This window comes from Oryctolagus cuniculus, chromosome 10, assembly GCF_964237555.1.
Source record: "Oryctolagus cuniculus chromosome 10, mOryCun1.1, whole genome shotgun sequence".
Lineage (NCBI taxonomy): Eukaryota > Metazoa > Chordata > Mammalia > Lagomorpha > Leporidae > Oryctolagus > Oryctolagus cuniculus.
Genome location: NC_091441.1, coordinates 113,050,287 through 113,189,337, shown reverse-complemented (window position 1 = coordinate 113,189,337; position 139,051 = coordinate 113,050,287). Strand labels below are relative to the sequence as shown.

At 54.3% G+C, this 139,051-nt stretch overlaps 4 protein-coding genes and 1 long non-coding RNA gene across 6 annotated transcripts; 3 read left to right on the top strand and 2 right to left on the bottom strand.

Annotated features, from left to right (window-relative positions):
- Positions 1-69,358: 69,358 nt before the first annotated feature.
- LSM3 (LSM3 homolog, U6 small nuclear RNA and mRNA degradation associated) lies at positions 69,359-75,621 on the bottom strand. Its single transcript, XM_002713179.5, has 4 exons — positions 75,490-75,621; positions 73,520-73,630; positions 71,840-71,935; positions 69,359-69,784 (listed from the first exon to the last, which is right to left on the bottom strand). Exons 1-4 carry the CDS (start codon positions 75,508-75,510, stop codon positions 69,704-69,706), a joined length of 309 nt encoding a protein of 102 aa, XP_002713225.1. The 5' UTR covers positions 75,511-75,621; the 3' UTR covers positions 69,359-69,703.
- Positions 75,607-103,770, top strand: XPC (XPC complex subunit, DNA damage recognition and repair factor). 2 transcript variants are annotated; one of them, XM_008260364.4, is made up of 16 exons: positions 75,607-75,889; positions 79,753-79,951; positions 81,818-81,933; positions 83,704-83,827; positions 84,672-84,756; positions 86,439-86,596; positions 87,043-87,163; positions 89,673-89,762; positions 91,672-92,544; positions 93,896-94,056; positions 96,378-96,459; positions 100,138-100,272; positions 100,350-100,519; positions 101,288-101,381; positions 101,827-101,916; positions 102,859-103,770. In XM_008260364.4, exons 1-16 carry the CDS (start codon positions 75,772-75,774, stop codon positions 103,072-103,074), a joined length of 2,832 nt encoding a protein of 943 aa, XP_008258586.4. In that variant the 5' UTR covers positions 75,607-75,771; the 3' UTR covers positions 103,075-103,770. The 2 variants fall into 2 exon arrangements, with proteins under 2 accessions (XP_008258586.4, XP_051707728.2); XM_051851768.2 differs by lacking the exons at positions 75,607-75,889; positions 79,753-79,951; positions 81,818-81,933; positions 83,704-83,827 and adding an exon at positions 84,387-84,510.
- A 929-nt stretch (positions 103,771-104,699) lies between these two features.
- TMEM43 (transmembrane protein 43) lies at positions 104,700-121,486 on the bottom strand. Its single transcript, XM_002713176.5, has 12 exons — positions 121,226-121,486; positions 117,338-117,487; positions 116,466-116,600; positions 115,848-115,942; positions 114,716-114,765; positions 114,444-114,513; positions 113,694-113,764; positions 112,771-112,892; positions 112,433-112,507; positions 111,728-111,829; positions 108,129-108,246; positions 104,700-106,601 (listed from the first exon to the last, which is right to left on the bottom strand). Exons 1-12 carry the CDS (start codon positions 121,235-121,237, stop codon positions 106,399-106,401), a joined length of 1,203 nt encoding a protein of 400 aa, XP_002713222.3. The 5' UTR covers positions 121,238-121,486; the 3' UTR covers positions 104,700-106,398.
- On the top strand, positions 114,358-117,599 carry LOC138844137 (uncharacterized). Its single transcript, XR_011379645.1, has 2 exons — positions 114,358-114,552; positions 116,351-117,599. It is a non-coding gene; the product is annotated as an uncharacterized lncRNA (long non-coding RNA).
- A 70-nt stretch (positions 121,487-121,556) lies between the features above and the next one.
- On the top strand, positions 121,557-133,577 carry CHCHD4 (coiled-coil-helix-coiled-coil-helix domain containing 4). Its single transcript, XM_002713175.5, has 3 exons — positions 121,557-121,776; positions 128,978-129,076; positions 132,475-133,577. The coding sequence occupies exons 1-3, from the start codon at positions 121,755-121,757 to the stop codon at positions 132,771-132,773; spliced, it is 420 nt and encodes a 139-aa protein (XP_002713221.2). The 5' UTR covers positions 121,557-121,754; the 3' UTR covers positions 132,774-133,577.
- Positions 133,578-139,051: the final 5,474 nt, after the last annotated feature.

The window sequence follows — 139,051 nt, the reverse complement described above, 5'->3', positions numbered from 1 at the left end:
AGTCAGATCCGAAGCAGAGCTGAGACTCGAGCCAGGCGCTCCGACATGGGGTGCATGACCTCCCGAGCCGTGGCTGCACCACTGCACCTACCACACCTACCAGCAGGGGAGGGACTAGTGGATGCTGGGTGGGCAGCGGTCACGCACACAGCCCCAGCCAGGGGCCCGAGGTGGAAGCATGGTGGCTCCTGCACATGGGCCTCCTTCGGTCTGAGTGTGGCACCACGCTGAGTGACTGGGCTTCGTCTTCCTGTACCTGGGCCCGAGCGACCTCAGCGAGGTTGTTCCATCCCACAGGAGGCACGGGGCTGCCCGAGCTTTCCTTTCTCAGTCCCCACCTTTGAATTCCTCTTTGGAGCCCCCACACCAAGCACCTTCGGGGAGTGCGGGGGGCTCGTCTTTTTCTCCTCCATGCTCCAAAAACATAGAGAGGGAGAGAGAGACCCATTGCTGGTTCCACGCCTGCAACAGCAGACACTGGGCTGGGCTGGGCTGGGGCTAAAGCCAAGTGCCAGGATCTCCACCCAAGTCTCCCCGCCAGGGGCAGGGGCCCAGTCACGTGAGCTGTCACTGCTGCCTCCCAGGTCTAGGTCGGCAGGAAGCTGGAATGGAACCCTGTGCCCAGATGCGGGCCATGTTTGGTGCAACGCAGGGCATGGGTGTCTTCCTTTGCTCCCACACCTGTGAGGCCACCGCTGGGATGAAGAAAGGACCTTGGACCCCTCCCCTTGCCCACCCCGGCAACAGCTTCCATTCCACCCAGGTCTTCCACATGGGTGGCAGGGGCCCAAGCACTTGGGCCACCTGCTGCTGCTTTCTCAGGTGCATTAGCAAGGCACTGGATCTGAAGCAGAGCATCCAGGACTGGAACTCGTGCTCATATTGGATGCCCGCATCATAGGTAGTGGCTTAGCCCACTGCGCCCCAACACTGGCCCTGAACCCTGGGTGTAATCCCATCCAGGCTGCAACATGAAGCAAAAATAAGAAAAGCTCCCACGATTTAGAAGACTCAAACGATTTAATCTGCACAAAGCTGCAGGGCCTCCATTCAAGCTCAGGGCCCCTCACTGGAGACCTGTCCCTGTCCCTGCCCCCAGGAGGCGAGGCCGGTGAGCTCCCCGCCTCCTTCCTGTAGTCTCAGGGAGCAGGCAGGACCTGCAAGGTCACAGGGCAGCACCCCCAGCCAGCGTCTTGCCTGCTCCAAGCCTGGCACACAGCAGGTGCTGAATAAATGCTGTGGGAGCTGCAGGACTCCCCAACCCTGGGCCCACACCCACCTGTGTACATGTGTGGCAAGGGAGGGGGAATTTTCAGTACCCAGGGACACTCCCAGACTGCACACAGGATTCCGGCCTTGGATTGCAATGCCAGGGAGCCTCACTCCAAACCATGTCCCTGCCCTGCACCTCTACCCAGTCCCAAAGCCCAAGGACACCAGAAACAAAGGACAAGACGCCCAGGTGGTGGCTATGTTCTCCTCCTGGCACTCTGGCCACCTTCCCCGGTGGACAGCGGCCCGCCGTCAGCTGCCATGCTCCAGCTCTCTCAGCAATGCCTCCCTGTGGAGGCGCCCCAGGGCCTGGGGGTGCTGACCCAGTCCCGCTCCCACCTTTGGCTTGGTGCCTGGCATTTTTGCTGGGCACGCTGTGCCCTGCTCTTCCTGGCACTGCTGCCATCCAAACTCTGCATCCGGAGGCTTCCGAAGTAGGAAAAAGGCCAAAAGGAAGGAAGAGAGGGGAAAAAAACTCCTCCGCGCTCATTAGTGGTCAGCAAACACCAGCAGACCTGGCTGTGCCCAGGAGCAGATAACTCACAGAGAATGCGTCAGCATTGCTCATGGCGTCACCCTGGCACCCAGCATAGTACCAGGTATACAGTAGGCACTCAGTAAATGTGTGTCGAGTGAAGGAGTGACCGAGTGGAGCAGGCAGGAGGTGCAAAGTGGTGGTTGCTGGTGATACCTTGCTCCCAGGTCACATCTGCAAAGTCGCTGTCACAGCATGGAACTGTTTTTGCGTCTCTACAGAGCTCACCCGTCCCTGTGCTTGGCCCAGATCGGGCCGGGGAGGGACCCGGGGCTGTGGTTTTGCTAGAGACGGGCACTGCAGGGGCTGGAGTCGAGGCGCGCATGCCAGACGCCACAGTTCCCCGTGGCTTGGCTCCCACCAGCGTTCACAGCCTGGCCAGCTCCCAGGATTGCTGCTTCCAGCGAGCTGGCCCGGGGAAAGGCAGGTTAGACCCGCGGGCCACAAGGAGGAGGGGTCGGTGATGATAATGGGCCCTTCTCACAGAACAGGGGTGCACCCAGTACAGCAGCAGCTGCCTCCGGGCAGGGAGACCCGAGGCTGGGACTAGGGAAGGGAGGGGAGGGGCAGCGAGGCACTCATCATCCCGTGTTGGACTCTTCAGATTGCGTGTGGTGTGAACAGGGAACGTCTTCAAACCTGACTCCACAGTTAGAACTGCAGAAACGACTATTTCATAAAGCAAAGTCTGAGAGAGCTTTTCTTGAAAGGCATTGAGACAGGAGCTAAAAGGTGACAGATTTTTGTTGCCGTCATCGACATAGTCTAAGCCACCGCCGTCTGCAGGCATCTGTTTCCACGAAGTGATGGTTCCCCCTGTGCGGAGTGACACCACTCCAGGCGTGCCATTCATGCCACAGCCCCCAGGACAGATGCCCCTCGCCAACCGTGCAGTGCACGACTCAGGCAACTGGAGGAGGCAGCCCTGGGTTGAGGCTAAGGTGGGTTAACGGACAGGAGAAGACTCCGGCTGTCAGGAGGGCTGTGTGTGCAGGAGTGGGAGTGTGTAGAATGTGACAGGAAGCTCCTCCGAGTGGGTGGTGCTTCCTCTTAGATCCTGGGGACACCTCTCCTCCCCCTGACAGGCTAGGGCTCCCAGGTCTCCTAGAAGCGATGCCCGAGGCCTGGGTTTGAGTCTTGGCTCAGCCACTGGCCCTGTCGCCGGCCTCGGCGTCACCTAGGAAACGGAGACGCACCAGCACCACTTGGGGACGAGGTGCGGATGCAGGTGGAGCCCTCAAGGCCGCTGAGGCCACCAACAGTACCCGGGGCGGCCCTCCCGCCATCAGACGGAGCTAGGGGGCAGCTGGGAGGCGGACCCTCGCGCAGGGCTGGCCCCAGGTGTGGCGCCGCGCGGGCGTCGAGGGCTTCACCAGCAATCTGGTCGTGACTGTCGCCGTCTGCGCCGTCCTGGAGTAGCTCAAGCCGCCTGCCAAGCCCGCAGGCCGGCCACCACGCGCGGAGGCGGCCGCCGAGTCGCCGGCCCCTCGCCTTTCCCCCACCCCCTCCCCCAGCCGGCGCGGCGCACGCGGCGCCGCACGTGGGGCGCGGGGAGGGGCCGCACGTGTGCGCCCACGCGGGCCGCCTGCGCAGGGAGGGGCTGGCGCCGCACGAGGCTCGCTTTCCGCGCCTCCTACCGGCGCTGCGGGGGCGCGGACTCCCGGAGGGCAGAGGGTTTGGCGCCGGCGGTGGCGTTGAACGCGTCCTGGACGCGCTCCCCTGGCCCCAGTCGCCGGCAGGTCCAGCGTCCCTCCCCGTAGAGCCGCGTCCCCGGAGCCCCGTGCGCGCTTGTGTCGGCCTCGGGCGCTTACCACACTCCCCCGGGGATTCGCGGTGGCGTGTGTGGAGCCCTGAGCCTGGGCAGTTTGGGGCCTTTTAAGCAAAAGAATGAAAATTAAAAACAAGGAGGAAGTTGGGAGTAGGCAAAGGCGTCGTAGCGAGGAAGCCGACAAAGGCCACAGAATCCAGGCGGGTCGCCTGCGGCTGCTGCCTGGGGTCTGCCTGGCACGCTGCACCGCGGCCAACTCAGCACCACTTCTCTGCTTGCAGACTGTTTTTAGAAAAGTTTCTTTCCCTTTCGCAGCATGGAACCGTTTTGCGTAAACGCATTTCAGCGCTGTTGTCAAATTTGGGGCAACTTCCACTTTTTCCTTTCCTATCTGACCTGTTCTACAAGTAGGGACATCCTCACTTTTGGGTAGGGCGCGAAGTGTCTAAAACCAGAACACCTGGTTATATGCGAAGCTGGTGGTTGGAGGAATCTCTGCAGACCCGCGCTTCCTCCGCTTACACTGGGCTGTGCTGAGACGGGCTCTGGACCTGCGGCAGGGAGGGGATGTCGATGCGGGGTCGCGCCGAGCTGGGGGGCGGGGGGGCAGTTCATAAAAACCGTGTCCTGCGGGCGGGAAGGTGGGCGGCAGCTCCACGGTACCTAGGGTGACTTTGGCCCTGGGGATACATTTGTCTCAGGAACCCAAATGAAGTGGATTCCCTGAAGGGGAGCCCAGAGATGCTCGCAGCTGCTCCAACGCGCTCAGAATGAGAGGCAGCTGGGGAGGGGCAGAGCCACGGGGGCCGCGAGGGGCACAGGTGAAAGCTGTGACCTCCTGAGCACAGAGGGTGGGGAAGGAGCCCGGAAGCTTGAGTTTTGGGCTTTCTGGGAAATCCAGCTCCTGGCCACACAGTGCTCTCTCAAATGGGGGTACTGATGATAATAGGACTTGCCTTACAAATAAATTGTTCTATGCGGAGCACTTGGTGCCGCCTGCAAACACGCTGGCTGTTGGATGGCCAAAGGGAGAGCCTCGCTTAGCCGATATCTGACACAGGCCATACCAACCCCTTGGAGCTCCCACATAGCAGATGTTAAAAATCTGGCTTTAAGGGGAGACAGCAACGTGTCTGTGGCACAGCTGCTCTGCACTTGTCTCCAGAGAACACGGGGAGATGTTCCTCCCCCCCAGGCGAGAGGAAATGACCCACGCAGACATTAAGATGAGAAAGGTGGAAAGGCATGCTGACCTCGGAAATCGGAAGAACAAGATGCCTGGGGCCAGCGCTGTGGCTCGGTGGGTTTAACCACCATCTGCAGCACTAGCAACCCCAAGGGCGCCGGTTCCAGTCCTGGCTGCTCCACTTCTGATCCAGCTCCCTGCTAATGCGCCTGAGAAAGCAGCAGCAGATGGCCCAAGTGCTTGGGTCCCTGCAGCCACGTGGGAGTCCTGCTGGCTGCCAGCTTCAGCCCCTGGCCTGGCTTCAGGCTGCTGCAGACATTTAAGGAGTGATCTGAGGGATGTGGACGGTTTCTCCCTCTCCCCCGTCCTTGTTTATCTGTCCCAAGGAAGGGCGGGAGGGAAGAAGAACAGAACGGGGGAGTGGGGATGGATGGGGGCAGAAGGAAAGGGGGGAGGAGAGGAAGAATGGAAGGGGGGAGGAGAGGAAGAATGGAAGGGGGGAGGGAAGTGGGAGAGGGAGGGCAGGGGAAGGGTGTGCGGGGAGAAAGGGAGACAAAAGGGAAGGAGGGGGCAGCGGCAGGAAGGGCCCCCTTTGCCCCTGATGCCCGACTTGCAGTTTGCATGGAGGCATTGGCTGTGGCTGTGTTTGAGTTCCCCTGGCGGCCATCCGCGGACAAAGCTGCCTTCACACACAGGGGCGTCTCCACTCATTGTAATAGAAGAGGTGGCCACGTAGTGCCCTGTGCCGCGCACAACCTGCACAGCTCTCATGAGTTCCTGCGCAGAATGCTTCCAAGAGCAAAGTTACAAGAGCCCAGGAAGAAGGCGTCCCATTTGGAAATGGCCACGCTGGACACAGGCCATACCTCAGGGCAGCTTGGACTTCCCAGGCTTTCCTAGAGCTGCTTCCTGGCGCCACTGCTCTCACCTCCTTGCACTGGCACCTGCTCCAGGGTGAGGAAAGTTGTGTGGACAGCATAGGGTCCCCATCCAAGTTCTCCTGCACTGAGCGGGAGCCCCTGAACTGTTGTGCCCTGGAGAGGAACCCCCCCCCCGCCCCGGTGACCCTGGGGGCCAGAGACCTCCAGCACTTACTGGACTCCCCTCCCCTGTGAGGCCAGCACCACCTGCGGATGACGGGGCCCATCTTTGAACTCTTTGGCTACTAAATTTAGAAGCGTGGATTAAATCCAAATAAGCGGCTAGTTACATAACTTCACATTGCTCCTCACTGCCCCCTCCCTCGGAATAATCAGCCTTAATCAGCTAACGATGCCCTGAATGCAGCCTCAACCCCTGAGAGGCTATGAGGCTTACGTAAGGAGTGACGTTGGCCCTCAGCCAGCGCGCTGTCGCTGTCTCCTCTGTCCCTCCTCTGCTCCCCCATGTCCTAACACAGGCACACACGTGCACACACACACACTCCCGCAAGCGCGTCCATCAGTGGCTGCAGTGGCTCGGGCACTCTGGGACCAGGACATACAAGCTGAGTGAAGGGGCGCTCAGCAGGTGCTTCAAACTTAGTGCTTATAAAGAAATCACCTCAATCCACAACGACAGCTGATCCAGGAAGCCAGGGGCTCCTTGCCATGGAATTACAGACCCTTAAGGCAAGGAGGGAAATTCGAGAACTTGCTAATCATCAGCATGTCCGGCATGGCCTGCCTGAGCTCATAGTGTGCTCCGTGGTACTGAGAGTGAGTAAGCACAGGTGGAGTGAATGGGTGAGGATTCCCACCTGGAGCCTGAGTGGTAACCAGCGTTTACCAGGAATTGTGCTCTACGGGGAGATGGCTGGACTGACGCTGTGGCGTAGCAGGTAGAGCTTCCACCTGCCACACCACTGGCATCCCATAAGGGCGCAGGTCCAAGTCTCAGCCGCTCCACTTTCCAGTCCAGCTCCCTGCTAATTCTCCTGGGAAAGCAGTGGAAGGTGGCCCAAGTGCTTGGGGACCTTGCACCCACGTGGGAGACCAGAAGAAGCTCCTGGGTTTGGCCTGACTAAGCCCTGGCTTTTGGGGAGTGAACCAGTGTATAGAAGCTCCCTCTGTTTCTCTCTTCCTCTCTGTGTATCTCTGCCTTTCAGATAACATTTTTGAGAAAGTAATGGAGATGACAAAAAGGTTTCATTCCAGATACCAAATCCTACTTTTTGGAATTGGCTTCCTGGAGCTCTGGCTACACAGAAGGACTTGGGGGCTCAGTGAGAAAGAACACTTTGTTCGACTAGCGATGCCTGCCATGGATGCGGGAAAGAACAGGGTGTCCGCTGTTTGCCAGTGATGTGTCTGGTTGTTCATTAATCTCTCTCTAGACAAGATAACTGGGATGCAGAGGTCTCAAGCTGCCAAGTGACAGAACCAGAATCTGCGCCCAGGCAGGCTGGCTCCAGAGCCTACGTTCATGGCGCTCACTGTGCCATCCTGCCTCTCAGTCCTGGAGCTGAATGCACAGCCCCCATCCAGCAGGGTCCCTCATTCCCAGGAGCTGCCTCTGAACTGTGGGCTCCAGGAGGGCCTCTGCCGGGCCTGAGGCTGCCTCCAGGGGAGCCTCGTGGGCCACCCCCATCTGTGGGCAGACCCTCTGCGTCCATCACCCATCTCTGCTTTGCACTGGGAAGTGGGCTTCCGTGCCTGACCGTCCCATGGTGCAGAAGAGGAGACTGAGGCAACCAAGGGTAGGTCATCCCTCTCTGGCCAGAGAGCTCATTCCAGAGCACAGTCGTGCGGGGAGCCCGAGGGGGACAGAGGCCGTGGCACGGGGCTTGCAGCGCCCTGGCTTTGTCTGCTCGCTGTGGCCGTCAGCACTGTGCCAGAAGTCCTCTCCTGGGCTCTGGGCAGCCCCCCAGCTGCAGGCGGGGGACATCCTTGTGGCCCCCTGCAGCCAGATGCCCTTGGTACTTCAGCTCCCCTCCCTGTGGGCCCCTGTCCCGACTGCTTCTCACTCCCCTCTTGCCAGCCGTCCATCCTTCCTGTGCTGGGGGCCTCTCTGTCCAGCCCTATTGTTCAGCTTCAGTCCCCACCACTTCCTTGGGGGAGGAGGGAGATCTTTGACCCCAATCCTTGCTAAAAAACAAAGCAACCAGGAGAACAGAGACATTTCATATGGGCCCGTGCCAAGACCTTTTGTGTACAAAGTCCAGGAACAAGAGGGGAACATGGCCAGGGCTGGTCCCTGTCCCAGCACTCGCCTCTCTCCTTTTGTACAGATGGGGACACTGAGGTGACAGAGGCAGGACAGGGCGAGGCCACTCAGGACCTTGGCCAGGTCCTTTGAGCCGGCTCACCCACAGGGCTTGGCTGCGTTTGTCATCTATCGGATGGTGCCTGCATTGTGCAAGGCAGGGGCAGGGGCCGTGACCACAGAGGCCAGCCAGTGACTCCTCCCTGCTGAAACTGAGCCTTGGCCCCTTGTCCCAGCGGGCAGAGTTTTCCGACGCTACTGGAGCGCTCCACCTTGGAGATAAAGCCCAAGGCTCACCCTGCCAGGTGAGGCCAGGGGCCAAGTTTCTGCTTGCGGAAGGTGGACCCTGGACCGCTGCTTCCCAGTGGCCTTGAGGCTTTCTGCTCAGCTCATTAGCCTGGAGCTGCCCAAACACTTGCAGAGTCCCATCAGTTCCAGGTTCTTGGTATCAGATCACATGCTGCAGACAGAATCTCTCTGGGAACCCCAGCTGATCGAGACAGAAAAAACCCACAGACTGTCAAGGCAGGATGTGCCCAGAACCCCTCAAAGAGATGTGCAAAACTGCACAGGCGAGGTCCTGCCTGCACAGGGCCCCTGGCCACTGTGGTTCCCCAGAGCTGCCTGTGCTGGGAAGGGTTAAGGGGCTGGAAGCGCCTGCTGACAGTCTAGGATACTGTGATTGTCACGTCTATTTCTGTCACCTGTTTGCCTTTCTAAGCTCCGTGCTGCTGCAGCTGGCATTTCCATGAGTTTTACTGGCAGAGCCCACACCAACTGGCGTGGTGGGGGCAGCGGGGTGTGGGGGTGAGGGGGCACAAGTCCAGCAGATGGAAGGGGAGTGGCTGCCGGGGATTAAAACATGGTCCAGAGCCTCAGGAGTTGCCTGGGTGCTTCTGCAGTGCTTCCCAGGGACCAGGCCAGGTGCTGCTGAGAGCCGGGATGCGGTTCCAGGCTCTCCGCCCCTGACGTGCGCTGTGACCTTGGCTGAGGCTGGCTTTCCCTCTCTTCCCTCCCTGCTTCTTCCTCTATCTGAGAACCTGTGTTCTTCCCAAAAAAACAAAGTGCCTGCCCCGACTTTACGTGCGTGAGCTCACATAACGAGAAACTGATTGTCTTCTGCTCCACTCTGAGGTCTTGCTTCTGGTTACATACAGGGAGGAGCCTCGCTGTGGGGCTGGGGTCCCGGACTTCTGTTAACTGCCCTGGCAAAGAGCTGGCTTGCAGCAGGCCCTCTGTGTTCTGGGCATTGCCACTTTCTGTTTACGCACAGCGGTACCAGCGGTGACGCAAAGGCGTCTACTGTTTTAATGACTTGAAGTCAAGAGTATGTGTCTGTTTAACACGACGTGTGAAGGACAGACAGGAAGGACATGGACATGACAAGGACGTGGAGGTAGGGTGAGAATGGCCAAAGCTAGCGCTGACTTCGTTTGCTGATCCGGAAGTTTCAAAGAAGCAACGTCAGGCTGAACCTCTGTCCCCCCAGCCCCTGGGGAAGATCCCGTGGGCCAGGCCCTGCTCATGTTGCAGAGCAGTGGGGAGGGGCTCAGAGGGCAGGCCTGGTGGGCAGCAGAGTGAGCCTTGCAGGGGCACGTGGCCTCGCAGCATGCCAGGAACTTGCCAAGCCCGGGAGACTGAGGCCCATGCAAAGCCGTGTGGGCCCTTCATCTTCTATAATCGCCGTGGAGATGCGAATCCCACAGCCCCGTGGACAGGGTCCCTTTTTCTCCCGTGAGTTCCCACCCCCAGGGGCTACGACTCTGGACTCTGGCATCAGGGTTTCTGGGTCCCCCGAGTCACCAGGATGAGCTTGGGGAGTACCCCCCTGGAGCTGGGAGCTCAGCTTGTCTCAGCAGGGGCTGTGGCGGCCGCAGGTGTGCACAGGACACACGCCAGCACCACCTCGTCTGGGTCCAGTGCCTGCCCCTCCCAAGGTGGAGGGCAAGGGGCTTTGATTGACAGGCTTCATCCCACTGCCCAGAACAGGAGTGGGAAGATCTCCAAAGGGGTAGAGAACGCACAGCACGTTGCCGCCCCGTGCCTTGGTTTCCTCCTCTCTGACCGGGAATAGAGAGGCCCAAGCCCCAGTGGGGCGGAGAGCTGACATCACACGTCAGGGCGCCTGGTCTCAGTAGGTAGCACTCCATAAATGTCAGCGGCTTTTAAAATTGTTTTTCATTAAGGGCACAAAAACAAGCTGTGCCTAATGGGTGCCACATGCTCCGTGCAGTCACAGCCGCAGATTAGGCTGGCTCCGCTGTCAGGCGGCAGGACGGGGCCCTCAGCCTTCAGCCCCAGTGGCCGCATAGGCTGATGACTGTGCCTGGGCACGGAGGCCAGGGTCCAGACCCCAGATGTGGCAGAGCCCGGCCCAGGTGCCTTTCTGTAGAGGCTGAGCGTGCAGGGGCACCGGGCAGGGAGCAGCCCTCCGGGCTGGCTGGGGCCATGGACCCCCCAGCTCCCCAGATTCCTGAAGCCAATGATGACTCAGCCCAGGCTTCAGTGCTGCTGCTTCCAGAGGGCGGGCAGGTGGCCAGCGTGAGGGAGTGGGCAGCTGTGGGGCCTTAGGCAGGAGGAGCTGTGAGTGTGTGCCTCCTGTGTTCTCCACGGCTTTGTCCTGGCCTTGGGCACATCTCTTCATCTCTTTGCACTCGTGGTATGGATATGAGGACTGAATGAGATAAAATGCATACGGAGCTCAGCACAGGCAGTATAGCCAAGCACTGGCCATCTTCACCATCTCCATCATCAGTGTCCACCCTGGGGTTTCCAAGTGACTGCAGAAGACACCCAGACACAGTGGGCTTTGTTCTCCCCGTGTACTCTCTGGAAGCTCCAGTGTGTGTTATGCTGATAGGCAGCATTTATTGAGTGCTTGCTGTATGCCTGGCCCTGGGCTGAGCTTGCTGTGTGAATTGCCTCACTTCAGTCCTATTATCACTCCGAGGTTTCGTGCAGGGAAACTGAGGCATAGAGCGGGCAAGTCAGTTGCTTTCTGTGACATCAGCCAGGGGTCATGGCTGAGCCCCGCCAGTGTCACGTGGGGAGGAATTTGTTGGAAGAATGGCATGTGTGCCTCCACGCATGTTTACCAACAGCCGCTCAACAGCCCTATGAGTAGGTGTTGCCATTATGCCCAGGCCACGGTGGGGACACTGAGCGCACACAAGGGACGCGAGCAGGAGCAAGGGGGTGGGGCCTGGCCCAGGAGGGCATCCCAGTCTTCCCACGGTGCACCCCCTTTAGGAAGTGAAGCTGGGGCTCCCTCCAATGGGCAGGACAGCGATGCCGTAGGAAAATGTGCCCAGCACAGCACCGGAGCAGCCACAGGAAGACGATACCCGAAGCTCTGTTTTCTCTGCAAACGCTCAGTGAAGAGCGTGAAAAGCCAGGCAGGAGGGAGGGGCTGTGTTTGCAGCTCCTTATCCAAGGAAGGTCTCGCTTCTAGAATCACAGCAATGCTCTCAGCGTGAAGGGCACCAGTCCAGTTCAAGTGGGCAAGAGGCTCGAACAGACTCTTCCCTAGCAGGGGGGTGTGTGGCTGCCACAGAAGCACCAGGAGGCGGCTGGCATCGTTAGCCTGGCGGGAAAAGCGGATTAAGGCTCTGATGAGACATCACTGTGAACCTAGTAAAGTGGCTAAAATCAAACACGTAGGCAACACCAGGTGCTGACAAGACCTCATCCCTGCAATGAGCCAGGCAATGGTTTGGCCCATTCTCTATCTCTTTCTCTCTTCTGAGATTTATTTATTTATTTGAAAGATAGAGAGATGGGGCAGCAGGGGGGCAGAAGAAGGAGAGGGAGAGAGAGAGAGAATATCCTCCATCTGCTGGTCCACCCCCCAAGTGCCCGCAATATTGGACTGCGCCAGGCTGAAGCCAGGAGCCAGGAACTCCATCAGGGTCTTCCAGGTGGGTAACAAGGACCCAAGTATTTGGACCTGCTGTCTCCAGGCGCATCAGCAGGAAGCTGGGTTGCAAGCAGAGGAACTGGGTCTCTAAGTGGCACTGCATGTGGGGTGCAGGCATCCCACGCGAAGCTTAGCTTCTGTTCTACCACGCCCACCCTGGGGCAGCTGCTTCCCAAGCTGGACACTGCTGGCCATGCAGCTTGCTGACTGTGCTTCTGGGTGCTTATCCCTGAAATATGAAGACAGGTTCATGTGAAAACCTGTCCACGAACAGATGTGGGAGCTTGATTTGTCCTGGCTCCAAACCAAAACAAGCCACACATCCTTCAGCAAGAACCTGTACCCACTGTGGGTGTTCACATGACAGTCATGCAGTGGCAAAAGGGAACAGAGTATTGATAAACCAAGGTCCCTGCTGGAGACTTCGCTGACAGACGCTGTCCCAGAGACCTCCGTCGCTACAGGGCTGCAGAGCAGGCTCCACGGGAGGGGGCCAGGGGGAGGGCGTGAGGACGGAGGGCCGACTCTGGCTGTTTCCTTGTGGTGCCTGGACCGGTTCTGTATCCCAGAGGTTACCAAACCCATCGGTGTGAGAACGTTTCACAGAACTATGCACCAGAAAACAAAACCAAGCAAAACAGCAGTTGCGTGTAAAAGTGGGCAGACTCCAAATGAGGCTTGGCTTTGAGCGGCTCATGTTGCATTCATGTCAGCTCCCTGGTTTTGACAACGTACCGGGATTATGTAAGATGTCATCACGCGGGGAGCCGGGAGAGGCTGGGGGAGAGGTACATGGGAACTCTCTGTACTACTTTTGCAACTTCTTGTGAGTCTTAAACTATTTTGAAATAATTTTTTTAAAAGTGGTAAGGGTGTGGGACTGCTTTGCTCAATTCTTTTTCTTTACATGTTTGTTTATTGCTGTAAAAGAAAAGTAGCAAGAAGAATGTGTGTAGACCGAGGACCATTCGTCTAGAAGAGAAGTGCAGAAGTGACCTGTCGGTGGCTGGTTATTTCCGGATAGATTCAGAAGCTTCTGGAAACATGGGAGTCACATGAGCTGAGGGCACGGGGGCATCTTTCAGTTTTCCTCTTGAGACTTGACCTTCATGCCACGGGCGTCCACCACTGCCGGAGTCCCTCCTTGCTACTGCTGGCTGAGAAACACAGAAGTGTGACGCTCACAGTTCCTGGCCCAGTGATGCTGAGAGGTCCGTTCAACTTCACCCAGGGGGAAACGGGAGATCAGGGAAGCAAAGCAACTTTCCCAAGGCCACACAGCCAGGGCGTGGTGGGGTCAGAACCTGAGTCCTTTCTCCTCTGGGCCCTTCCTGCCCCTCGAGGCAGCTGACACGGGGCGGCGGGGGGGGGGGGGGGCAGTACTCTCACAAAGTGGATTTCTCTGCCGAGTCCCAGCTTCACTTCTGACTCCAGTCTCCGTCCCCTCTTGCCATTTGGGGGTGGCAGGTATTGGGGCAAAGTCTCCTGGGGGACAGCCGGGCTCCTCCCCACAGAAGCAGACTGCTTTCCTGGGTTCTCTGCCTCTCACAGCCTGGCCTCAGGCCCCGCCCCCCTGAGCAGTGCAGAGCACTGGAAAGGGCCCTGCAGCCTCAGCACTGCGGCGAGTCCAGCTCAGGGACCCCCGCGAAGCCAGCGCTTCAGCCTGGCCTGGCCAAGCCTGCCTGCGTGGCCGGGGGACGTCTCAGCTCGCTCGTCTGTCTAGTGGGAGTGCCAACGGTGGGAATGGACCAGCGGGGTTGTTGTGAGGGTGCCGTTGGTTCAGGGCTGCGCTCGGCACTCAGGGGCCATGAGCTGCCATCGTGACAGTGTTTCAGGAGAGGACACAGGGGCCCAGCTGAGGTGCCGGGCTTGCGCTCAGAGCTTGTCAGATGCCATGCGTCCCCTTCTGTCCCCTCCCTTGCCTCCTGGGCAGGCCCAGTGCTGGGACCTGGCATGTGAGGGACCTCAGGCAGCCCAGGTCCGGCAGCCTGAGCCAGTCAAGGGTTGGTGGGGACCCCGAGTGGGGGGTACAGGGGGATCACAGTCAGGGGTGTCCGGAAGATGGGGGTGGGCAGCAGCCATGCAAAGGCAGCTCTGTTCCCTCTGCGCCCCTCCTGGGGCCTCCCTGAGTCTTCCTCCGTCAGAGGCCTGGAGGAGGTAAAGCACCTGACAGGTGCTGGGGAAATGTGGCTGCCGTTGTTACTGTTACCATGATCTCATCAGTGTGGTGGGCGTGTCCAGAGAAAGAATGGTGACAGCCCCGAGAGAGCTGGAGGGGGCCCCACACAGGAGGGGACCTCCCCGAGGAAGGGAGCCGTGGTGGGAATGAGAGGCGGGAGAACAAGACTGTGCACATGATCTCGCATACACGTGAGGGACACTGCACACGCAGGTACACGTCTACACACCGCACACACAGTAGCCGCTGTGGGAATCCCTGTTCATCATTCAGTTGTGGCCGTGGCGGGGCGCCGTCCGGAGCCAGTCTGTGCTGGACCGTCCGTGGCTGCCAGGGGCTCTGGTGACTCAGAGCACTGGAAGAGGCTCCTGTCATCACGCACTTCCAGCTGCCCGCTGCAAGTCTGCTCTTCTTAATGCAAACTAGAGAAAGGTGCAGAAACCAGCACAGCATGTACCCATGAGTCCCCGCTCAGCTCTCAGACCAGAACCAGCCGGGCCTCTCCTCCCTCCTCCTGCCAGGATCCCCAGGCACCGTCCCTGGCCGCCCCGCTGGCCCTCTCAGGGGAAGCAGCCCCTGAACCTGAAGCTCCCCACCCACCCCGGCCGTGTTTGCTCTCACACATCAGCCGGGACCACAGCCGTGCCAGACTGTTTGCATCCAGACTTTGCACTGGGAGCCCATGCTGCTGCCAGTGAGTCGCTCCACCATGTGGTGTCCGGCCTGGCCTCGCCTCGGTGGGGGTGTGACAAGTGGCTATATGGAGCTCGGACCCCTTCCCTGGCAGGCCACAAATAAGCCACGGATCGTGCTCACAGGTTAGCTGCCCTCTCGTCTTTGACCTTGTCACCCCCAGTGGATGCGCAGGTGGAGTGTGTGTGCAGGTGCCTGGAGCGCCACGGCTGGCTCACGTGGTCTGAGCACGGCGACCCCGCCCCCCAAGGCAGTGCTGTCACTTCTCACCCCCACAGCCACTGAGCAGGCACAGCAATGCCCCTCATTCACTCCTCTCTTAGGGCGCAGAGTAAACCCTCACTTCTTCAATAAAGACACCGTGGTCCAGGGAGTTAAAAGGACCTGAGATCCCACAGTCAGTTAGAGAGGGAGGCAGAACTTGAACTCAGGTCCTGCAATGTTCCAGTTATGTGCGGCAACGTAACAAAGAACCTGACACAGAGAACCTTTAAAAAAAAAAGTCACTTACTTAACTCAGGAGTTTCAGATTGAGGCGGGGCCGGAAGGGAAGGTTTATCTGTTATCAGCTGGGGCCAGGGCAGGGTCCCACGTCCAAGAGGGCACCCACACGGTGCCAGGTTGAGCTCAGCAGAGGATGGGAGGCAGGCCCGGCCCCTCCTCATGGCCTGCTTGGACTCTCTGGGCTCCAAGGGCCAGTATCCCTGCACGGCATGGAGGCCGTTTGCTGGGAGCAGAGTCCAGGGTAACAGCAGCAGCGGTCACCTGAGCCCCAGACTTGCTGGCAGGAAGTCGCAGCCCCCCCCCTCCCGCGGCAGGACCCCGACAATGCAGGGCCGAGGCGCTGGGTGTGGTGGAGAGGCCTTCACCTCACTGCCATGACTGCAGGTGTCCAGATGCACCCAGCCAGGCAGCCTGAAGTAGAAGCCCCCAGGCATCGGCTAGGGGCCCACCTGTCCATGTGCCTATCTGGCCCAAAAGGAGAGCTTTTTAGGTGCAAATAATTAAGAACCTAAGAATGGCTGATTGTCATTTAAAAATCCAGATTTCTGGGAAAAATCCAAGACGTGACAACATTGGACCCTCATTCCCAGGTGGCCTCCCTGACTGGGGTGAGGAGTGGCTCCTCAAGTTCACTGCGGCCCCCAGCATCTCAAGCTGGCCGCTGGGGGCCCCTGAGCGGGCAAGCCCCAGGTCACTAATTCTAAGGCCTCAGAATAATGCCCGGGGCGGGGGGTGATCATCCCACAGTGGTTATGTGTTTTTGTGGAGCAGAAGACAAGTGAAGGTACTGATATGAAGCCCCTGGAAGATGTTCAGCTCTGTGGGAGGAGTCACCCAGAAGGCTTCCCGGAGGAGGTGACATCTCTGCTGGGTCCGGGAAGACTGGCAGGGTTTGTCTATGTCCAGGTCTCCAGAAGCCGGGGGCTTGTTTTCCGACAGGACGTCTGAACACTGGTATTAGGAAAGCAGGAAACACGGGGAGTTTCCCCACACGTCCACTCACTGCAGCCCCAGTCACAATCTCCACATTTCCAAGCAGGTGACGGCTTGAAAACCCCTCTCGACACCGTCCTCAGGTGCACACTAGCCGCCGGTCCCACCCAGCTGACCGCGGCCCTTTAAGAGGCACGCGCTGGCCGAGAGGGAAGACCTGTGGTCACGTAAGTCGCTCCTCTGCCCAGGAGCGCGAGGCGTGTGGATTAATGAGCCCATCAGAGGGTCTGGAGTGGACTGGGAGCTCCTGGGAAGCTCCGTGCTGGGGTCACAGCAGTGGGAGCGGCAGGAAGATGGTGAGACCCTCGAGGACACAGCTCCGTCCCCGAATCTCTCCCTGTGGACTGTGGCATCCCCTTCTGCCCACTCAGGGACGTGGGGTAGACCTGCAGACACGAGGGCTGGAGCCTCCCACAGACACCTCCACCCCACGCTCCCGCGGCTTCTCAGAGACTTCAGAGTATTCTGTTGGACCCCGGGTCTGTCTTTGAAAATGCAAGGGCGGGGTTCCGAGACTCCGCTTCTGTCCGGGGCGCGCTCCTGGACCTGAGGTTCACTCTAGGAACTCATCTCAGTGTCACCGTGACCCAGTGCTGGAAGCCAGCCGGCTGTCTGTGTGCAGCCCGTCCTGCTGTTTCTCCTTACACTCAAAAGTTAGTTGGAATTTGAACCATCTTCCCTTCCAATGCTCCTTTCTAAACAATAGCGGTGGCCCCGGCACCTCTCGTGCACTCCCAGCAGTTTGGAGTCCACTTTTCAGAATCCACTGCCTGCAGTGCCGCCAGCCTGCCCACGCCATCCAACATCGGCGTGGCAGAGCATCACCCACGTGCTGGTGGGCTGCAGGTTGAGCCCGTGTGGGCTGGGGGTCAGAGCCGGCAGGCGGGCACCCCACTCCCTACCACCCCGGGTGGCGCCCCCAGGGGCTGCTGTGTAACACTGCCATCTGGTGGCCGCGGCACGAAGCGCCGAGGGACTGGGCCCGCAGATGACAGAGGGACAGGTGTTGAGGACAAACCCAAAACAACAGCCAACCAGTCCAGCCCTGGGTGGGGGTTGTGGGGAAGCGGGTTTAAAAGTCACGGGACGGTGCACGTTGTTGATGGGGAAGGCACAGCTCCAGTCAAAGGTGAGCAAGATCGGTGTCTGGACCCCAACCACACAGCTGCACGAGCTGGAACATGGAACTCGCCCAACCCCAGTGGCCCCCACCCGGACTCTCTGCCCAGTCCATCACTAAGTCCTCAACTGTGTCTCCACAGCCCGCTGCTTCTGTCCTCTCCCTGGCCACCACCCTGGACTGAGCCAGCACTGCTGTAGCCTGGGGGCCCTCCGTGCTCTGTTCCTCAACACCCCCCCCCCAACCAGGGCTGAGAAAGTTCCAGTGGCTGCCTGTCCCGCAGGAGTGCAAGACCCCCCGGGCTCAGGCATCTCTCCCTGAGTCCCCGGCTGTCCCTCATGCCTGCCAAGCTCCTTTCCATTGCACACACTGGTTCCCACTTGGAACCCCCCCACCCCGCACCTGCTCCTATGGAGCTAGGCCAATCTGAAGCCAGAAGCCAGAAGCCAGGAGCTTCCTCGGGGTCTCCCACAGGGGTGCAGGGGCAGAAGGACTTGGGCCATCTTCCACTATTTTCCCAGCCCATTGCAGAGAACTGGGTCAAAAGTGGAGCAGCCAGGTCTCGAACCGGTGCTCTCATGGGATGCAGGCACCATAGGTGGTGGCCTTTATCCACTATGCCACAGCACCGCCCCTTAGTTTTCTTTTTAAAAGATTTTATTATTTATTTATTTAAAAGGCAGAGTGACTCAGAGAGAGGGAAAGATAGAAAGAGATCTTCCTCCTACGTATTCGTTCCCCACATGCCTGCAACAGTTGGGGCTGGGCAAGACTGAAACCAGCAGTCCCCAGCTCCATCCCATGAGGATGGGAAATTTGGGCCATGTCTGCTGCCTCCCAGGCTCTTTGGCAGGAAGCTGGATCGGAAGTGTGGAGTTTCTGGGACTCAAGCCAGGCACTGCAATATGGGATGCAGTGCCTGGGTTAACACATTGCGGTGCTGGGTTAATGGGCTGCACCGTAACAGCTGCCCCACAGTATTATTTTGATGTGATCAAGATAATGAAATGATTTTCATTTGAAAATAATGCTGAATGTGTAGACCATTGTCACACAATGAGTTCTAAGGAGAGGGCTGGTCTGTGGGAGCTGGAAGCCCAGGAAAGGTTTCTAGGGGAGCTGGGGCGTGGAGGAAGGAAAGCATTAATCCTGGGAAAGAGAACATTCCAGAAAGGGAAGCAGGTCACTAAAGGTATGCAAGGGGCTGCAAGTGGCTGCAGGAAGTGGCACCGGGTGATTTTGCCTGTCTGATGCTCTTTTGTTTCTTATTTCCCTTTGAGTTCAATTTAGTTATTTGAGAGGTGGGGAGAGAGAGAGAGCTCCTGTTGACTGGTTAACCCCCCAAATGCTCATGATGGCTGGGGCTGGGCTGGCGCCAAAGCTGAGAGCTGGGAACTGAATCTGTGCCTCCCCGTGGGCAGCAGGCCCCCAGTTGCTGGAGCCGACACTGCTGTATTGCACATTAGCCAGAAGCTGCAGTCAGGAGTCGGGACCGGGAGCTGAGCGTGGGTTGTCCCTGTGGGATGTCAGCACCTGAACCACGACCCTGCGCTCTGGCTGCCATGCTCCATCTCTCTCGGTGTCACCTCCCCGCATCTGCAGAACGGGTGGTCGTGGTCGCAGTGGGGCTGACTTTGCACGTGGGCGGGGTGAGGCGGGAAGGGTGTTGTCTATCCCCTGCAGTCACCAAGCTGGGAGGACGAATGCCTGCATCTTCTTTGCCACCACAAGGGAGGAGGACAAAGCCCATGCAGGAGAAAGCGACATTCCGGAGGACCCCGATCCAGCCACACCGAAGCAGTTTCTCCCTGGGCGTTGCAGCCCTGTGAACCAACAGATCCCCACTTTCAGGGTGTAGGGCCTGCTTGCATCTCTGTTATCTGGAGCCTGGAGAGTCCCCGCTTCCACCCCGGTCTGGCTGGAACAGGGACTGGCTAGGGAAGGCAGTGCGGGAGGCTGGGCAGAGGCAGCAGACACAACAGATGCTGTGGCCACTTTCTGGAAGCAGGGCCTGTATCCCACGGTCTGAGGCCTCTAGTGTGGGAATTGGAGAGCCGGAGTGGCTGAGCAGCTGAGCCAAGCCAGAAATGTGAAAGGCCCTCTCCCCTTACTGCCCACAAGCCACAATCTCGCTCCATCGATCCTGTAAGCCTTTGAAAGGAGACCCAGGGACAGAGACGGCCTGGGGCAGCTCCCATTCTTGGCTCGCTGGGGCTCTGGAAGGAAACCTTCGAGGTCTTCCCAGACCGCACTGCCTCAGCCAAGAATGTGCACGCCGACTGGCCCGCGGAGGAAACGGGTGAGAGGGGAACGCTGGATGCGGTGCCCGCCGCTCTTGCCCCATTTGTGCTGGGCTGACTGCTCCCTGGTAGAGGAGAGAGAAAGCGCAGAGGCTGGTCCCTCCCAAGAGCTGCGTGATAGTGCGACACCCGGAGCCCCGAGGGCCACCACCTGCATGTGTGACTTCCACGGTGCCTAACACACTGCCTGGCACAGGCTTCTGTAAGAGGCACAAGTTTCCATTCAGAAAAAAAGGACCCCAGGTCCCTGCCGGAGAGAGCAGAGTGGGAGCTCACGGGGACTCTGGGGCGTGACACCTAAGTGTCAGTGACTTATGTCAGGGGTAGCTCCCACTCCTGTCCTCCTGCAGCCCTGCCATCCAGGCCATTCCAGGGCACGGTCCCCTCTGAACCTGCTGGCCCGAGACCAGCCCCCAGCCACGTCCCAGCTTTTGAGAGCTGCAGCTGTAGGTGTGAGTCGAAATCAATCCACAGTAAACAGTAGTTGCTGAAATGCAACATTAGTCAAGATAAAAACTCTTGGAGAAAGAGGCAGAGAGGCCTTTTCTAATCTTACAGTGTGTATCTGCCACACAGACACACACATATGTACAAACGTGCACATGCATACATGCACACAGGGGGTGAACCCATGTACATGTAGCTAACATCATCATTCATGGAGAAACACTGGCTGCTCTTCTCCAGAGGACGGGGTCCACCACTTCCTCTGCTGTCCAACGTAGCAGCAGACCCTGTCTTACAGTGAAGTAAGGTGCAAACATAGAGGAAACACTGGAGAGGAACCACACCATCCCTATTGCAAAAACCCCAAAGACCTCGGGGCTGTTAGAAGTAACCAGCAAATGCAACAAGGTTGCGGAATATGATCAAAATGCAAAGCCCAGCTGAATTTGTGTCCTAACTCAATTAGAATATAAAAACTCAATGCCATTGACAATAATACGCCGAATCATCCAATACTCAAGAAGAAATCTAGCGGAAGAGGCACAGGAGTTCTTCAATGGGATAAAAAAGCACTGCAGAGAAGTCAAATATGTTCTTTTTTTTTTTTTTTTTTAAACAGGCAGAGTGGATAGTGAGAGAGAGACAGAAAGGTCTTCCTTTTGCCATTGGTTCACCCTCCAATGGCTGCCACGGCTGGCGCGCTGCGGCCAGTGCACCACGCTGATCTGAAGGCAGGAGCCAGGTGCTTCTCCTGGTCTCCCATGGGGTGCAGGGCCCAAGCACTTGGGCCATCCTCCACTGCCTTCTCGGGCCACAGCAGAGAGCTGGCCTGGAAGAGGGGCAACCGGGACAGAATCCGGCGCCCTGACCAGGACTAGAACCCGGTGTGCCGGCGGCGCTAGGTGGAGGATTAGCCTATTGAGCCGCGGCGCCGGCCTAAAGATGTTCTTAAGAAACCAAGGGCCACACGGTGTTCGGCAATTGGCAGCTCAGTATTGCAGTCGAGTTCTCCGCGTTGATCTGTATTTTCAACCCATACTGAATCAATATCCTAGCAAGGATTTACAAAGAAATTGTTATCCTGGTCGCAAAAGTTATATGGAAATTCAAAGGACCTGGTGATCATGCCTGGTGATCTTGAAAGAGAACAGAGACGGAGGACTTACTCTAGCAGATGGCCAGCGCTTTTATAAATCTATGGTGATAAGACAGGGTGACATAGCATAAGCGTAAGGGGCTCGGAGAGAAGCCCATGTGCAGTGAAGATGCACTACAGTCTGACAAGCAAAGATGCTCTGCTTAGTTTTTTATTAAATAGATTCTAAAATTTTATTTTCATTTTATTTGGGGGGCAGGGAGGGGAGAGGGAGGGGAAGAGAGGAGGCCCCAGAGTGCGCATCAGCAGGAAGCAGGAATGGGGAGTAGAGGAGGGACTGGACTCTGGGCGCTGTGATGTGAGGTGTGGCCATCCCAGGCAGTGTCCTGACGGCTGTGCCAGACACCGGCCCCAGATGGTCTCCCTACTAACGGGTGTTATGTCACTTACATATCCATGTGGGGACAAATGAACCTCAGACCATGCTCAGGGATTAATTTGCGATGGATCACAGAGCTAAAGGAAAATAACAAATATTCTCGGAGAAAAAAAAAGAGCAAGGAGAGGAGTATCTTGGAGATCCTGGGATAGACAAACATTTATTAAACAAAACAAGTGGAGAGATGTTTGTAATCATCTGTGAAAAAGAACTCACATCCGGAATACAACAGAGTTGCAAAAATTAACAACAAAAAGTCAGACATTCTGGTGTTTCCAGTGGGCAGAAGGTGGTGAGCAGGCACTACACAAAGAGCCCAGACAAAATGCTGAGAGTGGGTGCCCAGGTGAGATGCGGCCACACTCCCCACTAAGGGGGCTCGCAGCGTGGAGGGGGGTGTTGCCGCCATCAGCAGGTACCCCCAGCTGTCAGCTGTTTCAGCCTCCGCCTCTGTTCCCTGGGGCCGCCCAGTGTGCATCTGGTCCCCAGCGATGGTCAGCCCGGGTGGAACACTCTTTAAACTTCTATTATTTTCATTTTATTTGAAAGGCAGTGAAATAGAGGCAGAGAGAGAGAGAGAGAGAGAGAGAGAAAGAGAGAGAGATATCTTCCACCCACTGGTTCACTCCCCTAATGCCTGTGACAGCTGGGGCTGGGCCAGGTTGAAGCCAGGAGACAGGAACTCCAGCTGAGTGTCCCACATAGGTGGCAGGGGCCCAAGGACTTGAGCCGTCAGCTGCTGCTTCCCAGAGCGTGCCTGAGCAGGGAACTGGATTGGAAGCAGAGGCAGGACTCAAACCTAGGCACTGAGAACTGGGCTGTGGGCTTTCCTTAGCTGCTGTCCACCAAACACCTGCTGCATCTTCCTGTCTCGAGGTGGGCATGAGACCAGTGCTGCCTCACAGGGGTGCTCACACCCACAGCACCTAGCACAGAGCACCCACAGCTCTCTGAGTCTAAGGATCCACAGCCAGGCCCTGCTGAGGGAGCACTTGGCTCAGTTGCCCTGGGGGACACAGGTGAGCAAAAGCCTCAGTATGGGAAAGACTTGGGGTGGATGGGCCATGTGTGTTGGTGGAAATATTTGCACAGCTCACTTCAGTTGCAAATTCAAGTCTGCTAATGACACCTGTCCCTCTCTGCAGCCTGGGAGGGGCCATCCTGCTCACGCCTTCCCTGGAGACCCCAGGCTCACATCATTGGGTGGGGAGAGGGAGGGCGGTGACCGTGTCAGTTCTTGTCCTTTTGGAAGAGCAAGGAAAGTGGTGGTTTCTCCCAGAGGACTGCCTGATCTGAAGCCCAGAGAAACCAGGAGCTCCCAGGATGGAAGAAGGTTGGTGAGGCGAGGACTCTGATTCATGGAGGGCAAGAGGGCGGCCCCCCAGTTACACAGCCGACTCAGTGGTGGCAATGGAACCTGCTCAAAGACTTTTCCAACAAAAATGAATTAAGAGACAGAGCAGCCCTATCCTCTGGTTTATTCCAAAATGCCTGCAGCAGCCAGGGCTGGACTAGGGCAGAAGCCAGGAGCCTGGAACCCTCCAGGTCTCCCACGTGGCTGATAGGAACCCAAGTACTTGAGCCGCCACTGCTGCCTCCCGGGATGCTGGTCGGAAGGAAGCTGGAATCAGAGCCAGAGCCAGCCGAACGCCCAGCCCAGGATCCTCACTCTCTACCTGACCGGGCTGTCGGTGCAGGGCCAGGGGGCCATGGTGGGGGTGGGAGCAGTGAAGATCAGCCCTGCTCCCACCCCAGGGCTCAGGGGCCACCACACCTGTTGACTGAGACCTCTGGGAAGCCCCTGTTGGAACAGACACTGGGCCCTGGCCTTTGTGACGGCACAGAGGAGAGCCAAGCTCCGGACGCCTGCCTTCCCACCTCCCTCAGAACAGCAGCTCAGCCAGAGAGATGGGAAGAGAACGCAGACTTCATTGGTGTCACCCCCGGGGTACAGCAGACATGTCCCCAAAGGCCTATGGCTTCAGAGTGGACCATCTGGGAACAGAGCTGGGAGAGTGTCAGAGTCAGGGCTGGGCTGCAGGCAGACCTCCGTGCCCATGTGGGGCCGGAGGCTGGTTCCACGCGCCAGGCACCATGCAGACTCCAGCGAGCCCAGCCACCCTGGCACCACACGAAGGCCTGGCTGGCATGTGGTTAGGACTGTCCTCAAAGGAAAGGCCCTTGGCAGTGGATGAGAGACGTCCCAACAGAGCCAGACATGGTGCCATCCCCTCAGCCCTCAGCTGTGCTTCTCCTGGGACGACTGGTGGCTATGCACACAGCTGCAACCCCGGGCCTTCGGGTAGTCTGGAAGGAAGGCAGAGGAAGGAGGATCTGGGCTCTGGTCACTCAGCCCCGTGCACTGGAAGACTGTGCAACAGCCACACGCCATGCCGCCCAGCCTCCCCTCCCCCCCCCACCCCAGGAGGCCTTCCCTTGGAACCCTGCATTCCTCACGGCCTGTACCTCTTGCCCAGGTGAGCCCCACTTTCCAAATGCCTCAGAGTGACCCCTGCATGGCTCGCATCCACCTCTCCAGTGAAACAGCGCAGCTCCCCTGCAGATGTGAGCAGTGCCGCTGCGGTTTCCTTCCTGGCCCCCCGACCCCTACCACCACCCCCAGCCCCAAGAGCCAGCAGGGAGGCTTGGGGCTGGAGCTGTGTCTCAATCACATCACAGGGTGTGAGGACCCTGTACCGCCCCTGAACACGCCCTGGTAGGGAAAACGAACGGGCGACTCCACTCGGGTGCTTGACCCACACCTGCTGGGCACAGCAGTGGGGCCTGGAGGGTGCAAGGGACAGCAGCAGGCTCCCACCCTCCAGGCTCCTCATCCCAGGGCGAGGCTGATGCACAGAGGAGGAGGGGCAGCAGGGCTCTAGGGGCACCTCGAGGGCCTCACCAGGAAGAGGCCTCCACGCAGGTGTTCAGGGGGAGCCGCCAGGGCCGAGGGTTGAGAGACCCAAGGACAAGCATGGAGCCCAGAGGGCCCCTCCACAAGGTCCTTTCCCAGGGTGTGGGGGACTTGGGGTTGCTAGGGGGTACTCTCCCATGTTTCCTCTTGGAAGGACCCAAGCCCTCTGGGTTGGAGCCCCACGCTCACCACCTTGTTTAGCCTTAATTACTTCTTTAGAGGTCTCATCTCCCAAAACAGATGGGTGCATTGTGGGGGACACTGACGTTCAGTCCATAGCAAGTGGTTTATTCCCTTTATTGCTGGGTGGCTGAGCAGTACCCATCATATGGATTTGTGCTGTGGATAAAGCTCGCTGGCTGTGTTCATCATTTGCTGATGGATGTTCTGTTTGTTTTCAGCTTGGGGCTATTACTAATAAAGATGCTGTGAATATTTGTGTAATGGTATTTATACTGTGGACCTGGGCTCCCCAGTGAAGAAAACGCCCTGGTGCATAGGATGGAAAACTTCCGGAATGGCTTGGTCCAGGGGCTCCCACTCTCGCTGCGCCTCCACTGCATTGCCTTACTTTGCTATCAGCATTGTCGTCCCCGTACCTGAGCTGATCCTCAGACAGGTCGACCTTCCCACCTGCGCTTCCCGTTCAGCCTCTCCCCTTTGCCTGTTCCATCTGCGGACATCATGGAGGCCGCTCGGCGCTGAGCTCTGAGCTGTGGGTCGGGGAACCGATGGGGGAGCAAGATCCCGTGGAAACTCAGGTCTCGCGGGAAACACAGATGGGTGGATGGACACCAATCGGCACAAGCGGTGGGGGAGTGTGGTGAGGAGGGTGCAGCACAGGGTGAGGTGGAGGGGGGGTGTGCGTGTCTGTCCCTGTGTGGCAACAGGCTCAGACCACAGAGGCTTTTGTTGCTCCTGGCTCTGAGCGTTTCTCTGTTGCGGCTCCCGCTGGTGCTCTGGGGACGCCTCCCAGATGTCAGCCATCCTCACAGGGGCTGTTTGTTTGCCTCTGATCACAGAGTTGTTTACGAAACAGGGCTTGGCGAAAGCATTCCTTGTTCAACATGATGATGAAAAGGCCGTGTCCCTGGGCTCGGGGAACTTGGTGTTCCGTGTCAGTCGGTTCCCCCGAAGGCCCCCCCTTGGCTCAGCTTCCATCCAAGGCATCCCCTGGTGGGAACACCGGTACCAGCACCGAGGGGACAGCTCTGGATTGGAGTCTCTCTCCCCTCTCCCCTGGGGGATGCACTCATTTCAAGACTGTTTCATTCATGCCTTGTTCACACTGGGCATTGGCTCAGGCTCTGGGGCACAGCAATGAGCAAGACAGACCCTGTTCCTCCCCAGGGGCGCTCACATCCTCATCACACCAGCACTCGGCACAGGAGAGAGCACTGGGCCATGGGAGGCACATCGGGGTGACCCAGCTGGGTTTAAGGACCTGCTGACCTCTGAGCCCAGAGATCTGAAGGGTGAGCGTGGGTGACAGAGGAAGGGAGGGAGGGTGGTGGCTGAAGTGAGTATGGTAAGGAAGGAGGGGAGGGGCTCATGAGGGTGGGGGGCAAGGCCTGCAGCCCCTTGCTGTCTGCAGGGTCCGGAGGTTATTCTCAGAGCCAGGGGGAGCTAGAGAAAGTGGGAGCTGGACACTGGCACTGTTGCTGCCCTGGACCCCACCCCAGCTGCCCCCTGCCCCACCTCTCTCCCCCTTCCTCCTAATACCTCCTATCCCTCCCCTCCTCAGCCTTAGAAACTGCCAATCACTCTATATTGCAGGGCTGAAGTTAAATCACCTCGGCAGGGGCTTGAGGTTGTCAAAATTGGACAAGACTTTGGAGGAGAATGTGTCATGCCACGAGCTCCTTCAGGGCCAAGGTCGTGAACCAACCTTTCGTTCTGTTGGCAGCAGTGGCTGGGTCACAGAGGCGGACAGCACCGTGGACTCCATAACCTCGGCTATGATCTCTGTGCTGAGCATTCTCCATGCTATGTCGGTTAGCTGTGGCCATGCAATGCAGCAACTGGCAGTGGGTGACCTGCGACCCTAAGTGTTCATGTAGCTCATGGTTTGTGGGCTGGGCTCAGCTGGTGGCTCTTCTGCTGCCCGCTGGTCCCTGGGTGGTCAGCTTCAGGCCAGCAGGCTGGCTGTGTTCCTGGGGGTTGACTGACAGGAAGCTGGTTGATGGGGTGACAGATCACATGGCTCTCCTCGCCCTCCCCAGGTTAGATGGTGACACTGGGTTCCAAAGCAAGACAGGGCCCCCTGCTCTAAGTGAGAAGGTTACAGGGGGTGGAGATGAAGAAGGGGTGACTCTCAGGGAGGGTGGGAAATGGCATGGTCTCAGTTAATTCTCAAAAGGACATACAGGGTTTGATGGATGAGGAGGCTGAGGCACAGAGGAGTAGGCAGCTTGCAGAAGAGGCTGACAATCAGTAGTTGAGATCCAAACCTTGGGGTTTATGACTCCACAGTCAGCAAGTGCTCTTAGCCCAGAGACGTGCTGCCTGCCCCCAGGAGGCCGGCTGTCCTCCTCCTCCTCCTCATCTTCATCTCTCATGGACTACATATCTACGATATGCCAGCACTGCTCATTCACTGAATTCTCCCCTTAGCCCCAGGAGGTAAAGTCACCCTTGGTATTCACAGGGGAGTGCCAAAACCTGTGAATGGACAGTATTCCCGCATACTTTAAATCAACTCTAGATGACTTCTAATGCCATACAAACACCGTGCACATGGGTGCTCTGCTTTATCCTTTGTGGAGTAACGATAAGAACAGAAAGCCCCTGAATAATTTCAATCCGTGGCTCGTTCAGCCTCTATTAATGGCTCTCCCACGTGCTGTGCATCAGTATGACATCTCACAGGCAGAGGGGCCATCCTGTGCATTCTGATAATCCCCACAGTCAGCTCAGTGACTGGCACAAAATGCACACGCTGCTGCCGGTGCCTGTCGGTGAACATGGTGAGTGTGCAAGAGAACGCAGCCCCCAGGACAGTCACTGGCGCACAGTCACCAGTCCATGGCCTCCTCCCCATGGTGCCCTGGGGCAGCTTTGTCCTTCGCTTCACTCCTCCAAAGGGCCTGAGAAACCACCCACACGAGATTGAGGATGCGCCACTTCATCTGCCGTCCAGAAGGTGTCCCAGAAATGCAAACTGTGCAGCCAGGTCGCATAGTGGAGAGAGCACGGTCGCTCTGGGCTGCCGTGTGACCCTGGGCAAGGCACCTGGGGGAGACCCGCCTTTCTTTCTACCTCCAAGCGACTGGGTTCCAAGTCCCTGGACCTCATCAAAGAGGGGAGATGTGAATGAGGTTTGTGCTCTCTGAAGATCATCCTAAGCGCCACTCTTGGACCTCTGCTGGCGCCCTCTGCCCCACGGGCAGTGCCACCACCCTGGCCCCAGCTGCCTCTTAGGGGACCCTGACCCACCTGTCATCGTTCATCCCCTCCTGCAGGGGGCGCTGGCTTGGCGGAAGCACGGCAGCTCTGGTTGCCCCGCCCAAGCTGGCCCAAGACACAGAGGCCTTGGCTCCCTGCCTCATCATTTCTCATCATCAGCCCAAGCACCATGTCCCTGGTGTCAGACCTGCTACCCCAGCAGGGCCACACTGCACATGCATGGGAGTTAGGTTAACCGGCAGCAGTGGGAGACAGGAGCTGTAAAATTGTTGGTGAGCAATTCTCCCCTCCCCCGGGATGCGCCTGTGCTGGTGGCTTCTCGCTGGGTGAGCTGGGGTCCCCTCCTGTGCACTGGGCAAGCTCAGCAGTGTGCCTCTGTCCCTCCCCATGTCACTTCCCGTCCCCCTCAGTCTGTACCCCCAGCCCCGATTCAGCAGTGACACACTGGTTCCCGAGCTTTGCCCCCATCCTTGCAATTGGGCAACCTGCCCAAGAGAAGGGGGGAGAGTTTGAGGAAGTTGTCAAACCATGGCCACTCAGCGGTCATGGAGGACTGGCTATACCCACACTGGCCAGGCCAGGGAGCCCAGGTGCTGCTGCTCACCACTGCTGGGGGCATAAAATGGGACTGGCTTTGGAAAACAGGCAGCTTCTTAAGAAGTTAAGCATACCCCTGCCTTATGGCCCAATCTTCCCACTCTTAAGTGTTTTATTCAAGAGGAAGGCGGGGGGGAACCTATCTACACAAAGCCTTGCACAGGAATGGTTACAGCAGCTTGATTTGTAATAGCCCTGGACTGGAAATAACTCAGATGTCTTTCAAGCGGTGAACGAATGTGCAGACGCGTTGCAGTGGAATTTGACTCTGCCGTCAAGATGAATGAACTCGTGACGCCCATAACCTGGGCAGCCCGCAGAACAGTTCTGGCACTCAGTGCATCACGATGTTTCGGTCAGCAAAGGACAACGGGGTACAATGGTGGCCCATGAGAACGTGGCGTGCTCAGTGAAGAAGCCAAAGAAAGAGGGGGTGCAGTTGGCTTCCATTTGTCTAAGATTCTAGAATATGCAAATGAACCTACAGCCAGCTCCCACCTTAGTTACACCACATGATGGCTCGCTGTTTCTGGGGCTGAGTAGGGGAGAGGAGGATTCCCGAGGGGTGCAGGGAATCCCTGCGGGGTGATGGGGACGCGAGCTATCCCCATCACGGAAGCAGCTGAACACGGACGTCAGAGAAGGGCGGGGCAAAGCCACCAGGAACCTGACCACATCCCTAGGGAAACCATGACTCCAAGGCCATTCGCAGAACTTCAGTGCATGAGAAAGGGCACATTTGCAATTCCTTTTATGAAACCCGCACATAGCAGGAAGCAGAAGCCCAGCCGGAGCCGGAGCAGTGTGTGTGGCAGGCAGGTGCAGCTCTGGGCACGATTGTGGGGTGGTGTCTCAGTTTCTGCTTTCCTCTTCCATCAGTTTCTGGAAGTTTGACTACCAGCTGTGCACCTGCAGATTTCTCTGGGCTCATCCTGTTGGGAGACAGCAGTAACCAGGTAATATACGGAGAGGCAGGCTGGCCTCTCAGGCTGATGGCGGTGGCAGGTGTCTCGCAGATGGGCCCAGGGCCTTGCCCTACTGCTGCTCTCCACGCCCAAGGCGCCCACCCTGGCTTGTACCGTCGTCATCTCTTACCTTTCCTTTCAAAGTGTCTCGGTCTCTGAGGCTCCTCTTCCTGCAGCTGCTTCTCCACAGCCTGCACAAGTGAGTCACACGACCCCTCACCCCTCGGCTCACTCCCTGAATTATGTCCCCACCCCCACCCCGACCTCCAGGGCTTCTGCCTGGGCCTGTATTTAGAGCAGGGGCCCTTAGAGGGGCGGTTATGTTAAAATGGGGCTGTAAGGGTGGGCTCCACTCCAAGCCCACCTTGGAGGAGATCAGCACACGCAGAGTCCCAGGGACACACGTGTGCGCAGGAAAGACCACACGAAGGCACAGGGTGAAGTCGACAAGCCAGGAAAAGGGGCCTTGGGGGGGAACCTGCATCTCCATCCCCCAGCACTGGGAGGAGATGAACTGTGGTTTGAGGCCTCAGGCTGTGGAACTTTGTCCTGGCATCCCTGGAAGCTCATCTCTTCCTGTGGCCCTCAGAACAAGGTGGGAACCCGGGACTGCACAGCCCCGCCGTGCTGCCTCCTTCTCTCTGGACAGTGCGAGAAGGCATGGCCTGCTCCCTGTGGTGTGTGTCTCTGAGCTTTTGCAGCACCCTTCCCCTGCCTGGCCACCACTGCCAGCTCCGTGCGTGGTACTTGGTACCAAGCAGGCACCGGCACCACTGAGGGCTCCCAGGGAGGAACTGGAGACCCTGGAGGGGAAGCACCGGTGGGTACAGACCAGCTGGCTCTGTGCACATGCACCTGTTAGTCACATGGCCCCAACTGTCTCGTTTGCAGTAATAACACTTTCTTTTTACTCAACATCAGTTTCTCACTTTTCTGCACTGCCCATGAACTCTTCATAGTAATACCCGAAAGGAAACTGAAAGGAATAGTAAAGGTGGTGTCTGGTTACCAAAGAGTAACTAATGACCCAGAAATAGCCACAGACACACCCCCACTCAAGCCTGCCCTCCTCATTTCAAACAGCAGAAGGCTTCACTCAGATTCAGGGTCTCCATGTATTAGATGAGCACCCAGCTTGCCATGTCAAGAGCCAGGATGGGGCCGGCACTGTGGTGTAGCAGATAAAGCCATTGCCTGCTGTGCCAGAATCCCATATGGGCGCTGGTTCAAGTCCCGGTTGCTCCACTTCTGATTCCAGCTCTCTGCTATGGCCTGGCAGAACAGTGGAAGATGGCCCAAGGCCTTGGGCCTGCACCCCCATGAGAGATCTGGAAAGAGCTCCTGGCTCCTGGCTTTGGATCAACCCAGCCCGGTTGTTGCAGCCATTTGGGAAGTGACCCTCCAGATGGAAGACTTCTCTCTCTCCTTCTCTTTCTCTGCCTCCCCTTAACTCTGCCTTTCAAATAAATAAATAAATATTTTTTAAAAAGAGTCAGGCAGATCTAAAATGAACGAATATGACATCCAACAGATGCCAACACGAAGGTGACAGAGATGTTACAGAATGATTTGACCATGTCTTAAAGCAAGCATAATAAAATGCTCTAAGGAGCAATTATGAACAAACTGAAAGACATGAAATGAGCCGAAAGCCTTAGCAAAGAAATGGAGGTATGAAAAAGAACCCAATGGCAATTTTAGAACTCAGAAGTAAAATAATCTAAACAAAACCCCAGTGGATGGAGTAAACAGGACAGAGGTGACAGAGAACTATGAACTGAAAGAGAGAAAACACAAATTACCTAATTTGAACAATTCAGAAGAGAGAGAGAGGACAGAACCTCAGGTATCTTGAGTTGATAGCAAAAAAATCCAACATTTGTGTCATCAGAGTTTAAAGGAAGGAAAGAATGAGGCTGAGAACATACTAGAAAAAACAATGGTGAAAAATTCAAATGTAGAAAAAGAAATAAACCTAAAGATTTAGCTAACTGAGTGAATGCCAAATAGGATAAAGCCAAAGAAATCTGCAAGACACATCACAATTAAACTTCTGAATAAAGAACAAACATCTTGAAAGCAGTGAGAGAAAAACTATTCATTACCTAGAGAGGCAAAAACAAATTTGAACGAGAGCAATTTCCTCATCACAAACCACGGGCTCCAGCAAAAAGTGATGCAGTGTTTTCCAAGCAGTGAAAGAAAGGAAATGCCAGCTGAGAATTCTATACCCAACAAAAATGTCCTCTGGGAATGATTGACAGGGCAATCAGGACCTTCTCAGGTGCAGGAAACAAAGAGAGTTAATCAGCAGCCATCCTACCCTAAAGGAATGGGTAAAGGAAGTTCTTCAAATGGAAAGGAAATGGAGAAAGCAGGAACTTCAGAAATTCGCGCCAGCAGAAAGAACTCAATCAGCAAAAATACATATAAATAACATAGGCTTTTTATGATTTTTTTAGATTATGTTTATGGTTGAAGCAAAAACCGCCACACTGGCTGCTGTGGTCACCATGCATATAGAAGAAAAATGTGAGAGTTGTAAGCAGCTGCTGGTAAAGGGGTGTGGGGAGCTGGGGTGCCTGTGCTTCCCTTCGACCGGAAAAAGGATGACACCTAACGAGAGCAAAAACCCCTAAAAACCACAGAGTTATGTGCGAAAGCGTATAGATAAATCAAAATGGAATTCTAAAAATGCAAAAGTAACCCACAGGAAGACACAAAAAGTAAACAAAAAGAGAGAATAGAAAAAAATGGCAAGCCTGGTCTTGATTTAAAAAAAAAAAAAGATTTATTTATTTATTTGAAAGAGTTACAGAGAGGGAGAGACAGAGAGAGAGATACTTTCCATTCACTGGTTCTTTCCCCCAAGTGACCATAACAGTCAAGGTGGAGTCAGCCTAAAGCCAGGAGCTTCTTCTGGGTCTCCCACATGGGAACAGAGGTCCAAGTACTTGGAGCCATCTTCTGCTGCTTTCCCCAGGCCATTAGCACAAAGCTGAATCGAAAGTAGAGTAGCCAGGCTTGAACCAGTGCCCATATGGGATGCTGGCATTGCCGAAGGCAGCTTACCCACTATGCTACAATGCAGGTCCCAAGCCTACTCTTATGATAGCAGTATTTATGTTAAATGTTAGTGGGCTAACTACACCAATTAACAAAGTTTGGCAGAGTATCGTAATAAAACAGGACCAACTGTATGTGTCTACCAAAAACTCACTTGAAATATAAGGATAGAGAAAGGTTGAAAATAAAACAACAGAGAAAGATAACAGCCCGCAAACCTTACCTAAATCAAAGCAGGAATGTATTTTAATGTTTAATAAAATAGACTTCAGAGAAAATTTAATTACTGGAGATGAGAAGGAGACATTACATAAAGATAAAAGAGCTAATTCCCCAAGAAGACAGCAATGCTAAATGTGCAAATACCAAGCAAGAATTGCCAAACATCTAAAGAAAAATTGATTAAACTGAATGAAGAAGTAGCCAGATCCACAATTAGACTTGGAGACTAATGCGTGTCTCAACAATTGAGAAACCAGCCAGACAGCAAGTGATCAAGGAGGTTTAAGGACACCACTCCATCAACTACAGGATCTGGCTGACTCAGAGCTCATCACTGGGAAGCACCCTGGAATGTACATTAAGATGGCCTGTATCCCGGGCCATCAAAATGTCTCAACAAATTAAATATAATTGAAATCAGAGTATGTTCTCTGGCCACAGTGGGATCAAAACTTGAAATCAGCAATAACAAAAACAGGAAAATCTCCAAACCCACAGAAAAAAAAAAAAACTCATCTGAACAATAAGGAAATAGCACAAACCACTCTAGATGCATAAATTAAACAACTTAAATGAAATGGACCAAGTTCTTGAAAACCACCACAATTCATCGAACATGCAATAGATCATTTTAATGCTGCAATTACTAAGGAAATTAAATTTGTAATTTAAAAAACTCTCAAAAAGGAAATTCCTAAACCTTCCAAGAATCAACACCGATTCTACACAATCTCTTTAGAAAACAGAAGAGGAGTATAGTAGTCAGAGTTCAGCCGTTAAAACAGAATCGGGAAGAGAGGGAGATGAAATGACTGATTGGGAGGAACGAGCCGATGCTCCCGTGGTAGCCAACTGGGCTCGCAGAAACCGTGGGCGGGCTGTTAGGAAGGGGAGCTGAGTCGGTGCGACGTGACCCTGCTGTCCAGGAGCAGAACTTCAGGGAAACCTCCGTTCTCTTTGTAAGACCTTGAAATGGATTGAAGCAGGCCCACCCAGATACCCAAGGATAATCTACCTAACTTCAAGCCGGCTCTGAACGTGAGTCACGTCTGTAAAATTCCGCCATGCCTTGGGATCTGGGTACCTTAAAAATGCATTATAGACTAGGCAACCCTCCTGCATGTTTTAAAGCAGCTCCAGATCGCTTAGACTGTCTATCACAATGTGAGTGCTATGTAAGCAGTGCTATGTAAGTAGTTAGGTTGTATTGGTTAGGGAAAGCAATAAGGAAAACGATTCTGAGCCTGTTCAGCGCAGACACAAGTAAAAATGTATTTTCAGTCCAGGGTTGGTTGAGTCTGTGGCTGTGGAACTTGCTGAGCCTCCACGGCAACACTCAGATGGTGTTTCACCAAGTAACAGGGTGATTACTGTAACCACCGAAGCCGCCTGTCAGCGGGGAGCCCTTGGTGACTTGTACCCACATGCATACACCAAGGAAAGAGAAGAGTGAAGTTACGCTTCCATCTAACACGACACGGCCAACCTGGGACGTCTGGAAACAGGCCAGCCCCTTGCCCAGAGAGGAGGCACAGGCCCTGGGCGATGTCCCCTCTCCCCCTGGTTAGCCAGGAACTTGAATACTAGGATGTGCGGTTAACTCTTTTTCACACATCTTGTGCTGAATGATAGGGGGTTCAGGACATAAGAGAACAAAAATGCCTGCCACACGGACACACCCAAACCTGTTCCAGCAACACACAGAGAAATGCTCCCCACGTTCACGGCCACGTGGCTGTAGCCGGCACTCCTAACCAGCTCTCGCCAGGCCCCGTTGCACAGCCCTCTGCCATCAGCAGGCACCTGCTTTGCCTCAAGGGTGAAGGATGCAGGCCAAGTTGAGTTGCTACCTCCTTCTGTTGACTTTAGCCACGTGGTGGGATATGGGATCTGGGAGCTCGTCCACCCAGAGGACAGCAACACTCCACGAGTACACATCACACGAGGACTGCGAAACATGCGAAGCAGAACTGGGAACTGGCACAACCCCCTGCCGCGGACCCCCGTGTCCTCTCTGTGACTGTTGTCAAGTCGGGAGTGTCTGTAATTATGCTCACACTGCAGAACCCATTCCAGGAAACCCAGAGCAACTCGGAACTCAGTTCCTCTAGAATCACTTCTGGTACCACAATCTATGTCGCTCAAGGTTCAGCAGAGAGGCGGAGCCAGCAGGAGACAAACATGACAGGACTTACTGCAAAGAAGCAGCTTCCGGGACCGTAGTCAGGTCTGAGACCTGGAGGGCAGGCTGTCGGAGGACCTGTGGGTGCGGCTGGATGCCACTGTCGGAGGCAGAATCTCCTTTACTTCCGGGAGTCTCAGTTCTGTTCCAAGGCCTTTCAGCTGCCCGAGCCGGCCCACCCTGACTGTCCAGGGTACTGTATGGGCTTTCCCTAAAGCCACTGCAGAATCCGCCATCTGAGTGTTTGATGGGACCGCGGGCCGCTGCAGCTTAGCCACATGCCACATAAAGCCGACCATGGATAGGAGTGAGTATGTCCATCTGTGTGGGGGCTGTTCTGCACCTCAGGCAGGAAGGTGGTGGCTGCAAAGAAGACAAAAAAAAAAATCACTGGTGTCCATCCCTCCAGGCTCCAGCTTGCTTTGGAAAGCAGAGGGGACATGATGGGGCACAAGCAGACTCGGAGGATGATCAGAGCAGACAAAGCCAAACTGGCCGTCCTCACCAGCGACTGCTGGGCTTCAGGGAAGTCTGCACCAGGGTCTTACGCCATGTTGGCCAGAGCTGGGGCTCATCGCCGCAGTGGCAAGCGGAGTAAATTGGGCACTGTGCGTGGGAAAGGCTACAGAGTGTGCACCCTGGCTGTCACTGATTCCGGCGATTCTGATGTTAGCAGCATCCAGAGCTCACCTATGGGAAGCAAATCATGCAAAATTTTTCTTTAATTAAACCTTCCAGAGCTTGTGAAAGAAAGAAAGAAAGAAAGAAAGAAAGAAAGAAAGAAAGAAAGGAAGGAAGGAAGAGAAAGGAAGGAAGAGAAAGGAAGGAAGAGAAAGGAAGGAAGAGAAAGGAAGAAAGAGAAAGAAAGAGAAAGGAAGAAAGAGAAAGGAAGAAAGGAAGAAAGAGAAAGGAAGAAAAAAAGAGAAAGAAGGAAGGAAGGAAGGAAGGAAGGAAGGAAGGAAGGAAGGAAGGGGTGACTACTTCCCAGTTCATCTTAGAGAACTACTGTTGCCCTGTTAGCAACCCCGGCAAAGACCAGGAGCCCCGTGGGGCTGGGCTGCATGTCCCCAGGGAGGGAACGAGGACTCTTTCATGCTTGGTTTTCCCACTGGCTGGCATGGAGTACAGTTGACTGTCAGAGAGGTTTGGTTCCAGGATGCCCCCTGCAGACCCCGAAGTCTCTGTACACCATGGCACAGTACTTGCATGCAGGTTACACAACCCTCACATGATTTTAAATCAAATCTAGATGATTCTAATGCCTGATACCAAGTAAATGCTATGGGAAGAGTTGTTGGACTGTATCGTTTAGGGAATAGTGACAAGAACAAAAAGTCTAGGGCCTGCCCTGTGGAGCAGCAGGTTAAGCTGCTGCCTGCAGTGCCAGCATCCCATAAGGGCACTGGTTTGAGTCCTGGCTGCTCCACTTCTGATCCAGCTCCCTGCTAATGCACCTGGGAAAACAACATAGGGTTGCTCCCCTGCACCCACGTGGGAGACCCAGAAGAAGCCTCTGGCCCCTTGCTTTGTCCTGGCCCAGCCCCAGCAGTTGCTGTCTCTCTCTGTCTCTCTCTCTCTGTCTCTCTCTCTCTCTCTCCCCATCTCTGCCTTTAAAATAACTAAAATCTTAAAAAAGAGAGAGAGAGAGAGAGAGAGAGAGAGCAATCAGTCCATACGTGGTCTGTACTGTTGCGAGTTTTACTTTGGAGCACTTTAGATCCTCAGCTGGCTGACCCCATGGCCGTGGAAACTGGCTGACAGTCTCTGCATTCACTGGGGGAGGGGGGGAGGCTTGTGCTGCCGCCTGCGCCCTCGCCCGCAGCGGGGGGTACAGCAGCACAGAGAATATCTATCTGTCAATCACTAGTGTGATGCTGCTCAGAGTCGCACACGGCTGGTGGCTGACAGAGCCAGGTGTGAACACAGGCAGCCTGGCCGCGGGGTCCCCACCACCACACAGCCCACCTTTCTCCTCACCATGCCACGAAGAGCCTTCCTGCTTGGCTGTGTCCAGCAGAGACATCTGAAAAGCCAACACCACCAGTCCATTCTGCAGACGTGGCTTTCGGGGCAACCAGCTGGAGCAGGAGCATCTGGAGAAGAGAGGAGGCGTGGCCAGGCCTCCACAGACAGCTCTTGTCCAAGTGGCCCCTCTCTTGGGAGCTCAATATTGAGCCCTAGCACCTGCTGTGCAGCCAGGCCTGACCTGCCCAAGGCCTGTCACCCTGACCAAACCGCCAGGCACTCACCATGCCCCCTGCACCTGTGTCCTGGACCTGGGGTTGGCCCGGGCTCTCCACAACCCCTCTTATGCATGTCCTTCCCTGCAGGTGTGGGGCATCACTTCCTGGGACAGGTACTGTGGTGAGCACCTGCTTCGTCATCCCTGAAGCCAGCAGGGATGGTGCTACCATACTCAGTTTATATATGAAGTTTATAGATGAGGATAATTCCCTGGTCACACAGGGGCTGGTCAAGCGCATTGCACACCAAATCTACCCTCTTTCCAACATGCGAGATCCTGTGACCTCCCACCCAAAGCCCCCGAAGAGCCCAGTGCCTTGGTAGCATTGGACTGCATGGCCATAGGGGAACCCAGGACACAGCAGGAAGAGGACTTCTCTCAGGGCAGGTGGTGTGGTGAGATTACTCAGTGAGAGTCCCCACTCATCTCTGCAGGGATTGGCTCAGAGGTGGGCCTGTGCCTGCAGCCAGGCCAATCAGAGTTCTCCCTGGGACTTTCACTGAAACCAGTGGGGGAAAATGCTCTTTCTGTTGAGATGATGAAGTGTTAGACTCAGTGCTGGGACTGTCTTGGCTACTCGGCAGGGAAGGACATGCTAGACAGTGAGCCCTGAACAAGAGAAAGTGGAGCCAAGGCCTGGAGTGATCCTGACTGGTCCAGAGGGCCGTGAAAGGCTCTCAAGGCACATGGGTGTGGTTGCACACCCCAGTTCTGGCATGTACAGCTTAAGATTGGAGGGATTTTAAGGGCCACTGTTGTGGCACAGGAGGTTGAGCCACTGCCTGCAGTGCTGGCATCCACTATGTGTACTGGTTTGAGTTCCCAGCTGCTCAAGTTTCAACCCATCTTCCTGTTAATCTGCCTGGGAAGGCAGTGAAAGATGGCCCAAGTCTCAGCTACGCACTTGGGAGATCTGGATGGAGTTCCAGGATCCTGGCTTCTTCCTGGCTCATCCCTGACCACTGAGGCCAATGGGGGAGTGAACCAGCAGATGAAAGACTCTCTCTCTCTCTCTCTCCCTCTCTCTCTCCCTTCCCTCTTCGTGTAACTCTATCTTTCAAACACATATATAAAACTTAAAAGCTTTGGAGGACATTGAGGTTGGGTGGGCACTAAGAGTGCTTTGCTTTTGTTGTCTTGTCATCTTGTCATGGTTTTGTTGGCTGGGACAGACAGTGAGCCCAGGAAGCAGGGGTCTTGGTTTACACAGCTCCAACTCCCCATCTCTTCCATGCTTGGCTTGGAGTGGGTGCTCTCTCAGTGCTTGTCGCGCCAAACCTCAAGGACAGTCTGGCCGTTCAGGTGCAGTGAGCTACGTGGGGACAGCCGCTGTGTCACCCAGACCTTCTCGTCTGGTCCCTGCCCTCACCCTCACCATCTCTTTTACATAACAAGGATAGCTTTCCTTCTAAAAAAAATGTACTAACTCAATTATTCTGTGGGTATTTATCAGTTAGAACCAAAGGAATGAAAATAAGTTCCCAGAGCACAAAAAACCCAGATGTCTGGGGTTAGTGTTCTAACACAAAGCTCAACTATTTCACTTATTTAATGTTTTTCTTAAGAAATAAAACCACACCAATCTGCCCTGCAATTTGGAAAGGAGATCTGGTTCTCACAGCGCCTCTTGCTCCCGCCTGGGAGGGGCGTGGGCACCGCTTGGCACCCACAGCGCGCTGCTGAAATGGGACAAGCAGGTAATGGGAAACAGCTGCTTGACCCGTGCTGTCTCTCGAGTCCCAGATTGGTGACGAGGTGCCGCAGACATAGGGCAGCAGCTACGGGGTGGCTGGGATGAGCTCTGCGGGCCAAGTCCACCCGGGGGAGCAGAGTCTGCCCAGCTGGCCCTAGTGCCCTGGGCAGCCGCTGCCCTTGGAAGCAGCAAGCGTGCACCGAGGCAGGCGAGCCCACGGGGCCAAGCTGTGGAGCCCCTCTCTCTGCTACTGGGGAAAGCATCAGGCAACAGGACTGAAGCTCAGACCAGGCGGCATCATCAGCTCCTCCCCTGCAGTGGCCCCATGGGTCTGCTTCGTGACCCTGCCCCCAATGCAGCCAGGGAGGCAGATTTCCCTGCAAAGAGGCCAGAACGAGAGAAGGCAGTCTGTCTGTGCTTTGTGTGCCGGTGGCTTCCGTCACAGTACTCAGTTCTGCCCTTGGCGTGTGGCAGCAGCCTCAGACTGGATGTGAATGAACAGGCAGGACTGGGTTACAGCAGTACCTTATTTGCGAAGACCCGTGGTGGGCCAGGGACAGGCCACAGGCTACGGTTTGCTGGCCCTGCCCGTCTGCCCGTCTGCTCAAAACCCTGTTAGGGCTCCTCATGCTCTCCATGGAAAACCCCAGCTCTCTCCCGTGGGTGTCCAGGAGAGCCTGGATTGGCCCCACCGGCCTCTCTGCCTTTGTTTGGGACTCTAGTGGTGGCTCACCCTACCCAGCCACACGCCGTGCTCCCTGCCCCCGCCCCCCACCTCCGCCGCCGCCCCCGGCTTTCTTTGCCCTCGCCGCCTCCTCTGCCTGCCTCCCTCCGCATCCTCACTGGGTTGTATTCCCGTGGCCCTCACATTCCTTGAAGGTCTCAGCACAAACGTCATTTGCTCAGAAAGGCTGTCCCTGCCATGGCCTAGTGTTCCCTTCGGCTCCCTCCCTCCTTCTCGCCAGAGAACTCATCACTTGGAAATGATGTCTCCTGCTGGTTTTGTGTTGTCCGTCTTTGCCATAAACCCCAGCGTGGGAGGCACTGGTATCCCTGCTGCGTGCTGCCCGTGCGGTTGGTGTGTGGTTGGTAGTAGTGAATACACGAGGGAGTGGGTCCTCAGAAGCCTCCCGCTGGTCTCCCTCAGCCTCTCGTTCCCTCCTATCAACCATGCTGTGCCAGAGGAGGCTTTAGTTTTTAACAGTCTACTTTTGTTTTGAAAGATTTATTTATTTATTTGAAACTCAGAGTTACCGAGAAAGGGAGAGCAACACATACACACACACACACACACACACACACACAGAGAGGTCTTCCATCTGCTGGTTCACTCCCCAGTTGGCCTCAATGGCCAGGGCTGGACCAGCTGTTTCTTTCTGATCTCCCATGTGGGTGGCAGGGGCCCAAGCACTTCAGCCATCTGCTTTTCCCAGACCATTAGCTGAACCGGAAGTGGAGCAGCCCGGACCCAAACCAGCGCCCGTGTGGGATGCTGGTGTCTCGGGCATTGACTTGCCACAGCGTCAGCCCCTGAGTCAGCGTCTGAACATGGACATCGGATCCTGGCCAGTGTCTGCATTAAACTTGCTGATAACTTCCCCAAAATCCAAACCCTGTACCACCGCCCCAGAGCCCCTGCAAGAATGACTCCTGCCTGCCCCTGCAGCGCCTCTCTCCCATTCTCGAGAGCGGGCTGCACATGGGGTCGGCCGATGTGACCTCAGAGGACAACACTTGGCGCCGGAGGTGTTTTTGCGCTGATATCAGAAAACGGGTTATGTTCCAGGAATTCTCTGAACAAAAGAATGGGGCCGTGAACACCTGACTCCTGAGAGGCTGGGAAGTCATCCAGTTTCCTCATCTCACTGCACCCAGGTCAGGCTCGCTCCTGTGACGCGCTCGGGTAGAACTGGAGAACGCTCTTCGCAGGCTGATGCCAGAGCCCGGCGTGGCGCGAGCATTTCGGAGGCAGGGGGCATGGAACAGCGAGCTTTCACGGCACCTTCTGGCCCAGCTGCGAGCTGCATGCAGACCAGAGTGAAGAACAGGGAGGGTGGGGCTGCGACAGGGTGAGGATTTCACTCCTGGGCTCCTCGTGCAGCTATACCACCAGGGTTGCAATTGTGCAGCAGGGGTGAGGCTGCAGGGATGAAGGCAGCCCACATGGGCTTGATCTAGCTGCTCACGTGGGCTGTGCCAGGGTGAAGGATCAGGAAGCTGCACTTACCTTCTGAAACAGGCCTAGGGAGGAACATCAAAGTGGCTGAAAAGCAGTAGCAATTTTCTAAATGACTCTGCTTAAAGTAGGTAACTGGGGTTACAGGAATATCCAATCCTTCCCAGGGGGGTGAACAAATCTGCATTTTAGGTCAGAGAAGCAGGCCTGCGAGCCTCGTGGCCCTCTTCAAAAGCACCTGCTACTGTCGTGAAGCGAAGTGCTCTCAGCGAGACACAGTGTGCAACCCACCTCTGGTCATTCTTAAAGCTAGGACAGGGGGCCGGCACCATGCTGTGGTGCTGGCATCCCATATGGGCGCTGGTTCGAGTCCCAGCTGCTCCACTTCTGACCCAGCTCCCTGCTAATGGCCTGGGAAAGCAGTGGGAAGATGGCCCAAATCCTTAGGCCATCTGGGAGACCTGGAAGAAGCTCCTGGCTTTGGACTGGCCCAGCTCCAACCATTGTAGCCAGTTGGAGAGTGAACAGTAGATAGATAGATCTCCCTCTCCTCTCTCCTCTCTCTCTTTCTCTCTCTCTCTCTTTCTTTAACTCTTTCAGTAAATAACTAAGTCTTTAAAAAAAAAAAAGTCAGGACAGCGCACCAGACCGCACACCCTTTCAGGCTTAGATAAAAGTGACCCCTGGGGACCTCCGTCTTCTGATCCTGGTCCAGCTTACCTGGCTTTCGCTTGATCCCATCGTCCCTGTTCTGAGTTCTTGCTGCCTGCCCTGAATTCCTCCCTTTCCGATTGCCCCTGCTTTGGGCCCCTTCCAGGACCCCGCACCCTCTAGGGCTGCAGCCTTGCATGCTCACACCCACTCCCCTCTGTCCCACTGCCTCCTGGGGCCCTCACTGATGCCCTGGCAGATGGGCCGCAGCCCCCTGCCCCGAGCAGAGGAGAGGACTGGTCCAGTTTGTGCTGTCACTGTGGGGACCACGCAGACACAGGCTGCCCTCAATGCATGGTCAGCCTGCTCCCCAGCCGCCGGCCACCCCTCTCCCTCCTCTGCCAGAATGCCCCCACACAGGAAGCGCACGACTTCCAGGGACGTTCCTGCTTTCTGACAGCTTTATCGGCAGGCTGGAGCTGTCAGCGGGCTGGAGAGCCCTGAGTGCTGTGCTTCCTGTGGCGTGCTGACGGGGCGGCTGTCAGCACGCGGCCTGCCTCGCACTTGCTGGATCCGGCGCCGGGGCATGCGACATAAATTAATCACTTCCACTTTTCACCAGCCCGGCTTCTTGCGCTTTTTCTGCCTCTGGTCATTCATGCTCAGCAGATAGCTGACAGCCAGAGCACCGCCTGGAACGTGGGCAGGGTTCCGGGCTGGCCAGATATAGCCTGTTATCACTGTGCTGAGTGTGTGCGCTCATTGAGAAGTTACGGGACACTTTATCAATGAGGGAGGCGGGCACAGAAACTGGTGTTGGGTTTCACATGAAGCAACGGAGGTGAAGAGAGGTTCCTGAGATGGCTTACTGAAGCATTTTCCCCAGGGAGGTCAAACATCAATGCCACGGCCACCCTCGGTGAGAACAAACCACACAACCCCAGAGCTGGGGGACCCGGGAGGCTTCCCAAATGGGGAAAATGAGACCCCACAGAGGACTGGACATAACCAAGGTCACACAGGAAGGCGTGGCGGAGGCTCAGCTCTCCATCAAAGGGCCTTGTTGCCTTTTGCAAGCTGCGGCAGGCTTTAGGAGGGAGGAGAAGTGTCGCCGAGGGCCTTAAGGCTTTGGAAACTCACGAGGAGGTGGGCAAGGAGCCAGGAACAAGCGATTCCTCTAGAATCTGAGTTCATAGCTCCAACTACAGATTAGTTTCTACATAATTATGTTTGGGAGGCCGATAAAGGTACCTACAGAGCTCTCATCTGCTGATTCACTCCCTTAAATGCTCCCAATGGCCAGAACTGGATGGGAACAAAGCCAGGGGTCAGAACACAACCCAGGCCTCCTACCTGGGCAGTAGGAATGCAATCACCTGGCTGCCTCTCGGGTCTGCATTAGCAGGAAGCTGGAGTCAGGAGCGCAGGTAGGCATGGATCCCAGGTACCCTGGTGTGTGTGGGCTGTGGGCATCTGAGCTGCTGGCCCCAATGCCCACTTCTACTAGACAACTGCTTGGACACATCCCTGAGATCCACATGCCAATGCAGATGAAGTAGCTGCTCTTGGTTTAGTTGGTAAGCACTCACTGAGCAGAGTCTCATCCATCCCTTTAGCAGGCCTGTCCCAAGGGCAGGGCTGCAGCGTGAACTGGGTGCACGGCTCCCGCTTTCATGGAACTCATGTTCTAGAAAACAAGTGACTATAGAGAACGTCACACAGGACCGTGAAGCAGGTTCAGGATGGAGGACGCTCTGACGGCATGGACTTGAAGGTGACAATGGCACAGTTACACGAGGCCTCATGGAGAAGCTGGCATTCGAGCAGAACGCTGAAGAAATGAGAGAGCAAGTCTTGGGGCCCTCTGTGGGAAGGACTATAGGCAGGAAAAGTAGCAGTACAAAGGTTCTGGGGCAGGAGAGAGCTTGGTGTGTTTCAGACAGTTCAGGGCAGGGGGGGTGGGGCTGGAACCAAAGGAAAGAAGAAGAGAAGGGTGGGAGGTGAGAGGAGAGAAAGACAGGGTGGGGGAAAGATCACACAGGGCCTGGTGTCCACCTCTGCTGGGACTCAGATTGGTTCTCAGCAGATGGAAGCCACAGGTGTTTTTTGAGCCAAGAAGTGACGAGACCCAACTGACTTTTCCAAAGATCACCTAGGCTCCAGGGTTGAGAAAGAGATCCGCTGTCACAGCGACAGAGGGTTGGATGTGGGGTGCAGTCGGGGGCACCCAAGGGTTTCAGCCTGATGTCACGAGCAGCTGAAAGCAGCCACAGGAGCAGAGTGAGGTGAAGCCAGCATTAGCTGCGTTTGTGAGACGCGAGTCTGACATCCGCCAGCAGCCACACAGGAGCAGCTGAGCACAGAGTCTGGGTGCAGGGAGGGGCCCCAAGCCAGAGGCTTTTTTTTTTTAACTTTTATTTAACGAATATAAATTTCCAAAGTACAGCTTATGGATTACAATGGCTTCCCCCCACCATAACTTCCCTCCCACCCGCAACCCTCCCCTTTCCCTCTCCCTCCCCCCTTCCATTCACATCAAGATTCATTTTCAATTCTCTTTATATACAGAAGATCAGTTTAGCATATATTAAGTAAATATTTCAACAGTTTGCACCCACATAGAAACACAAAGTGAAAAATACTGTTTGAGTACTAGTTATAGCATTAAATCACAATGCACATTAAGGACAGAGATCCTACATGAGGAGTAAGTGCACAGTGACTCCTGTTGTTGACTTAACAAGTTGACACTCTTGTTTATGGCATCAGTAATCACCCTAGGCTCTTGTCATGAGTTGCCAAGGCTATGGAAGCCTTTTGAGTTCACTGACTCTGATAATATGTAGACAAAGTCGTAGTCAGAGTGGAAATTCTCTCCTCCCTTCAGAGAAAGGTACCTCCTTCTTTGATGACCTGTTCTTTTTTCATTGGGATCTCACTCGCAGAGATCTTTCATTTAGGTTTTTTTTTTTTTTTTCTTGCCAGAGTGTTTTGGCTTTCCATGCCTGTAATACTCTCATGGGCTTTTCAGCCAGATCTGCGAGCCTTAAGGGTTGATTCTGAGGCCAGAGTGCTGTTTAGGACATCTGCCATTCTATGGGTCTGCTGTGTATCTCACTTCCCATGTTGGATCGTTCTCTCTCTTTTTTATTCTATCAGCTAGTATTTGCAGACACTAGTCTTGTTTGTGTGTTCCCTTTGGCTCTTAGTCCTACCATTATGATCAGTTGTGAACAGAAATTGATCACCGGGACTAGTGAGATGGCATTGGTACATGCCACCTTGATGTGATTGAATTGGAATCCCCTGGTATGTTTCTAACTCTACCGTTTGAGGTAAGTCAGCTTGAGCATGTCCTGAATTGCACATCTCTTCCCTCTCTTATTCCCACTCTTATATTTAACAGTGATCACTTTTCAGTTAAGTTTCAACACTTGAGAATAACTGTGTATTGATTACAGTATTCAACTAAAAGTATTAAGTCCTGGGAGTCGTCAGCCTATAGGAGGCATCTGAGACCCTCGACATGGGGTGGGCGCCCCCTGAAGCCCCTCTTGAGCCCAAGTACCCCCTAAGTCCCCGCTGTCGCTTCCCGTCTTCGTGGAGGAACGACACAGGACCCTGCGCTGTTCTTTCGTCTGCTCGGCCCTCCCCGGGTTTGCTGCTGGTTCTTCCCGGGTTGGCTACCGTCCCTTCCACCTCCGTGGAAAGGCAGTTCCCCCTGCCACATTCCCCACTTCCGCGGGGGAGCGGCACACCGCCGGCCGGCTCTCTCGGGGGCTGCACAGGGGTTCCTCCAGATAGATGTTCCTCTTAGATGTTCCTGGTGCATGCCGTCTCTCTCCTCTTTTATAGTCCTCCTCTGCCAATCCCAACTCTCCTCCGCCAATCCCAACTCGGCTGCCCACACGCCGAGTACGCCGCTCTCCTCCAATCAGGAGCAGGATCAGCTCCTGGAGGTCAGCACTCAAGTTGGCAAGAGGCAGCTGCGTAGAAGCTGTTTTCTCCTCTCCCAGCGCCATATTGTGGGAGAGCAGATGCACAGAATAAGTCCTAATTCCAGTAACTTAGTCTAGTCCGAGTTGCTCCCCACACCCGCCTCCAGACACTCAGTCTGATTAAGTTTCTGCCTTCTTTGTTTTTCTTCAAAGATTTTTTATTTGTGTGAAAGACAGAGTTACAAAGAGAGAGAGAGAAATAGTCTGTCTGCTGGTTGACTCCTCAAGCAGGTGCAACCAACAGGGCTGGCCCAATCTGAAGCCAGGAGTCAGAGCTTCTCACAGGTCTCCCACATGGATGCAGGGGCCCGAACATTTGGGCCGTATTGTGCTGCTTTCTCAGGCACATTAGCAGGGAGCTGGATTGGAAGTGGAGCAGCCAGGACTTGAATCGGCACCCACATGGCATGCCGGCACTTCGAACCTGTGTCCACGGAGGATACTGGTGTCACAGGCAGCAGCTTTACCTGCTTCGCCGCGGCGCCAGCTCCAGTTTTTGCCTATCAATGCCTTGCACTGGGGACCAGAGTTCTACACATGAACGCCTGGGGAGTGCACTCAAATCACGTGCAAACCCCAGCATCAGGACTCCCCTTCCCTCAGGGACTCTTGGGTCCAAACTTCTGGCATTTTCCTTCCATTTCTGCATGAAAATAGAAGGTATTTAAATGCACAGAGCACTTTGCTCCTTCAGTGGCCAGCCATTGCACGCAGAATGAAAAACAACAGCAAAAATTTGTTTAACACAGCCTGCAGCACCCTGCTGCATGGGACCCCAGCCTGTCTCCCGCCTCCCCAGAAGCCCAGCCCCACAGCCCACTTCCACTCTGAGAACAGGGCCTTCTCAGCCAGCCTCAGGGCCTTTGCTCACGCACGTGCCTTCCCACCTGCAACGCTGTTTCCATCATTCATCCTGCAGTTGGGCCTTTCCCAAGCCCCTCCTGGTAACCTCTTCCCTCCATGGTTGCCTTTCAAAGGATGCTGCACACTTCTGTTTTCTGCTTATCAGAGGTGGTCTTGGTAGTTGGGTTGATGATTTATTTGGTATCTTTCTCCCAACTCAGTCACATGGAAATGTTGGGGTAGGTACAGAAGGTCTCCAAGGCAGAGGATGGTGGTGGTGAGGCTGTGAGCCTTGAAGGAGGGGATTGGGGAGGTATGAGTGGGACCCTGGTGGCCAATAGTGAAGTCCACTCCGCCTGGCCACAGATAATTCCAGGAGTTGCCTGGCACAATTTCTGCAAAGGTGGTGAGAAAGAGGATTCGTGGGACAAGCTACAGGCCCTTCTGCTGTCATTGTTTCCAAGCTCATGATTTGTTCTTTCATCCTGGACAACCCTCAGTCTCCACTGCCACTCCCTCAAATTGAGGTTGCTGATCTGATGGCTAACTGGACCTTCATCCCCGGAGACCTGGGTGTTGGTCAGACCATAGCTGCTGCATGATCGTCCATAATGATAGCTGAATTTGGGCTGTGCTCGTCCCTTCTTCGTGATAATCAGGATTCGACTTTCCCAGGAGTATAGCAACTGCCTACTTGTCCTGTGTCTCTGTGCGTATAACGAGCTGTGGTTGACAAAGGGAGGCCGTAGTTCCCTCCTTATCCACCTGTCAGCAGTGCCGGGGACCAAGGACGCTGGTCCAGAGATCCCTGAACTGGGCCGCTGGGCGTGATGCTGATAGGGTAACTCCTACTTCCAGCCCTTGTTTCCCACAGAGATGGTGCAGACCCTCAAGGTCAGAGGTTAAGACCCTCTCCTGGCCGGCGCCGCGGCTCACTAGGCTAATCCTCCGCCTAGCGGCGCCGGCACACCGGGTTCTAGTCCCGGTCGGGGCGCCGGATTCTGTCCCGGTTGCCCCTCTTCCAGGCCAGCCCTCTGCTGTGGCCAGGGAGTGCAGTGGAGGATGGCCCAGGTGCTTGGGCCCTGCACACCATGGGAGACCAGGAAAAGCACCTGGCTCCTGGCTCCTGCCATCGGATCAGCGCGGTGCGCCGGCCGCAGCGCGCCAGCCGCGGCGGCCATTGGAGGGTGAACCAACGGCAAAAGGAAGACCTTTCTCTCTGTCTCTCTCTCTCACTGTCCACTCTGCCTGTCAAAAATAAAAAAAAATAAAAAAAAAAAAGACCCTCTCCTGAGCATGCACCCAGCACTGGGCACACAGGCGGGTCTCCAGCCCTGTCATTCAAAAGACAGCACACACCCCAGAGTGAAAAGATTGGAGTAGCGAGCTGCAAAAACCTGTCCCTCCACAAAAGGAGCAAACAAACTGGCAAAACTTGTCAGAACCGACTATACTGGAACTTGGGAAACTAATTAAAACTTTACGGCAACCAGGAAAATGCTTAATCAAGAAAAACCAACGAACCACAAAACCACCAGGATCTTCTGATAAGAGAGTAGCTTTGTGGTATTTAAGATATCCTGGCTTAGCAGTGGCCTTGAAGACAATACCTGCATTCCTGGTCTAGGTTTCCCTAGCACTGTAGGCACAGAGTGGACTGTGGGTTCTGACCTCTCTGCTGACCGTCTGAAGGACTGCCTCGCCGCTGAGCTTCCCAAGGGTGAAGGGGGCCACCAGGTGTCACTGATTGACCCTTACTAAAAAGGCAGCAGGATTAGCTGCTGCCACTTAGGACAACAGATAATAGCTGGGACAAAATATGGACAAACCAAGAGACTGGGGAAGAAACACTCTCGGGGAAAAAAGCTTTGAAAAGTTCTCACACCTTAGCGGAAGTCTAAAGTCCGGCCTTGCACGTCCACAGCCAGGTGCACACTCAGGAAAAGGTCTTAGGTTCTCACCTCTGGCTGACCTAGAGACTCCACAAGCAGCAGGTGAAGTAAGGCAGAGGTGTAAAATGCTTGTCCACGTGTTGAAGGTACGCCCCAGCACCTACACAGAATCCACTGCAAATGGGGAGGTTGCTGGCAGACCGAGAATACAAGCCCGCAAACGTCACCAGCTGACTACAAGGCTAACAGAACAAAGACTCCAGTGGTTGCACACGAGAGTAAAACCTTGACAAAATTAATTCAGAAACAAAAGCTATGCAAGCAAGCAAATGATAACTGGAACAAACAGCCCTAATCAACCTTAGTGAGAGCAGAGTATATGGTTTCCAGAATTGCCACATGACAATAAACAAAATGTCCAGTTTCAACAAGAAGCTGTGAGTCATGCAGTGACACAAGAAAATGAGGCTCATACACAGATACAAAGAGAAACTAACTGAAACTGTCCCTGTGGAAGCCAACACTGGGCTTAAGGAACAAAGACTGCATCAACTATTTAAATTGTAACCAAAGGAAACCTTGTGCGAAAAGTAAACAAATAGGGGTCAGCTTTGTGGCCCAGAGGGTAGAGCTGCTGCCTGCAACACCAGTTCCCTTGTGAGCACTGATTAGTGTCCCAGCTGCTCCACTTCCAGTCCAGCTCCCTGCTAATGTGCCCGGGAAAGCAGTGGAGGATGGCCTGAGCACCCACGTGGGAGACCTGGAAGGAGCTCCTGGCTCCAGCTTGGCCCAGCCCTGGCTGTTATGACCTCCTGGGGAGTGCACCTGCAGATGGAAGATCTCTGTCTCTCCCTCTTTCCGTGTAACTTTCACAGAAATAAGTAAATAAAGATAAAACGATGAGAATGATAAGTGAATAAATAGAAACTATTAATAATGATAGAAATTATAAGGGGGAAACAAAAAAGAAACCCTGAAGTTGAAAATCCAGTAACTAAAATGAAAAAGAGAAGTTCAACAGCTTATTTGAGCAAGCAGGAAAAAAATTTAGCAAACTTGATGGTAGGCTAGTTGAGAGAGGTCAATTACGTCTCAGGAGCAGAAAGGAAAAAAAGAAACAAAGAAAGACAAGAGGAGCAGAGCCTGAGAGACCTGAAGCGTACTATCCACGTACCAACACATACCTAACAGGAGCTCCGAGCAAGAGGGGCAGAGAGAGCAGTAAGAGCCAACACGCAAAATCGGCCAGAGAAATGAACCTACACGTCCAAGAGTTTCACGGACACACATTATAATCAAACTCTTAAAAACCAAAGACAGAATCATGAAAGCAGCAAGAAAGAGGAGACACAACGCATAGCAGACACCCTCCATCAGAGCCCCAGCTGATGGCCCAGGCAGACCAGAAAGCGGTGTGGTGGCTTATTCAAAGTGCTGAAAGAACACAATGACCACCGGAGAGTTCTGTATCCAGGAGAACTAACCTTCAAAAATAAAAGAGAAATTAAGACACTCCTAGGGAAGGAAAAATTGGCAGTTAATTGAGAGTTGAATTGCCCTGTTAGAAATGGTAAAGAATGTTCTTCAGTTTAAATTCAAAGGAAACTAAAGAGTATCTTGAAACCACATGAAGAAATAAACACCAATAAAGATAATTATATAAATAAATTTGAAAGTATTAAAGCATTTGTGGCTTGTAACTCCTCTTTTTTCTAAATAATTTAAAAATAACCACATAAAACAATTGTGACTACATGTTGACAGGCATATAATTGTAAAGATGTAATTTGCAACAATAAAAATCTAAGTAGGTATAGGACAGCTATATAGGAGCACTATTTATGATACTATTGAAGTTGGTATTAATTTGAAGTAATCTAATTGTTATAAATTAAGATATTAATTGCAATGCTTAGGGAACCACTAATAAAACAACTTAAAATACACATTGTAAAGATTAAGAAGGAACTCAAAATGGTACAGCAGGAAGTGTCTAGTGCAAAGGAAGGCAGAAAGGTAGTGGAGGGGCTGAGAAGCAAGAGAGGTAGAAGGCACCAAGAAAAAGGTAGCAACGGGAAGCCCCAAGGAGTCCCATGTTGTAATTACATTGGATACAATCGGTTTAATCTCTTTAATTAACAGACATTGCAAGAATGTTAAGTAAACAAAACAAGGTTAAACAAACAAGCCCTGATCTAATTGTACACTCTACAAAAGACTCAATTCAGATCCAAAGACACAAATAAAACAAAAATGAAAGGAATAAAATAGATATTTCATGTAAACAGTAACCACAAGGGTTGGAGTGGCTATACTGATATTAGACAAAATAGACTTTAAGACTAGATATCATTTATATAATGATAAAAGGGTGACTCCATCAAGAAGATACAAAACCATAAATATCTACACATCTAACCATAGACCCAAAATACGAAACAAAAACAGACTAAATTGAAGGCAGAAGTTGACATTTCTACAATAACAGAGATTTCAACAACAACAACAAAAAAAAAACAGACAAAAGTTATGAACAAAGACATAGAAGACTTGAGCAGCATTGTAACACTGTAATGTTTCCACAAAGACTTCCACAAGCCCTTACCCCTGTACAAAGCACTCCACCGAATAATAGCAAAATACACATTCTTTTCAAATTCTCATGGAACATTCCTCAGGGTGACCCATATGTTAGGAAACAAAACAAGTCTCGATAAATTTTAAGATTGAAATCACAAAAGCATATTCTCCAATTACAATGAAATGAAGTTAAAAATTGATAACAAAAAGAACCTTGGAAAAGGAACAAAGTGGAAGCTAATAGCACACTCTAAAGAAATGATGACTCAATGAGAATTCACAATGAAAGTTAAAACTATTTTTACATGAATGAAAATGAAAATAGAACATATCAACCCCAATGGGAGAGAGTGAAAGCAGTTCATGGAGGGATACTTACAGCTGTAAATACCTATATTAAAAGACATCTCAAATAATCTAGCTTTCAACCTTAAGGAACTAGAAAAAGAAGGGCAAATTTAGCTCAATCAAGCAAGAGGAAAGAAATAAGGAAGATAGAGCAGAGGTACATGAAGCAGAATAGAAAAACAATAGAATCAGTGGAATTAAGATTAAGATATTTTATTTATTTGAAACAATTTTGTTAGGTTGACAAATTAAGCTGGATTGACTAAAGAAAAAGAGAGGCAGGAATTACCAAATCAGGAATGAAAGTCGGGTTGTTACTATGACTTCACAGAAACAAAATGGGTTATAAGCGAGAGTTATGAACAAATGTCCACCAACAAATTATATAATCTAGGTGAAATGGAAAAATTCCTAGAAACACACAAAGTATCAAAACTGACTCAAGAAGAAATGGAAATGAAGAGATTAAATCAGTAATAAAAACCAATTCTAACAAAGAAAAGCCCAGAATCATATAGCTTCATTGGTGAATTCTACCAAATATCTAAAAAATTAAAAATAGTAGTTGTCAGCTCTTCTACAGAACAGAAGCGAATGCCTGTTCACTCATTCTGTAAGGGAGCAGACACTCTGCTGTGAACACCAGCTGCAGCTGTCACAAGAAAGGAAAAGACTAGCATCCCCATGGATACAGGAGCACAAATCTTCAACAGCGTATTTAAAGGACTGTACCCAACAATCAAGCAGAATTTATCCCTCGAGTGCTGGGGTGATTCAACATACAAAAACTAGTCAGTACACTATACCATGTCAATAAATGAAGTTAAAGAAAACTGTAATAATCCTAAGTGATGCAGAAACAACCCAAGTTTTTCATGTTTAAAACACTCAATAGTGCCGGTGCCGCGGCTCACTAGGCTAATCCTCCGCCTTTGGTGCCGGCACCCCAGGTTCTAGTCCCGGTTGGGGCACCGGATTCTGTCCCGGTTGCTCCTCTTCCAGTCTAGCTCTCTGCTGTGTCCCGGGAGGGCAGTGGAGGATGGCCCAGGTCCTTGGGCCCTGCACCCGCATGGGAGACCAGGAGGAAGCACCTGGCTCCTGGTTTTGGATCGGCACTGTGCGCCAGCCGTAGTGGCCATTTGGGGAGTGAACCAACGGAAGGAAGACCTTTCTCTCTGTTTCTGTCTCTCTCTCACTGTCTAACTCTGCCTGTTAAAAAAAAACACTCAGTAGAAGGGAAATTCCTCAGTGTAATAAAGGGCACCCATGAGAAAGCCAGGTTCAAGGACTTCTCCCTGAGATCGTAAACAAGGCCAGGATATCTTCTCTTACCGCTTCCAACCACCAGTGTGCTGTGAGTTTGATCCATTGCAGTTAGGCAACACTTTCCAAAGAGGTCAACCCATTGCCTGCAATCTGTTAAAATTCCAATTGCTTATTTTTCAGAAATGATGTATTGACCCTGAAATTCATATGGAATTGCAAAGGACCTGACTAGCTAAAACAATCTAAGACAGAAAATGCAAATTGGGAGGGCTTACCTTTCCCATTTTCAAAACAAACACAGTGCTACAGTGGTTACATCAGTGTGCTCCTCCAGCCTAAGGAGGATCATGTCAACTGGTGGAATGGAGTTGAGAATGCAGAGATAAATTCATGTACCTGTGGTCAACAGATTTTCAACCATGGTACCAAGACAACTGAATTGGAAAAGAATGGTGGTTTCAGCCAATGAGCATGAGACAAGTGAGGCAAGAATGAAGTGCCCCTATCCAACTTGTGTTAAAATGTCAACACAAAATGGAATGAAGACCATAAGAAACATAAGACTATAAGAAACATAAAAGCTGAAACTATAAAACCCTAGCAATAGACATAGGGAAAAATCTTCATGACCTTGGGTTTGGCTATTAATACTCAGACATGATACTGAATCACAAGCAATGAAAGAAACACAGAGAAACTGGACTTCATCAAAATGAACACTTTTGTGTACACCAAGGAATACTGTCAGTAAAGGAAAAAACCAACCTATGGAATGGGAGAAAACATTTGCACATTATATCTCTAATAAGGGATTAAGACCCAGAATATATAAAGAGCTCCTAAAACTCAACAACAACAAAAACTCAATTAAAAATGAGCTAAGGACTTGTAAACACAGTTCTCCAGTGAAGATATAGAAATGACCAATAGGCACAGGAAAAGATGCTTGCTATTATTAGTTATCAGAGAAATGCCCATCAAAACCACAAGGAGACACCACAGCCTCTAGGATGGCTATTATTTAAATTTAAAAATAACAAGTGTTTGTGACGATATCGATATACTGGAACTCATGCACTGCTAGTGGTAATGTAGAGTAAGAGTTGGCTCCTGACAAAGCTAAACCCAGAATTGCCATGTGACCCAGCAATTCCACTGCTAAGTATGCACCCAAAAGAATGGGAGACAGGGGTTCACACACAGCATTCTACTAGGCTTCATCCCAGCGCTTGTCCCAAGAGAAAAATGCATAAACCTTACATTGCATCTTGTGAAAATGAAATATTGATCAGAAATATTAACCAGTCACTAACAGTGAAGAAGTCCTGATCCATAACCCAACATGGATGAGCTTCCAAAGGCACCACACCCGGCCAAAGAAGCCGGATACAGGGGCGACACCCTGTGTGATTCCTTTTATGAGAAATAGCTGCATAGGGGCATCCATAGACACAGAAAGGGACTTGGTTTCTTTGCCAAAGGCTGGGGTGAGGGAGGGATGGGGACTGACTGCTGAATGGGTACAAGCTTTCTTTCCAGGGTGATGAAGATGCTCTAAAAACCAATGGTGGTGATGGTTGCACAGTATTGTGAACCCACGAAAAGCCACGGACATACATGCTTTAAAGCAGTTAGAATGGTGAGTTTCATATGATGTGGATTTTCCCTGCACTTGCACCTTGCAGGAGGCTCCTTGAGGCTGGCCCCTTAGTTGTGCATCCCACAGGTGTCCAGCAGGTCAGCCAGCAGCTTCCAGTAGTGCACTCCTTGGGGAGACCCAAGGATCCCGTGGCCACGCACTTGTTCCATATCCGCCTGCCATGTGGTGCGTCCCCTGCTGGAATGTGAGATGACATGGGACCCGCTGAGGACAGGGAGAAATAGATCCCGGCTTCAGGGAGCTGGGCTTGAGTGTGCTTGGTTGAGTCTGTAGCACAGGGGGAAGGAATCAATGTACAGGTGTTGAAGAAGGGAGTTCAAATCCAGGAGAACGTGCCTGCGATGTGGTGGGCAAGGCTAGCTCCTGGGGGAGGGAGCCCTGGCCAAGAGGGATGACTCTCCAGCTCCATTAGAAGCCAGGGTCTCCGTTCATGACACGGCACACGTACATACTTTTGGAGCTCCTGAGGAGCCCTGTCCTCATTGTGCAGGTGGGCAGACCCTTGACTGCACAGCTGCCTGGCTCCTGATCACAGGGCCAGGAGGCCCAGGGAACCATGCAGGCAGCCGGCGCCCTCTTTCTTTAATAAAATTTGGCAGATACTTGTGCACACCACATCTGCCCCTCTGACCTGCCGCAGCGCTCCCGGCAGACCCTGTCAATCATGGCTTCCTTTCCCTGTGGGTTGGACTTAGCACCACCGTCCTCTGACAAACAACCCGCAGTCAGCCACGATGAATCATACAGCAGCCCCTGCCCATCTGTGGTTGCGCTCTGCACAGTTTCAATTACCTGTGGTCAGTTGCAGTCTGAAAATATTAAATGGAAAATTCCAGGGGTAAACGATTCATAAGTTTTAAATTGCATAGCATTCTGAGTGCTGTGATAAAGCATCTCATGGGGCCGGCAATGTGGCGTAGGAGGCTAAGCCTCTGCCTGTAGTGTCAGCATCCCATATGGGCGCCAGTTTGAGTCCTGGCTGCTTCACTTCCGATCCAGCTCTCTGCTATGGCCTGGGAAAGCACTAGAAGATGGCCCAAGTGCTTTGGGCCCCTGCACCCTTGTGGGAGACCTGAAAGAAGCTCCTAGCTCTTGGCTTCAGATTGGCCCAGCTCCAGCTGTTGCGGCCACTTGGGGAGTGAACCAGTGGATGGAAGACCTCTCTCTGTCTGTAACTCTACCTCTCAAATACATAGTAAAATCTTAAGAAAAAAAAAAATAATAAGAACATCTCATGCTGTCCCACTGTGTTGCACTGGGGACACGACCGCCCGATGTCCCCCACATCCACGCTGTTCACACTGCCCCTAGTGGCTGCCTTGGCTTTCAGATTGATGTATCACATTGATGGAGTCTCAGTTCGCTAGTTGGGGCACACGTGTTTTACTTAATAGTGACCCCAAGGTGCAAGAGTAGCGATGCTGGCAGTGCATATGCCACAGAGAAGCCAGAAAGCGCTTTCTTAAGTGAAAAGGTGAAAATCCTCTCCTTAATAAGGAAAGAAAAAAAAATCCCTTCTTGCTGAGGTTGTCAAGATCTAATATGGTATTTTGAGACAAAGGGAGAGAGGGGGACATAACTTTTATTATCGTATACTGTTAAACTTTTTTCTTATTATTAGTCATTATTAATCTCTGCCTTGCCTTGTTTATAAATTACACTGTATTGTAGGGGTGTGTGTGTGTGTGTGTGTGTGTGTGTGTAGGAAGAGACACAGTATGTATGGAGTGTGGTGCTATCCGCGGTCCTGGAACGTGTTCCCTGTGGATAAGGGGGCTCTGCCGTGGGTGTCCTGTGCAATGAAGACACTGCTGCTCCCCTAGTGCCACCCACACCTCTGCCTCCCTCGCTGTCCTAGCATCCCCTGACTGCCTTGAGTCCTGGAGAGGTCCCAGCTGACGTGACATGTGTCACCTGCACAGATGACATGGTTGTGAGGGCCCGGGGAGCAGTGGGCTGACGACAGAGGAACACACATGAGTCAGGACACTGAAGGAAACGGGCAGGAGACCAAGCAGGTCCCAGATCCATGTTTGTTTGTATCAGCTCCAGGAAGAAGCAGATGGCACAGGCCTGGCCAATTGATCCCAATAATTGTAAGGGGATATGATCTTGGTCAGGCTGACCATGGTGAGTCCTGGGACTTGGGCTGGAACTTTGGGAGAGAGAGGGTGGCTAAGCTGTAGAACTGGGTGCTGCCGCAGCCACCTGACCTCGGGAGGGGAGCACCTGGGAAGTCGCACCAGGGTAAGCAGAGCCAAGGGGGTGAGACAGATTCCCCAGACACACCCCTTGAGCCCCTGGATGCAGCCAGACCTGACGCCAGAACTTCCCGTTTGTTCTCTTTTGCCTTCATCCAGTTTGACTTCTTTTTTTGGTGCTAATTATTGATTACTAATGAGGAAGCCTGGTTGATAGGATCCATCAGTCTCCCATAACTGCTCTTGGCCTCAGTTTTCATTAAAAACAAACCAACCCCTCATTTCTGTGGACCGAGCATCTCTCGCCTTACCTTCCCCAGATGATTCCCCCTCCAGCTCTAAATGGTGTGTCGCACCCGCATCCACAGGCACCTCCCGGGCTGCCTGCTCGCAGCCCCCTCACCTGCCCACCTTCCAACTGCCCCACAGGAGCTCTGTAAGAAGCAACAGCTGGAAAAGAGGTGGGCAGAACCAGTGACCTGGTGAGCTGGAACCAGGCGCCAGGGGTGACTGGAAGGTCTCTCACCCCACAAGCTTCTGACGCAGCTGATCTGGCATGGTGAAGGCCGGGGTGATTAGCGCCTATCTCCGTCAACAGCCCTTTGCCATCCCAGCCTAGGAGGGTGGATAAGCACTGTGCACCTGGTGTTCCAGGGCCGGCTCTGCCCTTGGCTGGGCACAGCTTCAGGGTCACTCTCTTGCCCTTTCTGAACAACGCTTTCCGTATTTGAGAAACTGGGAGGTGGCACTGGGTTGACCAGAGTGGTGTTTCCCAAAGTATTTTCCAGTAGGTGTTTTACAGAAATGAGAGAGAGAGAGAGAGAGAGACAGAGACAGAGACAAACCCACCGCAGCCCATTAATTGGGTGCCCACTGGGTAGGACAAAGTTAAACAGAAATGCATTCCCTACAGGAGTTGGGGAATTCAGCCTGCTCTTGTGCACTGTGGGTCTGCCATGGGGAGGCCGAACCCCCGGCAGTCTCCAGCTTACTTGGCAAAGGAAGTGTTTCTGGGTCCAGTACCCTGGGGAGGTGTTTTGTGGAACTGACTTTGGGAGGAGTTAGCTTGGGGCATTTGTAGGATTCCTTCCAGCTCTACAAAGTTTTCAGTGCAAACGCAGCGTTTTGATCTTTGGGCTCTCTGTGTGATGTTAAACTGCATCCTGAATCCCGAATGAAAACAAGAAACGGGGTTAGAAAAGCGTAGGTGGAGTTTAGTTGTTAGACAGGATTCCAGCTGCTCAAATGGAGGGTCTTAGTATGGGCTGGGCAGCAAGGATCCAGCACACAGAATCGCCAATGACCTTGGACCATGTGGGCGCCAGAGGGAGCTCCACTGTGAGCCTGGCTTGCCATGAATTTCCTGTTTTGGAAATGCAAGGATAGGCAGATGACTCTTTCCAAGCACCCAAGTCTGGGTTGTGTATAAAGCCGGAAACTCGGGGCTTGTGCAAAGTGCCTTAGAGACCGAGGGTTGCAAAACCAAAAAGGCTTTGAAGTTTTAGAGGGAGGATCAGACCTAGACAAACACATGCCTCTTGCTGTGCATGTTGTCTGCAGGCAAGCCGCAAAGCAAATGAAGTAGGCAGCAAGCAGCTCAGCGAACCCGCCTGAGGACGAAACCGATCCCACAGCAGCCCTGGGTGCCAGTTACAGAAACATGCGGCCTGTGAGCGATGCGTTACTGCCTGTGTCGCCGAAGTACAAAAGCACCCCCAGGAAAGCGATCCACAGCTTCGCACTTGGCAGGGGTCCTCTCAAGGTGGTTTTACTCAAAATTGAGTTTTACCATCCTGGGTGTTTTGGGGCAGGGAGTCTGACGCTCACTCAGCAAGCACGTGTTGGGGCACCCATTCCCACAAGGCACTGCGACTTCTCCCCCAGGATGCGCCGGGGGTGGGGGGAGATCAGGAGTCCCTGAGCCCTGAGTGTGCCCCTTTTACCTGTAGCTTTTCTTTTTTCTTTTTTTTTAATTTATTTTTGACAGGCAGAGTGGACAGTGAGAGAGAGACGGAGAGAAAGGTCTTCCTTTTGCCGTTGGTTCACCCTCCAATGGCCACCGCGGCCGGCGCGCTGCGGCCGGCGCCACACTGATCCGATGGCAGGAGCCAGGAGCCAGGTGCTTTTCCTGGTCTCCCATGGGGTGCAGGGCCCAAACACCTGGGCCATCCTCCACTGCACTCCCTGGCCACAGCAGAGAGCTGGCCTGGAAGAGGGGCAACCGGGACAGAGTCCGGCGCCCCGACCGGGACTAGAACCCGGTGTGCCGGCGCCGCTAGGCGGAGGATTAGCCTAGTGAGCCGCGGCGCCTGCCCTTTACCTGTAGCTTTTCAGTTCGGTCTTTCCTGGAGTCAGGGCTGTGCACGTGCTGCCCGGGACATGGATGCTGAGTTGCACGGGTCTGGGTTTGAACACGGCTCTGCCATTTTGCCAGCAGGTCCCCTCCTCTGTGGAGAAGCTGTGGTGTCTTTGTGCGCAGCACTCGGCTAGGAGAATTTACCTTGAGGCAAACGATATGTGGACTGCTCACTGGGGGCTGTACTGTGGTGGCTGTGCCGCCCTCCAGCCTGACAGATTCTCTCCCGTTTCTGCTGTGCTGCTCACCCTTTCTGGCTGAAGGCTTCCCGAATCCCTGCCCAGCTCACGGAGTCCATGGCCCCCGAAGCCCTTCCTGGTGAAAGATGACCTCAAGCTCATGGCAGGCTGCTTGCTCTCTTCCCTGCTGTTCTCACTCAGGTTCATGCCCCACAGCAGGTGTAAAGCCACCCCTTCTTTGTGTGACCCAAGAGCCCTGGGTCCCCACTCCCCCATCCCTGAAACCCAGGGCTGGAGGAAAGGGAATGGTTCCTAGCTGAACCCCTCTCCTAGTGCTTGACCTTTCTGCCGAGGGTTCATTCAACCAAATCTTACATACCTCCATGGATGGGCAACTCACTACACAGAAGGGCAGGGTGGCTCCCCACCCACGTGGCTGCTGGTCGTCTGCCTGGCTGTTGAAAGGCGCCACTGAGCCTCGTGTAGAGCCCGGCACATCCCGAGGAGCAGTGAGATTCTCTCACCTACCCCTCCCCAGCACTGGCCTCTTCAGGCGCACGGCAAGGACAGAGGGCATTTTTTCCCCTCTACAATAACTCAGCTTTGTTAACGTGTCTCTCTCCTTCACCCACCCACTAAACATTCCCATGAGGAATCCTCTTTGGATGCCCACAGAGAACGCATTTGCAATGCTGAACATAATTAGTCGGCTTCCAGCAGTAGCAGCAGCAGCAGGGAGACACATTTCTGGGCATAGATAAATCACAGCCTTGGCCAAGTGCCCTCTGCGGCTTTCCAGCAGGGAACGCAGGAGCCAGCTCAGGACAGGCCTGGGGAGCAGGGGTGACATTGCTCTCCCATAGCTTCAGAAACCCGGGTGCAGGGCAGGGCAGGTCACCGACAAATTCAAGGGGAAGGCATGCGCTGAATCCCAGCGATCTCAGACCTCCCAGCCTGGTCACTGATCCCCAAGACAAACACTTGTCTTGTTAACCAGGGAAATTTACTGTGGTCCTTACAAAGGATTCCTGAGGCTGAGGATCAAAGACAGAGAAGGCAGGCCTGGCCTTAAACTGAGCGATGAATGGGCAGAGAGGGGATCAACGACTGACGAAGGAGACATTCCCTAAGGTTGTTGGCACTCTGCATGCTCCATCTTTTTGTGGAGCACTTCTGAAGTGGGTTTCTACATTGTGACTGTGTTTTGGCCTCCTCTGCCCTTTTCCCGGTGAGGTGGCTGGATGGCGTCTCTGGCATGGGCGACTTCCTCTCAGGCTGAACGGAACTCAACCTTTGCCCAGCTAACCAGAAGAGCCTTTGGCTTATCTGCGGTAAATGGGACCGAGCGAGAGGCCAGGGAAGGACCGGGGGGGGCGGGCAGTGTCACGGTCACCGGACAGTGGGTGTAAGAATGGAGGGAGTCGCCCTTCCCCCTGCCGCTCCAGGGGAGGGACCAACCCACAGAGCCCCTCTCTTGGTCCCTTGTCCCCTGCAGTGGAGACAGGTCAGCGGGTGGTCGGCTCCCCAGCTCTGCCCGCTCCTGCTGGGTGGCTTCAAGCTTTCAGCGCGTCAATTCCCTCTGCTGGTTCCTGGGGCCCGACGCTGTGCTTCCTGTGCCCATCTCTGTCGTCCGAGGGCCTGGCAGGGAAGCGGGGCTCAGAACTGTCATCTGCAATGCTGCGGGGTCTTAGGGAGGACTACATGGGGGGCATCGTAAGCCGCAGCCTGGGACATCCTCAGTGCTGGTCACACAGGAATCCAGCAGGGACACCTGTTGCTCTCTTGTTGTGCAGAAGAGAACAGCAGTCTCGGCAGAGTAGATTTGCTTGCTCATTCATTCCTTAGCTTCACACACATGCACACGCACACGCTCACACACATGCATGAGGAGCCTGCTGCGCGCTGGGCACTGTCCTAGGAGACAGTGTCCGTGTCCGGGAGCGTGGTGGGTGGCTATGTGGGACGGGGTGACTGGGGAGGCCCCCTCTGTGGAGGTGACCAGGAGGGGACAGCCACGCTGGGCTGGGGAGCAGGGGCCTCCAGAACCCCCGTCTCCTGCACGCTTGACTCCCGTGTTCGTTCTCAGGGGTCTGTCCTGGCCACAAGCGGGGACAGGATTTTTATTTCGATAGAATCATTTCACACCTGCGGGAACTTTCAGCACCCAGATTCAAGGAAGGTTTACTTTTTGCCCCTTTCTTTGTAAGTACACAAGGTATAAATGCACACAGGCGTGCACACACGCTCACAGAAACACACATTTGGGACAACCGTTTGAGAGCCCACAGAGGACACAGGCTGCCCGTCTACCCTGACCCTGGCACGTGTATTTCCTAAGAGCAACAACTTTCTCTTGCATAACCTCAGTCACACCTAACCCACACTTCTGTTGAAGTTTTGCCAGTTGCTCCAACAATAATAACCTTTTTCAAATTACCCGTATTTTTGCAGGGCCAGGATCACACGTTACATCAAGACCACGTGGCTCTTGGGTCTGCTTTAATCTGGACCAGTTCCCGAGCTATTCTTGATCATTCTTGATCCCGACAGGCCAGTTGCTGTGCAGGACGTTCCTGTATTTGGTTTTGCCTGATGCCTCCCAGGGACACAGCAGTGTGTGCGGCACCTCACAGCAGGAGGCATGAGCAGCCGGTTCATCCCAGTCGTGGGGATGTCCACTGTGCTTGTGGGGCCACGGGGGTCTCCTCCAGTTCCTCCCCTGGGAAGATACCATTCCCCCTGTTGTAACAGAGTTGCTTTTGTGAGCAGTGCTTCCACAGTGTAACTGCTGGGACCCTCATTCATTTTAGCTTTCGGGGGCCATTGCCTGGCTTCATTTTTGCTTCTGCACTTAACAGTTCCCAGCATTCTCATGTATGGAAGAGCCTTCTTCTCCACTCGATTACACAACATTTGTTTCCCTGTGTGGCCATGAACTCATGGAGTTTTATCTTACCCAGTAGGTGATCAAGCACTGCTCTCAGATTCTCCTCTGCCCTGGCTAATGGGAAAGGCAGTTAGCCCAAGATCTGGGGGCTGGGTGGACTCCTGCTTCCAGCGTGTTACTGCTTTCAGGTACTGCTTGGCACAGAGCCAGGAGTTTCTGGAATGTTCTGTGCATAGAGCCGCTGGGGATCTTGTTAATGCAGGTTGTGACTCAGAAGGTCAGAGCCGCCAGCATGGGTGGTATGAGAGGCCCTGGAGGTTTGACAGGCACTTAGAGAGCAGGGCAGAGGAGCCCCAAATTCCTGTGTGTCAGAATCAGCTGGAGGCCTTGCAGAAGTGCACATTCCTGGGGCTGGCACTGCAGCCTAGCAGGCTGAGACACCGCCTGCAGTGCCGGCATCCCATATGGGCGCCGGTTCATGTCCCAGCTGCTCCTCTTCCGATGCAGCTCTCCGCTATGGCCTGGGAAAGCAGCAGCAGATGGTCCAAGTGCTTGGGCCCCTGCCACCCACTGGGGAGATCTAGAGGAAGCTCCTGGCTCCTGGCTTCAGCCTGGCCCAGCTGCCTGGGGAGCGAACTGGCAGGTGGAAGATCTCTTATCTCCCCCTTTCTTGGTAACTCCTTGAAAAATAAATAAATATTAAAAAGAAAGAAAGAAAGAAAGAGAGAGATGCTCCAGGCCCCAGAGACTGTGACCTGGTTGGCACAGGGTGTGGCCTGGATGCTGAGAGCTTTATGAGTGCTGTAGTGGCACTATCGCTCAACTCATCTTGAGATTGTTCTCAGAACAGGGGAGCAAATGCCAAGGTCTGTAAGAGGCAATCAACTCGGCATTCCGAGGCCGTGGCGAGGAGCCTGGGGAGGCGGCGAGGTGCGAATCTGATCAGCCCTTTGTGTTGCCGGGGTGAGGCTGAAGTACCTGATCCGTGGCCCTGGTCCCCCAGTCTCCCTGCCAGGCCAGGGCCTTCCAGCCACACGAGTTGTCGGACTTGTGATGGATGAGAGGTGAAGCAGCTTCCCAGCCTTCCCTGAGTGTGCCCCACATTTTAAACACTGTGCACGGATTTTGTAAAGGGCTGACCCAGGGGAGGAGGCTCTGGGGCAGAGGGGACGTCCCCATTACTTGGGAAGACCTCCAGGGCTGCTCTGCCCCGAGAGCAGTGGGTGTGCGTTGGACAACAACGTGAATCGACTTAATGCTACCTGGCTGTACAATGGGAACGGTCAGGACGGTCACTTCTGCATTATGTGCTTTTCACCACAAATATGAAAAAATTCACTCACAAATATTTTTCGAACGCCCACCCCGAGCAGTGTGCAAAAAGTGCTGACGGTCAAAGAAGTTAATGTGTAAGTTGACGGAATCCTGCACAGTGCTCAGAGTGAAGCATTTCAGAGGCCAAAGGACAGGGATGGCTCCAAGGGCGAGTCAGTTCCCCTGGCAGACAGAGAGGCTCGGGGGGAAGAAGGCATTCATCACACGCGGCAGAGGCCAGCCTGCCAGGCACAGATGCTGCAACCCGCTCAATTTCCCATGTTCTACTGCAAAGTGACCCTGCCCACCTCACTGGCATGGGCAGTGACATTCTCTCAGTAAGAATCGGAAAGAATTTAAGCCAAGCATGGAAAAAAAAAATTAATGTGTGAAACTGTGAACGTGGGAAACGGATATAGAGTCGGGGGTGACCGCTCCCTTGAACGCGATGACGATTCTTGGTACTGGGCGCTGTATCTGGGCCACTCCTCAGGGCCCCGAGGGCACCTGGCCCACAGCACCAGCCTGGAGAGAGGCCACTGCGGGTGGAGCCCCTGCATATCTGCTCTATCCTGGGAGGAGCTCCTGGGACAAGACGCTCGTTCTATTTTGATGCTGGCAGCTGCTAACCTTTCTTCTAGGAAAAGGGGGAAAAAACACCCGTTGGTGACATTCTGTTGTTCTGAGCCAACTGAACGGAGGCAGGCACGGTCCCTGGGCAATTTTTAGCAACACTCCCAGGCCCTGACACTGGACGCCGACCTGCCAGGGAGATGGCCTGCACTTTCCCTTGGTCATCCGAGTCCTGGGCTTCTCCTGGGCAGGAGCTGACAATGATGTCACCGTCGCGTGATGCTCTGGGGTGACCTTGTCCCTGAGCTGCTTTAACTCCTTCCTCCCGCACCCTGAAGCTTAAAGAGAGCCCTGGGGGAGGCAGTAGCAGGGGGCAGAGGACCCTGCAAGGGGAAAGCCCCTGCCCACCTCGTCTGACTCCAGATCCTCACCGCTTGGAGCTTTGCTCCAATCCAGTCTCTAGCAGTTCTCAGCCTGGAAAAGTCAGAAAAATCGTGGAAGTAGAGATCACTGAGGATTTTTTTTTAAATGCCGTGGTAGACTGAAGAAGGCAGAAACTAGAAACTTGTAAGGATCGACCCTGATCCTTGTTGTAAAGGCAGATAAATATTTAGAGTGGTCTCTGCGCGCTTCGGACCAACCACGGAGCCTGGAAGGCAGTCAGGAGGCAGGCAGGCTCCATCAGTGGAAACAGACCCCGAGCCCCGGCCCTAGCAGGCCCGGCTAACCCTCAGCACCGCTTCCGGCGGTGGGCACCACCCCCACCCTCTTTATGGAGGGGTAAACTAAGGCTCCGAGCAGTGCTAGGATTCTAGTCCGCACCTGGTGTGCCACACCCCAGCTGGGTTTTCACAGACGGCCAGCCACAGCATTAGGCTACATGAACAGCTGGTTGAACCCGTGTCTTTCCTGAAACCCACAGCGTTCAAGCTGAGACGGGGACACCAAGGCTGGCAGCAGGGGAAGCCATCTGATGAGCGCTTTTCCCGACCACCTCTGAGTCACAGGCCCGGGACCCAGGGAGCCCCCGGATCCCAGCTGCCTGGACGGCTTTCTCCCGGGGCCCGAGGACCATGCTGTGTCCCTTCCTTTCTTGGCTCCAGGCAGCAGGAGCTATCGCAGGACTGGAGCTCCAGAAACTGGATTTCAGGGAACACGGGACACAAAGTTTGCGGCCCAGCACTCCTCCATGGCCGCTCGAACCAGGAGGCTGAGATGGAAAAGCAAAGAGCACAGCGCCACCTGGTGTTCAGGACTGAGAGGCGCATGCTTAGGTGCGCCCTCCCTGCTGGGTAAAACAGCTCCCTGCCTTTCCCCTTGCCAGAGGAACTGAAGCCCAGAACAGGTGATAGGCCACGCCTGATACCAACTGTGCTCTTTCCGCGAGCTTCAGCTGAGGGGAGGACAGCCCAGTCTTTGCCTGCCTTGTGGCCAGGGAGCACAGCTCACACACAAGACAGTGCATGGGGGCACTGACGGGAAGGGGACGGTGCAGCTGCAGAGCCCACGCATGGCCTGACTCCAGGCAGAGGTGGGAGCAGCCCCCGCTGGCCTCGGGCCGTGCAGTGTCCCTGACACAGGCTTTTGGGACTGGGCTAGCCCGGACTCGCCGTGGCCTTGGGCGAATCTTTTGCTCTCTTGGGCTTTTCATCGCCATCTGTAGGTGCTGAGTGATCCCTGTGACGTGGCCCCTCTCTGACCTCATCTCCCACTGCTCCCCCTAGCCCAGTGGCTTCCCCTGACCGGGCAAAGCTGCTCTCGCCCCAGAGCCACTGCCCCGTTCTGGTGGACTTGGACGGGGCCTGCTCCCCCCTGGAGGTCGGCCGTCCACTCAGAGACAGACCTCCCCAGAGTCCTCTGAGGCTGGGTCCTCACCCTGTCTCCGCCCCCTCCCGCAGGTCCTGCTCAGCACTCAGCATCAGGCACAGATCCTGGCACGCGCACATCTGACAATGCATTTTAACATAGTGAATGAATTATTATTGTTTCAAGGTCACAGATCTCCTGAAGCCCACGGAGGGGAGAGCCATGCTGGGCCCTGTTGGCGTAAGGTGGAGGAGTGACTGTGGCTACTGCCACAGCTGTGCCTCCAGACCCCGGAGTCAGCGCCTGTTGGCACCACTCCCTTCCTGGCTGTTCGTGTCACGGCTCTCCAGTCTCCAGGACGGACACAGCTGGGGTCTGAGATCAGGTTTGTTTGGCACTGAGCGTGTGACTGTCCTCAAACTGGGAGGTCCTCTGTGGCCTGTCTTCCAAACCACGAGGGGCAACTCAGGGTGGGGGAAGGGGCTTCCCCCCACCCTAGGCACTGCAGCCAGGTGGGATGGGTACCAAGAAAGAAATTCCTCCAGAGTAATCCGTATCAGGGATGGCAGTGGGGCACGCAGGAAGGTTCTAGAAGCAGCCAAGAGAATAAGCATCTGCATGCTCTGGTTTATTAGAATTGAGCAGTGGATTGCAGAGGAATTTAAAGCATTTGGCCTCATCTTCCTCGTTTCTTGGTGTTACTTTTCCACGTAAATCGGTAACTAGTTAGGCAGCCGCTGCTCGTCGGGTGAATGGCTGGCAGCTGGGCAGCGTTGTCCAGGTGAGGTAAGGACGTCACACGTGCATGGAAAAGTGTGTCACTGCAGCTCTCAGAGCGCTGTTTGCTGGCCTCGTCATCTCGCTAGCGTCCGTGGAGGAGCGCGTGGCCAGCTCTGTGGCGGGGCCTGAGAAGGAAGCCCCTCATGCCAGCCAGTACCAGCAGCTCCAAGGACCCAGCACCTGCTGTAAGCCTGCTACTCCCTCGTGTGATGGCTCGGCCACCCGGACCCCCAGAGGATACCGCCTACCACAGACTTCGCAGCTCAGTGGGGATGGCCTGGCCCATGGCGGCAGGGATGGGCTGTGACGCAGGCCTGGCCCACGAAGCAGCTGAGAATGAGACCACCGCAGCAGGTGGACAGGGAGCATGAAGTCTGGGTGTGCTACGCACAGGAGCTTGCCCAAGACTGCGAGGCGGGGTTAGCAGAACTGAGCGATGGACAGACACCAGCTGCGCTTCTGGACCCTGCCAGGGTGAAGCCTGGGCTTCAGTGATTTTCCACACTTGGCACAGGTGCACACAGCTCACAGCTGGCAGCCGATCACACAATGCAACACTCCTCCCTTCCTGGCAGCGAGCTGAACGCAGTGTGGACAATAGCAAAGAGCTACGCGGAAGAGGCCGGCACCACCAACGTGGGCGCGTCCCCTGAAGCCTCCATTTGGAATGTGGAAATTGTCCATTGCAGCTAGTAACTTTAAGATGGAATCCTCATGTTAGTTGGGTTTCCATGGGTGCACATTTCACCTTGGTCCTGTTTTATCTGTCCACCTTTCTTTGTGGACAGCAAAAGGCAATCCCTTAGGGTCTCTTCCGTGAGACCAAGGCAGGGATCCAGGTGGGTTGGGTTGGAGGCTCCCCGTGAGCTGGGTGACGTCACGATGCAAACCCCAGTGCTCAGCTCTGGTGACCACAGGGACCCGGCTGGCAGAAGCAGAGTGCTGCACAGCCTTGGCAATCTCAGGCGAGGACAGCACCCCTGCAGAACACAAAGGAAACCTCGGGGTGGACTGGGGCAGGGCCCTGCTCGAGCTGTGCTCTCGTGGAGCGCACAGGGGCTCCTCTCCCTGTCTGCCAAGTGCACACGGTTATTTGGCAGTTCATATGGCCTTGCCCCCTCACTGGGCAAGCCGCTGGGCCGGGGAATGTTTGTAGGCTACAGCTGAATCTCGTGTGTGAGGGCAACTGTCAGGTTTTAGGGTTCCTGGGTTCTAGAAACATGCATACAATCAAGCCTTCACAGCTGATACTTCTGGTGTAACCCACGGGGAAAAGATGGCCAAGGAAGGAATAAAGGATACGCAGGGACTAAGCATGGGTGTGAGAGATCACGAAAAATAAACGCAGAGCTGGAGGGAACTGCAGAGAGGCACAGTGAGAGGACCAGATGGCCGGGCCTGGCGTGGCTTTGGTGAACACGGGGAGCGAATGCCTCGGCAGCACCCTGCAGCACAGGCCCGCACACGTAGGTGTCAGGCAGGTTTGTAGTCCTGCCTCATCTACCCTGCAGCAGTCCCTGTCAGGATTAAGTACGAATATGGTTACAAAACGCCCATGCCGGAGGCTGGTCCTATTGTGCGTTCGCCTCACCACTCAGGGGTGATGCATGGAGGAGCCCTGTGCTAGACCAGCCCCGCAGGGCTCAACTTCCCCACCAGCAGGTGTGGACACAGCAGGAGGGAGGGCAGGGTACCTCCGCCCACCACAACTGTGTTGCTCTTCTCCAGGAACCTGCAGGGGAAGGTACAATCAACGAGGAAAGGAAATCTCTTTATGCCAAGTCTTCTGCACAGGGCTGGCAGTGTCGCACACCACGCTCAGGGACAGAGAAGCAGCACATAGCCCGCCAGCCGTCAACTGCTTGGCCACACTGCAAGCCGGAACACCGCCCTCGTTGGAGCATGCTGGGCCTCGGCCCTGTCTCGATACAGCTTTAGAGGTTGGAGCATGCAGGTTTGTTCCCTTTCACCTTTTTATTTATTTGAAGGGCACAGTTAGAGAGAAAGTCTTCCATCTGCTGTCCACTCCCCAGATGGCCAAAACAGCCAGAGCTGGGCCAGACCAAAGCCAGGAGTCAGGAGCTTCTTCCTGTTCTCCCACATGGGTGCAGGAACCCAAGCACACGGGCCATCCTCTACTGCTTTCCCAGGTGCATTAGCAGGGAGCTGGACTGGAAGCGGAACAGCTGGGACGCCTATATGGGATGCTGGCGGCCCAGGCAGTGGCTTAGCCCATTGCACCAGAGTGCTGGCCCCTCCCTGTTACTTTTTAAGCAGCAAGTGCTGGCTGATGAAGTTAAAAACCAGCTTTGCCTTTAGTGGCCTGTGATAAGAGTGGACGATGGCTTCTCCAAGTCCAGTGCGGCCCAGGTAGCAGAACCTGTTTCGCCATCGAGGGCCATGTTAACGTCCACAACAGCACCCTGGTCCCACCTGGGTGCATGTCCCTCTGCTCTTCGGCGTCCCATGCACGCACTGCTCCAGCAGCACCGGTCACGCTGACCTGCAAGCGCTGGTTTAAACAACTGTTCCCCAGAGCACTCATGGGCAAGAAGCATGTCAGACACAACACATGTGCTGTATGTACACGAGGCACTGTCAGAGTGTACACCTAGCCCCTAACACAGCACACGCTATCAGTGTGTACACCAGGCACTGTCAGTGTGAGCACCTAGCCCCTAACATAGCACATGATGTGTGTACAACACACACTGTGAATATGTACACATAGTCCCTAACATAGCACATGCACTGTCAGTGTGTGCACCTGGCCCCTAACACAGCACACTTGATGAGTATATACCTAGTCCCTAACAAAGCACATGTGCTGTCAGTGTGTGCACCTAGCCCCTAACACAGCACATGCACTGTCAGTGTGTGCACCTGAATGTGAGACATGTGCTTCAGGGATTCATGATAGGAGACCGCTTTAAAAAAGTCAAAAAGCAAATATCCAATTTAATTTAAAGGAAAACAAAATAAAACAAAAAACAGACCCAGTCACTGTCTACATGAATACAATGGAGCAAACCAACCCGAGAAAGAGTTCTGTGTCTTGGTGGCCACACTGCTGGGCAGGGCTGGGGAGAAATGAAACCACCACTCAGCTTAAGCAGTTCTAAGTTACTTGCAAATGAACTCATTTCAGGAGTGGAAGAATCCATGGGGGCACTTCTCGTATCAAACTGTATGCTAATTTATCTGTGAATGTCCTGTCCCTTTAACGAGGCAGTTGTACAAAGTCTCCTATTGCTACCTGGGGTCAATTCTGTTTCAGCCGACTCTCAGCGGAGGGGCGACCAGGACGACACCGTCTCCCCGGACAAAGAGCATCGGGATGTTACGTTTGGTTGACTGGAAGACAAGAAGAACAGAACACACTTATACAAGTATGCACGATTACTATTTATGTCTTGTAAGAATCTTAAAAAATGGACTCATGATAATGCAAAGAATGGACTGAAAACTCACCTGTGCAGCAGAAAGAACCAGTCTGCAGCCATCTGGCACCACCACCACCCACCCAAACCCCTCCCCCTCTTCCTGGGCACATGGCTGGACACTCCTCACGGCCCTCAGCAACTTCTGACAGCTACAGGAGTTCTACCCCGGGAGTAGAGAAGTGAGCAGAGACAGGGACACATCCTGACCACCCGTCAATCTCTCGTGAATGCTCTCTGTAGTTGCTAGTCTGCTGCTGGATGGAACCAGACCTGGTGAGCATGCAGGGGCTGGCAAAGCCGTCGGGAAGGCCTGGGTGCTGACTGGCCACCTGGACGGAAGTGGTGGTGCTGTCGTAGGGCAGGACACCAAGTGTGCTGGGCCGAGCCATCACAGGCCACCGCGCCCGAGACTTGAGCCGGCTGTGAGGTCTCAGGCAGCAGGGAAGGACACCTTGGTGAAATGCTTGTATTAGGTAAGGCTTGAAAGCAGCCCAGGGCCTCCAAGGCCACAGGCTCTGGGGGAAAGGCTGGAAAAGCCACCGTCAGTTAACCCACTGCATTCAGCAGTGCAGGACAAGAGAGGGACAAGCTCAGCCAAGAACTAGCTGGTTTCAAGGAGAGAATCAGGATGCAAGGGGTTAGAAAAGCTCTCCATCTGAGGTCATGGCCCACAAAACTGGGCAGAAGTAAATAGACGGGAAAGCTAGGAAGTTGTGGGATTTAAAGAAACTGCACTGTCAAAAAAGCAAGCAAAACACTACTAAGTGTGCCCGAGTGCTGTGGTGCCTCATCCCAGGAGGCCCGACACAGCAGGGTACAGGGCACCCAGCTACCCTCAGCGTATGACATCAAGAGGTCGCCGCCACCCCCAGGGCAGGAGATTCACGCCGCCCTGGTGTGGTTCACTGCTGTAAGGGACCAGCCGCTCCTTTCTTGACAGGGGGTTTTGGTGTGGAAAATCCTGCCCTGCTGTTACCCTGGATGTGGGAGGGGCCGATCACTTGTTTCAAGTTTACAGGTCTTTGTCCCACAAGTGAGTACTTGTGGATCTGAGAGAGAACTGCCAATCTGATAGAGGCCCGGGACCCCGAGGTGGGTGTCCTGCCTGCCTCCTTTCAGGTAGAAGCAGCTTCTACGTGGACAGCAGGGCTGTACAACATCCACTATTTTTTTTTTTTTTTGACAGGCAGAGTGGACAGTGAGAGAGTGAGAGAGTTAGAGAGAGAGAGAGAGAAAGGTCTTCCTTTGCCGGTGGTTCACCCTCCAATGGCCGCCGCGGCAGGCGCGCTGCGGCTGGCACACTGCGCTGATCCGATGGCAGGAGCCAGGTGCTTATTCTGGTCTCCCATGAGGTGCAGGGCCCAAGCACTTGGGCCATCCTCCACTGCACTGCCGGGCCACAGCAGAGAGCTGGCCTGGAAGAGGGGCGACTGGGACAGAATCCGGCGCCCTGACCAGGACTAGAACCCGGTGTGCCGGCACCGCAAGGCGGAGGATTAGCCTAGTGAGCTGCAGCGCCGGCCACAACATCCACTATTACAGCAGCTCCACCACCAGACTCACAAGGCTCAGGACCGCCAGGCGGACACCGGCATAGTCAGCTTTGCGGGAGCAGGCGGGGTGGAGGTGGGTTCATGGGGACTCTTCTCCAGCTCCCCGGGTGATGGCTCAGTGAGCAGCGGGGTGCAGGGATGTTACACAGTAGCCCACAACCACAACTTGGAGGGTCACAGCTCAGCGAGGCAGGGAATGCTATGCAGTAAGTGGTAGGATGCTGGCTCAGCACTGAAACATCTACAAGGTGTATTCCTCATCCACGTAGGATGTGGCCAGTGCTGGAAACTCGTCTGACCCCTTGCCCTCCATCCACTGAGAGCATAAGCAGGTGTTCAAATGTGACGGGTTTCCCATCAATAGGTGCTGGACAGATTGTTTTCACAGTGATTGACGCCACCGCGCCACTTACTTTATAGATCTCTTCGTACGTTTCTTCATCGATTTCTATGGTAGTCACCGTCTCTTCCACATCTCCCAGTATCATATTTAAATGCTGATCGTAAGCCTGAAACGGGAGGGTGAAGGACCAAGGAACTCAATGGTGAAATTTACACTGCACAAGTGACACTTGTGGCACTTAATCCACACACTTTTACATAGAAGCAAAAGATATTCCTGCTGCTGTTATATGTTTCTTTAGAGATCACTTTTTTTTTTTTTTTTGGCAGGCAGAGTGGACAGTGAGAGAGAGAGACAGAGAGAAAGGTCTTCCTTTACCGTTGGTTCACCCTCCAACGGCCGCCGTAGCTGGCGCACCGCGCTGATCCGAAGCAGGGAGCCAGGTGCTTCTCCTGGTCTCCCATGCAGGTGCAGGGCCCAAGCACTTGGGCCATCCTCCACTGCACTTCCGGGCCACAGCAGAGCTGGACTGGAAGAGGAGCAACCAGGACAGAATCCGGTGCCCTGACTGGGACTAGAACCCGGTGTGCCGGCATTGCAGGCGGAGGATTAGCCTAGTGAGCCACAGCGCCGGCCAGAAATCATTTTCAGTAACTGAACTGACTTGATAAAAAACACACAACTGTATATAGCCAAAAATGGACTGACTCGAAATAACTTAAAGAGTTTTTAAAACATCCATCCCACTTGCTATCCAAGGCAGTCACATCATGTATAACAGTTATGAAAAAGAACAAGTTTATCACGTTGAATCCTACCAGCAACAGTGTGACAGGGTACAGTAAAATGGACAGAACCCTTGTGCTACTGCCAAGAGGATGGCATCTCAGTCTTTGAAAGACACAGGACAGACGTCTAAGCCTTGCTGTCCTGGTGCAGAGCAAACACCACAAAGATGAAGTAAGGAGACAACATCTCGCTCACTCACAGCCTGTCCAACAGGCTCAGTCTATCAGTGTTGCAAGTAAGATATTGAGCCCAGGCTCCAAGTGGATGCTTTTTTGCATTTTAACTAAGCATGGGAACTTGTTAGGTTCACTTTGACCAAACTGTTCAGTGGTTTGCCTGCTCATATCAAAATAAAAAGTAGTCTATCAGTCATGTGGGGAACCGCCAGGTAGGGCACAGCCACAGAGCAAACAGCAGAGGGGCGGAGCACAGACAGCCAGGCCACACAGACCACAAGCAACCAAGTCTACACAGCAGCGAGGGTGCCAAGGTTCAGGGTAGCGTTTCATCCTGTGTATCCAGCCCCACAGTCTCATGGAAATACCATTCTAGTTTTTCTCCCCACAGTGCCACTGGGCCACGTCCCACAGTTCTGCCGATGCAGCTCCCTGCAAACATGCCTGGGAAAGCAGCGGAGGATGGCCCAAGTGCTTGGGCACTGCCAGCCCTGTGGGAGACCAGGAGGGAGTTCCTGGCTTCTGACTTCAGCATGGTCTGCCTTGGCTGTTGCAGGCATTTGAGGAATGAACCAGTGGATGGAAGAACTCTCTCTGTCCTTAAGCCCCCGACTGCCATCACTCTGCCTGCCAAATACCTTTGAAAACTGTCATTTCCAGTGTCCCTCTTCTGTATTTCAAAATACTCTTTCATACTGGACAGCTTTCCCGTTTCATGGGAGTAGGGTAGCAAAGGTCGACGCAGGAGCAATCTGCCCTCCTGGTGATCGGGTAAACGCACTCACGTGCAATCTGCCGCGAAGCTCTCGGTCGTTTCTCATTTTCACGTAAATTCGTTCATCCAGGCTGAGCCTGATGAGATCCAGCGGCTCCTCTACAGTGTTGGTAGTTTGTTGCTGAAAAAAGAAACCGGCTGTCAGGTGGCAGCAGAGCTGGTGTGGTGTTCAACTCACCATGTGTGACCACGGGAAAATGACAGCCCTGCCACGCCTCCGTCTGCTAATGACCATGTCTACCTGTGCTGCTGCTTTGAGGCTCAAGTGACCTCCATGAAAGCTGAGAGTGGCTCTCACACATTGAGGACCACGTAGATGAGGGCTCTCTCTCTCTCTCTCTCTCTCTCACACACACACACACACACACACGCGAGTCCCGCGGTCACATAATTAGGACAGCTCTTTATTCCTCAGAATCCAAACACACGGCCCCCATTCAGTGCGTGGGACTCAGTCTGAGGACTTCAGCTTGAAATCTCTTTTATTAGTCACGTGGAAAATATTCACTTAATGCCCACCTCACCCTAGCCAGAACGGTAAACACAGCTGAAGGTTTAAGGAAAGACTATAAATCAGCACGGGTCCAGCTGAGCTCACGGTGCCCCGTGGCCAGTACGATGCACACACCCAGCAGGCCGTACAGAACACGGCCAAAGTCACTGGCTTCGGAACCATCGGGCAGCCTGGGTCAACGCCTGCCTCTGAGCTGACACTGACGACCTAAATGAAGATTAGACTCGCGCAGTCTGCAGTTCTCAGAACCGCTGTTTGTAAAATGAGGAGGTCACATGCTTCCTACAGAGCTCTAGTGAGGGCAAAAAGAGTCAATTCTTTGAAAACAGACCCCGCGAAACTCACAAACGAACTGCGGGGAGCACAGGTGTGGGAGGTGCGAGCTAGGATGACTGGGGTCGCCCACCAGGAGGGGACGGATGCAGAGGTTATTCGAGGTCAGCTTCTCCAGTGGGTGCGGGGGTCAGTGCAGGAAGTGACCTGCACTCAGGGACGGCCGGACCGCAGAGGAAAAGTCAGACGACCTCATCCGGTGCCGCTGTCCTCAGCACACCAGGTTTGTCAAGAGCCAGATAGCGAACCCCTGGTTCACACTGAACCACAAGTCTCAGTTCCCGCCCTCAAGGAGCTCATGTTAGGGCAGAAAGCGGCGTAGCGAGGGTTATAATATTACAAAAATATACCCCACTACCGGTCACCCCTCGGGGGGACACAACCACTGTCCCCTCGTTCCACCCCGGAGTTTCAAACACCGCCCTCTCGCGGGGGCCTCCTCTGACCGTGTAATTCCGCCAGGCAATAAGCACTGGCTGAGTGTTTCCAGTGCTGTTCACAGCCCGGCAAGCAGAAAGAACAATAAACAAAATCCCTGCTCTCAGGGAACCTGCATTCTAGCAGGGGGAGCCAGGCATTCAACGAGGAAGCATCCACACAGCACGACAGAAGTAAACGAGTTCTAGAGATGCAGCGAGGCGGGCCCGGGGGCGAGAGTTCAGCGGCGACCGGAAGTCGCGGCTGGACGCACAAGGGTATCAGGGAGAGAGAGGGGCAGCGCTCCACACAGCACGCAGGGCCATCCGTGCGCTTCGTCCCACACGCGCGGCCCCCCATGACGGCCGTTCCCCGGTCTCGCCAAGGGAGGTCCAGGGGAGGCCAACGCCAGCGTCCCGCCACGCAGGGCTGCGCGCGCGATTCCTGACAGAAGCAACCCTTCTGGACCGGCGGGACGAGTCCCATCCCACAGAGAACCGCGGGATGCAGGAGGGAGGGAAAGACCAGCACGCCGCAGAGGGCCGAGGCGGAGCCCAGGGCCTGCGGCGGAATTCGCAGGGGCGCGGTTAACTCTAGGGCCCGCGTGGACTACGCCCAGGTGACCCTGCAAGAGGTAGGTCTCTCTGCCGTGGACTTGGGGAAAGCCGCCCTGGGACGAGAATGCGCTCTGCGACAAGTCCTGAGAAGGCACTCACCTGGTCCACGTCGTCCGCCATGTTTCAAACCCTGCGCCGTTTCCCACCTCTCGCGAGAGCAAGAGAACGCGGTCCCAGCTCGGGAAACCGGAAGAAGCAATGCACCGGAAGCAGAAAGAAGCCTGTTGGTTTACAGCGGGCCGCTCCGGGCGGAGGGCGGAGCGCCACCAGGGGGCGTGGCCCGGGACCACACCCCCAAGAGGGCGTGGCCAGTCGCGGTCCAGCTCCGCGGCTTCCCGCGGCTTGGTGCGTCACGCGCGGAGCGAGTCTTGCCCGGGCAAAATGGTTCGCAAACGCGCCGCGGGTGGGGAGCCTCAGGGACGCAAGGCGCCTCAGGCACGCGAGGCGCGCGGCCAAAAGGCCAAGGGCAAGAGCACGGCCCGGCGTGAGAAGCCAGAGGGTGAGCGCAAGGCCGCGCGGGTCTTAGCGGGAGATGCTGTGCGGGGGCGGGAGGCCTGGTGGTCGAGGTGCGGGGCGGCGGCCGCCGAGTACCGTGCTGGCCGAGACGGCGACGTTAGGGTGGCCCCAGGGGAGGCGGGTGCTGCCTGGGCCTCCCCGGGGTGCCTGCGCCTTTGCGCTCCAGGCCCGGAGCGGGTGCCGCGGAGCCCAGCCTGCCCCCCGGCTGCCCTGAAGGTAAAGTCCAGCCTCCGGGCAGAGGCCGAGGGCGGCCCGAGTCAGGACTTGGCGGTGGTTCTGTTTGCCCAGGACCCGGACGGCCCTGGGACGCGCCGGCGCCCGGAGTCTGAACTTTTGCAGAAGCTCACGCCGGAGTCCCGGACCCGCGTCCCGCGCGACTTCCCCCTACTCTTTAAACCTGTGCTCCCTGGGTCCCCGACTCGGCCCCTTGTTACTGCAGACCCTGGCGTCGCGTGCTACCTCCGGGGTCTCGCATGGCCACGGCCACCCGCCCCTCCTAGGCGTGGACACCTGCAACCCGAGGAGCCTGCAGGGCACCCTGTGGTCCCGCCGCGACCCCTCCTTGCAACTCCCTCTCCAAGGCCTTCGTGCCCCCACCTCATGTGCTGGATCCTGCCAGTCTTGTTGTTTCCTTGTGGTCTTTTTTTTTTTTCAAATTAATTTTTATTTGAAAGACCAGGAGACCGAGATCTTCCATCTCCCGACGCACCTCCCACGTGCCCACAACAGCCAAAGCCAGGAGCCAGAGTTCAGGCCGGGTCTCCCAGGAGGGGGCAGGAGCCGGTTGTGAGCCCCTCAGGGTGTGCATTAAGAAGAAGCTGGGTTTGCAGGTGGGGCGGGCAGGGCACTGTGGGCTGAGAGTGACCCCGGCGGCTTCCTAACCCTTGCACCAGCTCCTGTCCCTGGGCTGTGCTTGAAGGGAGCAGAACTCGTACTGTAACACCCTTGCATGGGTCACGTGCTTTCTTTCATATTCCTTCGAAGGTGACTGAATTACATTTCTTCCTGTAACTGTGCGGTAATGAGCCATTATCTCCTGGTTGGCAGGGAGGTTATTTTAGTTTTTTGGATATTGTGGGTAGTGAGACTAGGAACATTTTGACTGAGTTTTTGTTTCTTTTCTATTCTTGTAACTGTTGTGGCTCCCTTGTAAACATAGAACAGCTGTGCATTTTAGCCAACCAAGTAAGTTTCCCAGTGCCTCTGGAGTATGCTCTCACCTGTGTTTTAAATTAGTAAAAATGAAGTATTTAGTACATTTGCATATGACATTCAGAAATCCTGAGTTTACAGATAACCTACTTACACTGTCAAGTTATATAACTCTTTTTTTTTTTTTTTTTTTTACAGGTAGAGTTAGACAGTGAGAGAGACAGAGAGAAAGGTCTTCCGTCCGTTGGTTCACCCCCCATATGGCTGCTGCGGCGGGCATGCTGCGCTGATCCGAAGCCAGGAGCCAGATGCTTCCTCCTGGTCTCCCATGCGGGTGCAGGGCCCAAGGACCTGGGCCATCCTCCACTGTACTCCCGGGCCACAGCAGAGAGCTGGACTGGAAGAGGGGCAACCAGGACACAACTAGCACCCCAACCGGGACTAGAACCTGGGGTGCTGGCACTGTGTGTGGAGGATTAGCCTAGTGAGCCGCGGCGCCGGCCAAGTTATAACTCTTTAACCATTCTCTGGCATTGGGATAAGAAATTTTTCCCAGAGTTGAAATAACTACTGTTGAAATATTTTAAAATGTTTGCTTTTTTTTTTTTTTTTTAAAGATCTGTTTATTTATTTGAGAGGCAAAGAGATAGAGGTCTTCCTGGAGTGACCCGCTGATTCACTCCCCAATTGGCCGCAACGGCTGGAGCTGGGCCAGTCTGAAGCCAGGAGCCAGGAGCTTCTCCTGGATCTCCCATGCGGGTGCAGGTACCCAGGAACTTGGGCCATCTTGTACTGCTTTTCCAGACGGCTAGATCGGAAGTCATGAAGCCAGAAGTCGAACCAGTGCTCATAAGGGATGCCGGCACTGTAGGTGGCGGCTTTACCTGCTATGCCACAGCGCCAGCCTCTGCTTATTATCTGTTTCCATAAAATGTTTAAAATATGACAATGCGGGGCTGGTGCCATGGCTCACTTGGTTAATAATCTGCTTGCGGTGCCCACATCCCATATGGGCACTGGGTTCTAGTCCCGGTTGCTCCTCTTCCAGTCCAGCTCTCTGCTGTGGCCTGGGAGAGCAGTGGAGGATGGCCCAAGTGCTTGGGCCCCTGCACCCGCATGGGAGACCAGGAGGAAGCACTTGGCTTCTGGCTTTGGATCAGCTCAGCGCTGGCCGTAGTGGCCATTTGGGGAGTGAACCAGTGGAAGAAAGACCCTTCTCTCTGTCTCTCTCTCTCTCTCATTGTCTATAACTCTACCTGTCAAATAAAATAAAATATGACAATGCATAAGTAAAACAAGTCTAAAAGACATAGTACTGAATCAGTGATTTATGTATCATTCAAACAAATGCCTTTACAATGTGTGCTTAATTTAATTAAATTTGATTTCATTTAGCTAAAGGGGGAGAGTATTTTTCCCCCATGCAAAAACACATCCTTGAAAAAAATAATAGCTGTCCAGAATCAACAAACCAATCACAAAAGGAATGTATTAATTTGATATTTTGGGTTAATATTGCACCCATTTTGGAATTTCAATAAAATAAAAAGAATATTTTTATTTTACCAAAATTAATTGAAGCAAGGTCATAGAAAGGCAGAGGAAAATATTTTTCAGATTGAAGATTGTTTGTGTGAGTATATTTGCAAAATAGGAAAATATCCTTCCCTGTTGTGTTATTTATAAAGTATTAAAATCATTATAGTTGCTTGTTTATGTATGAATAACCACCGTATTTTTAGATAACCAAATTTAGCTGAAATCAACAGGCTACACTTTTTTTTATATTTCCCTTTAACAAAAAAATTAAGGAAGCAGAAACATTTTTGACTGCTATGTTACTACAGTGTTCAGTTTGAGGTGGTTGGCATAGGAGTGGCACTGGGTTAGAGTGGAAGGTTTAGTAGCAGTATGATTTTTTTTTGTTTTTAAAATTTATTTTTTTGAAAGCATAGAGTTACAGAGAAGCACAGGCAGACAGATAGAGAGATCTTCCGTCACTGGTTCACTCCTCAAATGGCTGCAACAGCTGGAGCTGGGCTGATCCAAAGCCAGGAGTCAGAAGCTTCCTCCAGGTCTCCCATGCCAGTGCAGGGGCCCAAGGACTTGGTCCATTTTCTACTGCTTTCCCAGGCCATAGCAGAGAGCTGGTTGGGAAGTGGAGCAGCCGGGACTCAAACCAGCACCTGTATGGGATGCTGGTGCTGAAGGTGGCGGCTTTACTTGCTACGCCGTGGTGCCAGCCCCAGCAGTATGTATTTTGAGCAGAGTTGATCTTAAAAGATGTCAGAAACATGGATTTAGTAGAAATGAGGTTAAGGCAACACTTATATGTTTATGAACTTGAAGCATTTCTCTGAGAAGACTGGATTGATTATCCCTGGAATGGACTACTAGCCTTCTCAGTGAGTGGATTTGGGCTTTTTCCCACTGGAGGTGAGCTGAAGTTTAGGATTTGGAGGTTGGACTGAGTCTTACGGGGTCTCTAGTCTTAGGAGGAGTAGAGTGAACCGCTGCTTGGGGAAAGTGGTTTTACCATGAACACGGGGTTGGCACGGTGGGGCCGGCTGAGGGCCGGCAGGTGGGAGCTGTGGTCTGGGGAGGGCACAGAGTCTTTGTAGGACCGGGCCCGGCAGCCACGTTGCCTCTGCCTTTCCTGGCCTCCCTCACCTCTCGCTCCGTGTTGTCGCCCAGGTGTCTCTGAAGATGAGGAAGCAAAACCCCCAAAGAAGAGTCTTCCCTCGAGAGTCTCCCAAGGGAAGAGGAAGAGAGGCTGTGGGGGAGCTGCAGGTGCAGCCGACGGGCCAGCGAAGAAGAAGGCGGCCACGGCAGCTGTTAGATCTGAAAACCTCACGGCTGTCAAGGAGGAGGCCCTGAGCGATGATGATTTCAGGTGAGCTGAGGGAAAAGCCTTGGAGCGTGGTGGTCTCACTCGTTCCCCAGGGGGAGCTCTGCCTGCCGCCGGGGTTCTGGAGAAGTCTGGGCGTTCATGGAGCTTCGACCAGTAAAGGGCTGGCAGCTTTGCAGGCCAGCTCAGCGGCGGCTTGCGGCAGTTTATTCGTGGCTGTATGGCCAGGTAGTGGCAAACCCAGGAGCAACCAGACGGCCCACCTCGTGCTCCCGCACTGCCAGATGCTGGCTGCACACGGGGCATTCATCTGACGACGCAGCCTCGACTCGGTCCTGCTCTCTACCGAGCAGTGCACTCTGCTCTTGGCCGCCTGGATGCTCAGCTTCCCTGGACACGCGTCTGAGCTGCCACCCTGAGGGACGCCGTGTGCTTCCTTCCCCCTGCCTGACGGCTTCCATGCCACAGTCCTCATTGCTTCTTCCTCCCTTCCTCCATGGGTGTGCCAGGTGCCACCTAAGCTCACTGAACGCTGGAACCATGCCTGGTTCATTTTTGTAGCCCGTCTAGGGCTGGGCCTTTTAGTCGATGGACACTGGAGTGTTTCGGAATGTTCACAATCGCGTGCTGAACAGTGAATAGGAGTCCAGCTCGTTATCTGGCTTCCAGGACAGTTCGGGGAGGGGACGAGAGGAAGAACAGAGAGGTGGTCGTCGTTGCTTCAGGACCACCTGCTGGTCCTGGCACAGGGAGTGCTCTGGCAGAGGGCAGCCGTGGGAAGCGTGCACTTTGTCACCACAGTTCCTTTTGCTGTAGCCTTCCTGAAGTGTGCCTCTGAGTTCCCTGCTCCCCAGTTGCCTCCCTCACGGCTGGAATTCTGCCTGTGGAGAGAGCGCAGGAGGCCGCTGGGGGCAGCTGGGTCCCTCCTGCTCTCTGCCCCGAGAGATGACTGTGCTCAAGCCCATACCATGTGGGTGTTTCTGCCCTGTTTGTTCCAAGGGGAGATTTGCTGCTGTAATACTGAGAGCAGTGGGCAGGCCAAGAAGAAAGTAAGTTATCAGAGCTCAGTACTGAGAAGTGGTTATTTTACATGTCTGTGCTAAGGTAATAACCAAGTATGAAAATTTACACAGGCTAGAAGTAACTCGAGTTGAAGGAACTCAGTCCAGGTCTCCCACATGGGTGGCAGGAGCCTGACCACTGGAGCGAGAACCAGAGCTGGGCGTTGACCCCTGACACTGCAGCGTGGGACACAGGCATCGCAACTACCAGACCACACACCTGGCCCTGCACACATTTTGTATAAATTTGCTGTAATCTATACCCGGTGGCAACCACTTGTTCTTGAGCCTTTGCTTAGAGAGCTAGCGATCAGTGCAGTTACCTGCTTAACCAGCTGTGTTCCTCTTATTGTTCACGGCCTACCTATGTGTCATCACGTCCTCACTCATCTTGGGGTTAGAACTCCGCTAGCTTTCGTCTCCTTGCACCCTGCCTGTCAGAGGTAGAAGACTGTCTTCTGGGTCGGTCCACGGTGCAGTCAGCCGCCGTGAATTCCTGTCTCTCCCTGCTGGTGCCTGTGCACACGTCTATACACGCATGTTGTCAGCTAGCGCACCTAGTTCTGGTGTCTTCTAAGACACTTCTAAGACACAGCTGTGTTCTCCCTCCCAGCTCTAGGCTGAGGTTAGCATTGCCCTCTCTGAGTGGACAGAGAGGCAGTCTAGTGGCAGACTGGCCGCGCCCATTGTGATGACCTCGGGAGACCCGTGCTGACGCGGGAAGTGAGGCACAGCTTGGCAGGCATCTTGAAATTATGTGCCAGTTTCTCAGCAGATAGAGGAGCTTTGGAATCTCGTGCAGTAGGGGTGTGACGCTGCCTTCAGCGTCCTTCCTGTCGTGTTTGCACAGGGACTGTCCGAGTGACCTCCGGAAGGCACAACCTCCGGAGAGGCGGGCTCCTGCCGGCAAAGGCAGTGACCAAGGAGAAGAGGAAGAAAGTGAAGATGATTGGGAAGAGGTGGAAGGTAAGAAAATAGCTTTGTTTCTAGGACTGTTTGGTTCTGCCTGGAGTCAAGTCACTGTTGCCATCCTGTTTTTCTGTTGGACTGAGAAGACTCAGGGTGAGGTTGCAGTGCTTTGATGAAAGAACTTGGGCGCCAGGGTACCAGGGTCAGTGGTGTGTCCTGGGGGGGTGACAGTCGGTGGAGTAGCAGTAGCAGGGGCAGCTTCACCTTCGTGGAAGGAGCACAGGCTTTGCAAGTTCAGCTTGGCTTCCGAGCCCAGCTTTGCCAGCTGGGTGGGCTCTGCCAGCCATAACTTCCTTTCTGTGTACTGTGCTGTGTCGCTGGCAACTGTCTGTGAACTGCGAAAGTGTATGGAGAGCCACTGCAGTCTAGGCCCAGGAGTGCTAGGGAGAAAAATGTTTGCAGGTGTCCCAGGCCCAGGCTATCTTCTGCTCCAGTAAACAGCCAGGGTGGGCCTTACTTCCTGCTCAAGTGTCAGTTTTCCTGTACTGGCTCCTCCAGCTAGTTAGCTCTCACAGGTTGCCACCTTGAGTGTATCCTTGTCTCTGCACATTGTGAACCAAGCGAAAATGAGTTATAGACACCAGGACCCTTCACTTGTGATGAATACTTGGGTGTGCTTTTCTTAAGAAGACATTCTGCTACCTGACAAAACAATGTTACCACAGCTAGGAAAATGAGCGCTAAGTCCGCAGGTGCTTTAAGACATCTGTGCAGCCTCGACCTTGCTCTGTGCAGTCCAGGACCCGGCAGGGTGGCAGCCTGACACTTACACTTGGTGGCTGTGCCTTTTTGTTCATCCGGAACAGCACCCTGCCGTCACCTGACTTTGCTTTCCATCGTAGCGCCATCTTTCCAGCTGTGCCAGCCTCTGGGTTTCTAGAATATCTCCTGTGCTGGTTTGGTTTGATAAATACTGAGGCGCCGCGCGTGTTGTTAGATGTGTTTCAGTATCCTCTGTATCTCTCGTGAATGGTGAGTGAATTCCAAAGACTTGATTGACCTGAGACTTAAGTACGTGGCGGGGTGGGGGTGAGAATACGTGGCAGGTGATGCTCTCCGTCTCATGTTGTCTGCCCGCATGTCAGGTGTCGCTGTCCTGGTGCTGCTCGGTCAAGCCTGCTTCGCCACCATGGCCTTTTGACACAACCTCATTCGTTGTGGATAACATTTTTGTCTTCTGGCACAAGATGTTTTACACTGTTCTTAGGCTTTCCTTGCCCAGACCTGAGGGCAGCCTTTTCCCACCCCAAGAAGCCCAGGTTCTTTAGGAGAGAGGAGTGGATAGCAGCCAGGTTCTTGGCATTAGGTGGGCTCCTGGCTTCTCGGCCCTGAGCTTCAAGCGCTCTTGCTAATAGAGAGCTAAGCACGGGATCCAGGTAGGGTGAAGAGATGAAGAAGACGCCTTCCTCGTCACTCAGGATCTGCAGGGGAGAGTGAGGGCCAGATGCCCCAGTCATGGCTTTGCAAAGCAGAGGTGACGTATGGTGACGCAGAGACCAGGAAGCCCTTGAAGGATCAGAGTCACGGTGACACGCATGTGCGTGTCGGCTCTGTGGCACTGCCTCTGTGTTTCTTCATCTGAATCTTCCCCTTGGGGGCTGTGCAGGGGAAGGAGGCGGTTCCCGTGCACTCTGGGGATGCAGAGCGTGGAAGGAGCCGTGGTCGGCGCGGGGGGCGCCTCGCATCCCCTCACCTCCTCCTTCCCAGCAGAAGCTCAGCTTTGTGCAGTAGAGTGGTTGCTGCTGAAAAAAACCTTATTGTTCCTAGAACTGACCGAGCCTGTGCTGGGCGATGTGGGAGAGCCGGAAGCCTCCTCTCAGTCCGCTGTACCCGTGAGTGCAGTGGAGATAGAGATTGAAACGCCAGAGCAGGCGAAAATGAGAGAAAAAAGGTAAGATCAGGCCCTTGCTTGTAGGTCCCCGTCACATACGGTGGGCAAGAGCTGCTGTTTAATGAAAGCTGGAGAAACAGTGAGTGAGCCCGGGCTCAGCATCAAAGTACCTGGGACCTCCTGTCCTTAGGGCTTGAATGGGAGACCTTTGGGAGGGGGAGGAATGCCCGTGTCCGTGCCTTGCCAAATCCTTGGAACGTTTCGGTGAGGAGCCAGTGGCTCGCAGGCTGAGAAACATCTCAGGAATCGCATGCTCATTTGCTCAGTACGCTCAGGAGCCACGGTCTGAATCGCTGTCAGCTGGCTGAGTCTTTGTGCTTTTTCCCATCCATTCCACTGCCGGACTGGACACAGTGCCCACCGTGCGTGGGCCCCCTGCTTCCCAGAGCCCCAGTGCCTCAGCAGTACCGGTGGCCTGGGTCATGGGTCAGCGAGTTCCGCTGTCTGATATGTGCGCACAGAGGAGGACCTGATGAAAATCACTCAAGAAACTGAGTTTTCCCAGATCCGGGAGCTGCTGCACTGGGACTGTATCCTCCAAAGGGCTGCCTGGATTGCACAGAAAACCGCGGTGCTGGGGAGGGAGCCGACAGCGCGGGCTCCCGCAGGAAGTGGCCCTCCACCCGACGGCCAGGCCAGGAAGCTAGTCGGGATACACAGTGTCCCGAGCTGTTTGCAGGAAGGTGCCCAAATCAGCTGTTGCTTGCAGATTTGCCTGAGTCCAGCCTTGCCCGGGAGATGGGGAGGGTGGCTCTGGAGTCAGTGTGAGTGGAATAACGGGGGTATGGGCTCTGGCCTTGGCTTCCTGCCTCATTGTTGGATTTTTTTCCACTCTGCATTGCAGAGAGAAGATAAAAATGGAGTACGAGACATATATCCGGAGGGCGATGAAACGTTTTCACAAGGAAGTTCACGAGAACACACACAAGGTGAGGGCGCGGGTGCGTATTTCTGGCTCTGCCCCTCGCTGGGTGCCCGTGGCAGGCTGCTTGCTGCTCTCTGAGAGGTGCTGGTAGTGCTTGCCTCGGGGTGGGTGTGGGGATGCAGCAGGTTCTGGTGTGGGCTCTGTAGGCAGTGCCTGGCCGCTGCTGGGCCTGAGGAGCTCTCCCGGTTCGGTTTTTCAGCCATTTACTAACATTCATTCCCACTGCAGCGAAAGCCACTGGCTTTTGACGTCATCATTACTTGCTGAGCATGAGGAGGGACGTAGCAGGGTGCATGGCTCTGTAGAGATGGAGACTTGCGTAGGCTGAGCGTCCCTGATCCAAAAATCTGAAATTCGGAGTACCCTCAAATTGGGAACTTTTTTTTTTTAGATTTATTTCTAATTTATTTGAAAGGCAGAGGACTGAGCCAGGCAGAAGCCAGGAGCCAGAAGCTTCTTCTGGGTCTTCCACATGGGTGCAAGAGCCCAAGCACTTGGGCCATCTTCTGCTGCCTTCCCTGGCACATTAGCAGAGAGCTGGATCAGAAGTGGAGCAGACAGGACTCGAACTGGTGCCCATGTGGGATGCTGGTGCTTCACGTGGCAACTTAGCCAGCTGCATCACAGTGCTGGCCCCATTTGGAAACTTTTTGACCTTACGATTTTAGAGCATTTTGGATTTTTGGATTAAGGGTGCTCAGTTGGTAAAGTCTATGCAGATATTCCGAAATCCAGTAAACACTTTGGTCCCAGGCAAAGTTAAGGAGTTCCAGTCTCACAGATGGACCAAGGACTGAAAGGAGAAATTCCAGACTCTGCTTAGAACAGTGAAGGGTCTTCGGGGGTCTGGTGGCTGGGGAAAGGTTTGTTTCGGAGAAGGGGGCAGGTGGGAAGACACCTGGGCCAGGTTGTGACAGGGATGCCTGCACGTGTCTAGGGTACGGGTGAGGGATGCGTGGTGGGCCTCTAGCCAGGGTTGTGGTGGGGTGGGAGAGTGTAGGGTGGGGGAGGAGGCCCTGTCAGCAGCTGCCGCACACGTCCAAGGGTGGGCGGAGTGGCCTGGTGGGTTAAAGAGGCCGCCGCGTTCCTTTCACCTCTTGGCAGGTGTGGGAAATGAAAGGAAGGGCAGAATCAAGGTGACTGAGGTTTGAAGCTGAAGGGAGGTGGGGATGGGCAGGGCCATGGATTAAAATCGGGAGGCTGTTGGCCGGGAGAAGGGAGACCAGTGTTGAAGGGAAACAGCGTGAAGCTACATGGGGAGAAGATGGCAGCCACGCTGTGGTTATTTCCGTGGGTCGGTGAAGGGTGGGTGAGGGCAGACAGTGAGCCCACTTGCTGCCCACAGCCATGTGCGCAGTCAAGGGCTCTCCAGCAGCCCTGCTCCTTCCGTGCCCAGTCACTTTCACTCCCAGCAAACCCTAGACGCTGCGGCCTTTCATCCATACATCATTTTATGTTTGAGACAAACCCTCTTGAAGCCTTGAGGTTTGGTCACTTCTTGGAGAGGAGAGGAGTGGGGGAGACCGGTCTGAGAAATGGCTGCTGCAGATGCGTTTACCTCCTGTACCCAGACTTGGCTACAGTTCCTTCCTACCACGAAATGTCTTTGAATTTGGTGGCAAAAATCCCTGCCTGTTCTCAGCTCCCCTTCTGTGCCTGCCCCTTCCTCCTTTCCCGATTTTGCAGGTTCACCTTCTGTGCCTGCTGGCAAACGGCTTCTACCGCAACAGCGTCTGCAGCCAGCCAGATCTGCATGCCATTGGCCTTTCCATCATCCCTACTCGCTTTACCAAAGTGCCTCCTGGAGACGTGGACGTGAGCTACCTCTCAAACCTGGTGAAGTGGTAAGGCCCCCGCTCACCTGCGGAGCTGGAGCGGGGGATGTGTGTTTCTGGGGGCTGGTTCAGGTCCATTCTGAAGCCCTTCCCTGCGGTGGTGACTCTGTGCTGGGCAGGGGGCATTGAAGGTGGGGAAACACCAGGTGTGCTCCCTGCCCTGAAAGAGTTCTTAAGCCGGTGGGAGACACGTGTGTGCCTGGTAATCACAGGGCGTACTCTTGAAGAAGTGTGCTGGGGACTGTCTAGGCTGGGGGGTCTGGGACAGCTCCCCAGGAAGGTGAAACCTGAGGTGGGGCCTGGTGATGTAGCCATCAGTCAGACAGCCTGGGCAGAGGAGAACCGAAGCAGGTGCATCTCGCAGTCTGCGCCCCACTTGAGGTTTTCTTGGCTGTAAGAGAATGGACGTTGCCTTCCCCCGACCCCTCACAGCACAATGCCTGGGTTCTCCCCAGGTTCATCGGAATGTTCACAGTTAACGCAGAGCTTTCAGCCAGTGAGCAAGACAACCTGCAGACTACGCTGGAAAGGAGATTCGCCATCTACTCTGCGCGAGACGACAAGGAGCTGGTCCATGTAAGGACCCCTGCAGTAGCTCTGGCGTGTTGGTGCTGTTCACAGTGATAACGGCAGCCCCGTGCCGGGCACTTTTCTAGGGCTCTTCCGTGCCTTCTGTAGCCCTCTTAGCCGCCCTGATAGCTACTGAAGCTCAGAAGAGTCACGTGGGCCGTGTTGGGATCAGGGTCGGGTCCCAGGCCTGTGCTGTCGCCTGTCGTGCTGTTTTGAGTACTGCAGCTTGTAGTGCGGTTGGAAATCCGGAAGTGTATTTGTGACTTTGTCCATTCACAAGAGTGCTTTGGCTACTTGGGACGCCTTGTGATTCTGTATGAATCTGATGGTCTGATTTCCTGTTTCTCCAAAAGAAGACCACTGGCATTGCGTTGGATCAGGAGCAAGATTAGATGGCAGTGCCTTCTGGGCAGTGCTGTCTTCTGATCCGTAATCGGGGAGTTTCTCCTTTTACTTTGTAATTTCAGCTGTGTCTATGCTTTTCAGCTTATGCGTCTTTCACCTCCTTGGTTAATTTTTTTCCTGGGTATTCTTTGTGATGAATCTACGAATAGTATTGTTTTCTTATTGTCCTTTAAAATTTTGGTTTTAGTTAATCTGTTTGAAAGGCAGAGAGACAGTTTCCATCTGCTTGTTCACTCACCACATGCCCACAGTGACTGGGGGCTGGGCTAGGGCTGGAGCTGGGAGGTGGGAACTCAACCCAGGTCTTGCATGGGTGCCAGGAACCCCAGCGCTTAAGCCCGTAAGTGCTGCCTCCCAGGGTCTGCACCAGCAGGCAACTAGCGTGCGGGTCAGGAGCCGGAGCTGGGCATTGGGCCCACATCCCCTGTTGGAGTGCTTGGTTCAGGTCCCGTTTCTGCTCCTACTCCAGCGTCCTGCGAATGCGCTCTCTGGGAGGCAGCACATGATTGCTCAAGCACATGGGTCGCTGCCGCCCATGTGGCAGACCCAGGTTGAGTTCTTAGCTTCTGGCTGTGCCTTGCCCAGCCCTGGCTGCTGTGGGCATTTGGTGAATAAAACAGCAGATGGAAGATCTCTTCCCGTCTGTCAGTGTCTGGAAGTTAGACGCACCACGTGTTGAACACAGAACAGTCAGAAGAGTTCTCAGTGGAAGGGAAATCCTGATGCACTCAGAGCCCAGGGCCGGGGCGCTTTTCAAGGCAGATGCGTGTGAGTGAGCGCTTCATGGGAAATGGAACTACGACATGAGTTGTTCTGCACAGTTCTTTCACGATACGCATATTCCATGAATTTTTTCAAGAGCCTTTGTGTGCATGGATTTTAACTTTTTGTTTCATTTTCTTTAAATGGGATTTTTAAAGGATCACCATAAATCCCTATTTACAGCCATAGAGAACGTTTTCTTACAAACATGATACTACTATAGATTTTTAAAGAAAAACTTATTTTTTAATAGAAAGCTTTTATTTAATAAATATAAATTTCCAAAGTAAAACTTTGGATTATAGTGGCTTTTCCCCCCATAACCTCCCTCCCACCCGCAACCATCCCATCTCTCACTCCTTCTTCCATCCCATTCTTCATCCAGATTCATTTTCAATTAACTTTATATACAGAAGATCAACTTAGTATACACTAAGTAAAGATTTCAATAAACTGCACCCACACAGACACACAAAGTACAGAGTACTGTTTGACTAGTAGTTTTACTGTTAATTCACATAGCAAAACACATTAAGGACAGAGATCCTACATGGGGAGTAAGTCACAGTGACTCCTGTTGTTGATTTAACAACTGACACTCTTATTTACGATGTCAGTGATCACCCGAGGCTCTTGTCATGAGCTGCCAAGGCTATGGAAGCCTCTTGAGTTCACAAACTCCAACCTTATTTAGACAAGGTCATAGTCAAAGTGGAAGTTCTTTCCTCCCTTTAGAGAAAGGTACCTCCTTCTTTGATGGCCCATTCTTTCCACTGGGTTCTCACTCAAAGAGATCTTTCACGTAGCTCATTTTTTGCCAGAGTGTTTTGGCTTTCCATGCCTGAAATGCTCTCATGGGCTTTTTAGCCAGATCTGAATGCCTTAAGGGCTGATTCTGAGGCCAGAGTGCTGTTTAGGGCATTTGTCATTCTATGAGTCTGCTGTGTATCCTGCTTCCCATGTTGGATTGTTCTCTCCTTTTTAATTCTATCAGTTAGTATTAGCAGACACTTGGTCTTATTTATATGATCCCTTTGACAATCCTATCTTTATGATCAGTTATGAACTTAAACTGATCACTTTAACTAGTTAGATGGCATTGCTATCTGCCAGCTTAATGGGATTTGGAGTCCCATGGCACGGAAAAGCTTGTCTTGTGATGTGGTGGGCATTTCCCCATTTTTCTGCAAAAGCAAGTCTCTGCAGCAGCATCTGTAACAGTGTCGGAACATGCGGCCTCCTCAGACCCTGTGGTTGTTCCTTGCTTTCCCCTATTGTAAACAACATTGAGTTCATGAAGCGGTCACTTAGTTTCCTGGGATAAACATGCTGTTCTTTCGCCTCGCAGATATTTTTACTGATTCTCCGGGCCCTGCAGCTGCTGACACGACTGGTGCTGTCTCTCCAGCCAGTTCCTCTGAAGCTGTCAATGGCAAAGGTGAGGCTCTCAGGCTCGCAGAGAAGGGGCAGTTGGTCAGGAGGGAGGAGGGAGGAGGGGGGAAATTACCACTTTTTAACAAGCCGGTGCTCATGGAGCACGGGTTCCCCGAGCCTGCTGTGCTGTGCACCTGCCCAGCGCTGCGGAGACGGCACATGAGTGAGCACCATGAACCTGAGCCTCGTGAGTGCAGGCGGCTGTCTGGAGGCCCGGGCTCGGCAGTGCAGCGAGTTTGTGCACTGTGCGGCTGTGCTCGGCAGCATGTGGAGTGCTGTCCCACGGGGCGCCGGGCTTCCACACGTCCCAGGGAGGAGGCCAACTGCTCTGCTTGTTGGGGTCAGCACTGGCTGAAGCCTGACGCTCTGGAAGTTGCTCTTTGTGATTTCTGTGGTTTTTAAAATTTTTTTCTTAAAAATTTATTTATTTGAAAGGCAGTTACAGAGAGGTAGAGACAGAGAGAGATCTTCCATCTGCTGGTTCACTCCCCAAATGGTTGCAGTGTCTGGGGCTGGGCCAGACCAAAGCCAGGAGGCTGGAACTCCATCTGCGTCTCCCACGTGGGTAGCAGGGCCCCAAGTAGTCGGGCTTCTTCTACTTTCCCGGGCATGTTAGCAGTGAGTTGGATCGAAGTGGAGCTGCCAGAATGGAACCAGTGGTCAAGTGGGATGCCAGCGTTCTGGGCCACAGTGTTGGCTGGCAGTAGCGAGTTTCCACAGTGTGGTGGTCATCATGTTTGCCTCACAGAGTGCCGGCTGGCATCCCAGCAGGTGTGTTGTTTAAGTCTAGAAGTCTTCTCAGCAGAATGCCTGTGCGCAAGGTGGCTGTTACTGCCGAGGCATCTGACAGTCACAGGTGAAATAGCCGACCCAGATCACATAGCCAGCGGAGGCAGAACTGAAATTCCAGACTCGGTTTGTTTGTTTCCAAATCCTATGCTCTTTTCTCTGCCCTAAAAATGAATTCTTTTCAAAAAGAATTCAAAACAGTTCATGGGAAAATGGAATTAAGTGATACATTTATTTTGGCTCAAGAGATTTTTGAATTTAATTTGTGTTTTTTTTTTTGTGAAACATTTTCCATGGGTTTTGGAAGATTCCTTGTACCGTGGCCTTATCTGAGGATCTGCAAGTGTTAGCTGATTCTTTCTCCCTTTCTTTTTTCTTTGTTTCCTGCCTCCCTCCCTCCCTCCCTCCCTCCCTCCCTCCCTCCCTCCCTCCTCCCTCCTGATTCTTTCTCCCTTTCTTTTTCTTTGTTTCCTCCCTCCCTCCCTCCCTCCCTCCCTCCCTCCCTCCCTCCCTCCTTCCCTCCTCCCTCCTGATTCTTTCTCCCTTTCTTTTTTCTTTGTTTCCTCCCTCCCTCCCTCCCTCCCTCCCTCCCTCCCTCCCTCCTTCCCTCCCTCCCTCCCTCCTTCCCTCCTTCCCTCCTTCCCTCCCTCCTTCTTTCCGTCCTTCCCTCCCTCCCTCCTTCCCTCCCTCCCTCCTTCCCCCCCTCCCTCCTTCCCCCCTTCCCCCCTTCCCTCCTTCCCTCCTTCCCTCCTTCCTTTCTGATTGATTTGTTTGGGAGAGTTACAGATAGAGGGAGAGACAGAGAAAGAGGTCTTCCCTGGTTCATAACCCAAATGGCCGCAAAAGCTGGAACTGGACTGATCTGAAGCCAGGAGCCAGAAGCTTCATCCAGGTCTGCACATGGGTCAGGGGCCCAAGCACTTGGGCCATCTTCCACTGCTCTCCCAGGCCATTAGCAAGGAGCTGGATTGGAAGACAAGCAGCTGGGTCTTGAAAGGGCGCCCACATGCGATGCTGGCACTGCAGGCGGAGGCTTAGCCTACTGCGCCACAGCGCTGAGCCCGTGGGTGGCCAGTGATTGCTGTCTCTGTCCTGTCAGTAACACAGTTTTCATTCTGATTCAGGGAAGCAGATCTTCCAAGAAGAGACCCACAGAGGATCCTGGGGGCTCCTCAGAAACTTCCAGCCAGATTGCAGAAAACCATCCCAAACCAAAGACGAGCAAAGCAGCCAAAGGAGAGGAGACCTTTCTGAAGGGCACTGGCAGGCCGGGTGCCCGGGGGGGGAGGAGGAGCAAGGCCGCTGCAGGCAGCAGGCAGCGCGCCGAGTCCTCCTCCAGCGAGGAAGAAGGCGCCCGCAAGGGGAAGCAGAAGCAGGAAATTCCAAGACGGGCGCGCGGCCGGCAGCGGCGGGTGGCCTCCAGGGTGTCCTACAAAGAGGAGAGTGGGAGCGACGGGGCTGACAGTAGCTCTGACTTTGAACCCTCCAGTGGGGATGACGATTCCGAGCCTGGACCCCCAAGGCAGAGGAAGACCCCAGCTCCTCAGAGGACAAAGGCCGGGTCCAAGTGTGGCCCCAGGACCCCAAGTGGCGGCCGCAGCAAGCATGCAGGCATCCCAGAAGCGTCCTCAAGCTCTGCAGGTGGGAAGGGCAGCAAGAAGTTGTCGCGGGACAGTGAGGAGCATGAGCGAGGGGGAGCAGCTGGCGTGGACCAGTGGCTGGAGGTGTTCTGTGAGCAGGAGGCCAAGTGGGTGTGTGTGGACTGTGTGCACGGGGTGGTGGGCCAGCCTCTGACCTGCTACAGGTTCGCCACCAAGCCCCTGAGCTACGTTGTGGGCTTCGACAACGAGGGCTGGGTGCGGGACGTCACCCAGAGGTATGACCCGGCCTGGATGACGGCAACCCGCAAGTGCCGGGTTGATGCCGAGTGGTGGGCCCAGACCTTGCGACCGTACCAGAGCCCGTTTGTGGAAAGGCAGAAGAAAGAAGACTCGGAGGTAAGGCCTCGGCTGCCAGGGGCTCCGACGCCCAATCAGTTTGTTAAAATGATTCCCATTTTTAGCACCTTATACAAGGGTACTTCAAAAAGTTTATGGAAAAAATGGAATTAAAAGATGGGTTTGTTTTGATGCACATATTGAAATCCATGCGTAATTTTTTCATGATATGCATGTTCCATGAACTTTTGTTTTTCTAAGTACATTTTCCACGAACTTTCTGAAGAACCCTGGGTATTCCCAGCACTACATCATGTAATTGTCACAATGGCTGCAAAGCTGGGGTTATTACGGCCTTAACAGGCAGGAGGTTGCAGAAGTGAGAGTGACCGACGAGGGGTTTGAACCCAGGTCTATGTGGTTTTGAATTTTATATTTCTGGTTGTTGTCTGGCTATAAGTTTGAGGCTTTAAAATAATTTATGCAATTTGTAAGACACATTGAGGAAAAAAAAGGAGTAACTCAAAAATGTGTTCTTCCTGTTTCCTGTTAGCTGTGCACACACATACATGGATACAGCTCACACGTACAGACCGGTTGTCTCATGTAGAGGAAGGGATTCGGGACGAGGAAATAGTTTCAGTCCGTGGAGAAGCACACTGGGAAGCAGACTTAGAAAACCTAACGCAGCTGTATTACTTGGTCTTAGGATGAGCCCTGACCCCCGGAAGAAAGCCGGAGCTGCCTGTGGCCGTGGTGGCTGGGGCCTGGTGGTGGTTGTGCGTGGGGATGTGCCCGTGGTGGCCAGAGGCAGACCTGCAGGCGCTCAGGATGGGGAAAGGAAGGGTCGGCTCAGCTGTGCGTCCAGCAGCACACTTCCGCTGTGCGAGAGCTGCTGTGCAGTGGTGGGGGTGGGAGGTGTGTGGCTGGTGTTGGAACAGCCTGAGTCAGGCTTCCCTGGGAGCCGAACAGCTGCAGAGTCCTCTCCCGCTCTTGCCGTGGAAATCTGTGTGGAAAGCTGCAGAGCGCGTGGTGAACAGGATGCCGGTGCAGCCGAGGAGCTGGCTGCTGAGCGGCCCGGCAGGAAGCCTGCAGGTGTGGCCCTCACGCTGCGGTGCTGGAGGACCAGGGTGGGAGGGCTGCGGCTCAGGGGGCCGGCCTTCCTGCAGGAAGCTGCCTGCCGTCAAGGTCTCTCACGGCAAAACACAGCCTGAGGATTGCGATAGGTCAGGGACGTTCAGGTGGTGCCACGGCCACACCACAACGTGGTTCGTCCTAGCTTTCCAAAGCTGCTCCAAAACCTGCTTCACGGCCAGAGCCAGTGATGCGCCGTTACACAGTCGTGGGTGCCTGGGAGACCTTGGCGCGGCCTCTCTCAGAACCCTCCCGCCTCACTTCCTGTTCCTTGCAGTTTCAGGCAAAGCACCTGGATCAGCCCTTGCCCACCTCCATTGGCACGTACAAGAACCACCCTCTGTATGCCCTGAAGCGGCACCTCCTCAAGTACGAGGCCATCTACCCTGAGACAGCTGCCATCCTCGGCTACTGTCGCGGCGAGGCCGTCTACTCCAGGTGCGTGGGGCCGCACGGCGGCCTGGGGCTGCCTGCTGGGCAGCAGCTGTGATGTAAACTCATCGCATTGCTCCACGTTCATCACTGCGTTCTCGCGATGACCTGCAGTGTGTGCACATGCTCGCAGATTAACAGGATTGATGGGCGAGGGGGAAGAGCTTTTAGGGGAGATTAAAGAGTAGAACACATCAGATTTAAGATAGGACAGTAAAAAACACGCCCTTTGAATAGAAGTTACAGGCACGTGGAAGGAAGGTGTAGAGGATGCAGACAGGGACAGTGAAGTGAGTGGTTGTTTTCCTGGGTTCTGAGTCCTGTTTGGGAGGGTGAGGAATTATGGGGAGGGGTGGTGGTGCTGGGTGCACAGCTTTGTGCGTGTCCCTAACGCTCCTGAACTGTACACTTAGCAGCGGATGAAATGGTGTATTTTATACCGCAGTGAAAACGAACAGAGTGCCCTCATTCAGAAACAAGTGCAAAATATATGCAGAATTAAAACTGAAAAAAGTGGCAAAAACCAAAAATAGAAGCTGGAATTTTAGAGAAATGTCACTAGAAAGCAAATAAAAGAAATGCTTTTTAACAATCCTGAAATACAAGACCAAGAAATGGGACATTTTCCATAAATAGCATAGTGGCACAAGGCACAGAAAAGGAAGAGATGTGTAGGGGCTCAGCGCAGTGCACACGCAGTGGGGGTTGGAATCCTGTCGGCACCGTCAGTGCCTGTCCGAGTTGCACTGGGCAGTCTTTCTGACTTCACCCATGTGTGCTTCCTGGTCCACTCCTGGTCCAGGGCCGGGCTTTCCTGCCCTGGGACATCAGGACACAGCAGCCAAAGACTAAGCGGCCTGGGCCTCCAGCTGGTGTCGTGGCCAGGTGCCAGGTCCGTGACAGCAGAGAGCTTTAGAAGGTGGACGTGCATTTAAGATTGTGGTTGAGTACGCGCAGCACAGTTTGTCATTTTAACCGTCTGGTAACTTCCCAGCCTGAAACCACCTGCTCAGCGCAGACTACTCACAGCCAGCCCTCTGCTTCCTGTCTCTGACCTTAACCACGCCGGAAGCCCACGGGCTTGGGCGTGCAGGGAGTTCCTAGCCCATGGTGCCTGGCGTGTCTCATGAGCATGCCGTGGCCACCTGTGTCCTTGCAGCTCCTTTTTGAGGCTGAATTGGGTTCCCCTGATGGGCCACACTGGTTTCTCCCTCACCTGTCAGTGGACACGGGGACTGCTATGACCGCGGGTGTGCAGATGGCCCTTTGCCACCCTGCTTTCCGTTCTTTGGGCACATCTGAAAGGTGGAGTTGCTGGTCAGACGACAGATCCCTGAAAGTGAGGGGCTTTGTGCTCCGTCTCCAGGGGCTACGCCATTCTGCGTCCCCACCAGAACACAACGGGTCACATTCCTCTACATCCTCCTTGCCAGCACGTGTGACTCTGCTTTTGGTGTTAAGCATTCTAATGGGTGTGGAGTGTTAGAAGTTGACATTTACTGGGAGGCTGTGTCCACCCACTGCTGTTTCCCCTAGGAATGTCCAGGAGCTGCCCACCTGTCAGCCCCTCTGACCCCTGCCTTCCCCGCCCCTGTCTGAAGACCGTGACCAGGACATCAGTTAGGCAGTCAGAGGGGTTCGCCCCCTAGTGGGAGTGTGGGGTGGTGCACTCGGGCTGTGGCGGAGAAGCACCAGCCCGGTGTTGTGCCAGTGTCAGCTCCTCCTGGCCGCCTTGGGAGATGGAAAACACAGCTCGTGACTCTCCTGGTAGGGAAATGCAGACGCTGAGGCCCAGGAAGGGCAAGCGCCTTGTCCAGGTCAGCCAGCCGGCAAGTGGCACAGCAGATGGGCCCACGTCCACCGTGCCTCGGGCTGCCTGGTGTCTGTGCCAGGAGGAGAGCCGATGCCCTTGCTGGTGGAGCCGCTGTCTCTGGACAGTGGGCACAGGTACAGACTGAGGAAGATACAGACGTGCCCTGTGGAGAAGGCCTGGCTGGAAGAGAGCCCTGTAGGGGTCAGGCTTGCACTTAGCCGCTGTGGCTTTCCCTTGCTCCACAGGCTGCAGGGGGAGCTCTCACTGTGACTCTGCACAGCAGGGCTGGGCCAGTGGAGGCCAAGCTTGGAGCCTCAGACAGAGGAGCCCCATACATTGCCCAGTGGGGGAGGCTGTTTGACTGAGGCAGCTTCTGTGGGCGCCTTGGGGCACAAGACGGCCTGGAGAACCAGCAAGGCCACGCTCTTCCTCCTCCAAGTCCTGGGAGACCCCGGGTTCCCGCAGAGGGCTGTGCACTGAGTATGGGCTTTTCTCTCCGTGTCACCTCCTGTAGGGATTGTGTGCATACTCTGCATTCCAGGGACACGTGGCTGAAGCAGGCGCGAGTGGTGAGGCTTGGAGAAGTGCCCTACAAGGTAATGGAGCTGGGAAGGCACCTGCGGGGGAGGGGGCAAAGGGCTGAGGTCGAGGGGCTACGCAGAGGATGCCCTGGGTAGGAGTCTGGAGATGCTCCAGTTCTCTGGCCTGGGCAGGATTTGAGAAAGAGATAAGCATTTACATTATTACTGAGGAATTATCAGACATAGGTTTTCTAAAACACAGAAATGTGGCCCAGAAAGTAGCCCTTGGACTGCTGTTGTGAGCTCGGAGGCCGTGCAGATCAGAATTGGTGCAGGGTTCTAAGTGGCTGAAGCCCTGGTTTACACAGGGGACCTCTACCTGCCAAGTTTCCCTTCATTCTGACTGTTCGCTGGGGCTGTGTTCAGCCTTGGCAACCTGGAGATTGGCATTACAATGCCCTGTTTACAGATGAGAAAGGAGAAACATCCTGTCCTAGGTGTTAGAGGTGGGGGGTGAAGTGCAGGCGGGAAGCCAAGCCCTCTCTGCCTCCCTTTCTCACACACTGCACTGTGGCACGGTTCGGTCTGGAGAACTGTGCCTGGCAGAGTTACGTCCTTTTCATGGCCACAGAGCCCAGCACGGTGGCGGTCACAGAGGTGTGTGTATTTCTCTGTATCACGTCCCTCAGGCCAGGGGTGTGGGGGTCTGGGGAGTTGGGTGGGAGGAGGAGGAGCCTCAGTGTGGTGGGAAGGGGCTGCCAGGGCACCATGCAACGGCTCTGACTGCAGCAGGCATTTGAGGAATGGACTGGTGGATGGAAGATCTCTCTGTGTCCACATGTCCATCTCATTGCTTTCAGATACATTTTTTAAAAACCAATGGGATTTTAATATTTAGATATGTTCAAGTCAGTATAAAATACCAACCTGTAAGAAATAGGTTAAGATGTTGGTAAGATATTTTAAATTTGTTTTTGACTCTCGTGTGGATTTGACTTTCAGTTCCTTCCCCAGTTCAGGCTAGCTCATTTCTTTTTTTTTTTTTTTCCTTTTTTTTTTTTTAATTTAAAAAATTATTTGAAAGGCAGAATTATAGAGAAAGAAGGAGAGACAGAGAGGTCGATCTTCTATCTGCTGGTTCACTCCCCAGATGGCCACAATGGCCCAGGCTGGCCTAGGCTGAAGCCAGGAGCCTGGAGCTTCTTCCTCTCTTCCCACATGGGTGCAGGGGTTCACTGCTTTCTCAGGCCATTAGCAGGAGCTCGATCAGAAGTGGAGCAGCCGCAGGTTAAACTAGGGCCTGTATGGGATGCTGGCGCTGCAGGCTGGTGGCTAAACCCGCCACACCACACCACAGTGCCGGCCCCCGTTTGTTTGTTTGTTTCTTTTTTTTTTCTTCTAAAAAGATTCAGTTGAAGATTTCTGGCTTATAACTATTATTTTGAAGCTGCAATAGCATTTCAAAAAGATATGGCCTGTTTCAAATATTGAATAAGCTCTTCTCTCTGACTTTATTTATTGTATTTGAAAGGCAGAGTTACAGAGAGGCTGAGGCAGAGAGAGAGAGAGAGGTCTTCCATCTGCAGCTTCACTCCCCAGATGGCCGCAACAGTTGGAGCCAGGAACTTCTTCCAGGTCTCCCATGCAGGTGCTGGGGCCCAAGCACTTGGGCCATCTTCCACTGCTTTCTGAGGTCATAGCAGAGAGCTGGATCAGAAGTGGAGCAGCCAGGTCTTGAACCCGTGCCCACATGGGATGCCGGCACTGTAGGTGGCAGCTTTATCTGCTATACCACAGCACCGGCTGCCACTATACTTTTTAAGAACAGCAAAGACCATTTTAGTTCCAGGGGTGTATCTCCTTGGGTTCTCCAAATATTTCGTCAGAGTGTCTTCTCCCCAGAGAACACCTTTGTGGTTGCATCAGAATAAGGAAATCCTTGTGCTTGTCCTGTTTTTTGGCCAAAGACTCCAGAGATGTGGACCTGTCTTGTGTTTTCCACCTTTGCCCACTGTGTGGCACTGAGCCTGCTCTGGCATCTCCCATGCTGTTCTGCAGAGGAACCCCAGGGCTGGTGGCTCTGCCCTCTGCCTCCCCTGGGCTGCTGCCGGGCGAGAGCTGCACCCCAGCCCCGAACCCCATGCGCATATCGTCAGCCGTGTGCTGTGGGTGCCCAGGTAGCAGGTTCCCTGCATGGTGCTGATCCCAGACGAGCCCATTTCAAGTGTTCAGTGGTGACGTGTGACTGGCGGCTGTCCTCTTAGCCCAGGTCTAGAAGAACTGCAAATCCTTCGGGTCCACCGTTGTCCTGATGGCCGCTGTCCCAGCTCCTCCCTCAGCCGCTTGTGACTGAGTGATAGCCACGGCCTTGTCCACTCCCCGCGTGGCAGCCATGGGTCTTGCTGAAACCCAGTGCCCTGCTGAGCTGTCCTCGGCTGGCCCTAGCTGCCTGTCACCTATGGTCTAGAGGCCCCTCCTCCACACCATGCTGCCTCCAGGACAAGTTCTGCTTCTTTGCTCCCAGCCCTGTCCTCGGCCGACTGCACTCAGCCTGGCGTGAGCTGTTCCGAGCAGACTTCCCTTGCCTTCTCTGTTCTCCGAGCTCCCTTTCGCCCTGCACTCTGCTTGCGGTGGTGGCTGTCCGTGCCTTCTCTGTCATCGGGACTCACGTCACAGGCTGATCTGTGAGCCGTGCTCAGTGGTGCTTACTGGACAGTGCAGAAGGAACGGCTTCTCTGAAAGGCACCGTTGGGACCCAGAGCCCTGGGCAGACACGGACGCCTGAGCAGACGGCAGCAAACTGCAGTGTGCCAGTCTCACCCAGCCTGGGCCTGTGTGCTGGGCACTGGTTCTCAGGATGGTATTCCCATTTGTAAAGACTTGGGGCAAAGGAGAAAAACTGCAGTGGAGGCCAGCTGGGACCCTGACCCCTGCCCTAGAGGGATTTTGTTCACCCGGGCCCACGAGCCAATCCGCAGCCCCATGTCTGTGCCACGCCACCACCTCTTCCTCGCCAGTCCTCTGTTCCTCCCCCTGACTCACCAGGGAAAATCGAGGCCTTGGCCCGATGGTTGGGAAGTGTGCCAGGGCTCCTGACCTGTCAGCGCCGCCCAGGACGTGGGAGGTGGCACGGGCTCTGCAGGAAGACGGCTGTCTTGGTCTAAATCAGGGCCGGGGAACCTTGTTTCTTCCAAGGGCCATTTGGATATTCCTGACGTCATCTGTGGGCCAAAACCAAATTATCAACTGAGAAGTTAGCCTGCCATGGGTTTGCTGAACTTGGAGTTCTGCCTGTGGTTGCCTTGGCAGGGCCAGACCAGGCGTTTCCCACCCCAGTCTCAGTCCTTGCTGTAGCGCCACACTGGCCCTGCCATCCCCTCTGTGTGTCCCTGTGTGTGTCAGTGGAGGAGGTGTGGGGGAAGCACGGCCTGAGGCCTGCACAGCTGCATGGCTGTAGGTGTCTCCCCTCTGAGGCTGCTCGTTTGGAATGGAGATGAAATAGGACTCTGCTTGGCGGTTTCTTGAAAAGGTTGAACCCGCAGGGTGGCTAACACCTGAAGCCCTGAGCGCAGGACCCAGGACGCTTGGGAGCTCTGTAAACATTGCTGGGCGGTGGGAGCTGTAAAAGGGACGGAGAGCACAGCCGTCTCCTGGCCGATTGTAGGGGCTGTGTCAGGTAGCAGGTGCTCCTGGTGTGATGGTCACAGCCCAGGACGGCGAGCCTCTTGTGACGGGGCTGTCCCCTCCCGGTAGATGGTGAAAGGCTTTTCCAACCGTGCCCGGAAAGCCCGGCTCGCCGAGCCCCAGCTGCACGACCAAAACGACCTGGGCCTGTTTGGCCACTGGCAGACAGAGGAGTATCAGCCTCCGGTGGCCGTGGACGGGAAGGTAAGGGCAGCAGTGAAGGGGTGAGGGCCCGGCTGCTGTGTACCCTGCAGGCTGAGTCTTGGTGTGCCCCTCCCCAGGTGCCCCGGAACGAGTTCGGGAACGTGTACCTCTTCCTGCCCAGCATGATGCCCATCGGCTGTGTCCAGCTGAACCTGCCCAATCTACAGCGCGTGGCCCGGAAGCTGGACATTGACTGTGTCCAGGCCGTCACTGGCTTTGACTTCCATGGAGGCTACTGTCATCCCGTGTGCGTGAGGGATGGGGGTTTGTGGAGCTCTTGGGGGCTGAGTCTATTTGCGAACATTGTAGGCTGTATTTGCAAACTCCACCAGTTGTGGCTTTTGCCTGGAGCAGCAGACCAGTGAAACCAGCATTCAGAGGCTGGAGTGAGGGCCAGCGCCATGGCTCACTAGGCTAATCCTCCACCTGCGGCGCCAGCACACTGGGTTCTAGTCCTGGTCGGGGCGCCGGATTCTGTCCCGGTTGCCCCTTTCCAGGCCAGCTCTCTGCTGTGGCCCGGCAGTGCAGTGGAGGATGGCCCAAGTGCTTGGGCCCTGCACCCCATGGGAGACCAGGAGAAGTACCTGGCTCCTGCCATCGGATAGGCGCGGTGTGCCGGCCACAGCGCGCTGGCCGCGGCGGCCATTGGAGGGTGAACCAATGGCAAAGGAAGACCTTTCTCTCTGTCTCTCTCTCTCACTGTCCACTCTGCCTGTCAAAAAACAAACAAACAAAAAAAGAGGCTGGAGTGAAGCAGTTTGCTGGGATAGTCCCAGGCTCCTCTTCCCCAGCAGCTGCCCTGCCAGGGAGCTCCTGCTGTGGGGCACAGGCTACCTGGGGGCGGGGCTGGGAGGAAGCTGGGGAGCCAGTGTCCGCAGGCCCGCTGCTGCATGGGGGCTGCCTGCCCCTGGGCCCTGAGGGCGCCAAGGTGGCCCGCTGTCCTCTGTAGAAGGAATGGGGGAGCAAAGGCCCAAGTTAGCAGCAAGCTTAGGGTCGTGGTGTCGCATCCCCACAGCACTGAAGGGTATGTGGTATGTGAGGAGTTCAAGGACGTGCTCCTGGCTGCCTGGGAGAATGAGCAGGCACTCATTGAGAAGAAGGAAAAGGAGGTGAGTGGTGTGTGTGGGGCAGGGTGGAAGGGGCAGGGTGCGGGGTAAGCCCACAGCTGCATGGGGGACGGGAGGGGAAGAGTCCACGTGGCCTGGAGCTGCTCTGGCTCTCAGACCTTGGGCAAGAGGCCCTAGGGTGCAAGCACTGGGTCACAGGCTCCTGCCACTGTCCACACTGGGCCTGGGTCCCGGCTCTAGCACCTGCCCCTGTCTTGGAAGGCGTTGCCTGAGGTCCAGGGTCTGCACGGCCTCTTCGGCTGCAGACTTCAGAGCCAAGCCTTAAAAGCAGTTTGGGGTTGTGGTGGCTCTCAGGGGTTTCCCTCTCCAGATCAGACCAGTTGAAAACGAGGCTTAGGGTGACTGAGAGTTTGTGTCTCTCACCCCAGACACTCAACCTTTCTTCACCCATTTTCTTGTTTTTCCTAAAAATGGCTGTGTCTCGCAGAAAAAGGAGAAGCGGGCTCTCGGGAACTGGAAGCTGCTGGCCAAAGGACTGCTCATCAGGGAGAGGCTGAGGCTTCGCTATGGGGCCAAGGTGAGTGTGGGCCCTTGGCGGAGGCGACCGACCTGGGGTCTATTCTAGAGCTGCAGCAGTTACCCTGTGCACACATCCAGCTGCAGACAGCCTTGTTAAGACGCCCTGTGTTTTCCTGGAGTCGGGCCGCAGCTGCCTCCTCCAGCTCCCAAGCTCCCTTCCCCCTTGCACACGAGTGCTTGCCAGGAGTCTGGTTTCTGCTCTGCACCTCAGAGGGAGGGAGGCCGTGCGTCCTGGGCATCACTCGGCATTCCCTGGGCCCGCACCACCCTTCAGCCCTGGAGGTGCTCTTGCGGCACCTGTGCCGTGCCTGGCCCGGCTGTGCACAGGTGCAGAATTGACAGGCAGCCCTCGGGGGGATCCCTCCTGGGGGCAGGCAGACCCTGAGCAGTTACCTGGTGCGATCAGTGCTGTGTGAGACAGCAGAAGTGCGCTCTGGGATGATTGGTTCCTCTACGTGCTGCCTGTGGGCCCGTAAAAAACCTTTTTGTCCTGCTCCTCACTGGACTCCCTCCCTCTACCCCCTTACCTGGCTTTATGTCCTCCCTGGCTTCTTGCCACCCACACGCTGTCCCCACCTCCAGCCAGATTTCCGCGGCCCCGCCCCAGGCTCCAGGGAGTGCTGCCTGCGATCTTGTGGGACTGGGCGTGGTGCTGGGCGTCTGGGAAATTCAGAGCCTAGTGCAGTCTGTCCAGAAGTGAGGTGACAACGCAGCCGCAGGCCCGGTTACCCTGGATGTGCTCGTGTGTCCCCAGCACTGCTCCTGCCACGTCCCCAAGTCACTGCTGGAGTGAGCAAGGCACAGTGAGGTCTGGGCTCCCCAGCCCCTCCCAACAGCCCTGTCAGGCAGGCGGCTGGCAGCCCTACTGCCTCTGGGCGGTGTTCCCTGGGACGTGCTCACTAACCGCAGCCTGTGCCCCCTCCGCCATTCCCCACTTCAGAGCGAGGCGGGAGCCCCCCGCTCAGATGCCAGAGGTGGCCTTTCTTCTGATGAAGAGGAGGGGACCAGCTCTCAAGCAGAAGCGGCCAGGATCCTGGCTGCCTCCTGGCCTCAGAACCGAGCAGCTGAAGAAGAGCAGAAGCCCCAGTGCACCAAGAAGAGCAAGAGGGGAAAGAAGGCAGAGGCTTCCCACCTGTTTCCATTTGAGAAGCTGTGACCTGCGGCCCCGCCAGCCCTGCTCCTGCCCCCGGTGGGGGGGTGGCCAGGCCTCTTTGAGAAGCCGTGACCTGTGGGCCCCCGCCAGCCCTGCTCCTGCCCCGGGGGTGGCCAGGCCTCGGTGGAGGTATCTTCTCTGCTGAGAAGGCAAACAGAAGCTGTGGGCACCGCAGACGGGGGCCAGGGGCCGGCACAGGAGCGGAACGGAGGCCGGGATGCAAATCTGGTGGGCCCCAGCCCTTGTCACATCTACCCCCCCCCCCCCCCCAGGAGGGGCACTTCCTGCTCTGAGCTTGTTCTTCCCCTCTGCCTGTGCGGTTGGCTTTTTGATAGAAACTACTGGGAGTTTCTGGAGGGCGGCAGCCGTCTGTCAGACGCCCCACCCTCTTGCTGCAGGTCCTCTGCTTCACCCCTGAGCCAGCCTTGCTGACAACACCTCCTAAGGGAGGAGTGCAGGTCGCCCACGTTGCCTGGGCACCCTCGGGGTCTGTCTCTGAAGTCGCAGTGCGGGAGCTGAACTCAGGCATGGAAAGGAACCACCCCGAGAATTAGGGAACTGTCACTAGAGGTGGGTCAGTGTGAAACTGGATTTCATTCATCGCTGGATAAACTTACAGAGTGTCACCCCCGCAGACTCTCAGGAAAGAGAACTTTTATAACAAGTTGAGGAAGGAAATAAAGCATTTATCTACGAAGACTTGGCTTTACGTTCTTTCTTTCAGATTTTCCACCAGCTAAGACCACCTGCGTGACAGTGATTTGTGTGTATGTTGGGCCTATAGGAGAGATCAGATTTCTGCTGGGAACTCAGAGATCACTGAATTTTACAAAGGGCCCCTTTTATCCAAGGGAGACAAACAAAACACTTGGGTTGTGACTCACAGGGGTAGGAGCCTGGCAGCACTGCTCTGGTTGAGAAACAGATGGGCGTTGCTATAGAAACCGCAGTCCCACACTCCCTACAGCAGATCCCCAGCCCTCCTACAGGTGAGTGACACTAGAGCATTGCCATGTGTAGGGAAGGGAGCCAGGCAGAGGCAGCTGCAAGAGGCACTGTGAAATGAAACCCAGCAGGTTTGGGGAAGCTCCCACCCCTCCTGCTTGTGACCAAGGGCACTAGCCCTGCTACGGGACCGGAAGCACTGAATGAGAAAGTGGGAGCCGTGCGTCTGTTGTGGCTGTGTTCCCTGCAGGCCAGCCCTGCCAGGCACTGTCCCTGTGTCCTGGGTCAGGAAGCCTGCTCTGTGACCTTTGATCCCTAGTGTCACAGCCAGTGAGGGGCAGATGGGACTGGGAACCTGGGTCTGCACGCCAGCAGAACCCATGATGCCTTTCGTGTTTCTGCTGCACCATGCCTCTTCCACCTCTTCTAGCACATTCTAAAGATGGGCGAAGCATGAGTCATTCACTTCAAATCAGGCCAAAGTTAGTTTTATTAAGTGCTGGCAATATCGAGTCGCCCTCTTTAAAAGAATTGAAACCTAGCTTTACCCACTGAAAAGCTACTTAGAACTCAGTTCTAAAAATCCATAGTTTTTGATGAATTCTGGCTGAATTCTTTTATTAGAGATTTCAGGGAAAAAAAAGCCTCATAAAAAACACCAAGACCAAAAAAGTGGCAAGGTCTTATACCAAAAGATACTATAAGTTTATTCCAAATTTTATCAAAAATAACAAAGGTAATACAGATTTAATAATGATTTTCCAAACTCTTAAAATTCTAAAAATTTGGCTTTTTAAGAACATCTGTAATTGGCAGTGAAATCCATATTAAAAATTGGAAACCCAAGCACAAAGCAGACCCCAAAGGTTGTATATTTAGCCATCTTCTAGTTAGAACTTTTCCAAAAATCTCCTTTGAGAGTTGAGAGATCTGATGAAGTTGGTCAGTACTAAGCAGCAGTGACCACTGCTAAGTCCAGGTGAGTCATCTCAGAGGTTGGCTGTTTTAACACAAAGGGTCTCCATTTACAGACCAGAGCCCAGGACCGCGAGAGCAGCTCAGAAGGTCTCCCCTTTCATTCAGCCCCCAGTACCAGTCGCTAAAGCACCCACTCCCGGTATCAGCAGGGTAAAGGCTGCACAGAGGACTTTTTGGGATGATAAGGTTACAGCATACTTTATCCTTAAGAGCGTTGGGAAATTTGGGGAAACTTGGAAGCTGAGTTGAGTGTGAGTGTATTTTATTGGGGAGTAAAGCTGTGGATGCAACACAAAAATCCAGCTGGAAGCAGCCTCTGAGGCCGGGTGCCTGGGTCCAAGCACTCCCACTGTGGAAAGTGCAGAGGGCGGCGTGGGCATCGCATGCAAGCCTCAGTCCTCTGGCTCTGGATTCCGGCCGGCTGGGGGCCCCTGTGATGCAGCCCGCCTACACGAAGCTTCCAGTCAATGTCCTTCGATGGCTGTCTTCAGGCGAAGATAGTGTCTGTAGCAGGGATCAAAGGAGATGCTTGCTCCACCCTGTGAGCTTCCGGTCTCCCAGAGTGAAAACCAGCCATTTTGCTAGAGCTTGTCTCCATAGCATCATGTGTGTCACAGGGACCCCGCACCACTGAAGTTGCACCCCAGCTTAACGCCAGTCTGTGCTCCAGGTGAACTTGAGCTCACAGGTTAAAAGGTGTTTTCTGTAACAGTCTGAAACGCTAGTGATTCTGGAAGTCTTTGGTTTTTTCAAATCTTATTTCAGACAAGTACCTCTTGGGTAAGAAAGTGCACATGAAGAAGTGAAGTTGCAAAATAACAGAGAAGCCTTTGCAGGGCCTGGGCGGTCTGCACACCCAGGAGATGCCACCAGAGCGGTAAGTGCACAGCCCAGCCACGTCAGCTTTCTCATGGCGCCACATGCAGTGTGTTCTGTCCACAGACTGCTTTGGGTGTCCCGCACTGCAGGATGTGTGCTCAGTGGGCCAGGTAGCCCAGGACTGCTTGGCAACAGTGTGTAAAGGCCCCGCGTGGACGATGGATGCCCACGGCAGTGGCACAGCCCTGGCTCCTGTCCTCAGGGACAAGACGCAGGCGGTGGTAGGGCTGAGCCCTCCCAGCGGGTCTCTGGAGTGAGTGAAGTGGACCACGTACCTGCCACACCCCCGGTCCCAAGGGAAGGGAAGAAGCAGGAGAATGCTTGCTAGGGCCCCATCTGCGAGCTGCTTCTGCCCACCACAGCGGCTTAGTGGCAAGAACAGGGGTGGGGAAGGGGGGAACTGGTGGACGCCAGCTCGCGAAGAACAGGGAGTGCAGAGGCCAAGCCGAGCTGGGGGCCTGCTCTGGTGTGGACCTAGGTCAGAGGCTCGCACAGGCCAGGCGGATGCCAGGGCCTGCTCCAGCTTCACTCTAGCTTCTTGGCAGGCACCCGCGTCCGGGCTATGATGAGGGGCACCAGGGCCAGGGAGCTGATGAAGAGGGCCCACAGGGGCCGGTAGAAGAGCCAGCCGGCGGCCACGGTGAGCAGAGTGAGTGACGTGGCCACGCAGAAGGCAAAGGCTTTCAGGCCAATGTTGACCAGGTCTCGGAAGACAGGAAACCAGTCCACTGTGGAAGAGAAGGGCGATGAGGCCCCAAGGCCAGGCTCCTCTCTCCTCCACAGCTGTCCCTGTCTAGACAAGGGAGGCCTTTGCTGCCTTGTGAGGAGAAGGGGTCAGGGTGGTGAAGACAAATCACCTCGTGCAGAGCCAGGAGACGGCAGGAATGGGAGGGGAACCCCACACAGGGGATGTGTGCTGGGCTCGCCGTCTGAGCCCCCCATGGGTGCCGCTCAGGCTGAGCCACCCTTGGCAGTGCTGGGTCATTTGTGCAGCAAGACATTAGCAGTTGGCTAGGGCCCGGCTGTGTGCAGGGGCTGGAGGAAATTAATTCACCTTAGGGATCTCACAGGTTGCTGGCCCAACTAGATGAAGGCCAAGGTCCAGCTGAACGGACGGGGAACTAACTACCCTGTACTCTGCTCTTGGTCTTCAGCCTCTAGCTGCTTTCTCTGGGGAGTCTCTGTTCAGTTCTCGGGAGGCCCCTGGGGTCTACTTAACCACTGGGTTTGTGAGCAAGGCCCTGCACCTGCCCTCACTGCTGGATGCCCTGGAGCCACCTCTTGGCCTCCTGCTGGGCTGTTCTCAGGCAGGTAGCACCCATCTGTCTCTGTAGTAAGCATTGCACCATTGCATGAAACCCTCATGCCTGCCCTACAGAGCAGGCGCTGTTCTTCATCCTAGCGAGAGGGAGTTAAGAAACTTGTCCCATGTCCTACTGCTAGGAACTGTCCTCCCCTCTGAGCCCCAGCTCTGCTGTCTGTAGATGAGGGAGGTGGCCCTCCCAGCTCTGACTGTGGGAGGGGCTGCAGCCTGACTCCCACACTTGTTACGTGGGGCAGTTTCTGTTGGCATCCAGGAAAAGGTGGACAGACTCGCCTGACGGATGGGGCACACGATAGGATAAAGGCTGGGACACAAGGTTCCCCTGAGAAAGCCTCTCCTCCCAAACCAACATGCTAGGCCCAGCACATTCTCCATCCTGGAGACTCTCAGAACTACACTGGGTCACGTGGGCTCTGGCGGGGCTCCCTGGAGCCAGTCTCAAGCCAAGTGTGCAGGCCCACAGACTCCCTACGCCAAGCCTTGCTGGCTGCCCCAGATCTAGCCCGGGTTTTGGAGTAGGGGTGAAGCCTGGAAGTTTTTAAGCATTTCCTATCTGCCAAACCTTTCCTGAAACTCGGGTAAGTGACATCGAGGCAGCAAAGAGAATGGCCTGCATCCAGCACTCCGACCCAGCTGACTCCTGATGCTGGTCCTACCCACGCCAGAGGCCGGCCAGCTCCTCACGCCGTGAAGCCCAAGGAACGAGCCAGTCTTTCAGGTCAGAGACAACACAGCAGCTTCCCGGCAAGCGGCCTCGCCCTCGCCCACCCCGGGAGGCATCTGCTTCTCAAGCCCCGCTTCCCTGAGCACTCATCTCACGGCTGTGGGGATACAGAGATGGGCAGGACTGCCTGAGCCTGCCCCACGGCGGGGAGGTGGACAGGTGACGGATGTGAGCAGCTCCTCCCCTCTGCTACCCCTCCACGCTTACCCAGGGTGTAGAGGATCCGCGTCATGAGGTTGAGGCCCATGAACATGGCCATCCAGCCGGCGGCCCGGAGGCCCCATGTCTTCAAGGAGTTGCTCTTCTGTTCTCTACGAAACACCTCCTGCAGAACAAGGAGGGGCCGCGGTCAGGACTCTGAGCTGCTCACTGGCCTACCCAGGAGGCAGGCAGCTGCTGCAGGGGCTGTGCTGACTCGAGCTGTTGGCCACTTCTGAACAGACAACAGAGAGGTAGGGGCAAACTTCCTTCCCGACCTCCCCCAATCCAAGTTCCTCTGCCCGGCTGGCAGAGCACAGAGCACAGAGCACAGAGCACGGCAGAAGACACTCCGGGAACAACGGGAGCCTTTCTCGGATCAGGGTCCACCTTCCAGGGCCCTCAAAGGCCAGTGTCACCTCCAGCACGCTGCAGGTGGTCCCTGGCTAACCCCCGTGAGCAGTCGGGCAGGGCGCTGACTGATCAGGGTGTCCCAGTTTACCCCTGGACATCAGGGAGCCTCTTCCACTTCCTCCTCAGTCTCCCCTGCTGTCTGCCCTGGTTCAGCTGGTTCCATCCACACTCTTGGCCTAGGACATCCCCCCCAGCTCCCCCATATGCTTGTGGTCTGCAAATTGAGAGCTGGGGGTCTAGTGCATCTTCTGGGTCACACAGCCCTGGACTCCCACGCCCTGCGTAACATCTCCACTAGGCATCTTGGTACACCCAACACCGACACTGGAGCCTCCAGCCCAACCTGTTCCTCTCTCTTAGCAGTGGTACCACCGCCTGCCCTCGAACCTACCCCAGCCGAACCTGGAGGCAGAGTTGGCTCGCCTCGCCTCGCCATCTGTCCAGCCTGGGTAAGCCGCATCAGCTCTACCTATATCCACGTTCCTCCGTGTCTCGGGCAAAGGAATGAGCCAGTGGACAGATGGATGGAGTGCAGCCAGGTCTCAGCCTACTCCTCATCTGTGCCAGCATCCTCCCTCACCTGCACCATTGCACCCGCCTCTCCTTCCATCGCCCCATCAAGTTCTCCACAGGGCAGCCTGCTAGGGCCCTGCCACCCTCTCTGACCCTACTGCTGTGCCCTGGCCCCACTGGCTGCCTGTCCTGAAACCACATCAGGGTCCTCCCACTTCTAGGCCTTTGCTCAAGTGCTTTGCTCTGCCTTTTTGTTTTGTTTTGTTTTTAAATATCCATTCCTTTCCTTTTTTTTTTTTTTTTTTTTAAGAGTTATTTACTTGAAACACTGAATGACAGAGAAAGATGGGGAGAGAGAGCTATCTTCCACGTACTGATTCAGGCTGAAGCCAAGAGCCTAGACTTCTATCCAGATCTCCCATGAGGGTGATAGCAACCCAGGTATGTGGGCCATCATCTGCAGCCCCCCAGGTACGTTCGCAGGGAGGTGAATCAGAAGCACAGAGTAGCCGGGACTGGAACCAGGCACTCAGACGTGGGATGTGGGTGTCCCAAGCGGAGGCCTAACCTGCTGTGCCACAATGCTCACCCCTCTGCCTATAAGTCTGACCGCCGTCATGCCTCGGTAGCTCCTATACATGGTTCCAGGCTTGGCTTAAATGCTGTTTGTTCAGAGAGCAACAAATAACTGCACGTCTATCTGTCACTGTCCTAAGTGTTCTCCAAGCACACTATTTACCCTCAGAGTCACTCCAGGAGGTGGGACATGTATCCTTGTTTTACAGAAGAGAAACTGAGGCTCTGAGACAGGGTGAGTGACATGCAGGCGGCCCCAGGCTTAACCGGCTTCGCAAGAGCAGGGCCTGGTGCTCAATAGACCTTCCTGAATGAATGAATGAATAAAGGATTCTCACAACAACCAAATAAGGTAGACATGACGATCCTGTGAAAATTTACCTTTTACAAATAAACAGGTTCTTTGCATTTTATGATGAAGACTCAGGTTCAGAGGGCATGACGTTGGCTTAAGGTCTCATGGCAGGTGGAGCCTGAGTCAGGGCTTGGCCTGGGCTTGTGCACAGTGCCCTGGCTGCCTCCTTGGTTCAGCCCCTTTCCTCCTACTTGGCAGAGACCCCAGGCCTTGTGTACATCAGGGTGGGAGTAGCTGGGCAGGGATGGGGGAATGGCCAAACAGCAGGAGGTCCAGGATGCCCAGGAGGCTGCCCGCCTGCCCCACCCACTCCTCTCTGGTGGAGGGTAGCAGTCCAGACTGGGCCCTCTACCCCCGGAAGCTGGCAGCCTGGGGCTGGGTATGAGCCCCAGGAGAGGGAACGAGGTCTGGACGGGGCCTCTAATTTTAGAAACCCCCTAGGGAGCTCTCAGAGCTGCTGAGGGAAGGGTGACTCACAGCCCACCGGGCTGGTTGGCAGCCCGCCCTGAGCTTGGTGACAGGGCTCCTGGGCAACAGCCCGACCACACCCAGGCCCAGCCAGGTACAAGGAATGGGCCAGGCTGTGCACCACCCCATGCAGCTGAGAGCCTAACAGGAACCCAGGGGTCGCAGCTAATCCCAGCCACCTGCTCAGCTTCCTGGCCCTGGGAATGAAAAGTCGAGCCAGTCCCTGTGTTTACCAACATCAGAGGAGATGCCCCCTCGCTGGCTGCAGGGAGGAGAAAGGCTCACTCTGAAGGCACACAGCTGACTCATCAGAGCACTCTGCACCACTTCTTGGGACACGGGCGAGGCATGACCGTCCTGTCCGGAGCTGGGGACAGGGATGCCCGCAGGGCTTGGGGACCTGTATCTGAGGGTGCTCGCCCTCGCTCGGGCCTGGGGTGAGCTGGCTCCCGTGGGGCTTGTGCTGTGGGGCAGCCTCACAGCCATGGCCTTGCCTTCCCTGTGGGCTGTGGCCACACAGCACCATGGGCACCCTGATGAGGTGAACACTTTGCTCCCTGGACTTGGCTGTTCTTGTTGGAACCACCGACAGACCCGAGTCTTCCAGGGCGGGGAACCCTTCTCACTGGGGTCTCAGTACAAATGTCCCTTGCCGGGGACCTTGTTTGGCCACCATGGAAACTGACTTCCTCTCATGATACCTGCTTATCTGAGGGGCCTGCTCTCCCGTTCTCAGCACCAGTCTGGCTGTGCGTCCCTCAATCCCCTACGAGACTGCACGCACGCCTGGGGCTTGTCTGTGCTGCTCTGTTGCACAGGCAGGTGTCATTCCCTCTGTTGCCTCTTCCTGCCTCTCTGTGCTGGCTCTCACCTCTAGCAGTGGAGGCTTCTTAAAGCACCAGAAGGAAGGAGGGAAGGACTCGCTGGTGTCTCCTCGTCCAGCCGGGGCAGCGGCCACTCCCCTCCCCGTCCAGCCGGGGCAGCGGCCACTCACCTCCCCATCCAGACGGGGCAGCGGCCACTCCCCTCCCCGTCCAGCCGGGGCAGCGGCCACTCACCTCCCCATCCAGACGGGGCAGCGGCCACTCCCCTCCCCGTCCAGCCGGGGCAGCGGCCACTCCCCTCCCCGTCCAGCCGGGGCAGCGGCCACTCACCTCCCCATCCAGACGGGGCAGCGGCCACTCCCCTCCCCATAGAGACAGGGCAGTGGACAGTCATCTCCCCATCCAGCCGGGGCAGCTGCCACTCCCCTCCCCGTCCAGACGGGGCAGCAGCCACTCACCTCTGCCGAGAAGTCCCCGTGGTGCAGGAGCAGCAGAGAATCCCCAGACTTGGTGGAGTAGGGGACCAGCTGGTCACCCCTCTGCCGAGCAATCACAGTGACCTAGGGAGGGCATTCAGGGTTAGAGTCGGGGGAGGCGTCAGAGGGGACTGCACAAGGTGAAACCTGCGGCCCACCCTCCCAGGGAGTGCTGGCCTCCAGAGCACAGGGCAGCCACTCGTTGAAAGCTGCAGGAGGGTCTTGGGAAGAGCTGGAGCCGGGGCAGGGCTGCACGTGGCCTTGGCCTGAGGGCCATCTGAGAACAGGGTCTAGCAGGCACAGCGGGCACTGCTTGGGCCATAGAGCACACAGGAGACACTGGGCCAAGTCCTGTGCATCTGGCCCCTCTCCCCTCTCCCAGGTTATCTGAGCCCCAAATGTCTTCCCTCCCGTCCTCCGGGGTCAGGCCCCAGGTGGAGTTCCTGACTGTGTGGCTGGCTCAGGAATGCAGGACCACACAGCTGCAGCTGAGGCTGGGGGCGCTGACATGTCCCTCACTGGGCATGACCAGGAGATCCCTCTAGCAATGCTCCACGGCAAGCCTGGCAGGGTGTGCGGTGTGAGCAGGTGCACGGTCTCCAGAGGGAGCGTCCGGAGGGTCCTGACTCCGTGCCCAGGAGCCACAAAGCCCTGACTCAGGGTCTGCCTCTGCAGAAGCCAGGTTACCACATGAGCGGGGCCCAGGTCAGGGTCATCGCTGCTCAGTCCTGCATAGGAAAAGCTGACGCGCAGGTCTCCAACCTGGGGGGGTGGAAGAGAAGAGAGGGGAGAGGGTGAAGAGCGGTCAGCCTGGGCCGGCGCCTGTGGTGCCGTCCAACACCTGGCACTCGGCCTCCTATGCCACTTCCTCCCCTTTGTCCAGCCTGACCCATCGCCTAGCGGGCCTCACCCCTGCAGTTTCACTGGCCGAGAGCCGCTAGGTTCCACCAAACTCCTACGACCCAGTCGCCTAACTCTGCTTGGGCCGGGCCCTTGCTATCTGAGCAGCCCGAGCCGCTCTGTACCTCTGGGTACTTGGGGTTTTCGCTGTGGTAGAAGAAGTCTCCCCGGCGGATGATGTCCACGTGGGGGTCCTCCAGCTTGGCCAGGCTCAGCGGCTTGAAGTTGTTGACCTTGTCGATGAGGCCTGTGAGGAGCCGTGAGTAGAAACTTCGTCTGCAAAGCCCTCGGCCTGCACGGCCTGCACGGCCTGCACCCCCCCCCCCACACCCCCAGGGCCTTTGCAGATGCGGCCCTCCTGCCTGGAGTGCCAACTCTTCCTCCACAGCTTCTGCACCAGTCTCATTCCAGTCACCACCTCCTCCCGGGAAGCTCCCCTGTGCCTGCTCCCACCAAGTCTGTGCATCCCGCCTCAGCTCAGGATCACCACGTCCAAGCCTGGGCTGAGGGTTACCGCAGGCTGGCCCGGGGTGCCCCCAGCAAACAGGCGCCCGCCAGGCTGAGCCCTGGCTAGCACAGCCTCTCCTCCCTCTCCAGGGCTACCTGGCTGTATCTTCTTTCCCACTTTGCTGGCTCAGGCCCAGGGGAAAGAGCCCCAGGTTGGTGTGGCCAGTGGTGCCACCTTTTGCCTTGAATGCTTCCTAGGAGTCACTGGGGGAGCTGCAACAGGTCTGCTTCCTGGCTCAGGGCTGGGGACACACGGGGCTCGCCAGTGGGGAGTTACAGGGAGTGAGGGAGTGGCCTTGTCACTACCGCTGGCTGAGGTAGGGATGCTCAGGACAGACCCCAGCCCGGCAGGAGCATGCAGTGCCTGGGTCAGCCTGCCTGGGGGAGGTGTGGGGTCTGTGCCCAGTCCTTGCCTCCTGGGACACTGCCTTTCCCAGGGCCACCCTTCCCACCCCATTCCCAGCCAGAAGGGTGGCGCTGGGAAAGGTGCTCTGATGCTGTGCTCTGGCCTGCTGGGCCCCGGGGGAGGCCTGAGACGTACCTGCCGAGAGGAAAAACCTGCCGATTTGGACAAAGGGGGCTGTTGCTGTGAATGACTCCACCGCCATGGCACTGTCGGGGAGGGGGGAGCAGTCAGCAGGGGGCAGCAGGGTGGGAGCTGTGTGGGTCCCTTTGGGTTGTTTGTGCTGGGCACGGTCCCCACCCAGGCCCGGCAGACATCTTGTCTTTACCACCCCTGGGGGCCCTGTACCCCTGCCCCCGGGCTGAGCACCCACACCCTGTCTCCCTGACCCGAGCTTCATACCTCTTGTGTAGACCCCTGCCAGCTGTCCGACCCTGCCCACCAGCCATCATACAGATCTGTGGACTCTGTGTCTTCACTGACCCTCTCACACCCCAGGTGGCCTCTAAGCCCCTGACTGTGGCGGCACACAGTCTGTACCCCAGCAGAGTTACAGCTGCAATGCCAGCATTGCCGGCCTACGCCGCTAGGCTACCTCCCTCTGCTGAACTGAGAAGGCCCAGGCCACTGCTGCTGCCTCCTGAACAGCCCTCCCTCTGCCCCTCCCCCAAGGTTGGCGCTGGATGTGGGCACTCGGTCTGTACCCTACACTGGTGGCTTGCCTGAGGGGAGCTTGTTGGGGTCACAGGAGCCAGGGCAGGACACGGCTTGGCCTCAAAACCATGTCCCACCTTTCTGTTAGCCCACAGAATTAACTCAATCCTCGACTCGGATGAAGACTGGGGCTGGAGGTCTGGCAGCAGCAGGCAAGGCTGCGTTTCGTCTCACCTGGGGTTCTTGTGGCCAATTTCTCGGTCGAAGTTCTTGCTGCTGATGATTTCCGACCTCCATTCAGTGTCTGCTCGGGAGAGGGAGAACTCAGACTCCAGTATAAGAGGTGAGGGGCTGCACGGGGAGGCCCCTGACCCCAGGCCCTCAGACCTGAGCCCATGACAAAGCAAGCCCTGGGAACTGGTGCTGGGCATTCCCGTGCCTGGTTCCGCACCCTGCCTACGGCTCTGCCCACAGCCCCACTGTCCTGCTCGCTGCCCGGTACTCACTGTAGGAATACCTCGTCTCCTTCTTCACCTGCCCGTCCTCCGTGTACTCCCTGCAGGGGGGGGGACAGGTGGGGAGTTAGCCCAGTCACCCCGAGGCAGTCTTGCTGCTAAGCATCTGCAGTCAGAAGCACTCGAGGTCCCTACCAAACCCCCAAACAGAGCAGAAGCTCAGAGATAGGCTCTCACTCCCTGCAGAGCCAGCCCATTCCTTGAAAGCCCTAATTGCAGAAAAGCATTTTTTTCTTTAAAACAAACAAAAATTTATCTAAAAGGAAAAGTGACAGAGTGGGAGACATCTTCCATCACTGGTTCATTCCCCAGCCAGCTACAACAGTCAGGACTGGCCACGTCAAAACCAGGAGCCCCATCCTGTCTCACGCGAGGGGCAGGGGCCCAAGCACTAGGGCCCTCTTCCACTGTCTTCCCAGGTGCATTAACAGGAAGCTGGATCAGAAGTAGAGCAGCTGGGACTTGAACCATGCTCTGATAGGCAATGACGGCACCCCAGGTAGTAGCTGAACCTGGTGCACCACAAGGCCCAGCCCTGGAAAAGTGCCTCCAGCTGGCGCACAGTAAGGGCCCCGCCCTGCCCTCGGAGCCTGAGATGAGGCTGCCCCTCTGCTCCAAGTCCCAGCCACTGTGCTCTGTCTCCTCCAGCATCTCCCCAGCCCCACTCAGAGGCCATGTGGCCCAGGTGACCTGAGCCTGCCCTGGGGGGAGGACCGGCTGTGAGCCAGGGGGCCAGCTCCGCTCTCCAGCCTCTAGCTGACTTCTCCTGGGGAATCTCTGTTCAGTTCTCAGGAGGCCCCATGGTCGAGTTAGCCGTTGGGTTTGTGAGGAAGATGGGACACACAGGGGCTGGGGGTGGGGTAGGGGAGGGACACAGGACCCTAATGGCTCGTGCCTCAGCGTGCGCACCCCAGGATTTCCCAGAGGAGGGAGGCAGCCACCTCTGTCTTCCCTGAGCTGGGTCGTCTTTTGCCTGGTCCAAATAAGGTGTCACCGCCTACTAATCTGAGAATAGTTTGACAGTTTTCTCATGGGAAGATTTTCTCCCGAATTTCAGAGGTGTCAGACTGAAAGCCCCCTGCACGTGTACCCCAGGTGGTTCTCAGCCTGGATCTGCCCTCACCTGGATTCTTCAGTCTCCACCCACTGGTACATCTCCACGTGCCTCCGCAGCTTCACGGCTGGCAGGTGCACCCCATAGTTTGGGTCAGACAACAGCTATGGAGAGAATCAAAGAAACCAAAAAAAAAAAAAAAAAAAAAAAAAGAAGATAAGACTCACACCAGCTCAGCATGCCTGGCTCGGGAAAGCTGGACTGGAAAAGATGTTACTGTAGACAGCAGGGAGAGAAGGCAGAATTCTGCAGGCGTTTCCTGGCCCAAGTCCTTACGGCTTCGTGCTAGGGCTGCACGACCCAATGGCACTGACAGGGTACTGGGTGTGCAAAGAGCAGGAGACTTCTGCAGCCTTGCACACCATGCTAAGCACCATCATTCGGGGCCCCAGGTAAGAAGTTCAGGCCCAGACCACATAGCCAGGCCCTGTGCTAAAAAGTTAGCAGACTCATCTCCCCAAATCTTCAGAGCCAGCCGAGAGTCTGCTGCCATCACTGTGCATGTTTTACAGGTGACACCAAGCCTGAGGAGTGGGAGAGGGCCCCCTGGAGTCCCACCCGCAAGGCCACACCCTCCAGCCGTGGCCTGACCACAGCCAGCCATGTGCCCTGAGCTGCCCAGCTTACCTTGGACGTCCGCAGGGCTCCGATGATGTGCACCAGCCTCCCTTCGTTCTCCGGGGCCACCGTGTGGATGCTCTCGGGGGTCACCACGAGCGAAAGCCCCTCAGCCAGCGTGGTCGCCGTCTTCAGTGCGCGGCCCTGGGTGTGGAGGAGGGGCGGGCTCAGCAGGGGCCTCGCAGAGCCTGACTGGTCTCCCCATTTCACTCCTGGAAAACTGAGGTCCAGCAGGTGGCAGACTGAGAGGACCAGAGTCCAGGATTCCTGCTTCCCCAGGCAGACCTCTACCCAACACTGTCTGGTTCCCAGCGGCCCCTTCTCATCTCAGCTGGAAGAGCCGAGTTTCTGCCTTCTGCGTTCTCTCCCCCACTGTCCTCTGCTTCTCTGCCCCTTCTCGCAGGCCTCATGTTGTACAGTGCTGGACTCATTGCTGACCAAATCCTGTGCCGCACGTGTCCCCGCAGCCGTTCTACATGGACTTAGGGAGAGGACCTTTCCTCTGGGATTGCTCAACCAGCTGGATGTGAGCCTAGAGTTGGTGGGGCCACCTCTGCCACCACACAGGAAGAGCCTGCGCAAGAGAAACAAGTGACGAAGGGCCATGGGCCAGCGATAAAGGGAGGAGACCTTGGGGATTCCAGCACGAACACCTGCACCAACCACGCCTGAGGTGGGCGCTGCCCTTGGATTCTCAGGTCCACCTGCCCTCCGGCTTAGCTTGGCTATGAATGGATCACAAAGACTGCTCGGAGCCCTGCAGCCCTCCTTCTCTTTGGAAAGTCACAGCCCTTTGGTGCCAGCCCAGCCCTTGGCTCCCTGGCCTCTGCCCCTGACACAGTGGAGGTGCTCACTCTGGCCAGGGGCCCCACACGTCATACCTCGTTGGTGAAAATTAAGTAGAAGGAGAGCAGGAAGGTCACGAGCCCCACGAACATCCCCCCGGAGGTCTCGCTCAGCCGCTCCAGGAAGCCCGGCTGTGCGGCGGTGCTGGTTTTGGTATGCTCTCTTCTGGGAGCCGTGCTGGAATACTGCGGGAAAGTCACAACAGAAACTGCATTGAAAAATACGCTGACTTCTGCGGTGTACACTCAGTTTCTGTGGAGCTTTAACTACAGTTAGTAAAAACGCAGATTCTAAGTATACAGTTTGATGGGTTTTGACAATGACGTTGCTGTGTGTATGTGTGTGGAGGGTCCAGGACCAATCCCCTCAATGATACTGAGGGACAACCATACTGAGTGGGACTGCTGGGTCAGAGGGAAGATGGGTGTTTAACTTTAGGGACGTAAATTTAATTTTTATTTTCTTTGAAAGGTGGAGGGAGGGGAGGCAGAGATCGAGATCTTCCATCAGCTGGTTCATGCCCCAAATGGCTGCAACAGCCAGGGACGGGCCAGGCCAAAGCGAGGAGCCAGGAACTCCACTGGGTCTCTCATTTGGGCAGCAGGGGCTGAGCCGCCACCTGCTGCCTCCCAGGGTGTGCATTAGTAGCAAGCTGGAATTGGAAGTGGATTCAGGACTCAAATCCATAGAGGACGTGGGGGTCCCAAGTAGCACTTTAACCTCTGCACCAAACACGCATCCCCATGCTTAACTTTAAAGTTTTTTTTTTTAATGTTTTATTTTTCATCTACATGAAAGGCAGAGAGAGAAAGAGAGAGAGACACACACACACACAGAGAAGCCAGGAGCCTGGATCTCCATCTGGTCTCCCACATGGGTGGCAGGGCCTGAGTACTGGGGCCACCAGCTGCTGCCTCCATGGATACCCTACCTGGAAGCTGGCTGAGCAGCCAGGATGCTGCCTGGGGAGTGTCCCAGGCAGTGACTTAAGCCACGGGGCCACAAAGCCCAGTCTGTCATACCTGACCTTTTAGGAACTGCCAAACTGTAGTACATGAAGCTTGTTAGGGATGTACTCTTTATTGCATTTAACAAATAGGGGCTGAGCTTCCGGAACTGCTCCTGGGCCTTGAGGGCACTCAAGTCATAGCCATAAGATTGGTGGTCATCCTGTGAGAGAGGTGCACCTGGTCCTTTCTGGGGTATCAAGGAGGAGGGGGCATTTGAGTGTGGGGAGGGCCTGCCCAGCAGAGGGCCCAGGTGAGCAGTGGTGTGGCAGCAGGACATGTGTCTCAGGAGCAGCTGCCGTCTGCCTGGCTGGGTTGTGAGGGCGTGGGACAGCATGAGGGCCACAGGCATGTCTGGGCAAGTTCCCAGGCACAGTCTGCAGTGCGTCCCCCGCCAACCAGGAAGGCTAGCCATCCAGGCTCTGCCACACACCGGCCAGGGGCCTTTGGCCAGGCAATGAAAACCCTCTGTAGCCTCCACTTCCTCATCAGTAAAGTGGGAACAGGGGTCCACTGCACAGGCTGCGGTGAGAAGCCAAGGACGTAACAGCCAGGCTGCTGAGCACAGCGGGCCCTGCAGGGCCCTGTGGGTTTTCATTAGCAGGGCTGTTATCAGAGGTCTCTGCATCCGACGGGGTGGCAGCAAGGCTGTGGGTGAGCCAAGAGCGGTCACGAGGGTGGAAAGTGCTTCCCAGAGGAGCTCCTGCTGCCTGAGGCCCCCCACCTTGCCACCGCCCAGTCCGAGGAGAGACTGAGATCAGAATCTCTGCACACCGCAGCCCAGGCCTGCCTGGAACCACACGTGTCCACAGCACCCAGAAACAACCTGACTTCCGGTATCAACAGATACACTGCTGGACTCTGTCAGCAGGTGGGTCGCTGACCATTGGCCATGGTAAGGATGGCGATGCAGACCTGCCAGGCTACCATGGGCCAGGTGTGGGCAAGATCCGGGGGACAGACACTCACTATGCCCCATTTCACCGGTGAGAAAAACCAAGTCTCAGCAGTTTCGGCGTCTGCCCAGATCTCACGGCCTTTTGGATTTTTCTACCACGAAGCTCACGTCTGTGTCACTCAGTGCTGGGGCTGAAATGTGAGGTGAACGCTGGGTGCCAGCTGCAGGCATGGCTTCCTCCTGGGCCACCCCGTGGCCAGCATCAAGGGCTCCAGGAGGGCCTTGGAGGGAAGGAAGAGAGGCCCAGGAGGCTCCCTGCCAGGCTGGAGGGAGGTGGGTAGTGACAAGACACACCCAGCACCCAGCCCAGGTTCTGAACCAAATTTCCCACACTCCACACTCAGGAGGGGCAGGGAGGAGGTATGCAAATGAGCTCCTCCCAGTGACACACTCACACACACACACACACACACATTCGGGCACTCCAGGCTCAGCTGCTTGAACAAGTGGTGGGAACAAGGACTCACAGCGCCTGCTTGGCCGGTCGGCTGCTGGGCAACCTTGGGTGAGTTGCTCTGCTTCTCTGACCCCCCACCCCCCCCCCCCCCCCGCCTACTCACTTAGGAAACGCAGAAGGGGTCACTACCTTCATCAAGGGACAGTTACTGTCATAGCGAATGCTGCCCTCTCCCCACTCTTCAGATCTTTCCCCCGCCCTGAGGGAACCCCAACTTTTTTGCGCATGCGTGCAGCTAAACCAGCGACGGGCATTTTCTCCACAAAGTAGCAAGATGCGCGACAAAGTCCTGGTGGCTGCCATCGACGTGTCCCCAGCTCTGCAGATCAGCAAGAGCCTGGCGGCAGAGGCGGCCCAAAGGTACCCCCGTTTCTTGGTGACACACCCGGGCCAGGCGCGCTAAGGCTGTGAGAACCACCTGCTGTTCGGTGCTGGGAACAGGCTCTGTGCTGAGCTGGTGAAGAAACACAGATCCAGCGAGCGCAGGGCCACACAGCTACAGAGCGGGTGTGCCCCCAGGTCTCCCTGAGTCCTCAGCACCTTCCCGTGTCCTGGTGTGCGCCAGGGTGGACGTGAGACCCTGGGCAGGTCCCTTCCCCTGCTCTGCAAATTCCCCATCTGTGAACTCCATGGATGGCGGCGCCGCCTGCTGCAGGGCCAGGCGGGTCTCCTGGAACCGTCTGCCCTGGCGGTCCTCCGCCCGCCTTTTCTAGGGCACTGTGCCAGGGGCAAGGGGCGACACAAACCCTGGCCTCCCGGGGTCCCTTTGGGGAGAGCAGTAGCCTTGGCAAGAGAGAGTGACAGGCCCGGGAGGGCGGGTCTGGGCTGGCAGGGTGCTGGAGCTGGCTCCACAGAGCAAGGGAGTGAGTCACCAGCTTCTCGCACAGCCGACACCCCGGCAGGAGGGCGAGGTTTGTTGAATGAATGTTCTGTAGGTTGCAAAGAGGCTGGCAGCCCTGAAGGCCATCCCCGGCCAGGGCCCCTCCGACCAAATCCGCTAGGAGGGGAGCGCAGGGGAGCGGAGGGGAGGGGAGTGGAGGGCGGGCCGAGGGACGCGATTCTCCTCTGCAGCCCTCCCCGCCCGGCCCGGGCCCCTCTGCGGCATCGCAGCCCCTGGGCGGGGGTCTCGCTCTCTGCCCGGTCTGTCCCTCGCTGGACAGCTCCCCGCGGGCGGGATCCGCCTCCCGCCCCCGCGACGGACCGGCCCCCTCCCCGAGGCCGCGCCCGGCTCTCCAGTGCCGCGGGGTTCAGACCCCCGAGGAGCCAGGCGGGGCCTGGGAGAAGCCGAGGCGGGCGCGACCCCTCCCGAGCCCCGCTCCCCGCAGCCGCGCCCCGCAAGGCGAGCCGCGCCGAGGACAGCGGACAGAGACGGGAGCAAGACGGACAGGCCGAGCGACAGCGGACGAGACTGCGACGAGGCTCGGACAGCCCCTCAGACCCGGGCGGCCAGCAGGGAGACGGGGCGGCCTGGGTGTGGCCCGGCCGACCGGGAGGCACTCACATTCGCCGCCATGCTGGGGCCCGAGTCGCGGCCGCCCACTCGCTCTGGTCCGGAGGACGATCGGAGTGCAGAGTCTCGCGGCCTCTTCGCTGCCCTACCGCCGAACAACTCCGCGTGGAGCCCGGGATCAGGAGCAACTTGCTACGCAGTCCCCGCCCCGAGGGAACCCCAACTTTTTTGCGCATGCGCGCAGCTAAACCAGCGGCGGGCATTTTCTTCACAAAGTAGCAATACGCCCGAGATTCACTGGCACGCCTGCGCGCCGCAAAGAGTTCCTGGGAAATGTAGTTCCCACCTTCTGGAGGGCAGCCAAGGGGCCCCTCAGGCTCTTGGGAAATGTAGTTTCTGGCTGAGGAGAGCCGGGCTGGCGCTGCGAGGGCGCGGAGGCAGGCGCGCGGCGGGCAGGCCTGGAGGGGGCGGGTCTGCGCGGGCCTCACAGCCGTCTGTCTGCCCTGCCTGAGTAGAGGGAGGTCACGGCGTGACCGTCGCCACCGCCGCCGGTGCGAGGTCGAGTCGCCGGGCCGCAGCCATGGCCTACTGCCGGCAGGAAGGTAGGGAGAGCGGGCTGCGCCGGCCTGTGGGAGACGCGCGGGCTCCTGCGGCCCCTGTGGCCCCTGTGGCCCCCGCGGCCGGCGAGGGCTCCCCGAGGCGCGGTCGGGGGGTGCCCACCTCGGGGCTGACCGGGCGGCGGGGTCGCCACATGGAGTTGTGTAGAAGAGAAAACGGGGTTCTGGGAAGAACGGGGCTGGTCCAAGGTCACGGTGCAGCCTGAACCCGGAGCTCGGAGGGGCCTGCACGTGGGAGAGCCGCAGACCAGGCCCGGAGGGCGCCCGGGAAGCGAGCGCTGGGCTCGCAGGTGGGATTGTGCTGCGGCGACTTGTTCGCGCCCCGCGCGGGCCCTCCACGGAGGCGTGTGCGGTGTCGGGGCGCGGGAAGCGCCCCCTGCACCGTTGGAGCATATTCCTAGCTCTGCGCTTGCGTTTATGGAGCCGTAAACCGAGACGCAGGTGAGTCGGCCAAGCCGGTGGGGCCGGGGTTGGAGGCCCTGCTGCTCTGCCCCCCAGAGCCGTCCCTGGGCCTCGCCACACTACCGGGGTCCCTGTGCCCTAGCGGACCCCCGACCCCGCCAGGCCCCCGGCGCCGGGCCTCATTCATTCGGCGGCGCGTTCTCGGTGCCGGGGGAGCGGCTGGTGGGCTGCAGCGGATGCACAGCTGTGGAGTTAGCACTCAGACAGAAATTTGAACAGCTTTGCTCCTTCAGTTTAACTTATGGGTCCTGAGGCCCAGAGAGGGTGGCCACCCATCCAGCCCCCTGCTAATGCGCCTTTGGGGCAGCGGCTGGTGGCTACAGTACTTGGGCCCCTGCCCACCCCCTGGGGGGAGACCCAGAGGCTGTTCCTGGCTCCTGGTGTGAGCCTGGCCCCCTCTGGCCAGCATTTGGGAAATCAGTGGATGGAAGAAGACCTTTCTCTGTCAAGTAGATGAGAATAAGTAAAATGTTAGAAACGAAAATGAATAAAGAAATATGCCGGGTCTTTACCGCGGGACTTCTGCCTGGGTGTAGAACGGCTGCTTCCCTGGACCCGAAAGCTGTCCCACTCCCTCTCCAAGGACCGCGGGCATACCTCACTTTCATTGTGCTCCCTATTCCGTGCAGCTTCCGTTTTGAAGCTTTGTGACAGCCTTCTGTGGAGCAGACTGTTGGTGCCATTTTTCCAACAGGGCAGATAATTGTTAGTGTTTTTTAGCAATAAAATATTTTAAATTAGGTGTATTATTTTTGTAGCTATAATGCTATCGCACACTTAATTGACTATAGTATAGTATAAACATAAGTTAATATGCACTGGGAAGCCAAAACGCTGTGTTGCTCAGTTTATTGCGCTGTTTACTTTATTGTGGTGACCTGGAACTAAACCCACAGTGTCTCTGAGGTGTGCTGTACTGTTTCTCTTGATGAACACTTACTGTGTGCCCCAAACAAAGACCTCGGCCCCACCACTGTGCTAGGCAGCAGGTCTCTTAGCTTCTTGTTTTCACTTGTCTCTGAGTCTCATTTATTTCTTCATTTGGCAAATAATGAGCCTTTGCGTGTAAAGACACCATGCAGATTAATATGAGCCCTCTTTCTCTCTGTGGGTTAAAGGAGTCCTAGTCCATTGGCCATTATTATTATTAAAGATTTATGTATTTTATTTGAAAGGCAGAGTTTCAGTGAGAGGGAGAGAGAGAGGTCTGCTGGTTCACTCCCCAAGTGGCTGCAGGAACCTGGAACTCTGGGTCTTCCACATGGGTAGCAGAGGCCCATGGTCTTGGGCCATCTTCTGCTGCTTTCCTAGGCACGTTAGTATGGAGCTGGATTGGAATCGGAGGAGCCGGGACTTGAACCAGCACTCACATGGAGTATCAGTGTCTCAGGCAGCAGTACTGTGCCACAACCTGGGGCCTCCCACAGGCCACTTTTTTTTCCTGGGTCAAAGGTCACTCCTATCCTAGCTTGAGGAAGAGAATTGAAAGCACTTGTTAGCAGTTCTTAGTTTTTATCTTTATCTATACCATGGTCCTCTAAAAAGTCCCAACTTTTGTTTTTCTGCCCACTGATTCTTTATGGTTGCTCTGGCATTTAGAAAAATGATGCCAAAGATTTTACCACACAAAGGCTTATGTAAGCCACCCCTGCATACTCCTCCACCCTGACTTCTTCCCCCTGTTCACTGCTCAGCCACAGGTCTCCTGGCCAAATGCATTCTTCCAGCTCTTCCCATTCTTTAAGATTAAGCTCAAGTGCCACTTCCTCAGAGAGGCTGTCCCTGAATTTGTGTCTGTCACATCTTAAATTCACTGAAACAGGATTTGCTGCCGTCTTACCTCCCGTCTTCTAAGCTTGTACCCAGGACCTGCTGTGGAGCAGATTCTCAGATCTTTATGAAATGAACCCATGCACGTGCATGCCTTGTTCTGAGCCTGTGCAAATGTATTTTTTAAAAGACTTATTTATTTATTTGAAAGGCAGAGCATCAGAGAAAGAGAGTGTGTGTGTATGTGTGTGTGCTTCCATCTGCTGGTTCACTTTCCCGATGGCCACAATGGCCAGGTCTGAGCTAAGAGGAAGCCAGGAACTCCATCTGGGTCTCCCGTGTGGGTGACAGGAGCTCGAATACTTGGATCACTGCCTTCCCAGGCACATTAGCGAGAAGCTGGGTGGCAAGCGGAGCAGCTGGGACTTTGACCAGGGGTCTCATAGGTGAAGCTGGCATCACAAGTGGGAGTGGGCTGCTAAGCCTGCTGCACTGCAACAGCAGCCCCCGGAGCCTGGGCAGATTTACGTCAGACGTCCAGCCACTACCCAGCTTCTGGTTAAAGGCCTTAGGTTGGCATTCAAGGTGTTCTACTCTGGGGCTTGGCCTCACTCTGTGGCCTAGGGCCGCCCACACTTCTCTGTCGGTGCCACACCATTCCTTTCTTTGGTTTCTCTTTCTAGAACAGAACTTTCCTGTTGTGCCAACAGACATTTATTGAGTGCATGTGATGTGCCTGATTCTGGTTATACAGTAGTGAGCAGGGTAGCACATTCTGTGCCCTCGTTCATGGTGGGGGATTGGCATGAAAACATCACCAGATGAATGTGTAGTCCCAAACTGTGATAAGTGACGTGAAGGGAAAGCTGTGGTAGTGAAATGGCCCACCCTGTGGGCCAGAGGAGGCTGCAGAGGCTTTGGAGCTATTTCACACATCACTTTCTCAAAACCTTTTCCAGTCCTGACCACACACCCGGGAGTGAGGCTGCCTCTTAGAACCACTGTTTGCCTTCCAGGCTTTGCCTGGGTTGGGGCTGAATGGCTCACCCCCTCTTCCCTCCCCAGTTCCCCGAGATGTTGCCTGAGATGGCGTCCCTTCTTGAATGGAAATCTCTGCCTTCCCTCCCAACCATACTTCTCCACTGGATGCCTGTGTTTTATTTAGCTGTAACCTCCCCACATGCCCCCTACCCCCTGCCAGATTCTGGCACAGCAGGAGTTAAACATTTTTTTAAGGCTGTTGGGTGGGTGAATCAATCTTATCTGCTGATTCACTCCCCAGGTGGCAGAAGGCAGGGTTCTGGAACTTCATCGAGTCTCCCAAGTGGGTGACGGGCTCAGGTCTTCGGGCCATCTGCCCTACCTTCTCAGCCACGTGAGCGGGAAGCTGGCTCAGAAGTGGAGCAGCCAGGACTGCCAGTGGCACTAAGGGGGTGCTGGCATTGCAGGCGGCTTAACCCGCTGAGCCACAGTGCCTGCCCCTCAACTAAACTTTGTATGCTTGCCGTCTTCTTAGGCTGTGAAAGCTCTTTACGTATTCATCAGAGACTTGTGCTGCTTCCCCCCCCCATCTCTTCCAGTTTTAGGATTCTGAAGAGCTAGCAGGGTGTCTTTATGTCTGCTCCCCAAACTCTAGCAAGCTCTGTAGCACAAAGAGTTCAGCAGATGTGTGTTGAGTTGGATTTCTCTCATAGATTTTGAATTTGCCTCCTAAATGCAGAAGAGTTGCATCTTTCAAGGGAGTTAGGTTCTATATAACATGTTAGATGAGGGTAAATGTGTTGAAAACAAAGCAGGCAGGGTAAGGGAGCCGGTTAGAGGTCTGGGTAGGGGTTGGCATCTGAGCAGGGAGAGGTAGTTTTCTGTGCAAAGGCCCAGATGGTAGGGGAATGCCTGGTGTGTTCAGTGAAAGCAGAGAGGCTGACACGGCTGGAGTGGAGGGAGCAGACAATGGGAGATGGGGCATAGAGATGAGGGATTCAGATCTATGTGGATGTATGTGAAGGTAGGACCGTGTGGATTTGCTGATGGAGGTGTGAGAGAGAGGCTTCAAGGATGACTCCACAGAGAGTAAAACTGCAAAAAGGGTCAGCTATCTGGTTTCCAGCTGCTCACTGAGCTCTCTTCTCAGCCCCATCCTGCAGTCCTGTTCTCAGACTGGCCCCTGGGACCTTCCATCCTGACTGTTAACCACGAGCCTGGGATGGGAACTGGTTTGCTCTGCTCTGGCTGACTTCCTCTTTGTGCACTTTGGCTTAGCTGTCTCCACTGATTGAGATGGAGAACACCACTTGCAAAACTTTTTGAACATCTCTAGCCTGTGATTGTCTTTATCTTGGCCACAGTGTCATTGTCAGTTGATGCCATTTAAAAAATTACTGTCTTGGGAGTGGGATTTCAGCTGAGAGCAGAGACTCCTGTCACCTGTTTTGTTTAACTCATGTCTTGATTTTTGCTCACGGGGTGAATGTGAGCTGTTGTCTGAGATCAGAGGGTGCTGAGGTCACACAGCTGGCAGGTGGGTGTCTAAGCCAGATCTGAACCCCAGTGCCCAGGTTCTGTGGGAAGGGGAAGCCGCTGTGAGCGAGAGTGTGTGCAGGGCCTTTCCGGGTCCTGAACGTGTGGACTCACCGTTGTTGGGTTTGTCTTAGAATGAAAACACAAGCGTTGCCATATTCACTCATGTTCCCCTAAAGAAATTCCGTAAGCACCACTAGTGTGGCTGATTCCCCTGCTGGCTGGCCATCGCATGTGTTCCCTTTCACAGTTGGGTCTGCTTCCACATCTTCGCCTTTGCTTTCCCTTAGCATATCAGTGACTGAGGTTTCCTAAATGGAAAGGGAAACCAAAAAGGTTTAAAATAGTCAGAGGCAATGCCAACAGCCGTCGTGGAGCCGCCTCTGCAGGCCGGGCCTCTGGCTCTCAGTGGCTGTCTACACTCAGGGCCACTCTTGGGGCCCTCTCCATGGGCAGTTTTTGAGGTACCTAAGGAAGTTTTAAATACGAGGCACCTCCCATCCCCTCTAGTTGAGGGTCCCATTATGCCAGATCCGGGGTCAGAGTGAGTTGTCAGTAGGCCTGTAGGATTTGTCCTTGTGCTTTTCCAAGAAGGATCAAGAAAGATGCTTATTCACTCAGCAGACATTCCCTTGGTACTAGGCTTCTTGCGATGGGACTTGGATTGGTATTTATTGTATTTATTCATGCCCAGGGCCTGTGAGCCCTCGGACTGTGCCTGAGTCATGCTGAGTACTCAGTGTCTGCTTTCACTGTTCTCGTGTTTGTTGGGGAGGGACTGTGTGGGTGTGTAGAAAGGACCTGCACCCGTGTGGACTTTGGCAGTTCCAGGCCTGTGTGAGCCCGGGCGAGCCACCACCCAGAGCTTCAGTCTCACTGCTGTTAAATAGGGGTCCTGCTTTGGGGTGGAGGGACTAGCTGACATGCAGGACCCAGATGTGGATCGGCCCTGTCTGTCCTCACCATGGGGGTGCTGAGTGTCTACACTGCAAGGGGCGTATCTGGCACATGTCTGCCCTGTGCTTAGCTGGTGGAGGAAGGCGGTGAAGTGTTTGCAGCTAAATGGTGGCTGGAAAGGAGCAGTGAGGAAGTCAGATAGGAGGGCCTGCCTGTGCTTGGTGTCGAGTGTGACCACTCTCAGCCTTGGTTTTCTGCCACACACAGCAGTGGCACTGTAGGGTTTGGCTGACACGAGACATTCATTCACTCATCCCGTTCGCTCACTGCTGATGCCCCTCTCTGTGCTCACTTAACCGCTCAGGAGGAGGAGTTCCAGATGGAAATGTGTTTGCTCCCACACGGCTGTTTCCCTGAGCTCTCAGGACCCTCCCACCCTGAGCAAGGCTCTCTGCACTTGAAGTGTAGGCTCCCCAGTGCAGGTCTCTGTCCAGCCACATCCTCATCCTGCTTCCCCGCCTGTTGTGTTGGTCCTAAAAAACTAGCAAACTTCAGAAGGTCTCAGAAGTGAAAGCATGAGCGCTTCTGGGATGAGACCCCTTCCCCAGTTATATTCACTGGGAAATAGACCCCAGGCCTTGTGGGCTGCGGAGGAGGCTGTGGTGTCCCCAGCATCATGAGCCTGCCTTCTGCTGGCTACAGGGGCTGAGAGGCCGAGAGGGGGTCTTGATTATGAGCACTTGACCACCCCCTCAGTGTTTCAACAGCAGCAGCCTGGGCTGTTTTCCTGTGGAGGGTCTTCATGGGCAGATTTAACGACTACATCAGCTGTGTGAGCTGCAGTGCTCTGCATCACTGTATACTGTGACTTGGTCAGAGTTCTGTCATCAGTGCCTCTTTCCTGCCCTGCTTCCCTGTCTATCCCCTCCCCTCCCCTCCCCTTTTACCCAGCACACCACAGCAGCTTGTGTAACAGAACTGTGTGCTGTTGCTCACTTGCAGGCAGTCTGAGCAGCCCTGGCGCTTCATTTTGCTAGGGTTGCCTGAGGGGTGACTCCGGGAAGGTTCCTGGGAGGCTGGCAGGAGGGGAGACCCAGCAAGTGGGTGGGGTACCCACAGGCCTGTGGGGAACACTGTGGACAGGCAGAATGCATTGGAAGATCTCAGGAGGAGGACAACCTCTTTTATTTTTTCTTCTTTTTTTGAGGGATGGGGGGAGGGGTGTGGGGCAGGGGGCTGTACTGATGGACCGTTGGCAACCTTGGAGACTAAAAGCAGACACTTTGGTTGGATCAGGGCGTTTTGTCTGGTCTCCCACCTAGAAGTGCATGGAGGGTGGAGTGTGCGGTCGCCTTGCCCACTGCCATCATGGAGTTTTTCTTGCAGCTGCAGGCCCATCCCAGTCAGTGGCTCCCCAGGGGGAGCAGTTTGGTGTCACCTCACCTGGGGGTACACATGGGACAAACTGGGTTTGCGTGGCTACTTTGTTCTAAGGCTGCTCTTGATTGAAACCTTTTTTCTTCTCTTCTCCAAACACTAGGAAAGGATCGAATCATATTTGTGACCAAAGAAGATCATGAGACGCCAAGCAATGCGGAGCTGGTGGCTGATGACCCCAACGATCCCTATGAGGAGCACGGTGAGGAATGGGGGCCTCCCAGAAACCCACAGAGGGAGGTTCAGTGTTCATAGTTTCTTTTTCCATTTTATCTTTGCTAAGGCTGGGTTTTGAGGTGTCCATCCCAGCCGCAGGCCATCTCTCAGGGTGCTGAATGTTTTTCAGAGATGTTGGGCTGTCTTGAGCCAGTAGGCACAACACAGAGTTTGTCCTTACTGAAACACTTCTGTGTCTTCTCTCAGATTTTACACTGACCTAACTTGTTTGGGTATGTCACAGTGAGTGAGTTTGGGAGTTGGGGGAGTCTGTTGCAGCAGTCGCAGGTGGATTAAAGTGATAGTCTGCTCACTAAAGTGACCAGACACCTTGTAACGTGAGGCTGGTGAGGTCCTGCTCTCTATTTAAGTGCCCCAGCAAGCACCTCGCACGATGTGTTCTGATGATTTTCCAGCATGAGGATTCAGCTAAAACTAGTCCGAACTAGGTAAGTGGCTGTGTATAGCAGTGTCCCCTGGACCTAGGGCTTCATGGAAGACTTTGGGCTTCTGGGATCACTGGATACTTCAGACAGCCTATGTAAGGTGTGTGTGTGTGTGTGTGTGTGTGTGTGTGTGTGGTGTTCATGAACAGTCCACATGCAGTAAACAGTACTCATTTCCCAGTCGAAAACCACTCCTCACGTCTGTGATAACTAACAAACATTCGAATGCTATTGGGTGATAAATATGGTTGAAGAGCTTGAAACAGCCACCTCTGGCATATGAATTCTTGATTGGAATTTTCCAAACCCTAGGTTAAGTGGATATTCCTAGATGAGACAATTTGCTTGTTACCCTGTTGTTCCTTGGGGTTAGAATAAAGCTAGGGACACATACCTAAGAGATGGTGGGACGTGTAGAAGTTACACAGAATGTTAGTGTTCCGAGTGACAGCTGCAGGAATCATCTTGAATCTGCATTCTTTTATGAATAAAAATAAATTCTGTCAATTTTAGTACTCTGCCTATCTTTAGGTCCATATTTAGCACATTTCATTATGAAGACTCCTTGGGGCGGTGCCGTGGCTTACTTGGTTAATCCTCCACCTGTGGCACCGGCATCCCATATGGGTGCCGGGTTCTAGTCCCAGTTTCTCCTCTTCCAGTCCAGCTCTCTGCTATGGCCCCGGAGGACAGTGGAGGATGGCCCAGGTGCTTGGGCCCCTGCACCCGCATGGGAGACCAGGAGGAAGCACCTAGCTCCTGCCTTTGGATGGGCGTAGCTCTGACCGTGGCGACAATTTGGGGGGTGAACCAATAGAAGAAGACCTTTCTCTCTCTCTCTCTCTCACTGTCTAACACTATCTGTCAAAAAAAAAAAAAAAAAAAAAAAAAAAAAAAAAAAAAGACTCCTTGAGGCCTGCAGGACAAATCAGGCCTTGCTTGCCACCCAGTGGTTTTAAAAAATGTGAGTGTGTCTGCCTTTAGACTGGGCCTTCTCCTCCTCTAGTTCCTGCCATTCTTCGTTGTCCCTGTGGTTCTCTACCAGCTTGTCATGCATAATGTATTGACCTGGGCCCTATGGGTGTCCCCTATAGTGTATTTGTTTTTGTAACCCCTTCTAGTGAATAATTGTTCAAGGAATCTTAGAAAGCACAGGGAACTCTGGGATCCAAGTTCTGAGCTCTCAATAACAAAACCACTAAGTAGACTAAGTAGGTCACTAGTTCTTTCAGCTGCCTGGCTGCCAGTGCCCAGTTCTGTGGCTGTGGTAGCGCTGTGAACAGTGAAGAATTAAAAGTCAGGTTTTAAGGGTTATCTTGCCGTGTGGGAGCACTGAGGGCCAGGAGGGGCCAGGACCTGGCTGAGGCAGGGAGTGGCACTGCAGGCCTTTGATGGCGAGTTGAACACTTACTGGGTCTGGGTTAATTTAACTTGTCAAAGCGACTCTCTGTGGGTTTGTGTTGTGTTTCTGAAATGTAACTTCTCTGTAAGGAGCCATCTCATGCTAGCTCACCCTCCCCTGAGAAATAATGAAGCAAGGATCCTGCCAATTGGGGTTTACTTTTTACATGTCGGGATTCTTCTTTTGGCAGCTGATTGTGCAGGTTTGATAGCAGACTTGACCTCCAGAAAGCAGCATTTCCATGTGTTTTTCCAGCCCTGCAATCCCCGAGGAACCAAGAGGAGCTGTGATGTGGGGGAAAGGGCATGGGCACTGGGAGACTGGTGGATCCTGCTGAAACCCTGACTGGGACCTCATGAACCCAGAAAGCACTGTGTGTGAGCTGTGGCTAGTAGTACACTGTGAAGGTTGGGGAAGAGTGTGAGTTGCCAAGTATGATGTAATGCCTAAGAACTTGCTCTGTAACTGTTGATGGTGCAGTTGGTCAGTGCTCTTAATACCAGTAGATGTCCCCACCGTTGTCCCATTTTTATAAATGAGGAACAGCAACAGCTGACCCACTGATCAGTGAAACTTTGTATGCTGGAATTGGAAGCAGAATTCAGCACTGGACTTTGGACACAAGCACAGAGCGCCATGCTGGGTACTTCCCTGGAGTGGTGGAGTGCATGTGACCTCACTGGACATTCTGGAGGCTTTCAGAGTGCTGTCAGTCTGTGTGGAAGATGCACGGTGAATCATATTTCTGGCCTATCACAAAGCCAAAATTGAAGCTGTTGTTTTGAAAACATTTTGAAAAACTGGGAAATACTATTTAGATGTGAACAAAATTCAAAGAAAAGTTTGAAACTTAAAAGCAAGAGACTTCCATGATATCGGAACTTAAAAGCCATCTATGACTTCGTTTCCTTCTCAACACATATATATGTACAGTTTTACAATTTGATTAATATTTTACTTTTACAAGTATCTGATCCTACCGCCTGGTATGCCACTAGCTTTATCTTGTACAGCATGCCGTGGACATCTTTCCACCTCAATGTGCAAGGATAATCCCTTCCTTTTTACCAGTGTCCTAACTGTGCTGAGCTCTGACAGCAGCTACCAGGTGGAGGGGCTTGAGGGGCAGGGAGCCTCAGGGTGGTCTGTGCCTGATCATCTGTCTGGGGTGCAAGCATTGACTTAGAGAAGTGTTTCAGAAAGCTCCTTGCTAATCATTGAAGAGATGGCTGCTTCTTTGGATTAAATAAATGGTTTCCAGCATTTAATTCTTGGAGCACAGTATATCACAGAACCGGGAGGTCATTAAGAATGTTGATGAGTGTCATGCATGGGGACATGCTGATGCTGATGAAGCTTCTGTCTGTTGGGCCAAGGGGTGCTGTATCTGTGTTAGGAAACAAGGGAGTGCCTGCCAGGTAACGGTTAGTACTGTTCCGTCCTCCTGAGTGACCTGTAAGGACTGGACTGGTTTTGCATTGTCTGAAACTTTAGAGAACATCTCTCACATTCTGCTTGCCCATCTTCCTGTTCTAGGATTGATACTGCCCAATGGAGACATTAACTGGAACTGCCCTTGCCTCGGGGGCATGGCCAGTGGCCCGTGTGGGGAACAGTTCAAGTCTGCCTTTTCCTGCTTCCACTACAGCAAGGAGGATATCAAGGGATCAGACTGTGTAGACCAGTTCCGGGCCATGCAGGAATGTATGCAGAAATACCCGGACCTCTATCCCCAGGATGATGAGGAGGAGGAGGAAGAGAAAAAGCCAGCAGAACGGGACGCAGACGCATCTGCCAATGAGGCCACTGCAACCAAAGAGAAGGGGTCCAGCTAATGAAGGCCCCGCGGCCTGGGCTCCAGTCCTCCCTCATGAGAGTGATACGGACCTTTTACAAAATGCCTTTTATTCACCTCCCAGGAAGTGTCTTTTCTCTGTTCTGTGCACTGTAATGTACAAAATAACTTATTTTGTTGATTAGGGGTGTTGGCCCCTTGATGTATACACTGAAAAAAATGGGGATTGTATGTATGTGCGTCTTACATAAACCTATCAGTGAATGTAGCTGCCACTTCCAAATTCTCTTTTCTCATCCTCAAATTTTTGAAATAATGTGCTGAAAATTCTCAGCAACCAAAAATTATTACCCAGGAATATTTCTTGTGAGTGAGCTGATTCATTCTCATCTATTACATCCATTTAAATAAATTGAAGCAAAAACTTCTTCCATTAAACGTGCTGGAATGGAGCCATTCCTAGTAGAAGAGGCCAGGTGGTGAGATCCGTATTTCTCAGAAGGCTTCTTGACTTTGTGTGAATGAGGGGTTCCATACTTCATTCCTGATACATTTTGGTTTCTGTGTTTGCATTCAACTCCAGATTTTCTTAGTTTAGAAAGTGGAGGCTTGGGCCTTCCAATTCATAGTCGCTTTTTAAGTGAAAGCAAAGGCTCATTTTTCATGCTCCTTGTTTTGCTGTTCTAGAAAGGCCTGGTTTGGGGCCATGTTCAGACTGGCTCTCAGTCTGGTCAGATGCTCTGTTCTTGAGATGTGGGGACCTACTTGTTACCAGAGTGGCAGCGCAGAGAGGAAATGGTGTGAATGAAGTACTCAATTAAAATAAGACTTGATTTGTACTTGATTTTGAATGTGTCCTTTGTTTTTATGCTTAAAAGTATTTTTGATGTCAGGGCATAAAACTTATGAAATATTCAATTGAAATTTCTCTTAAAAGATACTGGAAGCCAGTTTGAGTGTGTTAACATTTTTCATGTTGAGTTCAAAGCAAGCTCACTTTTTTTGTCTGTGAGCAGATGCCTTCGTACATGCGTCGCAGCACATCCACGGATAGGGAGATGCGGCCTGCAGATTAGCTTGCCCAAGGTAACTGCAGCATAGTTTTCAGGCTGTTGGGTGGGATGCCTCATTTTCCCACATGAACCAGTTATTGCTGTGTAAGAAAATCACCTTAAAACATAGCAGCTTGGAACAGCGAGCATTTCCTGGGCCTTCAGCTTATTCTGTTGTGGAGCTATGATCTTTGGAGTCATTTCAAGGCTTGACAGGCCTTCCTTTCAAAGTCACTTAAAGGGATTTTGACAGGATTCAGTGGGTCAGATCTCTGTGGGTTGTTGGATTTAGGGCCTTAGTTCCTCACGGACTGGTGCCCAGAAACACCGCTCAGTTCTTTGCTGTGTGGGCCTTACCTTTGGTCAGCTCTCTCTCTCTCTCTCTTTTTTTTTTGACAGGCAGAGTGGACAATGTGAGAGAGAGACAGAGAGAAAGGTCTTCCTTTGCTGTTGGTTCACCCTCCAATGGCCGCCGCGGCCGGCACACCGCGCTGATCCAAAGGCAGGAGCCAGGTGCTTCTCCTGGTCTCCCATGCGGGTGCAAGGCCCAGGCACTTGGGCCATCCTCCACTGCCTTCCCGGGCCACAGCAGAGAGCTGGACTGGAAGAGGAGCAACCGGGACAGAATCCGGTGCCCCGACTGGGACTAGAACCCGGTGTGCTGGCGCTGCAGGCAGAGGATTAGCCTATTGAGCTGCGGTCAGCTCTCAACCATGACTGGTGGATCCATCATGTCAAGGAGAGAGCAAGGAGTAAATCGGAGTGTTTGTGACCTCATCTTGAAGAATGCCATTCCTTCACTTGACCTTCTCCTGTTTGTTAGAAGTGTGAATCACAGCCCACCCTTAAGGGGAAAGACACAAGGGTGTGAGTACCAGGAGCTAAAAGTTAGGTTAAAGTTAAAATGTGGAGTGAGCATTGCCATTTGGGATGCCCGCATCCCATACTGGAGTGTCAGCTACTCTGCTTCAGATCTAGCAAGGCACTGAAGGATGGCTCAGGTGCTTGGGTCCCTGGCATTTACACGGGAGACCCTGATTAGAGTTCTGGGCTTTTGTCTTTGGCCAGGCCCACCCACCCCTGGCTATTATGGGCTTTTTTGGAGAAAACCAACAGATGGAAGATCTCCCTGTTGCTCTGCTCTGCCTTTCAAATAAATAAATCTTTTTTTTTTTTTTTTTTTTTTTGACAGGCAGAGTGGACAGTGATAGAGACAGAGAGAAAGGTCTTCCATGGAAATGCATAGCATTTCATGCATGAATTTCAGAATTTTTTGCATGAAAGTAAACTTACATAAGTTCATCTTCCATGAACTTCCCTTATAACTTTACCAGTGTAGCACAGTCATATAAGAAATTTTTAAAAGAACAAACATTTACTGAAAATATACGGGATAATTTGAAAATAAGGGTCTTTTGAGTAATTTCAAAGTAAGTCTAGTGGGAATCTAAAAGACCATAAAAAAACATGGGAAGAAATATCCAGAGAGAATTAAGAAGAATTTCTCAGAAAGAAAGGCACACTTTATCTTAAAGTAGAAGTTTTGGAAAAGTAAAGAAGCTGCAGGTAAATAAAGATAAAAACAATCTTAAATTCAGGAAAAATAGGCAACTTTTCTAAAAACAAGTAACAATAATGATGACAGAGGGTCTTTTACAGTGCAAATAGAAGACAAGAAATAAATGCCTGCAAAACGCCAGACGAGGACCATAGTACTCAGTAGCTCCCAGTCCAGCCTACATACAGTGAAACTGGTGGAGGAGCACAAGAACTTTCTTTTTTCTTTAAGATTTATTTATTTGAAAGGCAGAATTGGAGAGAGAGAGGGAGATGAGCTTCCATTACTGGTTCATGTCCCAAATGGCCTCAGTGGCTGGTACTGGGCCGATCTGAAGCCAGGAGCTTCTGGGGGCCCAGGAATTTGGGCCATCTTCCACTGCTTTCCCAGGCGCATTAACAGGCGCTAGTTCAGAAGTGGAGCAGTCAGGACTCCAACCAGCACTCTGATACAGAATGCTGGCATTGTAGGTGATCTGACTCACTGCACCACAGTGTCAGTCCCCAAGTAATGTGAAATTTTACCACTTAGAGAACCTTACTGAAGCTTTAAAAATAAGCATCTTGACTGGTTGAAGCAGAGCAAGGTGGTTGCTGAGTAGAATCCTACGTCGACCATCTCCCCACCTTGGGACAGTTATTCACATTCCAATCTACTTTTACAAGAACTAAGGAAGCCAGGTGAGAGACAGTGTGCCTCGTTTTATTCTAGAACAAGCCTGCCATGGTGAAACCTAGTGCCAGGCAGAACCCTCCCTAGTCCCTGCCTGTAGGCCAGCATCTGCAGATGGAGCCTCTGGAACTGCATTAGCCAGGTGGCCGTGTGACTGTGTCTACTTCCCCAGCCCCAACCTTGGACAGCGTGTCTTGAAAGAAGACGCTGCCTGTTTGGATGTGGGGCAGGAAAGTGAGCACAGCTCTAGATTTTGCAGAATGTAGATAGAGCTACACAATGGACTTACAAAGGAACTAAGCACTGTTCCACCTCAACATTAACTCTAAACCTCTGGTGCTTTCCTCTGTGGAGAGAGGGTGAGCCAGAGGACCCTGGCAGTACCTGCTCATGCCACTGAGGCATTTACCACTGGAGAGCCCTGTCTCTGTCGTTGGCTCTGAACCCCACACAGGGTCTTGCTGTATGGAGCCATCTGGAGACCCCTCCCACCCCAAGTCCTCTGAAGCTGCTGTCCAGAGTGAGGAAGAAACAGGGCAACTGGTGAATTACCTGGCTGTGCAGACTTCAGTGGCCTGGAGGATGGCACGTGGCCAGGGAGAATTGAAAGCTCAGGTTTCTGGGAGCATGAACAGGCTGGCAATAGCTGAGAGCCGCTCTGAGACCCTCACAGGGCGGCCAGGAAGTGGAGAGTCCCTTCCTTGCCATTTTTTATTTTTAATGATTTATTTATTTATTATTTGAAAGGCAGAGTTTCAGGAGGAGGCAGAGGCAGAGAGAAAGAGGTCTTCCATCTGCTGGTTCACTCCTCAAATGGCTGCTACAGCTGGAGCTGTGCTGATCCAAAACTGGAACCCAGGAGCCTCCTCCGGGTCTCCCATGCAGGTGCAGGGGTCCAAGCACTTGGGCCATATTCCACTGCTTTCCCTGGCTATAGCAGAGAGCTGGGTCGGAAGTGGAACAGCCAGGACACGAACCAGCGCCCAATGGATGCTGTCACTGCAGGCGGTGGCCTCACTCACTAAGCCACAGTGCCAGCCTCTCCTTGCCCTTCTAACTTCAAGAAGTCAGGGCTCCCAGGTCAAAACCTTGACAGACAAGATTATTACATGGGATGATGCAAAAGTGAGTCGCTGTTGTTGCATTTGCGATTTTGGTGTGGGAGAAAGACAAAGATGTAAAGTGTAGTTAAAACCCCTTAGTGCTCAGTTCTAATTTGAATTATCGGTGTGAACTCTGTGTATTTTTCTTTAAGATATTTTTTAGTTTTTCAATAAAGGAGGCCTAGAAATAAGTACAAGCTCAGTATTAATGAATTTCACTAGCCCCCAGACTGCAGTGTCTATAGACCATTTCTTGGGGGGTATTAATGTAATACTTGTTCATTTTTGTGAGGTACAATGCAATACTCCAACACATGTTCACAGTGTAACTAATCAAGTCAGTTTTGCACCAGTTTATTAGCATTTTTAAAAAAAGATTTATTTATTTATTTGATAGAGTTATGCAGAAAGAGAGAAAGAGAGAGGTCTTCCATCTGCCGGTTCACACCCCAGTTGGCCACAATGCCCGGAGCTGAGCTTATCTGAAGTCAGGAGCCAGGAGCTGCTTCTACAACAAAAGGATAGTCTAGAAATATTGCCTATGTACTTTGAATATGTTAAACCTTATCCTAAATGGTTTTTAGATTATGAAGTATATCAAGACAAGTTATAAATATTCAGAAATAGAGTTTCTGTTAAGGAATTATTGGAGCTAAATTGCCCTAATTCAGTTCCTGAACTGTAGGAACTACTAGTTTTATAAACCCTGGACATAAATAACTCAATGAAGATAGCAAGTCCTAATACTATGCAGCGGTGAAAGCAGTGTGTTTACTTTCTGAATTGAAAACATACCATGCAACTGTGTTTATGATGATAACAGAGCACAGGTCATCATGAAATCAAAACCTTTCATGATACACTATGGTGTAACAGAGTCTGTGCATGGTGTAGTCAGTTGGAGAAGCTATTGTCTTACTCACGCAGTAGTGGTTCACCTGGTGATACCACAGACTGGAGACACAGACGAACCTTCCACTACAAATGTGTATAAGCCGTATATAAAGCAATTGTCTTCTCAATGTGCATTTGCAAAATAGTTTGGGAAGTCCCCAGGAGGTTAGTAAGTTTGGAAGTAGAAAGTTTTGTTTCTTTTGGATTATTTACTGGTACTAGGAACTTGGAAATCTGAATCTTAACAGCTGTATGGAGACCGGGAAAATCATCACGGACCACACAAGACAAAGAAGAGAAGCCAGGACTCCTACCTAAAGCCAGTGCTTTTGAGGATTGATTGATGTCTTTAGAAAAATTTGAGCTAGCAAAATCTTACAAAGGGAGTTAACAATGAACATTCAACCAATAATTTCTCTGTTATTATTTCCTTGGCTCTTTCTTGGCAAAGGTCAGGAGTCTGGGACAGAGGAAGAAGGAATGTCTTATTTTCATATTGGTTCAGAGTTCAAATTGATTTCATGTTTTTTGAATTCAGAAAAATCCAAATAATCTGAAAAGCCCCCAGATTTGTGCTGTAAAAGAGAAGGAGGAAGAAAATGCAATTTCCCTATAGATAAATACATCTCACACTAGAATGCTCAGTTTTCCTTTGAATTAAAACTTGGAAAAAACAAGAAGCCTATAATCTAAAAGTAGAAAATATCAAGAGGGGCCAATAACTAAAGTGAAATAATTTTTCCATTAATATCATTATTTCTAAGATAAGAGAAATATATTTTTTAAGGATTTATTTATTTGAGAGGAGTTACAGACAGTGAGAGAGAGACAGAGAGAAAGGTCAACCTTACACTTTTTTGGTTCACTCCCTAAAGGGTCGCAATGGCCGGAGCTGTGCTGATCTGAAGCCAGGAACCAGGAGCTTCCTCCCAGTCTCCCACGTGGGTGCAGGGGCCCAAATGCTTGTGCCATTCTCTGCTGCTTTCCTAGGCCATAGCAGAGCGCTGGATTGGAAGAGGAGCAGCTAGGACTAGAACCA

Coding starts and splice junctions, on each gene's coding strand:
- LSM3 (XM_002713179.5), bottom strand. CDS start 75,510: ATGGCGGACGACGTGGACCAG. Junction 71,936..73,519: donor AGCTTCGCGGCAGATTGCAC/GTGAGTGCGTTT, acceptor CTCCCGTTTCAG/GCTTACGATCAGCATTTAAA. Junction 69,785..71,839: donor CGTACGAAGAGATCTATAAA/GTAAGTGGCGCG, acceptor CTTGTCTTCCAG/TCAACCAAACGTAACATCCC.
- XPC (XM_008260364.4), top strand. CDS start 75,772: ATGGTTCGCAAACGCGCCGCGGGTGGGGAGCCTCAGGGACGCAAGGCG. Junction 75,890..79,752: donor CCGGCGTGAGAAGCCAGAGG/GTGAGCGCAAGG, acceptor GTTGTCGCCCAG/GTGTCTCTGAAGATGAGGAA. Junction 94,057..96,377: donor GGCGAGGCCGTCTACTCCAG/GTGCGTGGGGCC, acceptor CACCTCCTGTAG/GGATTGTGTGCATACTCTGC.
- TMEM43 (XM_002713176.5), bottom strand. Junction 115,943..116,465: donor GAGCCCTGCGGACGTCCAAG/GTAAGCTGGGCA, acceptor TTCTCTCCATAG/CTGTTGTCTGACCCAAACTA. Junction 111,830..112,432: donor ACCTGGGCCCCGCTCATGTG/GTAACCTGGCTT, acceptor TGCCCTCCCTAG/GTCACTGTGATTGCTCGGCA.
- CHCHD4 (XM_002713175.5), top strand. CDS start 121,755: ATGGCCTACTGCCGGCAGGAAG. Junction 121,777..128,977: donor GGCCTACTGCCGGCAGGAAG/GTAGGGAGAGCG, acceptor TCCAAACACTAG/GAAAGGATCGAATCATATTT. Junction 129,077..132,474: donor CGATCCCTATGAGGAGCACG/GTGAGGAATGGG, acceptor TTCCTGTTCTAG/GATTGATACTGCCCAATGGA.